The sequence below is a fragment of the Aedes albopictus genome, chromosome 3 (genome assembly GCF_035046485.1).
Source record: "Aedes albopictus strain Foshan chromosome 3, AalbF5, whole genome shotgun sequence".
Taxonomy (NCBI): Eukaryota; Metazoa; Arthropoda; class Insecta; order Diptera; family Culicidae; genus Aedes; species Aedes albopictus.
The window spans coordinates 219,464,292-219,608,470 of record NC_085138.1 but is presented as its reverse complement, the minus strand read 5'-3'; the positions used below and the strand labels follow the sequence as shown (position 1 = coordinate 219,608,470).

The 144,179-nt window shown below is 39.1% G+C and overlaps 5 protein-coding genes, 1 non-coding gene and 1 pseudogene across 9 annotated transcripts; 4 read left to right on the top strand and 3 right to left on the bottom strand.

Annotated features, from left to right (window-relative positions):
- Positions 1 to 18,671: 18,671 nt before the first annotated feature.
- LOC109406743 (uncharacterized) lies at positions 18,672 to 35,417 on the top strand. The gene is made up of 6 exons (XM_029877174.2): positions 18,672 to 18,829; positions 18,889 to 19,105; positions 28,909 to 29,022; positions 30,431 to 30,547; positions 31,272 to 31,762; positions 35,049 to 35,417. The coding sequence occupies exons 3-6, from the start codon at positions 28,921 to 28,923 to the stop codon at positions 35,293 to 35,295; spliced, it is 957 nt and encodes a 318-aa protein (XP_029733034.1). The 5' UTR covers positions 18,672 to 18,829; positions 18,889 to 19,105; positions 28,909 to 28,920; the 3' UTR covers positions 35,296 to 35,417.
- A 4,512-nt stretch (positions 35,418 to 39,929) lies between these two features.
- On the top strand, positions 39,930 to 50,284 carry LOC109411951 (ionotropic receptor 25a). Its single transcript, XM_019685607.3, has 10 exons — positions 39,930 to 40,210; positions 45,207 to 45,356; positions 45,422 to 45,627; positions 45,687 to 45,951; positions 46,012 to 46,249; positions 46,351 to 46,708; positions 46,873 to 47,465; positions 47,525 to 47,710; positions 48,601 to 48,930; positions 48,992 to 50,284. The coding sequence occupies exons 1-10, from the start codon at positions 40,078 to 40,080 to the stop codon at positions 49,395 to 49,397; spliced, it is 2,865 nt and encodes a 954-aa protein (XP_019541152.1). The 5' UTR covers positions 39,930 to 40,077; the 3' UTR covers positions 49,398 to 50,284.
- A 1,767-nt stretch (positions 50,285 to 52,051) lies between these two features.
- Positions 52,052 to 59,363, bottom strand: LOC109406742 (sideroflexin-2). Its single transcript, XM_019679788.3, has 6 exons — positions 59,170 to 59,363; positions 58,647 to 58,803; positions 58,405 to 58,578; positions 57,985 to 58,336; positions 52,366 to 52,505; positions 52,052 to 52,302 (listed from the first exon to the last, which is right to left on the bottom strand). Exons 2-6 carry the CDS (start codon positions 58,793 to 58,795, stop codon positions 52,149 to 52,151), a joined length of 969 nt encoding a protein of 322 aa, XP_019535333.1. The 5' UTR covers positions 58,796 to 58,803; positions 59,170 to 59,363; the 3' UTR covers positions 52,052 to 52,148.
- Positions 59,364 to 79,524: 20,161 nt separating this feature from the next.
- On the bottom strand, positions 79,525 to 79,598 carry Trnav-aac (transfer RNA valine (anticodon AAC)). Its single transcript has one exon. It is a non-coding gene; the product is annotated as a tRNA-Val (tRNA).
- A 505-nt stretch (positions 79,599 to 80,103) lies between these two features.
- LOC109406729 (WD repeat and FYVE domain-containing protein 3) lies at positions 80,104 to 113,381 on the bottom strand. Of its 4 annotated transcripts, none has more exons than XM_062858949.1 (32): positions 113,223 to 113,381; positions 112,839 to 113,156; positions 106,411 to 106,552; positions 106,168 to 106,320; positions 105,870 to 106,062; positions 105,626 to 105,812; positions 104,860 to 105,509; positions 104,654 to 104,806; positions 104,410 to 104,579; positions 103,974 to 104,147; positions 102,499 to 102,665; positions 102,272 to 102,431; positions 101,341 to 102,193; positions 100,955 to 101,277; positions 98,768 to 99,427; positions 98,573 to 98,707; positions 96,148 to 96,300; positions 95,399 to 96,092; positions 93,621 to 95,335; positions 93,395 to 93,567; positions 93,227 to 93,332; positions 90,400 to 90,590; positions 90,037 to 90,340; positions 89,339 to 89,968; positions 89,177 to 89,280; positions 88,894 to 89,117; positions 88,346 to 88,833; positions 81,927 to 82,118; positions 81,730 to 81,856; positions 80,731 to 81,093; positions 80,548 to 80,662; positions 80,104 to 80,471 (listed from the first exon to the last, which is right to left on the bottom strand). In XM_062858949.1, the coding sequence occupies exons 2-32, from the start codon at positions 113,132 to 113,134 to the stop codon at positions 80,309 to 80,311; spliced, it is 10,158 nt and encodes a 3,385-aa protein (XP_062714933.1). In that variant the 5' UTR covers positions 113,135 to 113,156; positions 113,223 to 113,381; the 3' UTR covers positions 80,104 to 80,308. The 4 variants fall into 4 exon arrangements, with proteins under 4 accessions (XP_062714933.1, XP_062714935.1, XP_062714934.1 ...); XM_062858951.1 differs by having other exon boundaries at positions 80,731 to 80,925; XM_062858950.1 differs by having other exon boundaries at positions 102,511 to 102,665.
- On the top strand, positions 107,046 to 107,529 carry LOC134284323 (eukaryotic translation initiation factor 4E1-like; annotated as a pseudogene).
- A 7,047-nt stretch (positions 113,382 to 120,428) lies between the features above and the next one.
- Positions 120,429 to 143,891, top strand: LOC109406736 (phosphatidylinositol 3-kinase catalytic subunit type 3). Its single transcript, XM_019679780.3, has 13 exons — positions 120,429 to 120,588; positions 120,693 to 120,881; positions 120,987 to 121,146; positions 121,220 to 121,369; positions 122,552 to 122,674; positions 134,455 to 134,550; positions 134,642 to 134,727; positions 134,788 to 135,154; positions 135,213 to 135,309; positions 142,228 to 142,530; positions 142,598 to 142,871; positions 142,930 to 143,288; positions 143,348 to 143,891. Exons 1-13 carry the CDS (start codon positions 120,527 to 120,529, stop codon positions 143,791 to 143,793), a joined length of 2,712 nt encoding a protein of 903 aa, XP_019535325.3. The 5' UTR covers positions 120,429 to 120,526; the 3' UTR covers positions 143,794 to 143,891.
- Positions 143,892 to 144,179: the final 288 nt, after the last annotated feature.

Below are 144,179 nucleotides of genomic sequence, written 5' to 3'. Positions count from 1 at the left end.
ATAGATTCGCTTGTCTAGCGGAGTTCAGGTTCCTGCTGTATTCCATTCATACTACAGTCCCATGTGAAAACTTTTCAAGTGCACAGTCAGCTTTACGGGTCACGAGACGCCTCTGCCTATGGGAATTCCTCTTGAAAACCCTTCGAGTATTCCGCTGGAAAATCCTTCAGAAATTCTCCCAGAATTCCATTAGGAGTCCCCCTGGGATTCCTGCAGGGATTTCTTCTTGCATTTCATCGCGTATTTCTCCACGAATTGATTTAGGAATTCTTCCAGGAATTAGGTCGAATATTTCTGCTGGACCTTCTTCATGGATTTCTCCTGGAATTCCTTTAGGGCTTCCTCCTCAAATTCCCTCGGGGATTCCTTCTAGAGTTCCTTCGGGGATTTAACCTAAAATTTCTTTGAGGATTCCTCCTGATATTCCGTCGCGGATTCCTCCTGAAATTTCTACGGAAATTCCTCTTCGATTTTTTTCGGAGATTTCTCCTGGAATTCTTTCGGGGTTTCCTCTTGGAATTCCTGCGGGAACTCCTCCCAGAATTATTTCAGGGTTTTCTCATGGAACTCCTACGAGGGTTCCTATTGGATATTTTTCGATGGTTCTCCCTAGAAATACTTTGAGGATTTCTTCTTAACCCTCGAGCGATCGCGCTGTTGTATTTTGTACAACACGTTGAAAAACTTTCGCTTTTTGTATTCAGCATTAGCGCGGTGCTGGAGGTGGTGGCGAGTTACGAAAGGTTAAATTCCTTCAAAAAAAATCTGGATTTTTTTGGAAAGTCCTCTTGGACTTCCTTCATCAAATCCTCCTGGAATTTTTTCGAGAATTCCTCTTAATATTCCGTCGTGGATTCCTCCTGGCATTCCTTCGGGGTTTCCTCCTGGAATTCCACCGGTGATTCCTCTTAGATTTTTTTCGGAGATTCTTTCAAAAAATCCTCATGAAATCTTTCCTCCAGGAATTCCTTCGGGATTTCCTTCTTGAACTTCTCCGGTGATTTCTTCTAGAATTCCTTTGGGAATTTCTCCTGGTCTTCGAAGATTCTTCCTGGAATTCCTTCGAGGATTCCTTCTTAAATATCTTTGAAGATTCCTCCTCCAATTCCTATGGAGATTCGTCTTAGAATTCCTTCGGTGTTTCATTTTTGAGGAATCCGCTTTTAATTCTTTCGGAGATTCCTCCCGGAATTCCATCGGAGGTGACCTCTGGAATTCCGTCGCGGATTCCTCCTGAAATTTCTACGGAAATTCCTCTTCGATTTTTTTCGGAGATTTCTCCTGGAATTCTTTCGGGGTTTCCTCTTGGAATTCCTGCGGGAACTCCTCCCAGAATTATTTCAGGGTTTTCTCATGGAACTCCTACGAGGGTTCCTATTGGATATTTTTCGATGGTTCTCCCTAGAAATACTTTGAGGATTTCTTCTTAACCCTCGAGCGATCGCGCTGTTGTATTTTGTACAACACGTTGAAAAACTTTCGCTTTTTGTATTCAGCATTAGCGCGGTGCTGGAGGTGGTGGCGAGTTACGAAAGGTTAAATTCCTTCAAAAAAAATCTGGATTTTTTGGGAAAGTCCTCTTGGACTTCCTTCATCAAATCCTCCTGGAATCTTTTCGAGAATTCCTCTTAATATTCCGTCGTGGATTCCTCCTGGCATTCCTTCGGGGTTTCCTCCTGGAATTCCACCGGTGATTCCTCTTAGATTTTTTTCGGAGATTCTTTCAAAAAATCCTCATGAAATCTTTCCTCCAGGAATTCCTTCGGGATTTCCTTCTTGAACTTCTCCGGTGATTTCTTCTAGAATTCCTTTGGGAATTTCTCCTGGTCTTCGAAGATTCTTCCTGGAATTCCTTCGAGGATTCCTTCTTAAATATCTTTGAAGATTCCTCCTCCAATTCCTATGGAGATTCGTCTTAGAATTCCTTCGGTGTTTCATTTTTGAGGAATCCGCTTTTAATTCTTTCGGAGATTCCTCCCGGAATTCCATCGGAGGTGACCTCTGGAATTCCTGCAGGAATTTCTCCTGCAATTTCTTCGGGGATTTTTGTAGACTTCTTTCGCGGATTCCTCCTAAAATTCATTCGGGGTTTTCTCCTGATCGGGGAATACTCCTGGAATTCCTTCGGGACAGGGATGCCAGATGATTTTTTGAAAAATCTGTATCACAATTTTCAAAAATCTGTATCCCATACAAAATTTTAGTGAAAAATCTGTATCCCATACAAAAAAAATAGCACCTCTACCTCTAGCTGTATTTCATATAAAATGAAATCTGTACGGATGCTCAAAAAACTGTATAATACAGATAAATCTGTATATATGACATCCCTGCTTCGGGATTTTCTCATGGATTTTCTTTGGTGATTTCTCTTCAATTTCTTCAGTGATTCTTGCTGGAATTCCTTCGGGAGTCCTCCTAGAATTCCTGCAGGATTTCTCTCTGAAATTCCTTCTGTGATTCTTCCTAGAATTCTTTCGAGAGTTTCTCCTGGAATTCTGTCGAAAATTTCTCTTGGAATTCCTTAGGGGATTCCTCCTAGAGTAATTTTGGGGATTCCTTTTAGAATTCCTTCAGGGTTTCTTTTGAGGGGTTCTTCCTAAAATTCCTTCAAAGATTTCTTCTGATATTTTGCCGGGAATTCTTTCTGGATTTCCTTATGCATTCCATTCTGAAATTCCTATGGTGATTCCTCTTCGAATTTCTTCAGAAATTCCTCCTAGAATTCCTTCGGGGATTCCACACAGAATTCCTCCAGGGATTCGTCTTACAATTCCTCCGGGATTATTCCTAGAATTTCTTCAGAGTTTCCTGCTGGAATACCTTATGGGGTTCCTCCTGAAATTCTTTCGAGCATTCCTCATGGAACTCTTTTGGAAATTTCTCCTAGTATTCTCTCTGGGATTTCTGCTGGAATTCCTTCAGAGATTCCTTCTCGATATTTTTCGTTGATTCCTGCTTGAAATCCTTCGGAGATTCTTTCTCGAAATTCTTTAGAAATTCCCGCTAGAATTCCGTAGGTGATTCATCCTGGAATTTCTTTGAAAATTCCCGCTGTAATTCCCTTGGGATTGCTGCTTGAATTCATTTGGAGAATCCTCCTGGAATTTCTTTCGAAAATTCGTCCTAGATTTCCTTTTGAAATTCCTCGAAAAATTCTGGGAAAACAAAAGAAAAGCTGCAGAAAAATCAATATTCAATTGCCCTTCATTTGCAATGGAGAAATGCAACGTTCATTACACTAAGGATACCGGTAATGTCTCAATATTCCTTTCCAATTATAAATATTTGTTATCCTTAACCTCAAGACAGCCGCGAGTACTTCGGCTTCCCAAACTAATATAATTTTAAGGAGAAACATCACATAATACAAATATATATGGCTGCCACAATAGCCGACTTGGTCTTCTACTCAAGTTTTCAAGAGCACCAATCTTAAAAATTCGTAAACAAATGTGCTCGATTGAAAAAAGCTGCCTTTTTTACAAGTGAGCAAAACCACGATAAACAAATGCGGCTTGGTTCAATGCTTTGTTCGTCGAATTTGTGCCTCTAAAGTTTGTATGCAAAATTGCAATGGGATTTTTTGATGTTTCACCTTAAGGCAGTTAAAAATTTGAAAAATGCAAACAACGTAAAAACAAAAACGTACAAATCATTTCGACTCATTTATGATCATCCCAACAAACATTTTAGCTGTCCAGGAGTAGAACAAAAATAACTCTTGAGCAAACATTAGTTTAAGAAACTTTTATTCAACTAGTTTTGTTTCTTGGGATTTATCGGCCGAGCCAAATAAATTAATAAGTAAAAAAATGTCGCAATAGGTCTAATCACGCAGTGACAGATCCGAACAGAAATAAAAAAGGTATTCATTCTAACATAATACATGTAGTTTATGTCATCAATGGTCATGAAAAATCTCAGACTACAAATTCTAGACTTCTAGGGCGTAATGACAACTTCTTCGCTTTGCCAATGTTGAAATTACGGTCAAATTTTGGTCACGCCGATTCACGCCGCCGCCGCCGAAAGCTGCCACCGGCGTGACGCCGATGACGCCGCCGCCGCCGGTCAAAAATTGCCCTCACGCCGCCGCCGAGCAAAATATAGTCGGCGCACAGGTCTATTCCCTGTAACAGTTTTTTTGGTCTTCGAGATTTCTCACGTTCGCGTCGTTCTACCTGTTTTTTGTTAATCTTTTTGTACGCCAGGATAGACTGCCTGGGAAATCAGTCTCTCGACTCACGTGTCCGAAGCTAACAGGAAAATTTGAATTGGTGAGTTCTTCCAATGATGATACTCGTGAGTGGTGTCTTTGTGAGTTGGTAGAACGACGGTCAGCATCAACCATATTTTGAGAATCGCTTAAGGCGACCTCTATAAGTGAGATATCTCGATTAACCGTACTTTTGAGTTTTCTGTATCGTTCCTAAATCGCTATTTGGTCTCTTATGAAACAAACCCGCCCTGAGGTTGGGTTTCTTGCCGGGCAAACATAACTCGACAGACGGTCCTCTTCGGAGGTGGCGCTTAAGCCGTCTGTTTTCGGAGCCAGGGAATGAAGCAGAAGGCGGGAAAACTGTTAGCCGCAATTTGCGTGCTACAAGGTACTAGATCATCTTTGGAAATCATTTCTCTACAGGACTATGCTCCCTGGACCTGTAGGACGCTACACTATATCAGTAATGTGGCAACACACCATTGATTACGTTTGTAGATCTTACACACTTAATTTGAAATGCCAGCATTTTCTCAAACTTTCGCCGAGATCCGCACAGCCGAGCGCTCGGCAAACAACAACATAAACGAGATCTCAGCAACATTGACAGTTCATTACTGAGGGTCGGCAACTGTTTTGCTGAGAGTCAGCTAACAGATGCAGTTTTAACTGAGATATCAGTTTTTGAGTTTGCTGAGTAGTCGGCTGTGCACGGAAAACCGAGCCCGCGAATATTTTTTAAGTGTGTAAGGCCTTTACTCGCGAAAGTTCTTGGAGGTCCTAGAGCATTTTTGGAAATTATTTCTCTAAAGACCTATACTCCCTGGACCTGTAGGGCGCTACACTGTATTAGTAATGTGATAACATACCATTGGTAACGCTTGTTGATATTCAGGTCCTTACTCATGGAAGTTCTTGGAGGTCCTAGAACATCTTTGGAAATTATTTCTCTACAGAACTAGGCTCCCTGGACCTGTAGGACGCTACGCTGTATTAGTAATGTGACAATAAACCATTGATAACGCTTGTAGATATTCAGGTCTTTACTCATGGAAGTTCTTGGAGGACCTAGAACATCTGTAGAAATTATTTCTATACAGAAAAATGGTTCATGAACCTGTAGCATTCTACAACGTATTAGAAATGTAACAACAATCCATTGATTACGCTTGTAGATTTTAAGGCCGTTACTCGCGGAAGCTCTTGGAGGTCCTAGATCATCTTTGGAAATTATTTCTCTACAGAACTATGCTCCCTGGACCTGTAGGACGCTACACTGTATCAGTAATGTGACAACAAACCATTGATAACGCTCGTAGATCTTTAGGTCTTTACTCATGGAAGTTCTTGGGGGACCTAGAGCATCTGTGGAAATTAGTTTCTTACAGAAAAATTGTTCATGAACCTGTAGCATGTTACAACATATTAGAAATGTAACAACAATCCATTGATTACGCTTGTAGATCTTAAGGCCTTAACTTCATGGAAGACCTAGCATATCTTAAGAAATGAATACTTTTCAGTACAATGCTCAATGGACCTCTGTGATGTTACAACGTATCGGTAATGTAGCAATAAACCGTTGGCTATGTTTGTAGTTCTTGTGGCCTTTACTCGCGGAAGTTCTTGGAGATCAAAATTGGAGGTCAAGTTTGAAAATTATTTATTTACAGAACAATGCTCCGTAGACCTGTAGGATGTTGAACAGTATCAGTGATGTAACAACAATCAATCGATTACGCTCGTAGATATAAAAGCCTTTACTCGCGAAAGTTCCTGGGTGTCCTGGAACATTTTTCTCTACACCACCATGCTTCGTGGACCTGTAGTGTGTTGACAGTCTCCTTGATTCTTCATTTCGTCCGTCTAGACCCCCTTAACACCCCAAAATATCCTTTGCGATCTTCCTTTGAAACAGTATGCACTCTGCTCCTCATAACCCATCCCTTGTCCCCTTCCCCCACACTAACCCCTAGATTCAACCCACTAACCCCCCTTTCCTTATTAACTCTCTAAAACAAACCACGAATATCTAAAGGTGAAGACATTGCAAATATTTTCAGATTTCCCTCAGTTTTTTTTTACACGAATTCCCGAATTAGCACGGTATTTTTTTACACGGTTTCGCAAATTAACACGGTTTTTTTACACGGTTTCGCGAATTAACACGGTTTCTTTGCACGGTTTCGCGAATTAACACGGTTTTTTTTACACGTTTTTTTTTACACGGGACGTATCCCCCGTGTAAAAAAAGACCTAAGTGTAGTATATTGTACAATTGTTGTATACATCCAATGTACTGAACTATTGTTTTATGTACAGGGTGTTAGGTTCCTGAGTGCAAACTTTTTAAAGGGTGATAGAGGACCATAAATGGAGAAAAAAATTGTTCTACGCATATGGTCAAATCTCAACCGTTACGTAGTTATTGAACTTCCCATGTTTATGACTCTTATTGCCTTAACTTGCAATAACTTGAAAATGGTCAAACTTATCGAAGTTTTTTTACCCTTATTTGAAAGATTATTGAATTTTCTAACAAATGGCATTTTTTAATCGATTGGTTTAGTTAATTAACTAAGTTTTCTAGAGCAAAATGGCTAAAAATAGTGTATTTTTATTGGTTTTTGTCAATTATCTTTGAAACATGCGTAATAAATTACAATTCTTTCTTTGGCAAAGTTGTTGCCCCTGTTACACTCTACAAGTCGTTCTTTGACACCAAACTTCTAGCTCTTATCGTTTTCTTGCAATTTTGATTTAAATGTGCGGCACAATGCGCAAAAAAGTGCTTTCCATGACAGTTGCAAATTTATGATCTGAATTGCGATGTTAAAATCGAATTTGCAACAAAACGATAAGAGATAGAAGTTTGGTGTCGAAGAACGAATTGTAGAGTGTAACACAGGCCACAACTTTGCCAAGGAAAGAATTTTAATTTATTACGCATGTTTCAAAGATAATTGACAAAAACCAATAAAAATACACTATTTTAAGCTATTTTGCTCTAGACAACTTAGTTATTTAACTAAACCAATCGATTCAAAGATGCCATTTGTTAGAAAATTCAATAATCTTTCGAATAAGGGTAAAAAACTTCGATAAGTTTGACCATTTTCAAGTTATTGCCAGTTAAGGCAATAAGAGTCATAAACATGGGAAGTTCAATAACTACGTAACGGTTGAGATTTGACCATATGCGTAGAACAATTTTTTGCTCCATTTATGGGCCTCTATCACCCTTTAAAAAGTTTGCACTCAGGAACCTAACACCCTGTATAAATGTAACAAATAAAAATACAGTGTAAGCGGTTGCAGTTCGTGATGAATTACGCGATGTTTGGCGGAAAATTACACGATGTAATTTTACATGATACCTGATGTAAATGAGCACTAAAGCTTACATTCTCCTTATGTGTATGTGTATGATATGTCGCTGAATGTTTCACGGATATTTTGTGTTTTTGTATCAGCATAATATTCGCCAAGAAATGCATTTTTCAGTTCTTTAGTAGTCAATAAAATTTTAGAATTTCCCTGCAAATATTTCATAGTTTGAGTTAAATAAGCGTCAATATAATGATTGTGCGATATTTGCCAGAAAACCGTTCGCCAGAAAACCATTCGCCAGAATGACAAACGCCAGAAAACCATTTGCCAGAATGTACCATTTGCCAGAATACTAGTTGCCCGAAAGTACCATTTGCCAGAATGTACCAATCCCCAGAATTTAATATTAAATATTAAATTCTGGGGATTGGTACATTCTGGCAAATGGTACTTTCGGGCAAACAGAAATTTTCGCCATTTTATAAGAATTAATTGAAACTAAAGATGTGATTGTGAGAATTTAGTTGATATAAATCAGTCCATAAAGATAAAAAATGTCGTCAAGTTCAATCTTTGACAGTAATTCAATATGTTCACTGCTAGGATGATCTCTTGGTTTGTTTCGATAAAGGACGACTAGGGCTAGAACAACGAAAACAGCTGGAAATGATTCACCCGATTCACCGGTAGTTATTGAGCATAGGTTCACACATATCAGACATGGCGAAAATACGACTGACCGAAGTCCATTAGGTCGAATGGTCAATGGGTAGAAATGATGACAGGGTGGCCACTAAATATCAGTTTTGAAATTCCCGTCTTTTTCCCGGTTTTCCCGGTACGATTTCTGAAATTTTACCGGTTTTTAAAATGCACATTTTTTTAGTGGGTAACGCCCAATTTTCGTATAATATGGATGATAAGTACCATGTAAAAATGCACTTGTAATCCTGTGAATACTATATACTACATATTTATAGTTTAATATTATTCTTGACGTAATGCATCTATGGCAAAAAAATGGAAGTAACTACCAATGATAACAGAAAAGGCGTATTCTACACAATTACTTGCAACATATTTTTATTCAGCTCCATATAGTGCATAATTCAAGCTTTCCCTCACTCATTATTTTACTTGTTTTCTTGTACTTAAAAAAAAAAACAAGTGTACAAGTGGTAGCTAACTATGACAGATCTATTACAGGTAAGATGTGCATATAAAATCAACAAAGGTCGCACTCGTTTATCCGGCACATGGAGGATAATCGTAACTTCTGTTAGCGATTCCACCTTGTATATCTTTTGTGGATTCCTGTAGATTCCTTAACCGTCCATAACTAGCGCGGTTGGCCACCACCGCCAGCACCACGCTAATACTGAACACAAAAAGCGAGATTTTTTCAACGTGTTGTACAAAACACAACAGCGCGATCGCTCGAGGGTTAATGGATTTATTTTGGAAGAGGTTCCTTTAGGGAATTTAGGATTTTAGTCAGCTTGTTGCCAATTAGGGAATAGAACTTTTGGTCTGGGATCATGAATTCGATCTAGGGATTTCTCCTGGAACTCTTGAAGGATTCCCAAAGGAATCTCCCACATGTCTAGAAGGTTTCCCAAGGAACTCTTGGAAGAGTTCTCGATTACAAAACTCCCGCAGTAGTTTGATTTTCAGGATTCTGGAGTATTTCCAGAAATAGCTATCGTAAAGTTTTTGTAAGAAATTTTAGGAGATCATCCAGAAGGAACTCCTGGGTGATTTGCAGAGGGAGCTTCTGAAGGATGCCCAAAAGCAACTCCTGGAGCAACTCGCAAAGCAACTTTCATAAGCAACTCCTGGAGGGTGCCCAAGAAGAACTCTTGAAGGAAACGCAGTAAGAAACACTGGAGAAATTTCAAAATATTAATATAAAATAAAAATAAAATTTAGCAAAACCTCTTGGAAGTTTTCAAAATCAAAGTTTCAGAAGGCACTCCTGCAGAAATCGTGCAAAGAACTCGTGGAGATGGATGAGTAACAGAATGATATCCTGGAGAAATACCAGAAGAAACTCTGTAAAGAATCTCAGATTTATTTCTAAAAAAAAGCTTTCGGAGGAATTCCAGAAGAAAATTCTAGGGAAACCCCAGAGGAAGCTCCAGGAAGAAAAGGAAAAAAATTCTGGAGGGATAAAAAAAAATAATCTGGGAAGAATTCCCGTAGGAAATTTTGAAGATTGGAGCAACTCCTGTTACAATTGCGGAAGGAAAATCTTGATGAACCCTAAAAGGAACTCTTGAATAAATTGCAATAGGTTGTCTTGATTAAAACCCAGTTTAGTGGTTATGATTTTCTTATCTATTAAAAAAACTAGAATAAATTTAAGAAAGGACACGGGTTAAACCAAAAATAAACTTTTGAAAAAATCTCAGATGTAAGAAACTCTTTCCTCGAAAAAATCTCATCAAATTCCAAGAGATAATCAAGCGGTACAAAAACCTAGAGGAATTCTAGAAGAAACTTCTTGAAGAATCCCAAGTTCTGTTTAAAACAAATTCCAAGTGATTGCACAGGCGAATTCCTTGGGATTTCGTAGAAGTATCCCAGGAGTATTTTGGTTTGGCTTTGATTTTGCAGGTTTTCGATGAGGTGTAAACATTCAAATATGCACATCAAGTTACTCTTAACAACAATTTTCCCGGTAATCATTCCAAATTCCAGACTTTTTCCCGCTTTTTTCCCGGTCGTTTGGAATTCCCGTCTTTTTCCCGGTTTTCCCGTTTTTCCCGGTTCGGTGGCCACCCTGTGATGATCACGAATCGCAATTCACTGATTATCGAACAGGAATCGGAGCGGTTTCTTAAATTTGTTCGGTTTTCCAATAATTAGCTGATACTTCTACAATAATAATTATGTCTTTTTGTTTTACCACAATCAACAATTAATGTCAACATCTAGTCTTACTAAGAAGAATAGCCTATGTTTCAAAGAAGGCAAAATTCACTAGTTGAACATCAACGGTTTCGGTGCAAAAAACTATTTTTCTACAACGAAACTATTCTCTCTAGTTCAAATAGTGAATTTGTCCTTCTTCTAAACACAGGCTGTTCTTTCTAGTTTCATTGTATGACTAGTGTTTGGCATAAATTGTTGATTATGTTAGAACCATAAAGCAATATTGGTATTGCGGAACTGATAGTTTAATTATTAAAAAAAAAATAACTGATCTTAAACCCGTTTATTGTTCCTATATTTAAAAGAAGGAAAGATTCATGGGTAAACTACTGTAGCTCCAACTTCAACAATTATTTTAACAGCATAAAAGGAGAAAACAAAAAAAAATGGCTATTCGGCAAAATAACTTTTTGACCTAATGAACTGCTACCAAATGACATTCGACCCAACGGCCTTCAGCGGAATGCCCTAATATCATTGATATTAAGATTCTATAACAGTAGCCGGAGTGCCATTAGTCATAATACCATAAACCCAAATATGTTTAGCTCACATGTTACAATCACCGTGATAAGGGAATATATTGGTTAAAATTGGCGCGAATAAACTAAGCAGTTCATCTAGAAAGAACAGCAGATGATTGAAAGAAGGAAAAACACTCTGCTGGAATTATTAGAATTAATTTCCTCAAGAACAAGTTTTTGTAGCATTTGATCAAGTGATATTCGGCCTAATGGTACATTCAAGCTTGTGATATTGGGGGTACTGGCTTTCGGGCAGTGAAAGTCAGGCTAATGGTATAGGTAAAACCGTCACTTAAGTTATTATTTCTGTGTATTTTACTCGTTGCTTCCAAAGGGTTTTTGTTTATGGTATTCGAGTGACTTAAGTGTGTGATCAACAATTCCGGGTAATTTTGCTGTTTGGCACAAAAACTATTATTTAAAGGGATCATGTTATTGTTTTTGTCAAAAATAAGCTTAAAAAATTACTTTCAATCGAAAGAATTGAATCTTTGAAAAATATAAATAAAACCAAAAATTCCATATCAGTAAAATCTGAAAAGAACATCCTATGTGTTAAAGAAAGGAAAATCTTTGATGAGTATTGATCAAATTCCGTCAAAATAATATTTGATCAATTGGATCCACATCATGATCAACTTGTCCACAAGATAAATTTGTGTAAAAGTTCTAATTGAAAAAATAAGCTGTTGTGCGCAGTAAAATAATTAAATAACATTCTTCAAACTATAGGCTTTTCTTTAAAAGTTATTCTAAAACCATTTCTTGTGTACTCTTAATTTATTCAACTTTCGCATATAAATCTGAACAAAAATAAAATTTTACATTTTTACAATCGTTATCGTGGGCTAATCGATCCCAAACAAATAAAAAAACACGATTTATGTTTCAATGAGAATGTTTTAAATTATCATTAGATTGGGAACACTTCTGGATTGAAAACTTTGGAAAAATTCTGGGAAATGGTACTTTCTGGGGAATGGTACATTCTGGCAAATGGTTTTCTGGGAAATGGTTCTTTCTGGCAATCGGTTTTCTGGGAAATGGTATTTTCTGGCAAATGCCTTTCTGGCCAATGGCATTCTGGCGAATGGTTTTCTGGCAAATATCGCACAATCAATATAATATGGCCACAGAAGATTTTTGTATTTCTGATGTATAGTGAAATCGCATTTGTTTAACTTTATCACAATTTTTGTCAATCTTTGGATCTTATACTTTCAACGAATATCTCAATACTGAACTTTAAAGACATGCTCGTTAAAATCCCTAGGTGGCTGCCAGCCAGACTTTTGCAGCTACTCAAGATTTTAAGCGCACGAAGCTCATATCAAAACTAAACCAGTGCATCGGATTTTCTTATTTCAAGCTTATCATAAGGGAGCAAGAACACAACAAAAATTACACAATCGTCACAATTTTACTTGTTGATATTTGTAAATTTGAGGTGCTGGTGCCAGGGGCCTACATCGTCGAAACCAAAACATGACGCTGAAAGCGAGCGCTCATCAGCATCGGACGGACGCCGACGACGGGAACATTCAAAACAACATGCATGCGCTTCGCTTCATCCGCTCTTCTTGTCACTTTCTTCGACGCAACGACGGGTGGCGGCTCATTTTCACACCGAATGGGATTCAATTGAAATTTTCAAATTGTCTAAAATGTATGTTTTCTTAATATTTTTATGGGTAATAAACTATTTCAGTAAAATATGCATAGCATACATTAACATTACACAGATTTGACGGTTGTTACACTCATTAATTAAGTTAGAACAGAGGAATTCATTCGATGTCGAACGAGCGTGCGTGAGCTTGTGAGTGCGAAACAAAGTGGCATCTGCGACGACGCAGCAGCGTCGGTTCATCGGTGACGATGACAGTCGGGCTGAGCGACGACGACGGCGCCTTGTTTCCATTGACGATTGAAAACATTGTTTACAAACTTCGCCTGAAAATTTCAATTGAAATTGAAAATGTAGGGCCCTGGCTGGTGCACTGAGGTTCCTTGACGTTTGTCCTTACTTTAACTTTTAACTTCAAAGTTTTTCAGAAATTTTAAAGTCTCTGTACTTGTTTTTGAGTTTGACGAACTTCCTTCGGAAAAAACATATAAAATTATTTACATAATATATTATACTTTTGGTTGGAATCCGAAGTGACATAGAGTGACATTGAGTTTTATCTACTTTGATATGTCGCAACTCTATTTGGATTAGTGCATATGGTACCTCTTAATTCGCACAATTGAAAAAATCGATTCAAATTTACTACACATCTTGGTAACTTTAAACTCATGGCAAATGAGTAAGCGCAAACTATAAATTACACTATCGTTAGTTTTTTATAGCTAAAGATTTGTTCATTGAAATTCTGGTGCACTATTAAAGTGGGATTTAAAGATGTTTGTCCTTAAAATATTGCTACTGTCAGCTGCCACAATGTTTCCTTTCTCTCTCACGAACATTTCGTTTGTTTTCTTCTCGCTTCAATATATCATTCAATATATTTCAATTCAATAGATCATTAATTATAATATAATAGTGGAGCGGACCTGGTGTGGTGGTTAGAACACTTGACTATCACGCCGAGGACCTGGGATCGAATCCCACTCCCGACATACTCACAAAATGTGGGTTCTTCTTTCGGAAGGGAAGTAAAACGTGGGTCCCGAGATGAACTAGCCTAGGGTTAAAAATCTCGTTAATACAGACAAAAAAAAATATAATATCTACAGTGTCGTACAAAACATTAAGACCACTGGCCCTATTTCATACAAATTGGCCAAGTTTGTCGATATGGTACTCGGTTTCTGGCTGACATTTTGGCAACCGTCATGGAATTATGATTTGTATTAAATTGATTAAGTTCTGTTAACTGCTTCCAAAGTTACAGATATACGGTGCGACAAAGCAATAACATCAGATTTTTATAATGATTATTTGTGGTCAATTCAATAAAAATGTCCGCAAGATTAAATGGCATCCCTAATTCTAGTACTAGTTCATCAATCATCATGAATCAGATATTCTCATAACTCCTTTGATAATGGCAATCTGAAAGTGGTTCTATTATTTTGTTGTTTCATATAGGGTGAGGCGGGGCAAGATGGGTCAGTGCAATTTTTGAGCGCATTACTCATGTTTTGATTATGTTAATAATTTTGTTAGGTGATCAGCATGAATATACAAATGTTTAGGGTATTGATTGAAAAAATATTCACTATCATTGGAAACGAAAAAAAAAGGTTTTTAGCCATTTTTCTTATGCGATATATTCCATATAATCTCCATATAAACGACCGCGGGGCACGATGGGTCACCTTCAATTTTGAGCGTATTCATGGAGCATTTGAAAGTTATTTATTTTTTATTACAAGACTACATCATAACTCACTTCAATCAAGCGGAATAAACGCCCAAAATTATAACATAAAATTATGATAATTTTTAGTGAAAACATCGATTTTCAAGTCGTCCTAGGACCACTCAAATTGTAAAGTTTTCTATTTTCCTAATAAATTTATAAAATGTTTACTAGTAGCTCTTCACACTTAATTTTGAATACCGTGTTCGGTAAATTTTTGACGAAAATAGAACAGCTGAATACAGCAATAACGGATTGTTTACTTTTTGCACTCGTTTTTGACAGTTGGTGTACTGAGCCTCAGTAAAATTGATTACCGTAGCTACCGAATAAGTTCTGCTGTTCTATTTTCGTCAAAAAAGTACCGAACAGGCAATTCAGGATTGAGTGTGTTGTTTACTCAGTATGGATATGGAGCATAAGGACTGTATCGGAAATTAACTATATATGTTCAAAACATCCTAAAAAATAATTTATTCAAGTTATAAATAATTTTATTTTTGGAGGTATGTACTATATAATTCCTCAGAAAAAAGGAATGGCACTTTTGCTTTTGTAAAAATAATTATTTTACATGGTCATCAATCTCAAAGTTTAAACGCATGATCTTGAAATTTTGGACACCTCTTAAAAATTTGAAATCGCGGAAAAAATGGATTTTTTTTTATTTTTTTAAATATTTTAGCGCAAATATATTCTTTCCCAGATTGCTCATAATATAGGTAAAAAACTTTTTTCAAGAAAAAATTCGACTCCATTTTAGCGCAATTCTTAAAAATGAAAAAAGGTCATTTTTCAGGGACCCTATTTTTTGATGCTCATTCAAAGCACGATTACGCAAATAAAAAATACATCAAATTGATGATTCAATTTTTTTTTAATTGGAAATGTTTTTAAACTTAACGACGAGGTAGCTTTAGTAGAGAACGGAGTTGTATAACCTTTGCAGATATTTAAAACAGACTGTCAAAGTTCGCCAAAAAATTAGTGTTTTTTTAGGATAGGTCATTTTTTAAATGTTGAGGGTTTTTCGATCATAAATATTTTTTTTTAAGTTGGTGTTCGGTGATATGTTATGTGTACATAACTGCTAACAATAATTAATATTTTTTGGGTTCTTCGCCGTACAAGTTTTATTCGCTACAGGTTATTGAAACGCTGAAAAATCTTTAAAAAACAACAATTTGTCCAAAACTTTAATTTGTGAGATGTATTCATTCTACAATATTTTCAGTAATGCTAAACATTTTTCAAATTTTTTCAGGCTGTTCTAAACTTGACTGTATTGTGAAGATTTGATAGAAGAACCGAAATGATAAGACCAAACATGCTTCGAGATAGAGCATCCTGAATGTTTATAGTTAATTTCCGATACACTCCTTATATGAATACGGAACAAATTTCATATATTGCCGTTGTTCGTTTAGAATATGTGAATTACTTAAAAGGTGGCCCATCTTGCCTCGTACTTTTTTCACGGCGCAAAATCGGTTACTTTCTGAAACTATATTTTGTGTTTAATGAACTTTTTATCAACTTTTAGCATAGCTAATTAGTGTATTAAAGGGTAGAGGACGATTACAAACCAATACGATTTGTATTTACAAAGTTATGAAGATCCATCCTTAGGTGATCCATCTTGCCCCGCCCCACCCTATCTGTAACGTTTGATGTAGTGAACAGAACTCAATCAATCAAATATAAACCAAAATTCACGTTCCATGGCGACTGACAAAATTCCAGCCAAATCGCTTCGTTAGAAAAAGAACATCACATCGTCAAGTATGGCCATTTTGTATAAAACAAATGGTGGTCTTATTGTTTTGTCCCACACTGTATATTCTATTGTGTTTTAAAGAGTTGAAATATTTCCTTAAAATTGATCGAGATATGGTCAAATCTATTTATATATAGTGCTGGTTGTAAAGAGGCATCATTCGATTCAAAGAACTAAATTTGACATAAAATCTTTTATTATTGTTTCAAGCGAATAATAGATATCTATTTCTCAATTGTCTTGCTGGAGCATAAACATTTATACATGAAGTAAGTTAGCCGAGTCAATGCGTTACGATACAATATCATTTACAAATTATACCATCGCAAATTCGCGGCTCTCCTTCAAAGTCTGAATATCTATAAGCAAGCAACGAGCCTCATATGCAGGCAGAGCATATAGCAGAAACTGCTCTTGCATTGATTCAATTCGTTCCTCATGTGTTATCACGTAGGGAGACTATACTACAGTATTCTAGAACCGATCTAACATAAGCTACAGGGGATGGCCACAATGTTTGGGATAGGCAACTTTTTTTCTCTCACAAAAAAGTTCAACATGCTATAACTTTTCATAGAGCGCATCAAAAAATCTCAAATTTTGACTGTTTGTCAACCTATTATATATGCATCATTGATACAAATTTAGGCTCGATTGATTAATATTTCGCAAAGTTAGAACCGTTCGAGCAAAACACTATTTTTTAGACAACTCGTTTTTGAGCTGTTATATCTCGAAAACCAGTAAACCGAATCGAATGAAATTTTGAACGTACACTAACAATATGTAAATGCTTTACAAACTATTAAAACATAGGTACTTTTAAAACGTTGAAAAAAGTTATCATGGATTGACACTTTTTGGATTTTTCTTGAAAAAAAATGTAATTTTATTTTACGTCAATGTCAATAAATTTTAGTGTTGATATTCAATGATTTTCCACTTCTGTTCTCAAGTTATCTCTAATCAGATATATTAGAGCCTATTTAGATTGTAGGAAGAATTTAGTTATTTTTGTGTGGTATTGTAAATTTGACTTATTTTCCTCTATATGGGTAAAAATTTCAATCCGGTATAACTTAATTCGCCGTGAGAAAATATTACATTTTATAACGTCGTATTAAGTATCAATATATTGTTGATAAACGTTAAAAAAAATTATTCAATTCGGTTCACTGGTTTCCGAGATATGACAGTTCAAAAATTAGTTGTCCAAATAATAATATTTTACCCCAACGGTTCTTACTCCGCAAAAAATTAATCAATCGAGCCCAAATTTGTACCAATGATGCACATATAATAGATTGACAAACAGTCAAAATTTTAGATTTTTTGATGCAGTCTATGAAAAGTTACAGCAAGTTGAATTTTTTTGGGAGAGAAAAAAAGTTGCCTATCCCAAACATTTTGGCCATCCCCTGTATGTACAGGTCGAATTCGAATATCCGGAGTCGGGTTCCTGAAGCTTCCCGAACATATATCTGGAGAACGGAATGCTCTATGAAGCTGAAATTCGGTAATTTTATCAGGCCAACCTTGATTAGTAATCAGTCAAAATTTCAACTTTGTAGAGCAGTTAGTTCCTCAAATATCCCTTTCGTGACGGAGCGCAAAAAATGAAATCTCCATACAAATCGCTCAACTTTGGCTCTCCAGAACTCTTAGATTTCCCGAAAAAGTAATTATTATTTTTACTCATTTGAAAGAACTACTGTTTATCTTTTGATTTCTAGCGTTGACAACGTAGATAAATCGGATATAAATTATATGCGACAGATAAAACTTTTTCATGTTTTACCGTTTTTGCCCACTTTTTGTTTACCTTGTTGTGGTAAATTTTACAGGCAACGTAAACAAAAGTTTATTTCACACATACAAGTATAAGTAATGGCTGAATTAGTGGAACAATTTACATCATATAAAACTAAGTCTAAACAGATGAAACAAATATGCAAAACTGTTACCGCTCAACAGCACAATTTTGTTGGTTCGTCACGAAAGGGATGTATCAAGTTCATCTTGAATGTTTTTGTTATACAACATAGTGTCCAAAACCCGTTGGTAGAATGTGAAAACCCAATTGTCGTTCAAAAGGAACAATGGTCACATAAAAGTTTGCTTTGACATTTGGATATTTCAGATATAAACAGGATTCATCCCAGCCGGGATTGTTGGGATTTCCCAAGATTCGGGAAATCCCGAAATCACTCACTAACGGAATTCCTTGTTCCGGGACGTCTCAGGATGGACATCTATCCATAACATAGAAACAACATACAAATGCATTGCAAAACCGATTGCATTCCTATTACATCCCCCGTGCAAAAAAATAAATCGGGTGTATTGCATTTCTTATTAATTTTGCACCTTGAAGCGATCTACCTTTTTAACATTTCGAATACGAATCCTTATTAGTGCTTTCCCGCATATCCAGCATTCATTTCTGAAGGGCTCTGCTGGAAGGACTATATGACGAAATATACCATATGCGCAAAGCTTTTCCACCCTATTAGTGAAAGCTTCCCATATTAAAACATAGCATTTGCGCGGTACAACCCCTAAACTTCACACCAGTTCTGGTGGAGGAAGTCATACTCTTCAGTACCTATAGTGTGTAGTTTGATTTGGGGTTGATTTTTCCTCCGGCCCGGTGGTGTTTGAGTCATTATTCCCAGTAAGGCATTGCCAATTTTGAGTTTTTAATCAGTTTATATTAAACGCAATGTTTTACAGAAGGTAATTTTGGTGAGAATGTCGCACAAATGAACGGATCTATTCAACGAATCCTGAGTGATGCAATGTGTGAAAAATTCAGTCCCAATATTTTTTCCTTGCGACACACCATCATAGTGTGTTAATTTAAACTGTGTTGTAAAGTGAAAATCAGGCAGTAATCATTCCATATTTGAGGCCAATCAAATATTACGTGGAAACCCCAATTGAATAAAAAGTAAGTATATTTTACTGTGATTGAAAAAAATCTTCCAAAAAGCACTATGTCGGGCTTTTCATATGTATCAATGAACACAGATGCCAGAGCTGAAGGACTACAGCAGTAAATTTTCATGTAAAAAATCGGGTTCAAGGCGAAAATTATCGCGTGATAAGTGGCAAGTGAGCGAAAAATAATTATCCAAGTAACCGCTGACCGTCATCATGACTAAGAATGCAGATGTCGTATTGTTGCACTCTCTGCAGACCACATATCCGCAGTCTGTGATTCATATTCATGCGTATAAAAGGATGTTGTCATTGCATGTTAGCCACGGCCTACTGAGAAGGGTTTGCCATATTAGAGCTTTAAATATAATTTTGCCAGCTTGCCTCTGGGCGCTAAAAGAATAAGAAGTTTTTTCGACCACTGTCCGCAGTGTTACACGTTTCTGGCTGTTCTTCGGCAGCAAAGGTGATTCAATCAAATCCTTGTACATAGTTTTTTGTTTCTATGGTGGATGTTAGTTTCCACTTTCAATTACTTACAGTTGGGTGCTCTCGCTCCGGTTTGTTAGCGGCAACGTGACAGTTTTTAACTCACAGAAAGCTTACGAATTCGACAAAAAAAAGTGTTCGTTTTGTTTCTAAGTTCAAAAATATTTTATTCAGTTTTTGTTTCAAAATACATGGCATACATATAATATGATACCATATACTATCGAAAACAGTCGCTACGAAAAAAAAATCAGCATATTGTGTTAGTTTTAAATGTGATGTCTAGATCAAAATACAGTGTCAAGACTTAGTTCAGTATAAGTTTGCGTTCTAAACCTAATATAAAAAGTGGTAATCCTATACATCGTTTGGCGATTCGTCCTATAGATTTAGGAGATTAGGTGGATTAGTCCTGGTTTTGTTTACAATGCCGATTTTATTTGCCATGCGCGTATTCCAACTGGAAACTGTAGTCTAAGGAAACAGGCATACTTTGTTTTGTGCTTTTGCTAAAGCGGAATATAAATTTGTATGGGTAGAGCTTTATTCATTGCCAGGCAAAACCGGGAACCTAGACAGCATTCAAGTTATTCACACCAGATCGCTCACATTGCAAATGTGAGAAAAGCGAAAATTGAGCACCAAACACGTTGCCAACTGCCAAATTACGGTTAGGATTAGGTATTGAAGTTGCATTGAAAACTTTCGGTGTGTGGAGCGGACCTGGTGTGATGGTTAGAACACTTGACTATCACGCCGAGGACCTGGGATCGAATCCCACTCCCGACAAACTTGCAAAATGTGAGTTCTTCCTTCGGAAGGGAAGTAAAGCGTGGGTCCCGAGATGAACTAGCCTAGGGCTAAAAATCTCGTTAATACAGATAAAAAAAAAAAAAAAAAAAAAAAAAAAAAAAAAAAAAAAAAAAAAAAAAAACTTTCGGTGAGGTGAAAAGATCGCAATAGTAACAAAACTAAAAAAAAACTTGATGATGAGTATGGTGTATGCGTGAAGTTTTCTTGACCGCAGGACGGAGCTTAGAAGAAACGTCAAATAAAATAAAATAACAATTATCTAGATATTTCTGGAAAATCCGTGAAGGACCTCCTAAAGAAATCCTTCACATGAACGCTTTAATGAATTAACAAGATTTTACAGAAGCTTAGCTAGAGAATTCCTTACAGGGATCTATTTAACAATTGGGCGAATATTAATTATTTCATCAATATACAAGATTCTAATGCAAGAATTACTCCAGCAATTTTGCAGGAATTTTTCACAAAACTTACTAAGAAATATCTTAAATCTTCATAAAAATAATAAACTGAAAAAAATTACAAAGATTTTCGGCAAATCCATTGAAAACATTTTTTGAAAAATCTCTGGATAAAAAAAATACCAAAAAAATCTCTGGGAAATCCGTGCAATACGTCGCCAGAGAAGCCAACATTTACTTCTATTGATATACATACTTATATTACCGGTCAGACTTAGGCCTGAGTGTCCTCTGCTGTACGTAGGAGTCGTCTTAATTCTACTCGGTCCATGGCTGTGTGTCTCTAGTTCCGCACTCTGCGAAGGGTCCGCAAATCGTCCTCCATGATCGACCCACCTAGCTCGCTGCTCACCACGTCTTCTTTTACCGGTTGGATGACGCTCGAGAACTATTTTAGTCGGGTTGCTATCCGACATCCTGATGACGTTACCCGTGTGGACGATGGTTGGTTCTTTCAGCAGCTCGTGGTTCATTCGCCTTCTCCAAGTCTCGTCTTCCATCTGCACTCCGCCGTAGATGATACGCAAAACCTTCCGTTCGAAAACTCCAAGGGAGCGTTGGTCCTCTGTACATAGAGTCCATGCCCATAGAGGATCTAATCAACGTTTTGTAGATACAGTATCGGACAATAAAAATGCACCAAAGTCGTTTTCCCATACAAACTAGTCAACTTTAGATTGCCATATCTCAGTTATTTCTCAACCGATTGTTTTCATTTTTCTGTGACGAACTACAAAACATTTCAATTTCAAAAACTATTGGAAAAGTTCGGTGATAGCTATTGTTGCAATAGTTACAGACGGTTGTATTTTGACAATAAAAATGCACCAAGACAAAAAATCGTATATCTAAAAATGCTGAAGTCAAATCATGTTGGTCTCTTCAGCAAATTTATTCGTCATCACACGAGAAACATATGTATTTGCCGAAGACACCGTAATGGTATGACGTAATTATTTTTTGCTATTAAATTTCATGTCTTGGTGCATTTTTATTGTCAAAATTCAACCTATCTGTAACTTTTGTATCAATAGCTATCACCGAACTTTTCCAATAGTTTTTAAAAATTGAAATGTTTTGTAGTTCGTCACAGAAAAATGAAAACAAGCTTCTTCCTCCGGTAGACTGATTTCTGCCTGTTCCGCGCCTGCCAATAACGTGCCTAATTCACCCTCGTACGGTGTTGCAACATTCTCGCCCATGCTGCATTCTTCTCGTTTTTTCAACTGTTCACATTTGCCGTCGCACCAGTCGTTTCTGTGATTCGGAGTCGCGAAGCCTAGTGCTGCAGCCGAGGATCGGCCTATGACGGATCGGATGTCCATCCATCTTCAAGTATAACTGTGCCGTTGGTAGGGCCACTGCTAACTGCTGCGCGTAATCTTGAGCCACTTCTACGTTACGAAGCTGCTCGATGTTGAGCCGTGGCGTTCGACTTCGACGCGTGGTAATAATTGTCGAAAGTTTTGAGCACATGCATACAGCGACTAAGTAGTGATCCGAATCTATATTCGCACTGTGGTATGTGCGGACATTGGTTATATCCGAGACGAATTTACCGTCGATTAGAACGTGGTCGATTTGGTTTTCTGTTTGATGGTCGGGTGATCTCCAGATGGCTTTATGGATATCTTTGCGAGGCAAGAAGGTGCTTCGGACTATCATACCACGGGAGGCTGTAAAGTTTACGCATCTCTGGCCGTTATCATTCGATGCGGCGTGCAGGCTGGTTCGCCTGATTACCGGCCTATAATTTCCTCCCTTCCTACCCGCGCGTTTATGTCGGTGACAACGATTTTCACGTCACGCGGCGAGCAACCATGGTATGTTGTCTCTAACTGCGCGTAGAACGCTTTTTTCTCGTCATCAGGTCTCCTTTCGTGTGGACAGTGCACGTTGATGATGCAGTTGAAGAAACGGCTTAACTCTCAACATGCAGATCTTTGCGTTGATCGGCTGCCATCCGATCACACGTTGCCGCATCTTGGCCATAACTATAAATCCTGTTCCCAGTTAATTGGTGGTGTCACAGCTTTGGTAGAAGGTAGCCGATCGATGCATGCTTTTCCACACTTTCGCGGTGTGTCTGGTGGACAACATTATTTTAAAAAATCGGTATCGCTAAAATACCCACCAAACGAAAGCTAAGGGTCCCACCTTTCTTTTGAGACATAAATGAGAAAGTTCTATCGGCGGGTCTAGAACATTTTTTTTGAAATAGTGTGATATTTTTTGTATTTTCTCAAAGTACTAAGCAGTCTTGCGAATAATCGCGACCATCGCGAGACAATCACTTAAACCGCTTTCTGGAGTCACCCTTCCCAAGGTGATACGAACCAGCTAGCATGTCACGACTGGAATGACAAACATGTTGTGGTTACCACCCTTCACAGCTTTGCAGCGATAGCAGTTGCTGAGTATGCTTCAGGCGGGTTGCGAGAGAATCAATCTCTCTGAGCAACGATGCATAACGGGCGAAGTGAAAGCGTTTGCCATAGCCAGGGCGAACTGCGTGGTGCGCTCAATGTGTGCGTTTAAACTGAGCTATGCAAAACGAATAGGATTTATGACGTAGTACCGTGCTTGTGATAATACACATGCATAGTTTTACATGCTGTTGCGCGTGCATCTGCTTGAGGCGACGGAGAGAGTCATGACACTCACATGAGCCGTATCCAAGTCAGGATGATTGTAGCAAAACAAGGGTGACCGGGTGACTTTGATGGGAATCTGTCTTATCAATAGAGGTAATAAACTATAGAGGAAGAATGTCGCTGGCGTCGCTGCCGGAACATCTTTTGCTGGCGGGGATAGGCAGGGATATAAATGTCAAAGCGAAAAACTATGCAGTTTGACAGGTAGATACCCGGGATGTTTGCGAAAGAGAACAAAGGGAACAGCAGCGACATTCGTCCTCTATAGTTTTTTAACTCTATTGTCTTATCTGGTGTTTGCGACTGTAGAGAGAGCGAATCAGAAACCGCAGAGACAGGGTGATACAAGTTTGGTGTTTATCAGCTTTTTTGTGACTTGTACGCTGATGCTTCGCGATACTGGTACTAAGTAATAACGAAAAACAGTTTGTCCATTGCCAACATGGCTTTCCGACGGAAGATTTTTTATATGATGTTTATTACATTTCCCCTCAAAAGCATAATAGTCCCATGTGAATAAAAAATCCAGTGAACAGTAGTAAGTTTCGTGGTTATGGGCAGTAATGCTTAAAAAAATGTAAAAGTTTCAAGCAGGTGGAGATGATGAGATCAAATTTCAATAATAAATAATAAATAATAAATTATTTACATGTATACCGCGTCATGCTCTAATACTCGTAATTATTATTATATCACCGGGTTCCTTCTTATAGCGTGCATTTGACAAAATTTAAATAATTTAAATTTAACGGATTTTATTACTTTCTCTATTGAGCAATGCACGATATAAGCACAGACAAACAGACGTAACACTCTTCGATAGGGCTTGGCACATGCATTTAACGATGAATTCAAATTTCGTTTGATTTCCGCGATCCTTTCACCAGAGGTGCTAATGTTTGATCGCTCTGATGTTTGCGAGTGTACACGTCGCTGAATGATATAAACGAAACTTACAGGTAGGTAATTCTCGCTGAGACCGGTCCACTATTTACACCTTGTCTTCAAAAATGTTTGGTTGATTATTGGTGGCGATTTTCTGAAAGTCCTCGCTAAAAAAGTAAGAAAAATGCAATTGGTTACTCAAATTGGTGGACCCCCCGTTAGTTAGAGCCACAACAATTTTTGCAGACCCCTCGATTTTAGTCAAATGGTGGCTCATTTAAACCGTTATAACTCGAAAGTTTCTCCAAGAAACACCTCAAAACATATTGTTGTTGACAATAGGAAAGATAGAGCTACTTTTTAGAATAATAAAAAGTTGGGTCGGCTATATTGATTTTGGCCGCCATCTTGGATTTTTATACCAAAACGTTTTTTTCACCATGATGGCAACCATCGATTTTCAAAATTTTTGCATCAATTGAAAGCTGAGACATTTATACATAACATATCAAAAAAATAGAGATGTCTTTTTCTTCTTTCAAAAGTTATCTGCCGTTTTGTAAACCATGCCACTTTTGCGCACTGGGCAGTATTTCGCAGTGTTTACAAACTCGAATTTAAAATCTGAACCCTTTAATGGAAAGCTGAAGGTTTAAGCTTTTCAAAACACTAAAAAAGTTATAAAAACAATGCCAGTAACACAGTAACACCCAATGAGTAACACCCAAAAACGAAAACGAACCTCCGATTTGTCCAAATTTTGTGACATGCAGGCGTAAACTCGGATGCTTTTGCATGTCGTTGCCGGCGCGCATGGAAATGTATGGAGAAAACTTGGCTTAATTTACAAAACTGCAGATAACTTAGGTAAAAAAAGACATTTCTAATTTTTTGATATGTTATGTATAAATGTCTCAGCTTTCAATTGATGCAAAAAATTTGAAAATCGGTGGTTGCCATCATGGTGAAAAAAATGTTTTGGTATAACAATCCAAGATGGCGGCCAAAATAAATATGGCCGACCCAACTTTTTATTATTGTAAAAGTAGCTCTATCTTTCCTCTTGTCAACAACAATTCGTTTTGAGGTGTTTTTTTGAAGAAACTTTTGAGTTATAACGGTTTAAATGAGCCACCATTTGACTAAAATCGAGGGGTCTGCAAAAATTGCTGTGGCTCTAACTAACGGGGGGTCCACCAATTTAAGTAACCAAATGCATTTTTCTTACTTTTTGAGCGAGGACTTTCAGAAAATCGCCACCAACCACCCACCAAACAGTTTTGAAGACAAGGTGTAAATAGTGGGCCGGTCTCAGCGAGAATTACCCAGGTGATATGTATAGTAGTGTGCATGTTAGGCAAACGTGGAATCGCAATCCATCATGGCCGACAGTGTCTCACGCGGTTCTACCAATAGGTGGTAGAAAAAGATGGCGAAATAAATTATTGAATTTTCTCTAAGAGTTACGTCTTCTTGTCTGTGATATAAGGGAATGGTTGTGTGTTCCAAATACCATGAATTGGCTAAAACTGCAAACTGAACATGTTATTGATACTTTTACTTTATAAACAAGTTCTACACATCTCTCGGCAACGTTTAACACACAAGTCTTTTTAATCATGCACCAATGTATGCGGGTCATCACACGATATTAGGACCAATCCTATATTTAATCGTTTTGTTAAGCATGGCTTAAATATTTAGAATTCCACTGATTATATTTCGTAACGAAAAAAAAAAATTAAATGCGAAGATAAACCGTTTGAAAAATCAAGAAATATTGTCAATTTATCTGACAGAGCTATTTTAAGTGTAAAACATTCTTAAGGTTACGATGTTAGGGCATGCTAAGATACTACAATTAATTACAAGACGACATATACTTTCCAAATATTTTGTGGAATCAAATCTTTGAAACGCGTGTATTTCTTATGGTGCAGGTGGGTCACGACCCATAATTTGAGGAACGCGGGCCTCTAATAATTGCTTGAGCTTGAGCTTGATTGACCGCCCGCAGTTGCTACTCCAGTGTCGCCAGATCAGCTACACTCACACAAGGAACCAATGAGATAGCTGCTTGGGACTAACAGGCATCTTCAGTGTGTGAGCGTTGGTTGTCTTGTATTTTTAGGCGACAATGGCGCCTGCTGCGTCAGGTAGCAGGTCAATGGGGAAGGGGAGGGAAGTGATGATTGCAATCGCTTGCCCACATCAGGCCGTTGAATCCTCTGCGCCTGCACAAGGTCATGCGGATGTTGGTGTGTTGGTGGGAAATGTTTATTTTTGGCACAAGGATCATGCATTGGTGCAAGGGTGCCAGGCATAAAGCGATAGATTGTGTGAAGATTACTGTGAAGCGGCACAGTACGCTTGGTTGCACAACTTGTAGGCGTTATATGATAGAGATTGACACTGTGCTGTGATGGAAGTTGGAAGGAAGGGAAACGGCTTTATTCAATCCGTTTCTGGTTCTAGAGATCGCTACGAACATACGAATATACATGAGATGTATATGTAGGAGAGAGAGAGTGAGAGAGAAAGTAGATAGAAAGATACAAAGTAGGAGAAAAGGGACGAGCCAGGGATTGAGCCCAGGACCTTCTGCATATGAATCAGAAGCGGTAGCCACTAGACCACCAAGCTCGTGGGTGCAGGTCACGACCCATAATTTGAGAAAGGCGGGCCTCTAATATTGGAGCAAAACTAAAATAAAAATTGCGTTGTTTCGTTTAGTTTATTGGTGAGATAAGTACTTTTTAATAATATTCTAATTGTAATCCGAGATTCTTGGTTCTCAAGGCCGTCATGGCGATTGTTCATCATTGAAAAATCTAAAGAGGTTTTCTCGTCCAAAACTTATATTTTTGTATTAAAAATGTATTCACTGTATTACTGCAGGAGAATGGAGTACAGTGATTACATTTTCAATGCAAACATTAAATCTCCCTTTAGCATCTTCAGCAGAACTATTGCAACGAGCACTATCTTTTTTGAATCATCGGTAGTAATGCTAAAGGTCTGGCGCGTTTGCCCTTTAATTAAGAAGAAACTGTAGTTCTTGCAGCACTACATATTTCATAATAACAATTACGCGTACAAGACTCAAATCATATTTATACTTAAAGAGAGTAATTCTAAAGGGTATGATCTCTTCGTTGAACGAATATACTTCAAATGAGTAATTGCGATACATTATCGTGGGATAATACCAACCAATGTTGTTCAATAATATCAATAACCTGCAAATACAAATAAAAACAAGTTGGGACTTTTCTAATTTATTGTGTCTATTATTTGTATGCTCAGCCACAAATATCTATATCTGTGAATATCAACTACCTTCGATGATATTAATGGTTGCAGAAAAGGCTTCTTCAAACACAACACGCACACCTTAGTACGGTTTTCATCGTGACTTTATGATTTCATGTCGTAGTTGTTTCTCTAAAAGTGTGGAACAAAGCTATGTTGAAATTTAATTTCTGCTATTTTTTATGATTCAATACCTAATTCTATACTACACAGCAATCCCTAAAATTAGCGGAAAATGTTAAATTCTTTTACAAGTACATACTAGAAAGGGGCACAAAATGAACGTATACCGGCTTTTATCCGAGCTACTTTGTTGATCGTTCTATTTTTATTGACATCCAAGTCATGGCCTACTACGACTGTTAAACTTTTCGAACATTTGGCACTATCGATAAAAACGAGGAGAATGGCAGTCGAAATTACTTCTTCTGCGTGTCAATAAGGAGAAATGGTTAACACACATGCCTAAATACTGGTAAAATTCTATTCCCATAAATATTTTTTACACTTGTCTGGGCAACAATTTGTATGGAAAATTTTGAATATGTTTTTACCCGTTCACTCTATGCATATGATACGTTACTAATAAGCGACCTCATATGAGCACCTAATGGACACCTTATGCACTCAAGGTTAAAAGGAAGAAAATGCAAGTCTTATAGTAATCAATTAAAAAAAAAATTATTGTTCTAGGACCGCCGATAGAACTTTCTTGTTTTAGTCTCAAATGAAATGGGGGACCTTCAGCTTTCGTTTGGTGGGTGTTTTAGGGATACCGATTTTTTTTAAATAATTTTATTCTACCAGACACACTGTGCTTTCTGTCCAGTCCAACAAAGTTCCTGCAACGCTACGATGTTGAAGTTGCGAGGATGCAGTTCGTCGTAGATTATCCTGTCACATCATTATGACCTTATGAATTCGTTGAGAAGTTCGACTGAGTGAAGAAATCTAGTTCACATCCTTTAGCATGATCTTGTTAAATATTCGTGCGTTCTCGTTTGGGCTACAAGGGCTATGCCATAGTTTCTTAAACAGGATCATAAAACAAAGTTTGAGAAGCTATGGTGTAACCTAGTTAGTTTTTTACGACGTGGAAATAGTTATACCAAATTGAAAATCTTGCTGAAATTATTCACTATGCGTAACTTACAGTTCACTTCGTCTAATCGTTTGAATTATTTTCCTTTTTCTTTCAGATCGCTGACAAGATGGAGATTATTTCAGAAGGTAAAAATTTCGTTCTGGTTAAAGAAGAAGACCTACATGAAGTACTCAAAGTACTGGAAAAATACTTTCCGTATGCTATCAAGGTACGTTCAACTGCCCGAGATTTTCCGCTTACTTTTAATCATTTTACATAAACATTTTTGATGTTGCTTATAATCAACCAATTGCAGTTTTACGTAAATGGAATTCGTTTTTCAAAATTGAGAAGAGTTGTTTCAAAACAGAGTACAATAAATATGAAATTGTCATTTAATTGATGTGATAAATTTTGGGCTATCCATCTGAGCTCACCAGCACCAAAGACTAATATGTGATCATCACCGATCTTTTCTATTTCTGGATTGTAAATTCTTCCAGGATAATTATACTACGCAGGTTTCAACCGTTTACATTTCTTATTTTTGTTTAATCTGTCTATATGTTTTTTATGAACAGTCTTTTAGGGGGTATTCCATAAACCACGTGGTCATTTTTCTGGAGGTTTCGAAAGCCCTCCACCCGCGTGGTGTTTTGTTCATACAAAAAAAAAATAATGTGTGGACCACGGTCTTTGCTCTAAACCAACCCCCCCCCCCCCCCTCCCCCTACAATGACCACGTGGTTTATGGACGGCCCCTTAGCATGGGGGTTTTCACTTATTCGTTTGAAATGAAAATTATTATTCAGTTCAATAGTTTGTAAATTTTTACTCTCCCCTATCTCGGTAGTCTTGTCTCCTAAGGGTGGAGAACTATCCTGAAATGTAATCATAACTCATTGATCTAATAATATGTTAATTTGAACATCGTGTTTCGGTAACGGTAACCCATCTGTCAAGTAATATTCAAACACCAATCTGTAACTGTCAACAGTGAGAAAAAGTTATAGTTATGATTTACCAAAATCATTAAACTTGGTGCAGCTGTTCTGGAGGAACTGACAGGTTGATTACATCAAATAATATAGAGTTGATTGGAAATCGGGACATTTGGCTCAAAACCATTGGGCGTTAGTTCGTTTGGTATACGGTTATTGACATTTGACATAATCCCAAAGCACCTTTCAGTTAGTGTCAAATTTCCATAATGCCATATAACAATATTGCAAATGACACAAACTCAGCGTATGTGCGGTTTATTAGTTATTCGTGCCGAAAAATTTAGTTTTTAAAAGTTAGTAAAATTTCGTGGAATATTAGTTATGTATTCGTTGTTATTTCTTACGGCGCAGTATCATAATGTCCGAGGCCATAAAGTCCCAGGACTTCATGGCGCATTTTTTCGGGGCATAACGTCCGAACTTGCAGATACGCCACGAAGTCCAAGGAAAGAAGGCACATAGGATATAATGACGCATCCAAACTTTTGGATGCTATTTCGCAAAAAAACGCGACTTAATGTCCGGGATTGTATGGCCTCGGACGTTGTGATCCGGCCACATTTCTTACGTTCAAAGTCTAAAAGTTATGGTGCACATTCTTAGGTATCCTAACCGATCACTGCTTGCTTTCAGTTCCATCAAACTATAAGGACGTACCTGAATGATAAGATTTGGCAGTTTCATTTTTACATCTCTAAAACATGGCCTGAAGATCCAATCTGTTTGCATTTTCCGGGATGCACCTATACCGTAAGTAGATGGGGTTATCTATAGTGTCTCTAGTGTTCAAAACCATGGAAGCATAAAGCGTTGGGAAGTTCTATGATTGTGGACGCTATCAGTGTGTATTGTTGTCGCATAAATTTAGTAATTTAAAATTTGGCTGTTAGTAATATTATAATCTAAATCAAAAGTTTTCACAAAAGATCAGAACGCAAAATTGGTACTCGTTATTTTTACGTTTTCTTTTTCTCTTATTGATCGGATTTCATGAAATTTGTGGGTCTCGAATAACACCTTCAATGGCATAAAAGAGTATGTTTTTGCCAGATGCCCTGTAGATCTTGAAACCCTCAACTTAGAGTTAAGTACCGTAACATCACCTAATTCCAATAATTTTTTTTTTGGTTTGTCATTCCGTTTACCCCATTTGTTTCGCATGGTGTGAACGAAATTAGGAACCGAAAAAAAAGATTGGAATTAGGTGATGTCAAGGTAAAACGGTTTGTTTTCTATCGCTGGATATACTAACAAAGTCTTCATACTTTCTAATCGTGTGATCATGTCTCGGTAATACATAACTGAACTAAATTTCATGTAACTATAAAATTGTTTGCTAATATACATCTAATGCTACTGATTACCAGTTCTTATAATGCGATTCTGGTCGTCATCTATATGACAACAATACAACATTATGCAGTTTTGTTTAACTAACGTAGTTTCGAATGCTAACATTATCGTTTCTCCGTAGCCATATAATAAAATCTATGAAAGTGTTGGTATATTTTGTCCGCCAGATCAGCTTGACAAAATGTCAATGATAGAACGGGAGGATATTCTTTTCAACTGGACTGAACCGATTTATATGAACTTCACTCATGTCGGCATAATGAACAAAATGGATAGCATCTTCCGCACAAAGGTCAACGGACAGTTGGTCGGCCGCATCTACGGGGACATTTACGTTCATGAGTGCCCATCGGAGCTGGAGCTCGAGTTGGAACCATTGCCGAACAACGAAGCCACCATTCAGCACCTGAAACTGGCAAATGTCAAGGACATCCACGATTTGTATCCGGCGCGAGATATCGAAAGTGCGGAACTGTTCGAGAAGTTGATGGATCAGCTGCCCGGATTTGGGGTTTTCAGTAAATCCAACGATGAACTGGCCGCGTGGAGCTTGCAGTCGTACTATGGCGGGATGTTTTCAATGCAAACCAAGCCAGAGTTCAGGCGAAAAGGGTAAGTACTCGATTTTGTAAAAATGCTCTTTTTTTTTTGTTTTTATATATGTGTATTTTAACATAACGCTAATTCTACACTTAAAAAAATTTGCTCTTAGGTACATAAACTTTTTAAGCTAGAATTGGAAAGTCCTTACAATCGACACACAATCCTTAATATGGAATTAATTATTACTTAGAATTTGTGCTTAGATGCTGCCTTGCTTATGTTCTGAGGATGTTTCAGTTGACCGGCGTGTGGATGGTTCTCAATAAGTATTCCTCCAACATCAGTCACTCCCCAGGTAACCAATAAGCAGTTAAAATGGGATTAATTCAGCACTATATGCGCCTTTACATCAAGTCATTAAAAGCTAATCGGCCGTATATGTGCCATAAGTGCTACTTAAATGCAGGTTTTGGCCCAATATACGGCTGATTAAATGCTTAAATTTCCCCCAGATTGTCAAAAACAAAATATTTTCCCCTGTCCATTTCACGGCTTAACTTTCTCTTCTATTTTGATCCTCACTCTCCGTGCAACTTTTGAGGCTGGGGGTACGTTTTAAAATGCTGTTGTTGTTTTTTGCTGACTTCGGCGCAATTGAGATTTGATCCCTCGAACCTCAGGTTGACGATGGTGCTGAACCGCGCTACGATGTAATGGCTAGTTTCCACTTCGTATGTACTAGCGTTAGCTTTAGCGTTAGCGTTAGCGTTAGCGTAGTTACGGTATACTTCGTAGATTGGATACTAACAACATTTATGTACCTTTTGCTAATCTTGCTCGGACTGCTTTTCGGAACAAAGCCGGGGAGGTAACTTTGCTCCGATCTTATGCAGGAATACCAAAAGCACAAATGTCATTATTCCCGGCCACGCCCATCTTTACCGTAACTTGGGATAGGGGAAGGAAGTGTTGATGTAGCACTTATTTAAGAGGCCTCCGACTCAGTGACACTCCCATAAGTACTACGGAGTGGGTGGTTGGGAGATGTATTATGTAGGTCAAGGATTCGCCTGAAAAGCTGGCGATGGACCCACGGCAGTCGAACTGATATCATACGGCAGTAAGCAGGTCAAATGCGGATATTAAACAGAAATACGGCTTATTCAAATGCTTATTTGTTACCTGGGTCCTAACATTGGTCATGTCCCAGCTCCATCGTGCCCTCTGCGCTGCACAACTTATTCTGACAACCGAAGCATTTTGCAGAGTTGCTATCCGGCATTCTAGCAACATACCCTACTCGCCGTATTCTTCCTATCCTGACTATCAACTAGTACAGGATGCAGGCAAGTGGCCAATTTTTCGGAGTCCGTCTTAATGAGTTTAGCTGCGATACCTAAACATTGAACTTCAGTGGCGTTTTTTCTCTCTCGAAAGAGGCAGATCTGTTGTTATCGCTTCTTTTTGCGCTTCTATTTTACGATGGACTTGTTGGTGTAGTGGCTACCGCTTCTGATTCGTATGCAGAAGGTCCTGGGGGTTCAATCCCTGGCCTGTTCCTTTCCTCCTACTTTGTATCTTTATAATATACACGGAAAATAGTGTACAACTTTTGATTGCATGCATCAAAATGGCTGATTTTTTAACCACTAACAGTATATTATGTGCAGATGATACCATAAAATTTTCAGAGGAATCGGTAAAGTATTGGCGGAGATATTTCCGTCGTAGGAAAATTAGACTTTGGGACTCTTGCGCAAACAAAGAATTAAAATAAAATTTATATTTTAAAGGTCTATTTCTAGGAACAGAAATACTAAACGGATTGCAATGATTTTTTTCTGTAAGTGTAATATGTATGTAGGAATATTGTTTGAAAATTTCATTTGATTTGGTCTACTCATTAAAAAGTTGTGGTCGTATATGTGTCCATAAATCACAATACGCAAACCGATTGAACTGTATTGAGACATTCAAAGTTGTCTAACTTCCAAAGTTTTCAGCCAAAATGGCTTAAAATTTAACTGTAAATATGTTATTATGATAGTTTAGGACTGTCAAATTTCATTTAGAAACGGAGCAATATTGACTGTTCTACAGTCAAAATAGTGCACACGGACCTTACAATTTTTATGAAGGACCTAAAATTCACTCTGAAGTGGTTTGTGTTTTGAATTTTAGAAAATTCAGCACTAAACCAATCTTGATGCAATTTTCACCACTTCATTGTTATTATGTTGTTAATTTATAGTCAAATTTTCAGATGTTTTGAAAAAGTAACAATAAAGTTATAGCCTAAACCATTTTCACAATGAGTGTAAAAGAATTCCAAAACCTCGCTCTCTCGTGTGGAAGATATCTCCGCCAATAATTTACCGAATCCGATGAAAATTTTACAGTAGGGTATTGGTTCCCTTATTCAGCAGGTGGATCCCATTTTCATCCTACGAAAAACAAAGGATTGCAGCGCTGTTTCTTATGTTTCTTGTTTTTATATTTTTTGTTAGAAGTGAGCATGCATGAAAACAAAAAGAACGGAATCAATCGGTGCCGTATTCGTTTGTTTTCGAATAGGATGAATATGGGAGCGTGAGATTACTGATGGCACACATACCCTATCATCTGCGCATTATTAGCTATTATTGGTGAAAAAATCAGCCAGTTTGATGCATGCAATCAAAAGTTATACGTGGCGCAATTTGATTCCGTTCACCCTTTATGTACTTTCTCTTCCCTCTCTACATATGCAACTCATGTACATTCATATGGCCGTTCATAGCCATCGCTAGAACCAGAAACGGGTTGAAAAAAAATCCGTTTCCCTAACTTCCAACTTTCACTGCCCAGTATCTATTAGATAACACCTACGAGTTATGGAATCATGCGAACTGTGCCGCACATCTTCAGAATAATAAAACACACAATTGTATCACCTTACGCCTGGCGTCCACGCACCAATGTGTGAACCCTCTGCCAACCATATCCTACCAGCCTTCCGACATCCGCATGAATTTGTGCAGACACAGAGGTATATTCGGTCTGATGAGAATACAAATGATTGCAATCATCACTTCCTTCCCCTTCCCCACATTGACCGGCAACCTGACGTGGCAGGTGCCATTGTCGCCAAAAATAGAAAATCACCAACGCCCACAGACTGAAGATGCCTGCTAATTCCCGGCAGAAATCTCATTGGTTCCTTGCGTGAGTGTAGCTGATCTGGCAATACAGGAGTAGCATCTACGGGCGGTCAATCAAGCTCAAGCTCAAACTTAAGAGCCCATGAGATAATATTTTATCTAAACTTCCACGCTGTTTGATTGTGAAAAGTACTAACAATCTTGCTTCGTTCTAGGTATGGCATTCAGTTGGCACAGGCGCTCACCAAACTTGTAATACAACGAGGGTACGTGCCGTTTGTTGTGATAAGACCGGAAAACGAAGCTTCTCGTGGTCTTTATACTAAGCTAGGATTCAGAAAAGCATTTGAAAGCGTTAGAGGAACTTTCAAGCCGTACATCTACAACGTGGAAGATGACAAGGAAAACGAGGAGAATCAAAACCAAGACTCCAACTGTGACAGGGAGAAAAAGAACTGTTGAAGCAAAGCAAGAAAATCCAATATCTATCTATCTTCTGCGCACGTATTTTTATAGCTAGCGTATTTCAAATGCAATCAATAAACAATTTGCTTGATTGAATCAGAACGATTTACCCTTCTTAACATCGCGGAGAGGTACATGATTTTTTGCATATGAGTTTGAAAGAACGCCTGTTGCTGATTCGTATACAGAAGGTCCTGGGTTCAATCCCTTGCTCATCAATTTTCCTTGCATTGATTTTTTCTCTTTGATTTCCTCTTTTTACACATATTATTCATTTATTTATGTCCATAGCCATCGCTAGAATTAGAAACGGGTCTAAAAGCCGTTACCCTTCCTTCCAGTTCCAACTTTACAGCATAGTACGGCCATTCGCTTGTTGCAACATGTTTACATTGCATTGTCCTTGCTGTAGATGAATGGATAGATGCTTAGCTAGATACCTATTTAAGAGAGTAATAAAGACCTCTGCCCACCTCATAGTCATAACACAGGAAGTTGGGTGATGGATGGATAAAGGTTATATAATACGTTTTGAGCATAGCTTAGGCACCAAAGTGTCAATCTCAAAACAAAAAAGATCCTTGTATTTTTGAGCTATACCGTGAGTTGCAATTGGAATTGAACAATTTCGTACCGAGAGTACTTGAATTCGTTTGATTTGTTGAGTAATCAAACGAATTCCAGTACTCTCGGTACGAAATTGTTCACTTCCACTTGCATCTCACGGTATCGCTAAAAAATACAAGGATCTTACGAGAAAATGTAGAAAAATCTCGGCACCTCCGTGGGAAAAAAAAACCCCACTCCTCCAGTCGCGAATTATCCTATGTATTACGCTACGCGACCCGGTAAAATCGCCAGGTAGGGGTATTAGGGGCATAATGGACACCCTAAGCAAATGAGTATGTTAGGCCTGTAAAACAGACAAAAACTTAACATATTATCAGTTGGCTTACAACTTTAACTTGTTTCCTACGTATTTCAATCATTTACAGCTGGTAGAATGTCATTATTGTGAAGAAATAATGAATTGAAAACGGTGTGTTTTTTGGGGCTGGCAGGAAAGGTACGGGGCGAAATGGACACCCATCGGGGCATAATGGACACCCCTGCATATTTTATGCTGTATCTTTGAGAATATCGACCAGTTAAGTAATTTGCCAACGGAGATCAATACCACAGATATAATACTCCATCTTAGACGAGTTTCCATAACATCAAAGTTAATTAAATGATTTTTTTTGCAACTCGGCACTGTAATATTCTTCTTTATACTTGTCATTTCGGTGAGGTAACGGCCTACTTTTCCGCACGATACCAAACAATTGCATTATGGTTCATAATGTAACTCATTTCGGTTGCATTATGAATCATAATGCAATTGTTTGATTGATAACCTCAGTCTAACCTCAGTTTCCACGGCTAGTGCTTGAAAACTGTGACGGTTATAGCACGGCATGCTTGATCCAACTTTTTGTTTCTTGCACGATCGAGCACGTGGTCGGTCCCATGTTCCCACCGCGAAGCACGATGATATTGATGGAAACTCATATTCTAATGAAAGTTTTTCTTTCATTGCAAAAAATTTTGTATGCAACTCGTTGCAAAACTCGATTTTTACAGCACTCATCGTATTTATCCAACTCGGCAAGCCTCGTTGGATAAATGTACAACTCGTGCTGTAAAAATCATCATTTTGTAACTCGTTACATAAATAACTATTAGGCCATAATAATCGGATTGCATTTTTCAAACTCTCTAAAACGCCTAACAGTATGCAACGCGCGTACATCCATTCATAATTGCCAGTGTTCATTTCGCCCCGAACAGACTACAACATTGAAATTGCTATTTTCAGTGAGTTCTGATCAAAAATATAATACTTCATTCATTGCTAAATCTACGTATACATGTAGATAAGCTAACAATTCACTTGTTTGTATGGTGGACACACACAATCACTCGTAATACCTTATTTGCTGCTGCTTCGAAATTATAAGAAATCCACCATATGAAAAACATATTTCAATTTCAATGATATTTTGATTATTTTGAAGGAATATAAATGGTAATTTTGATAAATAGAACAATGACTTGTTCCTTTACACTTATGCATTGAAAGTTTTACATAAAAGTCAACGGTTTCGGCAAAAACAGGGGTGTCCATTTCGCCCCGGGTGTCCATTATGCCCCTAATCCCCCTACCTACGAAAAATGTAAGGAACACCGAAGATCACTTCGCATGGACTTGCGCATATAGCTTACTGCGATCGACAGTCATACAAGAACCACTTTTAAACCTTATTTGGCAAGAAAAAAAATATTCGAAAGGTGCATGCATTTCTGGATGCTCTAGTAGTGCTTTGATAAAGCACTTGACACAAAAAACATAATGATAAAAAAACTGTTTCAATCGAAGAAGCATTTTTCCATTGTTTTCGTAGGGTAATACTGGAACCAATTGTTTTATTATGTTTTCAGTTCAAAACCGAATTAGCGACATTTTTTTTACTTCCGCTGCGTCTTGAAATCCAATAGTACATCAGAACTACAGACGCACAAATCTCAAGAAGCAAGCTTCAAATAACAGTGCATTTTATTTTTCTGTTCTTGCTCACTTGTAATAAGCATAAAATAAGAAGCTTAGGTGCGCTAGTTTTGTTTACGAAGAGATTTGTGCGCTCAAAATCGTGAGTAGGTGCCAAAGTCAGCCATTGTGGCGGCCATTTTGTGATTCTTACATGTCTGTCCTTTAACACAATGTCGGAAGGAAGGCGCTGTATAGGGCACTGCATGAAATTCTCTCCCTCTCTTTCACTCTTACAGAAATTGTGTAAACAACAAGGCCAAGAAACGTCAAAAGCCCATACAAAATCATAACAATGCAGTACCCTATAGAGTACCAGGTGTACAATACAGCTCGAAATCGTGAGTAGGTGCCAAAGTCGGCCATTGTGGCGGCCATTTTGGGATTCTAGGGATTCTAACAAGTCTGTCCTTAAGGACAAGGTATTTGGAGTACATTGCCTAAAAATTCTAGAGCACCGTTTTTTAGAGCCGTTGAACGGATTTGGATGAAAATGCATCACGCTAATTGTTCAGTGGTTGTCAACAGCGTGATGCATTTTATCCAAATCCGTTCAACGGTTCTAAAAAACGGTGCTCTAGAAATTTTGAGCAATGTACTCCAAATACCTTGTCCTTAACGCAAGGCAAAAGCAGCGGAAGTAAAAGTAAAAATGTCGCTAATTCGGTTTTGCACTGAAAACATAATACCGTTTACCGTGTTAATAATATTGATGTAAAATTTCTCATCAAAGTCATCTAAGCTACACTTTTAAAGCTTTCAAAACGCCTAGTTCCGTACGCATAAATTTGCGCTATGATTTTCCGTTAAAAAAAATATTGATGAATTTCTCTAAAACTGTCTGTTTACAAAAATAAAAAAAACTCTAAAACTGTCTTGAGTTACAAAAATAACACCCCGCGTGTATGATCACTGCTCATTCAAATGATGCATAAATGCCCTGTGGTGAGATCATTTTCGTAAACACTCGTTTCTACATATGTAAACACAATTTACCAACTTCGTTACTATTTGCCAAAATCTCAACCGCTCAATAGTTAAACCGGGCTAAGTTAGTAAGTGTTGCCGATCCTCGTGGGATTTGTCAGATAAACAATAACATTTTATTTTTTACAAAATTCCGGTAAAGAAATATCGAACGCCCAACAGTTGAGATTTCGACAAAAATTACGCGACTAGCTATGTACGTGATTATGTTATTGCAAACATTTTGCAAGAACTAATGAATGTTTGTATTCTGCTGAGTTTTAAATTTGTAAATAGTTTTTGGAAATTACTTGAAAAAAGATAAAAATGAAATAACGATCATGCTATTTTTGTCTCATCAGTGTTACTTTGCGCAAAATCGACTTTCATGCATTTCGTAGTATGTAGAGAAATTTAGAGTAACATGCGCTTTTGGAGAAAAGCGATCCGCTACATGTTTTACACTTACCAATTCTAAATCCAATTGCTAAGAAAAATATAAATATAAAGATTTTCGCAAAAATCTTTATTAAATACCAAACAAGATGTACATATGTTCATCAATGACATGTGGTGATTAGAAGGGCAACGTAATCGCTGGGGACAATGGAAATTTTTGACCATATTTTTGACTGTATTCTTGAATAAAACACCAATTTTGCATGCAAAATGAATATTTACTTGGATTTCATGAGGCGTAATCATAAATTTACTGAAAAGTAACAAATTTGAAGAAAAATAAGAAAAGAAGTAAAATGTATTAAACTTTCGTTTTGCCGGATTCGGAATCGTAAATTACTTTACAATATAAAAATTTATCAGTTACATTAAGTATAAAAAAATTTATTTGGTGGAATTTTTAAGGTTATTTTCTGAATTTTGTCAGATTTCGTGTCATTTCGCGGGATTTCTTAAATTTCGCGTCCATTGCTCAATCGCGAATTTCCATTGTTCCTAGTAATCGCATAACATACATAATATTCCACAAGACAACGTGTAAATATCGTATATAATGTGTGGTGTACGTCAATAAGATCAATGCCATTTTGCTTCAAAACGCACATGACCCCAGGCTCCCACATGTTGATGTATGAACACGTGGCTCGTGGCATGGTTGCTAGGATGTATTTGTTTGGATAATTCACCAACATACTGGGTAATGCCTAGTCGTGCTCAACCAATTAATTTTCATTTCTTTTAGAGCCATTTAGTGAACCAGTCGCAAAATGTTCAGGTTGCCAAAATTTATTTGTTTTTCATTTTGCGGTATACACTGGTATACATTTTCGGTGGTATTGTTTTATCTAACTACGCTCAACAGTCCTGTCCGAGCCCAAACAACGCAAAACATTAACGTTCGTAAGTAGATGTTCGTTTCAGTTGATGTACATAATTAAGTGGGCACCATTTGAATACGTCATTTCCATATGCATAATAGTTTTTGTAAATCTGGGTGGTGGCAAAATAAAACTTAACATTTTTTTTCGTTATGTATTATTCGTATTTGTGGACAATTTAAATTAAAAAAGACGTTGAAAAAAGGAGTCAGTATTTGTCATTGATTCAACCTTCGCCATTTTATGTAGAAGAAACGTAACCAAATGACTGTGGTTTCAAAGTAAAACCTAGAAAACATAAAAAAAACTCCATTTATAAAGCGGTTTTGATTTTCATCGAACAGTTAATTTGTAAATTTAAATTAATTCAATTTAATAGAGTGAATAATAAAACATCCATCGGGGTTTTAAAGGTATTGCTTATGACGTGCTTATTATAATCATAACTGTGTCCCAACTACTGGAATTCTTTACAAAACAGTTACTATAATAGCCTTAGTTCTGAAAGAAATACAAGGCAGTTTGGATTATGCAGAATATTTAAAAAATCGAAACTCATTGATCATTCATGGGTTTTTAAGCAGGTCCCCAGTGGTTGAGACTATGAATCGCCAATACAGAGATGGTGGGTTCGATTCCCGTTCTGGACGGGAAAATTTTCACAACTCCCTGGGCATAGTGTATCATTGTGGTTGATTGATACAGTTTGATGCAATGGCACGCAAAGAAAGCCCTTCAATTCATAACTGTAGAAGTGCTCAAAGAACACTAAGTTGAAGAGAGGAAAACAAGAAGAACGGAATCAATCCTTTTTTCGAATAGGAAGAATTCGGGAGCAAGAGATTATTTATGATACTCGAACCCTATTTACACTAGTGAAGCCTTCTAGTTCGGAACTCAAGAACTGTTAAGAAGAATTCATAGTTTCCATAAGAGTATGCTATGAATGTTTACTGAGCTACCAAAATTTTCGATCTTAACAGGTGATCATTTTGCTTAGCTCTAAATATACAACAAATAGAGTTAATGGTACGGCTTTATATTCTAAACTATGTATTACACGACAGTTTGGATCATCCTAGAATACATCGAAAAAGGCAAATGTCTATTGATCTTTCATAATTCCCATAAATATAATTACACTACTTTGCACAATTTTTGAACTTGGTAAGCTCATGCCCTTAGTTCGACAACGGAAAGTAAAAAAATACAGTAGAGCAGAACATTTTTCGAATTTCTATACAAGGCTTTCGATTGATCAATTTTTTCACATCATACATCTTAACCCATGCTTCTTGTATTAAAATTAGACTAGTTTACAGCATTTTTGAACTCGGTAAGCTGATGATCATTTTTGGTGTCGAATGCCGCGAAGGAAAAAAAAATACAGTAGAGCGGAATTTTTCGACTTTCCATACAAGGCTGATGATTTGAAATCGATTTTTGTTCTATTTTTAAGCAACGTCGCTCACTTCACACATCTCATTTTTCGTAATCAATGCTCCGATTGAGCTGAATTTTTTACTGTAACTCGCAAACATAAAATACATATGTCAAATAAACGTTGAGAAAGGATTTTTAAATTGTTTTTTCTTTAAAAAAAATACATTTCTTCATATATTTTTGGAAATTTGGCTAAAATTTAAGGAGATCGTCCCTAAAACTCGCCAATATCTTGAATTTCATCAATCTGATGCAAAACCTGCATTCAGATGATCGAATGGTATTGTATTCAGTTCTTAATTTATGGAAAAAGATTTGAAATTGGTTAAACAAAACGCAAGATATTTAAATTTTAGTAAATTCCATATTTTTTAAAGTTGTTAAACTCGATATTGAGCTAAAACTCAAAAACTGCTCTACTTAAATTTTTTTGAAGCACGGTTTCGAAATCAGTGCTAAATTGTACTTCAAAAATGTTGGTAGTTGACAGAAGTTCACGACTTTCGTTTTGTTTTGTAAACTAGTGTTATACGTTAAGAGAGAATTTTTCAATTGTATTTTTTAATTGAAAAATACTTTTTTTTTGCAAAAAGTTAAGGAGGTTTTCCTATAAACTCTCCAATAACAAGACTTTCATCAACCTCATACAAAAACTGCTTCCAAATGATCGAAAGACGTTGCATTCAGCCTTCAATTTGTGCCAAATGTTTTGAAATCGGTACGCTGAAACGCATAATATTTAAATTTTACTTAATTCCAAAGTTTAAAAAATGTATAACTCGTTTTTCAGCTATAGCGAAAAAACTGTAACTGTACAGTGGCGCTTACGTCAACTATGCGAATATGGGCAGTGAATTAAACAATATTCAACTTTTTAGCTCATTGTACCAGTTTTCACGTGAATATGCCTAAATAAGATAGACTGCGTCGATACTTTCCGGATTCAATTGGTTTTGAGCAGCCTTGCCCCCAAACTGCGTCACAAGCCGGCACGTATGACAACGTATAACTCATGAATGGTTTGGATGCACTTTCAGAATACCTACGTCAAAGTAACTACATACTTAATAACGCTTGGATAAATTTAATACCAAATAATTAAAAGTTTTCTAGTATTTGAACGTCTCAAATTTGCACTATTAGGGTATACGAGGTCTACCATACATACCTTACCTTACCGGTCAGGCTAAGGCCGGGGTGGCCTCTGCTGTACATAGTAGCCACCTCCATTCCACTCGGTCCATGGCTGTTTGTCTCCAGTTCCGCACCCTGCGTAGGGTCCGCAGATCGTCCTCCACTTGGTCGACCCACCTAGCTCGCTGCGCTCCACGTCTTCTTGTATCGGTCGGATGACTCTCGAGAACCATTTTAGTCGGGTTGCTATCCGACATCCTGATGACGTGACCCGCCCACCGTAGCCTCCCGATTTTCGCGGTATGGACGATGGTTGGTTCTCGCAGCAGCTGATGCAGCTCGTGGTTCATTCGCCTTCTCCAAGTCCCGTCTTCCATCTGCACTCCGCCGTAGATGGTACGCAACACCTTCCGTTCGAAAACTCCAAGGGCGCATTGGTCCTCTGCACGTAGGGTCCATGTTTCGTGCCCATAGAGAACGACCGGTATAATCAACGTTCTGTAGATGGTTAAGTTCGTGTTACGGCGAACTTTATTCGATCGTAGAGTTCTGCGGAGTCCAAAGTAGGCACGATTTCCTGCCACGATGCGCCTCTGAATTTCTCTGTTGGTGTCGTTGTCGCCGGTCACCAGTGAGCCCAAATACACGAATTCTTCAACCACCTCGATTTCACCTCGATTTCGATATAAATTCGGGGTGGCGGGCGCGGTGATTCCTCCCTGGAGCCCTTTGCCATCATGTACTTTGTCTTCGACACATTAATGACTAATCCGATTCGCCTGGCTTCACTCTTTAGTCGGATGTACGTTTCCGCCATCGTCTCAAATTTACGAGCAATAATATCAATATCATCGGCGAAACCAAGCAGCTGAACGGACTTTGTGAAAATCGTCCCACTCGTGTTTATCCCCGCTCTTCTTATTACACCCTCCAAAGCAATGTTGAACAGCAAGCACGAAAGACCATCACCTTGCCGTAACCCTCTGCGAGATTCGAAGGGACTCGAGAGTGTCTTTGATACTCGAACTACGCACATCACTCGATCCATCGTCGCCTTGATCGCCGATTTGAAATCGATGAACAAGTGATGTGTGGGCACGTTGTATTCGCGGCATTTCTGCAACACCTGGCGGATGGCGAACGTCTGGTCCGTTGTAGCGCGTACACCCATAAATCCAGCCTGGTATTGCCCCACGAACTCTCCTGCAATCGGTGATTGACGGCGGCATAAAATTTGAGAGAGTATCTTGTAGGCAGCGCTCAGTAGTGTGATCGCGCGGTAGTTCCCGCAATCCAACTTGTCGCCCTTTTTGTAGATGGGACACACGATACCTTCCATCCATTCCTCCGGTAATACTTCCTCCTCCCAAATCTTGGTAATGACCCAGTGTAGTGCTCTCACCAGTGCTTCTCCACCGTATTTTAGAAGCTCGCTTGGTAGTTGATCTGCTCCAGCGGCTTTGTTGTTTTTCAACCGGCCAACCTCCTCCTCAATCTCTTGAAGGTCAGGGGCCGGAAGTCTTTCGTCCTGTGCACATACTCCTAGATCTGTTACCACGCCACCTTCGGTACTTGCAACGTCGCCATTGAGGTGCTCATCGTAATGCTGCCGCCACCTGTCGACCACCTCACGCTCGCTCGTGAGAATATTCCCGTGATTATCTCGGCACATGTCGGCTTGTGGCACAAAGCCTCTGCGCGAGCGGTTCAGCTTCTCGTAGAACTTTCGTGTGTCCTTAGCGCGGTACAGCTCTTCCATCGCTTCGCGATCTCGTTCTTCCTGCTGGCGCTTCTTCATCCGGAAGACTGAGTTCTGCCTGTTCCGCGCCTGTTTGTAACGTGCCTCATTCGCTCTCGTACGGTGTTGCAGCATCCTCGCCCATGCTGCATTCTTCTCGTATTTCAACTGTTCACATTCGCCGTCGTACCAGTCGTTTCTGTGATTCGAAGTCGCGAAGCCTAGTGCTGTAGCCGAGGTACTACCTATGGCGGATCGGATGTCCCTCCAGCCATCTTCAAGTGTAGCTGCGCCAAGCTGCTCTTCCGTTGGTAGGGCCACTTCTAACTGCTGCGCGTAGTCTTGAGCCACTTCTACGTTACGAAGTTGCTCGATGTTGAGCCGCGGCGTTCGACTTCGACGCGTGGTGATAACTGTCGAGAGTTTTGAGCGCATGCATACAGCGACTAAGTAGTGATCCGAATCTATATTCGCACTGCGGTATGTGCGGAGGTTGGTTATATCCGAGAAGAATTTACCGGTCTACCATGCATAGTCAGCAGTTAATTGCGTTAAAGAAACTTCCTTAAATGACGAAGCATTCCAGGAGAATTCGTTACGTATAAAAGCTGTCAAATAGGGAAATTGATATTACCTTATTAGGGGATGCTCCGATTAATTTCAGCACGTTTTTACTAAATATTTACTTTTATATGAATTCCAGTATTTGTAAATGAAGTTGGTAATGATTTGGCCCAAGTGGCAGTTGATGTCGCATTGAACTACATAAGAAAGAACCCAAGTCTCGGACTGTCCGTTGAGCTTCTATCGGTCGAAGGAAATCGCACTGACAGTAAAGGTCTATTGGAATCGTGTAAGTATTAATGCCTGAACAAGTATTTCTATGATGTTTGGTTTCACATCTATTTGTTGATGTAGTGTGCTCGAAGTATTCCGAAGCGCTTAGCTCCAACCGACCGCCCCATGTCATATTCGATACAACTCTGACGGGTGTATCTTCGGAAACGGTGAAATCCATTAGTGCTGCCCTGGGAATTCCCACGGTTTCTGCATCCACTGGTCAGGAAGGGGACTTGAGACAATGGCGATCACTGTCCACCGTGAAGAGCAACTATTTGTTGCAGGTTTGTTGTACACTCAGTTTTCTACTAATTGCAAGTGTTCAAATGTGTTGTCCGTATAGGTTATGCCTCCGACGGATATCATTCCGGAAGTTATTCGAGCCATCGTCACCTACATGAATATCACGAATGCTGCCATACTATACGACGAGTCTTTCGTTATGGATCACAAGTACAAGGCGTTGCTTCAGAATTTTCCTACTCGGCATGTGATCACAGCGATTGGAAACGATCGGGACAGAGCGGAGCAGATCGAGAAGCTTCGTAATTTGGACATCAACAACTTTTTCATATTGGGATCATTCGCTTCGATTAAAAAAGTTCTCGGTAAGATAATAAAAAAAATTCTGAAATAAGAATGGAAATGACGAAATGTTTAATTTTAAGAATCTGCCAAAAGGGAATTTTTCGAAAGGAACTTTGCGTGGCATGCCATAACCCAGTACCAAGGAGAGTTGTCCAGCAATATTGATAACGCAACGATCATGTTACTTAGGCCTGTCTCGGACAGTAAAAGCAAAGATCGACTGGGAGTTATCAGGACGACCTATAACATGAAACAGGAACCGCAAATTACTACTGTATTTTACTTCGATTTGGCGCTTCGTACTTTTCTTGCCATCAAGTATGTAAACTCTTAAATTCCCTTTAAAAATTTAATAATATTTTTAACAACAAATCTTCGAAAATCTGTGACCAAACGATTTGAGATTTATTGTTTCGTAGGAACATCCTGCAAGTTGGCGCTTGGCCTCCGAATATGAAATATCTTACGTGCGACGAGTACGACGGAACCAATTCGCCAAATCATACTATAGATTTGAAATCGGCCTTTATAGAGGTCACCGAGCCGACGACCTATGGGCCGTTTGAGTTTCCGAAAGGTAAAACACCATTCAATGGGCACAGCTTCATGAAGTTTGATATGGACATCAGTGCTGTCACTATTCGGGGTGGAGCTTCCGTTAGCACAAAGAACCTAGGCAAATGGGAGGCCAGTTTGGACAACCTGTTATATGTGACTAGTGAGGACGACATGAAGAATTTGACGGCGGACATTGTATATCGTGTGTATACTGTTGTGGTAAGGGAAATAATTTTAAAGATACCATAAAGATACCTAGTTAAAATAACAACTGATTTGAAACAAATAAGTTCCAAAACGCAAAATCGTCAACAAACTTTTTTTTGACAAAACAATTGCCTTCCAGTACGCGAGCTTTTTACAAACTTTATTCCGTTTTCTAGCAAGAACCATTCATAATCCGAGATCCTACGGCTCCCAAAGGTTTCAAAGGGTACTGTATCGACTTGTTGGATGAAATCGCAAAAATAGTCAAATTCGATTACGAAATCAAGGAAGTCGAGGACGGCAAGTTTGGTAACATGAACGAAAAAGGCGAATGGAACGGTATCGTGCGTAAACTCATCGACAAACAGGCCGACATCGGTTTGGGATCGATGTCTGTGATGGCCGAGCGGGAAACTGTCATTGATTTCACCGTTCCGTACTACGATTTGGTTGGAATTTCCATTATGATGTTGCTGCCAAGTACGCCGAGCTCGCTGTTCAAATTTTTGACCGTGCTGGAGACGAACGTGTGGCTTTGCATTCTTGCTGCGTATTTTTTCACCAGTTTCCTTATGTGGATCTTCGATCGGTACAGTCCTTACAGTTACCAGAACAATCGTGAAAAGTACAAAAACGATGACGAAAAGCGAGAATTCAACATCAAGGAATGTTTGTGGTTTTGTATGACGTCGTTGACGCCGCAAGGAGGTGGTGAAGCTCCGAAAAATTTGTCCGGACGGCTTGTAGCAGCTACGTGGTGGTTGTTTGGGTAACTATTCTAATAAACTTCGCAATTTTGCCATAAACTTCATTGTAAAATATTTAAAGATTCATCATCATTGCATCGTACACTGCTAATTTGGCTGCTTTCCTGACCGTATCGCGATTGGACACTCCCGTGGAATCGTTGGACGATCTCTCGAAGCAGTACAAAATATTGTACGCACCACTAAACGGATCCTCGGCCATGACTTATTTCCAGCGGATGGCGGATATTGAAGCCCGTTTTTATGAGTAAGTTTCGGCAGGGTTTAGCTAACGGTTCATTGATTTATGTGATGCAACATCTTTAAATAGATAGCCTGCGTTAAGGTGAAGATATGATGAAAACACACCAGAACCAGAGGCCGGTTTGCGCTGAAAGGTCAATCGATTGGCTTCCCGCTCGTGATGACCAATCGATTAACTTTCCGGTGCAAGCCGTCATTTGCTTCTTCAGATTTGTGCTTTGAAAATTTGAGGCGACGCGACGTAGCTTCGTCATATCTTTATTCAACGCCATTTCTACGCCATACGTCTTCAACCATGCACACATTCAGGTGCTCGTCGAAGTGTTGCTTCCGCCTTTCTGTCACCTTTGCGTTGAGCGTCTGGAAGAACTTACTTGTATTTTGAGAAGGACATAATTTCGTTATCTCGCACTCCGCTTTTTTCAATCAGGCGGCGTATGTTTCTTCCGAATGTCGCGGGTCTGCTACTTCCGCTTCTGTCTGTATCGCTGTACATTCTGTCGGGTTTCGTGCTGCAGCATTACCACCCGTGCCGCAATAGATCATAATGTTCAGTAACCACAACAGCTCCCAACGGGGTTGGTGCGATGGTTGTTTGACATTTCGTCAGCTTGCACGCTAGCTTTTCCTTTTTTTCTTACTCATTTTTCTAAACAAATACGAAAAAGAGAACGATAGAAGAGAATGAACTTGCCTCTTTATCAAAAAGATAAAAGCTGCGCACGCTAGTGCTTTTCATGCTTTTTTCCTGGCATCTTCCACTGCGGAGGCGAAAAGAGGAAATTCCAGATCGTAGCTAATAGAATGCCAGAGTGTGGTATTCTTTGCTGATATCTATCATGTGCTCTTAGAGAAGATGATAAAAACCCATCTAAAAGTAATCAAACTTTTCAGAATTTGGAAAGAGATGTCCCTTAATGACTCACTGACACCCGTGGAACGCTCGAAGCTGGCGGTTTGGGACTATCCCGTCAGTGATAAGTATACGAAAATGTGGCAAGCAATGCAAGAAGCAGGTCTGCCAAACAGTCTGGATGAAGCTGTCGAACGTATAAGAAACTCAACGTCGGCGTCTGGATTCGCGTTTCTTGGCGATGCAACCGATATACGATACAAAGTGCTCACAAACTGCGATCTGCAGATGGTGGGGGAAGAGTTCTCCCGCAAACCGTACGCCATTGCCGTTCAACAAGGATCCCCGTTAAAAGATCAGTTCAACAATGCGTAAGCCGGGATCACGGATATTCGAAGAAGAACAATAGCTAACTATGCTTTTCTGTTATAGAATCCTCATGTTGCTCAACAAGCGACAGCTTGAAAAACTAAAGGAACAATGGTGGAAGAATGATGACATTCAAAGCAAGTGTGAAAAACCGGACGATCAGTCCGATGGTATTTCGATCCAGAACATTGGCGGTGTCTTCATTGTGATCTTCGTCGGCATTGGAATGGCTTGCATTACGTTGGTGTTCGAATTCTGGTACTACAAGTATCGCAAGAATGTTAAGATCATCGATGTTGCCGAGGCGACGGAAGATAAACTAGGCCAGAAAACGTCCAATTTGAGGTTGCCAAATCTGAAGAATGAATTCGGTGCCATGGGTCAAATCAAGGATGATAACCAAAAAACGCAATCCCTACGGACTCGAACACAAACGTTAGACGCCAACAATTTCAAATCTCGATTTTAAGATGTAGAATTTTTATACATAGGAGTAGTAACGTGTTGTTTGCGCTCAATCGATAAAGAAGAAAAATGTATCAATGGTGAACATTTTTATCTTTATCGCTACAAAAACCCAAACCAATTTTTCAATTTTTCCAGTTTTTCCCAGATGTTGTCGCAAATTTTAAGAAGTGCGAAAAATTGGCTAAATAAGTCTGCTTTTATCGAGTTGTATCCTACTCGAGAAAGGCGACACATCAGAAAGAAAGGAATACAGATATCTTCTCTACAATACACTTTTTTTTTAGTAGAATTGATATCTTAGCTTAATTTCTTTCTTTCTGCAAATTAATTGTAATTTGATAATCGCGTGAACTTTTGTTGAATCTACATTGCATCCTAGAGTACACAGAAGTCAATGAAATTGATGTCCTAATGGATCTTTACCAGTTACTTTTAACCAGTGCGCTCAAAAGTACTGCAAAGGTCTATAACATAAGGAGTTTTATGCAAACATGTCCAAAATAGGATGCAATGCTTGGAACTTCGGCAAACCCTAAGATTCGCGATTCGAATTGCAAAGGATACAAAGAGTAGTAACGTGTTGTTATATCGTTCTTGATATAATCGTATTTTTTGGAGAGTAGTAACGTGTTAGCATAATCCCTAGAAACAGAAGTATGTAGCTGAATGGAGGGATGGCATGTTCCTCAGTGCGAGTGCAAGTGTGCGCGGTTTTAATATGAAAATGATCTGCACTGTGCACATTTTCAGTGAGGAATGCCATCCCTGGCTGAATGAACAGATCAGTAAGCAGCAATTTTCTGTGGCGTGATCTATTCATCTGTTTTACAAGAATGTTTGTTGGGATTGGATATACAATATTAATACAACAGCTAATAAGATCATCAATATTTATGTTTTCTAGGGTCTATTATGTAAACTGAGTCAGTCAATTGGCTATCAATGATGTTTGTCAAAAAACAAAAACTCAACTTGATTTGCATAATTGATTTTATAAAGTGGTTACTGATCCGAAATTCCATAGCTTGTTTATCATTAATCTTTTGGACATCGAACCTGTCGCAAGCAATCTACGCTTGTAAGAGCCTATTGTTTATTACACCAACGAACCTAATCTCAAAATGACTGACCATTCTCAGGTCATGTTGACAAGTGTAACACAAGCATGAAAAAGACGACAACAAGGTCGGTAAAGTAATAGATATTTTTTGTCTTCTTCGTGCATGTGTGTGACCTGAGAATGGTGAATCATTTTGAGGTTAGGTTTGGTGGTGTAAAAAAAGAATTGCCGAGCTGTTCGACATCATCTGTGGCAACGCCATGGTCGTCATACTTGGCCTTTTGCATGCGTATTCCTCGTGACTACCGAAGTTCAGCTTGTCATCGATGATGTGGAGCCTCGTGGCCAAGCGTATAACCGTACCATGCCATGGGGTGAAGGTTCGATTCCCGCTCTGAGTGAAGAATTTTTTTTCCCTCGTATCCACTCCGGCTCACTGGTGACCGCCGACAACGCCGCCAGCAGAGAAATTCAGAGGAGCATTTTGGCAGGAAATCGAGCTTACATTGGACTCCGCAGAACTCTACGATCGAACAAAGGTCGCCGTCACACGAAATCAACTATCTACAATACGTTGATTAGACCCCTTCTGCCGTAATTCTGCAAAGTGACGTAAGCGACATTGATAGTTTTGGCCCATTTTTTGGTTATTACGCATAAAACTCTTGCTCATCCTCTAAGTTTCTTTCCATAGATGATAGATTACGACTAGATCTTGCATTCTAATACAGCAAGCATACCGCAGAGTTATTTTTACACCAGATATTATATATAATATACCAGAAAATATCGACATTTTGAATGGCGCTTACGTCAGTTTGCAGAATTACGGCAGCCTAGTCCTCTATAGGCACGAAGCATGGACGTGCCCTTGGAGTTTTCAAATAGAAGGTGTTGCGTACTGCATACCATCTACGGCGTTGTTCAGTTGGAAGACGGGACTTGGAGAAGGCGAATGAACCACGAACTGCATCAGCTGCTGACAGAACCAACCATCGTCCACACCTCGAAAATCGGGAGGCTACGGCGGGCGGGTCACGTTTTCAAGATTTCTGATAACAACCTGACTAAAGTGTTTCGCAGAGTTCGGAACTTGAGACATGCAGCCATGGACCGAGCAGAATGGAGACGACTCCTATATATAGCAGAGGTCTCAGCACTCAGGCCTTAGTCTGACCGCTAAAGGTAAGTAAGCAGAAAAGGGCCCAAAATACACAGCAGAAATGTGTCCAAAATAGAACAGTTTTCGGACTGTTAGAACGTAATGTGGTAGAACGGTGAGCGAACCTAGTGGAAAATTGCCGACAAAATTAAGGTACAACGGGGCAAGTTGAAACGGGTGGGGCAAGATGAAACACGAAGTTTTGAAATAGATTTCAATACAATTTGGATTTTTTTCTTTCGCCAAAAGATTGTTTGAATCAAAAACTATGTGTTATGGCATTCAAGCTGTTACCATAATTGGATAACTTTATGTTAACCCGCTGCTGTTTCAACTTGCCCCACCCGTTTCAACCTGCCCCGGTGTACCTTAACGTTTACATTGGCATGAAACTAAGTTATAGGCTTTTCTCGCAACTTTTATCAAACACAGGTTTAGCATCATTAAATTGTTAAGCATGTATTTCTTAATTTTGCACCCCATATGTGCTAGTACATAAATACTACAAATATCTTTGGGTATCGCGTCGATTACAATCCCTTGTTGAAGTATACCTTTTCCGGAACGTTGCCGCTTTTCTTCATTTGTTCGTAGAACTCCGGCTCCATTATTCGCATGACGTTGGTGTTCAGAGATGCAGTTTGTGGGAATAGTGCACATGCCGTTGGCACCATCACAGTTAGGCTGAAATGAAGAGTAAACAATAAAACATGTTGCGAACATTCATTTTGTATTATCGCTACTTACAAGCATCCAACCACCATCACTTGGAACGGCGCGTGTAGGAATGAAAGTCTCTTGAAGGACTTGTACGTTTCCAACTTTTCCATAATGACTGGCAGAATTAGCATACCTGGAGCGCACATAGCAATGCGTGAAAATATCACCTGTAAAAGAACAATAGATTTAGAATAACCGTTGTGGACAATGGCGACATTGATATGCTGTCACTGGCAATTGTTCTTCTGAGCATTTTCCTCTCCAAAACTCAGGATTTTTGTACATGACTTCATATTACAGATCGTACACTGTGATGCGTTCTTGATCGGACAAACGCCGATTTTCATACAAAATGGCCAACTTTGAGATGCTGTAACTATGGTTTGTTGTGATGTATTGATTTCAATGTTGGACATGGAACCACAAATATGCTGAATTTTGCGTAGAAAAAGTACAAAATGTTTTCGTTTACAGATCTGGGCGTGATAATGTGTTCAAAGAAAGAAGGTGCGGTAACAACGCTTTGTTTTTTCGTTAGCATATAATGACAAAGATCACCCTCGAGTTTGTTCGCAACAAAAACGGTAGGAATATTTGTCTCGCAGTGTTCACATAATGATTTTCGTATTAGTTTACAACGAAAACTCGACTTTGAGGTATGCAAGAGTCTTATTTCATCCAAATGCTTATGAATGAACACAGGAAAGTTTAGGCATGAAACACTGGACTGTTGGCACGGAAGAAGAGAAAACGGGGGATTTCGGACCGCGAGAGAAAATTCACTTTTTTCACCTTAACTTCACTACTTTATTTTCTCTACTTGCTACTGTTCACTACATTTCAAATTTGCTACTGCGAACGGGTCGCGTTTATATATCAAAATTTTATTTTTTTGGAAATACGTGGAAATTTCTACGCGCGCGTAGAAACTAGTAATCCTACATTATAGAGATCTGCGGAGGCGGCCATTGTGAGCCAATCGTGCAGAGAGAACTGTCAAAGTGTGAGCCAAATGAACATGCTTATCGTTCGTAGGAAGGCGTCGTTTGAACGGTATTGCAATCGGAACTTAATAAATTAAAATTATTTATTTTTAATATCGAGATATTGGCGGCATATGTATGTTTAGTAAAAAGATAAAAAATTATTATTTCTGCCTTAAAAAGCTCATGCTTATGACGACAATTTTCTTGCTGCACTTGTCGAAAAAATTTTCATTGCTGCTTCTTGCTTCACTTCTGCCGATATGATTAGTATAACACTTTTGCAATAAATTTCAGATTTCTTCGATTGCTCCGCTACATCAACAAAATTTTGAAAAAAAATTCTACCATAATTAGAAAATGTAAACAAAACAACTTGAACCACAACGAAGTCACGCACAAAGTTTGAACATCTAGCTTTGTAGCAAGTGTTGGCAGCTGTTGTAAACAAAACAAACAGCGTTGCCGAATCGATGTATGTAACTTCCGCTCATCTCTATGTAGAGGATTTCTAGTAGAAACCACGCGACGCGTGTGGAACGACCCATCATCACCACGCTGGCTGCAGGGCGACGAGAGTCGATGATGATGATGATGACGGTAGCTACGGCGGCGGCATTCGCTGATGCACTCACGGTTGGATCTCACCGCACTCACTCTCTCGCTGCTGCTGGTGTTCCGTTGGCTCGGGTGAGTGCGCGGGCATTGTGATAATAGTCGATGACGGTTTCGATGCGATGATTGGTTTTGGTTGCGTATCCCAGCTTGCTGCTGACGTCGTTGCGAGCGTATGTTCGCGAACACCCGGAATATCACCACACGCACGGTAATTGATGTTTTTTTATTGCCATCGTCGCATGATACACTGAAATAAATTTTGTTGTCGTTTCCACCGAATCCATGGTAGAATTAAGAACTGTACCAGCAATTTTCAACCGAATGCAAAATTCTGTTAATTGTACTGAAACATTGTCAATATTACCATGCGTGTATTACTGTTGACTAAAACATTCTTGGTTCTACTATTTGGGCATTGTAATTTCGACCATGTAGACTTGAATGTTGCGCGTCTTAGATAAACATGGTCAAAAATACAATGTCAAAATAGTAACATTAAGAATGTTTTTAGTCAATGGTACTTCACGCATGGTAATATTGACAATGTTTCAGTACAATTAACAGAATTTTGCATTCGGTTGAAAATTGTTGGTACAGTTTTTAATTTTACCATGGATTCGGTGAAAACAACAACAAAATTTATTTCAGTGTATGCGTTCAGGTCCGGATTTAAGGGGGGGGGGCAAAGGAGGCAAGTGCCCCGGGCCCCCCGATGAAGGGGGCCTCCCAAGAATCCGAAACACAATTTTTTTTCAACGAAATCATATGAAATTCACGTCAATGGGCGTTAATATTTTAAACAGGGCCCCTACAGCCACAGCTGCTAACGCGTGGATATTCAGCATGACCATACTAAGGGTGACGCGTTCAATTCATGGGAAAAAGAAGATGATGAATTCTGGAGATGTTTAGGAGTTAAAGCTAGTTTTGAAAACCGAGTGTCCTCGAAACAGTAGCTTTCCATATCTTTATGTTGGGTTTTACTGAAGATATTAAGATTTATTGCTACAGTTGCTCCCAAGAGACTAATATTTGTATAATCTGAATCTTGAAATACTCGGTGATCTCGTGCAATCTCAAAAAAAGTTGCTCCATGTTTTAGTAGATTTTTAACTGAACGCTAAGTTCTTAAACTTGCATAAATGTTATCAATTCGGACAAAATTTAGAATATATGTACTATCTGAACAAGATGTCATTTACGCTAGCATTTTGATATTTGAGCCAAAATCCTATAAAATGTTCGAATAATCTTCTAATTGTCGGAATTTTGGAGAAGTTCAGAAATTAAAAGTTTTCAATATTAGGCCTAAAACAAAAATTTCTTGGCCTATCTCGATGCGTGGAAAATTTAGGCAAGCAATCGCTCATTAAATGAGAAAGCGTCGCTTTATTCCGAATCCTAGTACGGAGCAGAAACGAATAGTCAAATCAAATGGGGCTTTCTGTGTTAAATTTCTTGACCATTCCGGTCACGGAAAAATAATGCACTGAACGAAAATTACTTGAGCGATTCCGTTTGAAGTGCATACCTCGCATAAGAAAAAAAACTTAATTGTATGGTTCATTTTTTCGAAATTTTGTTTCTGGGGGCCCACTTTTTAGTGTTTGCCCCGGGCCCCCCGAGGCCTAAATCCGGCACTGTATGCGTTTGTTGCGGAGCGCCTTTGTTGTCAACATAGGTACACCGTCCAAGTATAATTTTGCGACTGGAGTTCTTAGAACCATCATAAAACTAAAATGAAAGGTATAAGGTTGTTCGCGAAGATGCGCTCCCAACGTGGGCAGCAGCATGCTGAGATGCGCAACCAACACCAACCATCGCATCGGAACCGTCATCGATGATCGTTACGAAGCACGCGCATTCACCCGAACCGACGGGACAGCAGCGACCAGCAGCGAGAGAGTGAGTGCAGTGAGAGGAGCAGCAAACGTCACCGCCGTAGCTGTCATCATCATCATCGACTCTCGTCGTCGTCACCCTGCAGGTAGCGTGCTGATGTTGATTTGTTCCACACCTGTCGCGTGGGTTCTACTCGCGCGTAGAACTTTCCACGTGATACTGGAACATTATTTTTTTTGGTATATAATGCGACCCGTTCGCAGCAACGAGAGAATTCCAAAGTGATTATGTTACAAGCGTTCGCATGGCTTTAACAACGCGAAGTGAAACTAATCCAAATGTAAATAGTAGCAGTAGAGAATAAAGTAGTGTTGTGAACAAGTGATAAAGCGATTATTTCCTTCCAATCCTAAACCCCAGTTCTCTATCTGCCGTGCCAAAAACAGTCCAGTGCTTTGCCTTATAGTTCTTGTGTGCGTTGCCGAACAAAGGTTTTGTGACAGCTTTCAAAACCTCTACAAGACTAATTGGTCATCAAAATGTTACTTGAACGCTTAGGACAAAGCATTTGTTATTTAGTGTGGTCCGTTTCTGCGTACCCTGACTGGAACGTTGCCGATCATCGATGACACGTTCTGTAGTCCTGGATTAAAAAGTAGTTCGAACTGGAGGTTAGACGATGCCGACACTCAAAGTAATCACCTGGCGGTTTGCTGCAGTTTCAGCTAACTACAACAACAACAGCCAGCGTCAGCGAGCGAAAGAAGGGCGACTTGGTCAAATTTCCAGATGGAAGACATCTAAGCGATTAGCGGGTAGTAGCGGTGGTAGCGGTGTATGCAATGCCACTATGCCTAGGAATGTCCATTCTAGGAATGGGAGATCATCGGCATACTGTTGAACTCAAGCTATTGCGAGCCTGTGGCACGCCTGTCTATGGTCAAGCCGACGGATGCAACAAGCACGTACTGGCAAGAAGCGGAATGAAAGACGAGTTGCGTTTGCGACCGCCAAAGTTGCGCTCAAGACCAATATTAGGGCAAGCATAAAGGCCTGCTATGAGGGCCTATGTCTGAGTGTCAACCGGAACCTGTGGAATGACATAGATAAGGTTTTGATGGCTAAGACACGAATTGTCATGGTTCTCATCGAGCACTCTCCAGCGAGAGATGCTGGAACCGAGCGGCTCTTCCCGCTCCGAGTCGTTAGCCCCCATCCGTAGGACCACTGGAACTGGAGCGGGCGGGACTTGTGGAGATTTCGAAATCCTTTAGCGTAGGTTAAGCCCCAGGCCCAGATAAAATTCTGAACCTGGCTTTAAAATTAGCCATTGCTAAGGCTCCCGGGATGTAACGATCTGCTATGAAGAAATGTCTGGATGAGTGTTTTGAAGCGGCAAAGCTTTATCCTAGATTATTAAAGACGGGGCAAGCACCCGGTGATTAATATCACACAAGATACACAGAATATACTTGTTCGATACGGCGGGGAAGGTGCTCGAGAAGATCATCCTCAACAGACTGTTGACTGACACCAGTTCGGCTTCTGAATGAAAAATTTGACCGTAGATGCTATCTTAATAGCTTACGAATTCCAGGTTTCAACAACTTTTAAAAAATTAGCCGCAGCCTATTGTGCAGAGATTGTCTCGGCTGGAGCACCGTTTCCTCGGCTATTGCCCATATTGTCCTGGAACTACAGAGAAGGTGAATTCGAGGATTGGCTAGGTCAGTCGCAAGCAAAAGGTGGTCTCAGGGTTCGGAATTTCATCCTTCTAGCAGGAGGCTCCCTGATATGCCGTTGTCGTGGTAGCAGCCCGCTAGGTTGGATCCGAGCCTGCAGCCTGATGCTTTATACATGTACATCAATCTACTATGTTATCTCAACATAAAACGAATGATTCTTAACCAGTCTTAAGTTATTTCGCAAAAAAAAATTGGCTTATATTGTGTATAAAACCCTTTCTGACTACATATTTGTGGATTTATAGCCATTAGGGCAAACATTAAGAGATACCTACAATTTCCGTACAGCAATTCAGAGGGTTGCGCCTATTGTAGCTAGACTGGATCTATCAACCATCGATGCATCACATAACTTCCTATTCATTATTATTTGAATAGCAGTCGAGCGTTATCATGAAATCTTTTGTACTTTGAACTGTATTCGAAAACATTTCACACAAGGCATAAACATTACTTACCTGACTTATTCCCTTAGCTGCCGCCACTCTGCTCTTTCCCACGTTGTTACCGTTCTCATCCTGTATGTCAATTCCGTAAATAAGTTCGTTCTGCCGCATGAGTGGAATATTGATGCAATTTGCCACGGCCACGGCTACGAATGGAACGTAACGCTGGAAGAACGGGCTAGCCGTTCTCGTTAGGTAACCTTTATACCCAACGGCTGCGACCAGAGCCGAGCTCGTTGCTGAAACATAAGATACTACCAGTTGTGTAGTTGTTAAGGACGAATTTGCGTTTCGGTTAGTGTAGTTTACTAATGCATTGAAAGATTGATTGACCCATTGCCAGAAGATAACGGCTGTATTAGTTCTGAAGAGATAAATAATAAACTACGGTTAATGCCAGGTTTTTGAATCGACGTTTACAACTATCGTTACCTGTAGAACTGCAACATGGCGCCAGTTATGGCCATTCCACCGGGCATTTGGAAACTCATGCGCCCGAAAATGTTCTGCAACTCGCCGCTGTCAGGATGGAATGCACTTTCATAGAGCTTTTTAGCACGATGAATTTCTTCCATCGACACATTTGGTGGTGCGAGTTGATCCTTTCTGGAAAATAGTTTTCGCTGCGTTTCAAGTTGCTCTGCTTTCAGTTTCTAAATTGTATATATGCTTACCGGACTTTCAAAACTAATTCCTTGGCTTTATGCAACTCTTCTTCGGGAGTAAAGCATGTTCTGGGATCCGTCACCCAGAGAAAATGCATAAACCGCCCGGTAAATGTCTTCAGGTCCCATAACGGTTTGTCAATATCGATTTGCGACATATTGTGTCCTAAAAGTGAATCGAAATAGTTAAAAAAAATTTCAAGCACATACTTTTTGAAATTTCACACATGTTATATTTTTGTAAACATTTTCAAATTTGTAAACATTAGAAGCTCGTGGCCTACTTGTAATAAGCTATATGGTGCATAATAGTTGCATAATGCATTTTTATATCCTGTATTCTGCAGAAATGATATCCCATAAATTTTGTTTGGCAAAATGAAAGTCAACATAAGTTTTATTCGCCAACGATCGATTTCCAAAACTCAGTATGTGTTTAATAGCATTCAAATTTTAATGATGATTTCCCGGAATCTGATTGATCTATTTTAAGGCATGTACTAACGAGCACGCCGCTGTTATTTATACTTACAATTAGTTTATTTATACTCCGTTGAGAATACGTTGAATTACCACTATCACAATTACTAAAACAAAAACTATGCGATTTTTGTGTGATTTTTACGAACAAAATCGCGTTAATTCACTGGCAGTTTTGATGCACTGGCTCGTACCTTCTGTCAGAGCTCTGTATTTATTGTGCGAGCTTTATGCTTATGACTGTCCGCTATAAGAGAAGTACAAGCTCTCCTTGTAGGTTTTCCAATAGTATTTCTACTCTAGTGTTGGTGATATAATGATGTCATGGGGAATTGATGAGCTTCTTCAGTCGAGTTCATACCATTATTAATAAATTATAATATTTTTTCACCAAAAAGTTATTACAGGCATACCTCGATTTAGTGGACCCTCGATTATATCCCTCGATTTTATGTACTTCGATTTTATGTACATTTTACCTCGATTTTATGTACATTTTTTTAATGGATTTTTTTAATATACTATCAGTTTAAAACTTGCAGTTTGTATCATGATGGCTTATAATGCAGGGGTTTTCAGCCTTTTGACACGCGGAGCACTTCATATCAATTAATTATTGTATGGAGCATATTTGCGCCAAAGCATACCTCATGGCATACTTATTTAGTTCTATATATTTACCGTAATCTCATGCTTCCCTTTCTGACTTTATTATTTTTTTTAAATAAATATCCCTGGCTTTGTCGATGATATCGATGACCAGTGTATATGGGGTAATTTTTTGGCGATATTTTTTACAGATCCCTTAGCAATGACAACATTTTTTGCGGATGCCTGCAAACTGCTCATTCGCCAGACTTTCGCTCTAAATTTTCTAACAAACTTTTTTCAACATTTCTTATGACTTTCTCACCGAGAATCGTATTATATTCCTGATATTTTTGGTAGACGCCTGCTGATTGACTTCCAAAATTTGTAGCGTCAAAGGGCATTGTAATCTTCAGCTGATTACTGACAAGATGTGTGATAACTTATTTCCAGTGCTGTCATGTTAGAATCAGAGCTAGTTAGTCAAGGTTTCCCGATTCCTGCGTCCCTTCACGTGTACATTATCATGTATGAATTCCTGGAGGAATCTTAGAAACCGCTTGAGCAATTCTTGAAGGAACTGCTTAAACAGCTTCTAAAAAAATCCACGGAACAACTTTTGAAGAAATCCCTGCCGAAAGTCCTGAAGTAATTCTTGTAATATTGAAGCTATTTCCGAAAGTATTGCTGAAGAAATTTCAGAAGGAATTAAAAAAATCTAAAGAAATCTATATAAATAAAAATGAAATGGTGGTTGTATGTCACGAATAGGCTCGGGAACGGGTCAACAGATCAGCATAATTCTTTCACTGTTATAACACACAAATAATTGCATAAATCAACCGGAAAAGCAACTGAACCGAGAAAATTTAAAATTCCACTTTGTGGGCCATTTTCTTCCAGAACTGAATGTCAAGAAACATAGTAGGCAAACAAAACGTCGTTTACATGGACAGTTAGCTATAAATAAATTCTTAAAATAATTTCTCTGAAAAATATGTCTAGTATTCATATATGGATTTTCTAAAGAAGTTTCGGAAAGAATATTTGGAAACTCCTGGTGGAATACCTAACAAAACCTCTTGAGATATTTAAAAAAAATCCTGGAGAAATCCCCAAATAAAAATCTTCATTTTTATATTGAATTCCTTGAGAAACCCATAGATGAATTCTTAGAGGTACGCTTGAAGGAAATCCTGGAGGATTTTTTTATAAAATATATAGAGGCGGAATTTCAGATGAAATCTCTGTGTCAATTTCTGCAGGAATCTCTGCAGAAGTAAATCTATGAGCAGTTTCCAAAGATTTTTTCAGGAACTCGTGAAAGATTTTTTAAACGTATCCTAGGATGGATTTCAGCAAGGGTCCATGCACATTGCACACTCAGTCGAGCTCGGCTATTTTTCATTATTTTGTCGAGATTCGCACAGCCGAGCGCTCGGCTATCTCAATTTAACTGAGACATCAGGAAAAAGTCAAGTTTATTCATAGCAGCACCCATGGATACCGCTAGAATCAAACATTATACGTCAAGCGTTTAGCTGAGATTTCAGCAAATGAACTTTAACCGAGATTCGCACAGCCGATCTCGGCATTCTGTTTTAAGTGTGTGAAAGAATTATCGAAATATCTGTGGAAGTTTTTTCAAAGTACTGGAGACATTTGTAAAGAAATCTCTGGAGGAAAATCTGGAGAAATTTATTAGTCGAATTTGTAACAAAAGTCATGGGAGATTTTCTGAAGGAACCCGCAGAGTAGATTCTACAGGAATCCCTGCAAAAATATTTCGAATGGATCTCACATTTTTCAAAGAGTCCCTGGAAGAATTTCTAGAGAAATCCCAGATTTTTTTCTGATAAACATTCAGATTAAAAAAGCCCTGGAACAATTTCTAAAGCAAACCTTGGAGAATGTTTTGAAATAAATACTTGGGGAATCGTTTGAGAGAATGCTTAAAGGAATTTCCGAATGGTTTTTCGGAAAAAAATCTAAAAGAGTCTCGAAAAAAAGGAAAATCTCTGAAGGATGTTCTGAAGAAATCCCTGAAGAAATTCCTACAAAAAAAACATACACAACTCATTCTGAAAAAAAAAACCTCTAGAGAAATCACTAGTATTAGTAGAATTTCTGTAGAAATTGGAAGTTGCTGTGGAATTTTTGGTGAAATCCTTGGAAGAATTTCCATAGTAATTCCAGTTCAAATTTTTGAAGGAACTCTTGAAACATTTTCTAAAAAATAGTTTGTAAAGGCATCGCTAAAAGTTTTATTAAAGGGATCTCGGGAGAAATTTCTGAACATGATATTTCTGAAGGAATCTCTGAACGCATTTTTGTAAGAATCCATAGAGGAATTTCTATTCAAATTCATGTTTTTTTTTAAATGGAGGAATTTTACAAGTAACTCATGGAAGATGCTTTGAAAGATATAGAATAAAAGGAATTGTGAAATATATAGGATAAAAGGAATTTAAAAAAAATCTCTGAAGAAATTTTCTAAATGAATCCATGGAAGATTTTTTGAAGGAATCCGTGAAGGGGTTTTTGGCCAAAATTCAGACAAGTTTCCGCAAACAAAAAAAAAGCAAAGATGTTTTACAAGAATTTCTGAAGAAAATTTCGGTAGATTTTATAAAGAAATCTCCAAAAGATTCTCCGAACGAATGAATGCCTAGAGAAATTTATGAATAAATAACTAGAGAATTTTTTTAAAGTAATCCTTGAGTGAATTACTCAAACAATTTATAAAATGATTTGTGAAAAACCATGTAGGAATTGGTGAAGCAATTCTTGTCAAATTTCGTTAAATAATTCTTTGTGACTCTTCTGGAAGATTTTCTGAAATATTCTGTAACATGATGATTTGAGGTGTCAAGTTTTATTCGGAGGCCGTCGTAATAGAGTTAAAAATTATGGGTTCACTTTATTTTATTTAACACCTAAGAATTGCAAAAAAAATCCCGTACACACTTTGAAGGGCTTGTGCACTCTCAATTTTCAACCAAGTCAGCTCAAAATTTGGGAGAAGGCTTTAAATCTGGTTATGAATCGAATAAGCGGTTTGGAGTTAAAACAATTTTTTGAACCACCTTAGTAGATAGTAGCACAAGCCTGCACTACTCATACAGAAAGATCGTTCGGTAAATACATCACGAACCAGTAACCATGCTCTATCAAGTGCTTGTCACGAATTTTTAAATTTCCGAAGAAATCCCTTGAGGAATTTATAAAGCAATGCGTAAAGAAATTCCAGGATAAATAAATCCTCAGAGACATTTTCAAATGTCAAATTTGAATGAATTTCTGTTTTTTTTTTTTAATTTTTTGGGACATTTATGCGAATAGCGCTATTGTGTATGTCCATTGCTCAAAATATTGGCTTTTCAATCAATCATATTACCCGTTGCAAGAAAATAGAGAGCGAAAAAGGTGCAAAATCGCTAATAGACCTCCGCTGGTATGTTTAATCGTTATGGTGTCTTCTACAATAAGTGCGCGAATTGGCCAAGGAATACTGCGCCGAAAACACCGAAATGATTTTTCTTACAGGCGGAGATGTATGGGCGCTTGCGCGTACAAATTTTCGCGCAACGCATAATACATAGTTTTGGAGACAAAAGATTTCAATGGTAACAACATAGCGGGATAGTAGTTTATTCGTTATTTAGCGAGAATTACTAATATATGCCAAAAACTCCGAACCTTTTATCGCAAACTCGATTTTCATGCAGTTTTTATTAGTTTTGGTACATTTTATATGTACTAAAATTTGAATAAAAAAATTTGCTTCGATTTTATGTAAAATTCGATTTTATAGACATTTCAAAAACTGAAATGTCCACTAAATCGAGGTATACATGTACTATTTTAATATTTTAATAAGAACTGTGCCTGAAAACTGCGCAGAAAATAGTGTATAATTTTAGATTGCGTTTTATTTTGACAATAATTTTGCTGTTAATTTGTCTAAACGTCTGAAAGCTTCGCTGTAAACTTCCAAAATAATGCAAATTAAGTGGTTATAATTCTCGAGTGAATATTAGCCACTTTAAACAATTTTAAGGTCGGTTCTGTGTGCACCTGTGCGATAGGCAACTTTTTTTCCCTCACAAAAACAGTTCAACAAGCGTGCATAAAAATGCTCAAATTTTGACTATTTGTCAACCAATTATACAGGGGATGGCCAAAATGTTTGGGATATGCAACTTTTTTTTCTCTCACAAAAAAGTTCAACATGCTATAACTATTCATAGAGTGCATCAAAAATCTCAAATTTTGACTGTTTGTCAACCTATCATATGTGCATCATTGGTACAAATTTGGGCTCGGTTGATTAATTTTTCGCAAAGTTAGAACCGTTCGGGTAAAACACTATTTTTCAGACCACTCATTTTTAAGCTGTCATATCTCGGAAACCAGTGAACCGATTTCAATGAAATTTTGAACGTACACTAACGATATGTAAATGCTTCACAAACTATTGAAACATAGGTACTTTTTAAACGTTGAAAAAAAATATCATGGATTGACACTTTTTGGATCTTTCTCGAAAAAATGTAATTTTTTTACATCAATGTCAATAAATTTTAGTGTTGATATCCAAAGATTTTCCACTTCTGTTCTCGAGTTATCTCTAATCAGATATATTAGAGCCTATTTAGATTGCAGGAAGAACACATTTAGTAATTTTTGTGTGGTATTGTAAATTTGACTTAATTTCCTCTATATGGGTAAAAATTTCAAGCCGGTATAACTTAGTTGTACGTGAGAAAATATTACATTTTATAACGTCGTATTGAGTATCAATATATTGTTGATGAACGTTAAAAAATTCATTCAATTCGGTTCACTGGTTTCCGAAATATGACAGCTCAAAAATGAGTTGTCTAAATAATAGTGTTTTACCCGAACGGTTATAACTTCGCGAAAAATTGATCAATCGAGCCCAAATTTGTACCAATGGTGCACATATAATAGTTTGACAAACAGTCAAAATTTGAGAATTTTTGATGCACTCTATGAAAAGTTACTGCATGTTGATTTTTTTTGTGGGAGAAAAAAGTTGCCTATCCCAAACATTTTGGCCATCCCCTGTATGTGCATCATTGGTACATATTTGTGCTCGATTGGTTAATCTTTCCCGAAGCTAGAACCGTTCTCGAAAAACTGTATTTTTAAGACAATAATTTGTATATTATTTGAAGAAACAGTCAAAATTTGAAAATTTTTGATGCGCTCTGTGAAAAGTAACAGCTTGTTGAACTTTTTTTGAGACAAAAAAAGTTGCCTATCCCAAACATTTTAGCCACCCCCAAAACAATGAATTAACTACATCGGCTGTTTTCCTACTCTCCGCATCGACCAATGTGGCGCTAGCTTCTATGCGCGAAAAACCGCTAAAAGTAAATCGCAAAAATATTGTATAACGAATACCATCTAAAGGCAAATTCTTCAAAATGGAATACATTATTCGAAAAAATATTTAATAGTGGTTGTGCACAATGGTGACCACTATTTAGCCTACCAAATATTTTTTCGGGAAAAGTTTTGTATTTCAAGTAATTTAAGTTTAGATGCATTTCGCCAAATTAAATTGATTTACTCCTGCTGATCAACTGTGGCTGCGCGCAAAGCAGGTAGTCCATTGTTTTGATTCTTCTATCTTACAGTATGAGTTCTTAAGGATGCTGTATCAAATGTTCATAGTGATCTAAGCAGTAGAAGCAAAGATATAGCGATTTGCGCCTCTCTGCCTTCCGGGCATGTTGTGTATAGGGTGTTCAATAAGTTAGAGTTATTTCGCATCTGTAATTCAAATTTTTAAAGTAATTGTATTCATTGGAAGCTCACGTAACGCTGATCAAGTAGACTATATGCTTTGAATTAAAGTGTCCTTTATCCTTTTGTAATAATTGCAAATGTGTCTTAGGTCCGTTGCGGTCGGCACACAAGACTTGCATTGGTACTTCGTCTAGTTTTCATTAAGTAACATTTGGGCACAAATGCCAACTTATTTGGTAAAGTGTCTTTAATAAAATATAATAATAAAAAAAATTAAGTAACAGTATTAAATTAAATTAGGTTATTGACCACAGCATAAGTGCAGTGATAGCAAATTACGAAATAATCTGTAAGATTCAAGTTGGGTAAAGAACGGAGTAATTTTATGTTGAACCTAAAGATTGCTTAAATTGTCCCTGTACCTGTTTTAAGACCTTTGAGAGAATAAAAAAATATTTTTTTCATTACATTATATTACAACTGATTGTAGTGCGCACCCTCCATAGCACAGTGGGAAAAAACCGACCCAAAAAGGCACCTAATTATTGCGGCTGATTGCGATCTTTGAAGCCCATCTTTTCCGAATGGAAAAATGCCAAGGAATCGATTGGTGATAGTTTCATTCACCGGAATTGAGTGTAAGTGTCCATTTTGCCCCATTTTCTCCTAAAAAACACTGTTTTTCTGAATTAAATAATGGTTTCAACTGATTGCGGCTAACTAACCAATTTTTTATTGATGTAGAATTGACAGGTGCATTCTATGGAGCATACCTCGATCTGTATATTTGACTGGAAGTGTCCATTTTGCCTCATTTTCCCCTAAAATACTGTTTTTCTGGATTAAAAATTAGTTTCAACTGATTGCGGCTAACCAACCATTTTTTTCTTGATGTAGAATTTACAGGTGCATTCTATGGGACACACCTTGATTTGTGTCATTGAATGAAAGTGCCCATTTTGCCTTATTTTCCCCTAAGATACTATTTTTCTGAATGAAAAAAAATGGTTTCAACTGATTGCGGCTAACCAACCAATTTTTACCTGATGTAGAATTAATCGGCACATACTTTGCGGTGCACCTTGATATATGTCATTGACTGGAAGTGCCCATTTTGCCTCATTTTCCCCTAAAATACTGTTTTTTCTGAATTAAAACTTAGTATCAACTGATTGCTGCATACCTACCATATTTTTCTTGATGAAGAATTGGCAGGAACATTTCATGAGGCACACCTCGATCCGTGTCATTGACTGGAAGTGCCCATTTTGACCCATTTTCCCCTATAAATACAGTTTTCCTGGATTAAAAATAGTTTTAACTGATTGCGGCTAACCAACCAATTTTTACCTGATGTAGAATCAACCGGCGCATGCTTTGGGGCACACTTTGATCTGTGTCGTTGACTGGAAGTACCCATTTTGTCTTATTTTCCCCTAAAAATACTATTTTTCTAAATTATACAATTGTATCAACTGATTGCGGCTAATCAATCAATTTTTACATGATGTAGAATTAACCGGCACATACTTTAAGGTGCACTTCGTTCTGTATCTTTGGATTGTAGTGCCCATTTTGCTCCATTTTCCCCTAAACTATTTTTTTTTCCTGATGTAGAATCGACCTATGCATACTATGGGATACACCTCGCGATACACCTGCTTGGTTAACCGTAATTAGTTGGAACTAATAAGGGGAAAATGGGGTGAAACGGGCAATTTCAGACTACCGCATAGCGCAAGGTGTATTCCATAATATGCATAGGTCGATTCTATTTCAGGAAAAAATATTGGTTAGTTGCAATCAATTGAAACTATTTTTAAATCCAGAAAACCCGTAGTTTAGGGGAAAATGAAGCAAAATACACACCACCACCCAAAGACACAGAACGAGGTGTGCCCCAAAATATGCGCCGGTTAATTCTACATCAAGCAAAAATCGATTGGTTAGCCGAAATCAGTTAAAACATGTCTTTAATTTAGAAAAATAGTATTTTTAGGGGAAAATTGGGCAAAATGGGTACTTCCAGTCAAAGACACAGATCGAGGTGCGTCCCAAAGTATGCGCCGGTTAATTCTAAATCAGATTGAAAATGGTTGGTTAGCCGCAATCAGTTAAAACTATGTTTCAATTCAGAAAAACAGTTTTTAAGGGGAAAATGAGGCAAAATGGGCACTTCCAGTCAATGACATATGTCGAGGTGCACCGCAAAGTATGTGCCGATTGATTCTACATCAAGTAAAAATTGGTTGGTTAGCCGCAATCAGTTTAAACCATTTTTTTCATTCAGAAAAATAGTATCTTAGGGGAAAATGAGGCAAAATGGGCACTTTCATTCAATGACACAAATCAAGGTGTGTCCCATAGAATGCACCTGTAAATTCTACATCAAGAAAAAAATGGTTGGTTAGCCGCAATCAGTTGAAACTATTTTTTAATCCAGAAAAACAGTATTTTTAGGGGAAAATGAGGCAAAATGGACACTTCCAGTCAAAGATACAGATCGAGGTATGCTCCATAGAATGCACCTGTCAATTCTGCATCAATAAAAAATTGGTTGGTTAGCCGCAATCAGTTGAAACCATTATTTAATTCAGAAAAACAGTGTTTTTAGGGGAAAATGGGGCAAAATGGACACTTACACTCAATTCCGGTGAATGAAACTATCACCAATCGATTCCTTGGCATTTTTCCATTCGGAAAAGATGGGCTTCAAAGATCGCAACCAGCCGCAATAATTAGGTGCCTTTTTGGGTCGGTTTTTTCCCACTGTGCATAGGGGCAAGGGAAAGCGCGATTATATCAAAATTGTGTTTTTAAAAAGTGCTCCGTTTTAATGAAAAACATTTTTTTGTAATAAGCGTAAATGTTGAACGAAAAAGTCGTTGCTTTTGGTGTTTGGTGTTTGCTAGTCCATTGTCTTGTGTCGTTTCCTTCAAAGAGCAAATAACTCACTGGAAGCAGGCAGTTCATCGGTCGACGCAGGCAGACGTTCGTTTCTGTTTCTCCGTGCTGTGAGCTCTATTATTGAGTACTAGTGCTATATACAAAGGTTTTTTGTTCGATTGGTGAAAAGATAAGTAGCCCCTTTTGTTTTTTTTTTGTTTTGAGGTTGGAACTAACACGCGATCAGAGGTAGGTTTTTTCAATTTGTACTTGCAAAGCCCTCCATCCAAAGATGGATGGAACCGGTGATCCTCCGGATCCACCAGGGGACGCGCTTGATAAGATGGAAGTGGCCCATACTGACAAACTCCCGCATGGAGTGGACAATATGCGCAGCACTCCAGAGGCACCGCGAGTAAGGGTATACCCTGAAAGTGCCAGAGGACCATACACGGTTTTCTTTCGAAAAATCGACAAGCCTCTTAACCTTCTGCTAATTTCAGCCGAATTGCACCAAAGGTTCAAAACGGTTAAAGGAATCAAGCAAGTTGAGCTTCGCAAAATTCGCGTTACAATGTCCGATCGTAACGAAGCAAACGAAGTGGTTATTCTTCCTCGTTTCAGAGGGCTGTACAGAGTTTACATTCCGTCCGCGGAAGTTGAAATTGACGGTGTTGTCTACGACGAAATGATCTCTCCTAAGGAAGTCTTGCAATATGGCCAGGGAAAGTTCATTAATCCTCAGCTTCCGATGCTTCCTGTGTTGGAATGCGAAAGACTCGCTATGCGCGAAGAAGTAGCATCTAATGAAGCCTCTTTTACACCATCGAACGCTATGCGAGTAACTTTTGCAGGTACAGCTTTACCTGATCTACTCTGCATAAACGGAGCTCTGCTCAATGTCCGTCTTTACTCACCGAAGGTCATGTTATGCCGAAAGTGTGGTCGACTTGGCCACACCAGTAAGTATTGCTCTTCAAAACCCCGTTGCGTGCAATGTGGAGATCAGCATGACGTGTCTGCTTGTGAAAAAGCAAACTACACTGTCCAGAAATGCCTTCTTTGTAACGAAATACACGATTCCATCAAAAACTGCCAAAATTATCAAGCGAAGAGGAAAGAACATAAGAAAATTCTACAAAACCGTAGCAAATCGTCGTATGAAGCGTTGGTCCAACAGGTTAGTCCTCGGTTTGAGTCAGAAAATGTTTTCGAACCACTGTATCATCAGAAAGATGATGAACATGGGGATGGGGAAAGCTCCTTCGGAAGTTTTCGACCGCCGATGAGAAAGAGAAAGAGAGATTTCAAAGAGAAGTCAGATTCTCCAAAAAGCGATATGACTAGGAAAGACAAGCGAACTGAACCACCGAGTACAGCCGGTCATCAGCAAGCACATAGCTCACAGGATCCGTTCCCCCCTCTACCACGCGGATCAGATATTCCAGGGTTCCGAAGAATTGAAACTCAAAACATTGAGCAATTGCCACGTGTTTCTGGACAAAACATTTCAGAATTGATTAAAACCATATGCAAGTTTCTGAACATCGATCAGTTCTGGATAGATATGATCGAAAAGTTAGTCCCTTTATTGACTGCCCTCTGGAACAAATTCTCTCCCTCATCGACGCCCCTTGAAACCCCTGCGCAGAACTAATGGACTCTAGTAGTACTTCCTCAAAATCTTTGAAAATTCTACAGTGGAACGCGCACAGTGTCATCCCGAAGTTAGATCGTCTAAAAGCCTTGTTGTCAAAAAACAACATAGATATATTTTGCATTTGCGAAACTTGGTTGGTTGAGGAAAAATTTTTCAGAGTACCTTTTTATAACATACTTCGAAAAGACCGCCAGCAGCCTTATGGCGGAGTCATGATTGGAATACGAAACGGTATTGAATTCAAATCGATCAGCGTTCCTACGTCAGGTAGTGTAGAGTGTGTAGGAGTTTCCGTGAAAGTTAATGATAAATTTGTTGCAATTTTGTCGACATACATTCCTCCGAATGGTCGGTGTACTCTTGCAGATTTGCAGAACAGTCTTTCGCAAATTAAAGAACCATGTTTTTTGTTGGGCGACTTGAATGCACATGGAATTTCATGGGGAAGTCTCAGAGACAATGCAAGAGCTAATATTTTATATGATATAATTGACGAATACCAGATGTCTATATTGAATGACGGGTCACATACCAGAATAGCGTGCCCACCAAATGTGTCAAGTTGCGTTGATATATCCCTATGTTCTAACTCCCTGGCTTTGTATTGGAAGGTGGTGGATGATCCCAATGATAGCGACCATCTGCCAATAATTACAGAATACACTCCAACAATTGCTACGGATACTCTCACAGAAGATTTCATTTTCGACATGACAAAAAATATCGACTGGAATAAATTTAGAGACTTTTTATCAGTAGAACTATCTTCACAGAAAAATCTTGATCCCGTGAAAACCAGATACGAAAACTTTTCCAACGCCCTTATACGATGCCTGATGCAGTCTCAGACTAAACGATTTAAATCGGGGAAAAATAAGATTCGTGATCCTACATTTTGGTGGGACAGAGAATGTTCGCAAAAACTCGAAGAGAAATCCAACGCGTTTAAAATATTCCGTTCCACGGGTTTAAGAGAACATTATTTTGAATACAATACAATCTTCGTCCAACAATACTGCTCCTGGCTTGGATAAAATCAAAATGGCTGTCCTTAAAAATCTACCGGAAGTTGCAAGAGAAGCTCTACTACAAATTTTTAATGATCCATTAGAACAAAACGTTTGCCCAGAGGACTGGAGGCAAATCAAAGTTGCCAGCATACAAAAACCAGGAAAGAATCCATCTTTACCTGAGTCTTACCGCCCGATTTGTTTACTATCGTGTATTCGAAAACTGTTGGAAAGAATGCTGTTGAACCGGCTCGAGCTGTGGGCCGAAAAGCAAAACGTTTTCTCGGAAACGCAGTACGGATTTCGTAAAGGAAGAGGAACCAGGGATTGCTTGGCTTTACTTGCATCGAATGCACAATTAAGCATCAACAAAAAACAGGAGTGTGCTTCAGTTTTTCTTGATATTTCTGGGGCATACGATTCCATCGTTGTTAACATTCTAGTTGATAAGATGGATAAACTTGGTTTGCCCACCAAACTAGTTAACTTTTTGAGTAATCTTTTGTCCTCCAAAGTAATGAAATTTTACAACAAAAATTCTTTACAAACAGTCCGCTACAGCTACTTCGGGATTCCGCAGGGATCCTGTTTAAGTCCTTTTCTATATAACATTTACACAAATGACATTGATCGAGTTTTACCCAACGGTTGTGTTTTATATCAATTTGCTGATGACGCGGTGTTAAGTATTTCAGGAAAAGATAGAGCTGTAATCGAGCATTTTATGCAACAATCACTCAACCGTATTGAGGATTGGGCATCCGAAAACGGACTTACTTTTTCCGTGGAGAAAACTAAATCTATACTATTTACAAATAAACGCAACCCGCCTAATCTTGAACTATCTTTGTATGGCGAAAAGATTGAAAACGTAACTGAACATAAATACTTAGGTATTTGGTTCGACTACAAAATGACCTGGAAAGCTCAGATAACATACCTCCAAAAAGTTTGTTCGAAGAGAATTAACTTTTTGAGAACCATAACTGGAACGTGGTGGGGTGCACACCCAAATGACATGCTAATGCTTTATAAAACAACCATACTATCTGTTCTGGAGTACGGATGCTTTACCTTTGGATCCGCGTGTAATACACATCTACACAAATTGGAGAAAATACAATATCGATGTTTGAGAATAAGCATAGGTTTAATGCACTCTACACATACAAAATCAGTAGAAGTCATAGCTGGAATAGTGTCTCTACAGACCCGATTTTTTGAACTCAATTGCCGATTCTTGATTAAGACCATAGCAGAGAAGCACCCGGTAGTTGATATCTTGGATGATCTTTTTGAAATCAACCCGTCCAGTAGATTATTATCTGCCTACCGTCATTGTATCACGATAGATATAAAAAATCCTCCGAAAACAAGAAATTTCTCTTTTGGTATCGAAACCCACTCTTTTAAACCTGATATAGACGAATCGCTGTTAACAGAGCTTAAAAACATTCCAACGCATCATCTAAATAGGGTGGCTCAGAATATCTTTCAACATAAAATTGCTACGGAAAATAAACAAAGCATCTTCTACACGGATGGTTCTCGTATAGATGGAACGGCGGGATTTGGGGTATATAATGAGAATATCAGCTATTTTTTCGGCATGCAAGAACCATGCACAGTGTTTTCCGCGGAAATTACTGCCATACTATTCACATTAAAGCTAATCCAGAAACTTCCTCCTTCGAAGTACACTATATGTTCTGATAGCCTTAGTGCCTTAAGAGCACTACAGTTAAATCAGATTCGTGGTAGTACGAACCAAACAGTATTACTAATAAAGGAAGTAATCATATCCTTGATCGCTCAAGGATTTGGAATTAAACTTCTTTGGATACCAGCACACAGCAATATATACGGTAATGATCAAGCGGATAATTTAGCAAAGCTTGGGGCTAGGAGAGGAATGGTATTCCAACATGGAACAGAAATCAGAGAATATACATATTTCATACGGGAACATAGCACCGAAGATTGGCAACTTTCGTGGGACAGAAGTGACATGGGACGTTGGTGCTACTCTATTATACCTCGAGTATCTAAAAATCCTTGGTTGAAGAACTTGGAAACAGAACTTGGAAGTAGAATGTTTATTAAAACGTTCTCAAGAATAATGTCTAATCACTATGGCTTAAAGAGTCATCTGTATCGTATAAACCTAACTGATTCTAATATGTGTGAGTGTGGAGTTTCATATGAAGATTTTGACCACGTGTTATGGTCATGCGAACGGTACGCTGAAAAAAGAGAAAAACTCAAAAACGATTTACGAAACATGGGAAAAAATGAACACCCGACAATAAGAGACATTTTGGGCCGCAAGGACTTCAAAATGCTACAACTAATCCACGTGTTTATCTCGGAAAATAAGATTAGAATTTGATCAACTAAAAATGTAATCTACATTTGCAGAAAATCTGGACAACGCAAATCCCGAAGACAACTGTAGATCCAATCCGGAGAACCTCATTTATGTTTTAGCTTTAAGAAAAAAAAAAATTAAAAAAAATATGAAAATTTAAACAAGTCGAATCACGGCTCAGTTATGGTTTTACACCGGGAGAGCCAATAGTTTTAAGTTTGTGTGTATGTTATAGTTGTAATTGTAATTGTTGCTAAATAAAAAAAAACTCACTGGAAGCATTGAAGGTGTCCGTGTCTTTAAAGTTTTTTTTAAGGCGGCTATTCATTTGTTATAAAAAGTGAACCGTTTAGTACCTCGAGTACCTACGAACAAATAAAAAGAAAAGTTTGCAAATCGGTAAACTATTTTTTAAGATATCGTTATTACCGTAACGGCACTTATTTTAAAACACAGTTTCGAGATAAACTCGTTTAAAGTTTCGCGATGGTCTGTTTCGAAAGCAATCTTATGTGTCAAATTTTGGGTTGCCTAGTCCAAAGCCGGGCTCAGATTCGCTCCAGCACCACCTCGCTCGTAATAAGTGAGCATACACAATGTTTTGTTGCAAAATATGAAGTAGAATCTGAGATTACCATCTTAGTAGCAACAGAGCAATGGTGAATATTTCCCCGACCCCCTTCGCCCTTAATGTTAAAATACAATAAAAACAAAAAAAGTTATTCAACGATGGTGCAAATATTATCACGCATACGGTACAGCGACCTTATAAAATTCATTCATATTGTTATGAAATAAAACCTTAAGTTAATTTAGGTGTAGATGTCCCGGGTAGAGCTTAATGGCAAAAGAATGGCAAATTTTACCATTAAAACAGAATGTTTGAATGGCAAAATGTGTTATTTGTTTGTTTGAAATAAGAGTTAAAATAACAAAAATAATAACAAAATTTTGGTAGCAGAAAACATAAAAATAACTTATTTTGCCATTGTAATAACAAAGTAATGGTAAAGCATGCGGATTAAACTGAAGAACAAAATAAGTTATTATTGAGATATTGATAACAAAATAAGACCCAAATTAACTGTTATCGGTGAATAACAAAATATGACATTCTTGAGTTATTGATAACAGGATAAGAACAAATTTAGCTGTTTATGTGGCGATCAAAATAATGGTAGGTTTAGTTGTTCAAATTCTATTTTAAAATAATGGTAGATTCAGTTATTATTTCAAAGTAGCAGAAGAAAGGTAAAATGAGCTATTTCTATTAATTGTTTGAGTTCTAAATTAACATAAATTGATGTGCATCAAATACAAATAGAATCTATTGCGAATCAAACACACAGCTGAGAATCCGGATTTGTTTACTTTTGCAAGATACGTCGAATTGAAAAGTTATGCTTGAAATATACAATATAATAGTTAATGGTATATTAAGAGTAAAATATGTTATGGTGTCTAATGTTTATAAATAATTTCTCACAATATCAAAATAATGGCAAATTTAGCTAGGAATGTAAATTATGTTATTGTTTTGATATTTTATACAATTCATTATAAAATATGCTAAATTGCAAATTTTACCATGATAGTAATTTTTGTTATTGATGTGTTATTTAGCATTATTCATGAATAACATATCAATGACAAGATTAGCTATGATTGTATATTTTGCTATTGATTTGCCATTTTAAGTTTTTCATAATAACAGAAAAATGGCAAAACGAGATATGATGGCAAAACCAGTTATTATTTTGTCCTTTGTTTGCCATTAGCCTCTACCCGGGGTGTACCTTAGCAGACAAGAATATCTAAATCAAATCTCAAATTGAGCAATTTTTGCTGTCATAGCTCGATGTGATTTTGATGTTTTATTCAAAAATTTAAACAATATCGCAGCAATAACTCAACGTGATATGATATCACTAGTTTACAGCATTTTTGAACTCGTTAAGTTGATGATCGTTTTTGGTGTAGAATCATGCCCTGAGTTCGAAAACGCGAAGGAAAAACATTACAGTAGAGCGGAAATTTTTTCAACTTACCATACAAGGTTGATGATTTGAAATCGATTTTTGTTCTATTTTTAAGCAAAGTCGCTCACTTCACACACCTCATTCTCCGTAATCAATGCTCCGATTGAGCTGAATTTTTTACTGTATCTTGCCTACAACTTCTTCTTCTTCTTCTCCTTTATGGCTCTACGTCCCCACTGGGACTTGGCCTGCCTCGCTTCAACTTGGTGTTCTTTGAGCACTTCCACAGTTATTAATTGAAGGGCTTTCTTTTTCTTTGCCTGCCATTGCATGAATTTGTATATTGTGAGGCAAGTATAATGATACACTATGCCCAGGAAGTCGAGAAATTTTCCCGACCGGAACGGGAATCGAACCCACCGTCTCCGGATTGGCGATCCATAGCCTTAACCACTAGGTTAACTGGATATCGATCTTGTCTCCCATCTTGCCTACATATGATATGTCAAAAAAACGTTGAGAAAAAAATTTAAATTGTTTTTTTCTTATTGAAAAAATACATTTATTCATATTTTTTTGGAAATTTTGCTAAAATTTAAGGAGATCGTTCCCTAAACTCGCCAATATCTTGAATTTTATCAATCTGACGCAAAGCCTGCATTCAGATGATCGAATGGTATTATATTCAGCTTTAAATTTTTGGAAAAGATTTAAAGTTGGTTGAACAAAACACAAGATATTTGAATTTTATTAAATTCCATATTTTAAAAAAGTTGTAGAACTCGATATTGAGCTAAAACTCAAAAACTGTTCTACTTTAAATTTTTTGAAGCACGGTTTCGAAATCAGCGGTAAATTATGCTTCAAAAATTTTGGTCGTTGACAGAAGTTCACGACTTTCGTTTTATTTTGTAAAGTAGTGTATCAGTTTTTGTTTTTGTCGAAATATCTGAAAATTTCTATTGCATTTTTTATTCGTTGATAGACTTTCGAGCATATCTTCGAAGAAAAAAAATAAATACTCACACGTCAGTTTGCATGGCAGCAGTGGCGTAGTCAGAAATTGTCTCTGGGAGGGGTTTTCAACGGTCAATGATACCTTTTTTGATTAGACATTTACATTTTGTAAAATGTAATGAGCAATTGTCTTCGTAGTATGAAAATAGCGGCGCAGCCGAAAATTTTTTCGTCGCAAAGCGCTTTATACTGAAAATTTGTTCCACAAATTTTGGCTCTGGGGGGGGGGGGGGTTTAACCCTAACCCCCCCGTGGCTACGCCTGTGCATGGCAGTTACCAGCTGAACGAACCATGCATTCATTGCACCAACCGAGAGTGTGCGTTCAATGTTGTTTTCGTAAGCGGAGGCAAAACCCAATCAATGGGAAACGCGGCGGGAGAATATTTTGGTGGGACAACATTTTCCACGTGTGAGTCTATTACGGGGCAAAATCCGCAATACATAAGAACAAATTTAGCTCTTCTGCACGAAATGGAACACATACACCCATAGAGATGGCTCAATGTTAGTGAAATGCCATGTGTTCCTTTTTGAGCTGGGGAAACGAAGAACCTCATGCTCTTGTTACCATGATATTCACAACAGTGAGCCGCAGTTGAGTGATAAGCATCGCCGCTTGTGAATCCTGAGGTCGTTGGTTCGATGCTGGTTGTTATCATTTTTTTATGTTTTCAAGAAAAAGGTCGATAAATCTAGTCTGCTATTGTTTTGATCTTGTAATATCTTAACGAGCTATTATTGAGCACTTCTTCATATCAGATTTTGATATTATTTCTGATGTTTTACCTTCTGATGTTATATCTCAATCAAGTTTGTTCTTCAGTAATTCAATTTTTATAACTGAATGTGTTATTCGTTAGATTTTTTCACCTACTCGGGTACAAAATGCTGTGCACTTCAACGCAATAGTTGTTGTATTATTTATTTCTTGCAACTTCAACAACACAGTTACCAACACTTTTGCTCAAACAGCATCAAATTAGGCAACAAATCATATAACCCACGCTGTTTGCACCATTTCATTGCAGAAATGGAGTATTGACCATTTCACCATACAAAAATTCCGCTCACACCTTTCAATCTAGTACTTCACTGCTTGCGTCCTATAGGACAGATCGGTGAAGTACTAGATTTGAAGTAATGAGCTGAATTTTAGTATGGTGAGAAGGTCAATTCTCCGTTTCTACAATGAAATGGTGCAAAAAGCGTGGGTATTATGATTCCTTGATTAATTTGATGCTGTCTGAGCAAAACTTTGGGTAACAGTGTTGTTGTTTTCTCCATTTCTTACAACATAAACAACATAGTTATCCAAAGTTTTGCTCAAACAGCATCAAATTAGACAAGGAATCATAATACCCACGCTTTTGCACCATTTCATTGCAGAAACGGAGAATGGGGAACGTTTGGTGTAGTACTAGATTTGTAGAAATGAGCTGAGTTTTAGTATGGTGAGAAGGTCAATTCTAGGGGTCGCAGTACCGACCCCTTTTGGTGAGAACCGGTATTTCGGTACTGAGGCTCACAGTACCGGTAGTACCGGTAAAATACCGGTACTGGAATTTTTTTCACTGAAATGAAGAGTTAACTATTTTGAACAATGAAATCTGTCATTTACCAGACATTAGTGAATTCCGGTTTTCAGGGATGTCATAAAATCAAACAATGAAATTAGAAATAGAACAAAATTATAAATAGATAAAAATATAAAAGATTTTTTATGAAACTGTTTTTAGAGCTATTGTTAAGCTTCTGACCAGTTTCACAGGCAGTATCTTAGCCAGTCTAAAATAAAATAGGAACAACCTTACATATAGTCAGATAGAACTATGTATAGATAGAAGAAAATTGAACTGATTTTTCCCTAATTTCTTCTTAAAAATTCTAGACAAACAAGAAATTCTAATCTAACAAGTTAAATTCAGAGCTAGTATCCATTTCCAACATTCGAGAACCAATAAACCAATTATTGCTATGTTTATCCTGCACTCTTAAAAAATAGGAATTTACACGTGACGTAAACCATCAAAGTACGTAAACATTTCATGACTGAATGGCAAATTTGACTTACTTACATATGTTTTAGCTCTCGCTTCGGCTCTAGCGATTGCTAGCTCGTTGCTAGGTTTCATATATCAAACGTTTGTTTGTCATAGTACTTGGATTCAAATGTTTTCGTTTATTGCTATTGCAAACCAAAATTTGATCGGTAATACCGGGATTTTCGGTACCGGTACTACATCCCTAGTCAATTCTCCGTTTGTGCAATAAAATGGTGCAAAAAGCGTAGGTATTATGATTCCTTGCCTAATTTAATGCTGTTTGAGCAAAACTTTGGATAACTATGTTGTTTATGTTACATGAAATGGAGAAAACAACAACACTGTTGCCCAAAGTTTTGCTCAAACAGCATCAAATTAGTCAAGGAATCATAATACCCACGCAATTTCATTGCAGAAACGGAGAATTGACCTTTACCATACTAAAATTCAGCTCATTACTTCAAATATAGTACTTCACCGATCTGTCCTATTGACCTTCTCACCATAAAATTCAGCTCATTACACTAAGGTCTTTTTTACACGGGTAGTTTTTCTGCTTTAACTCGGTCAATTTTGAACCTACTTATCTGATTTTCCGTACACAGGTAGTACTAACCGTGTCTACCTGTGTACAAATTTTCATGTGAATTGGCTCAAAATTGACCGAGTTAAAGCAGAAAAACTACCCGTGTAAAAAAAAGACCTTAGTGTACTACAAATCTAGTACTGCACCGAACGTGCCCCATTATCTCACAACTAGTTTCTAATGCATACCGATATAGCAATATATCCTGAACTTAATCTTTCAAAACTGAAATTAAGGTTGAAATGTCAGGTAAATAGTATCTTCCGAGTCATTCACAATATACAGAGGATAGACAAAATTGATCAAGGCAGGCAAAATTTTACCTTCTCAAAAAAATTTCAAATAACTGTAACAATGATACATATTGCCCATTTTACTGGCATTTTACCAGATTTGCTGGTATGTCTGAAACATACTGAAAAAACTTGTAATTAGAAGGCACGAAATGTTGCTAATTGGCAAATTGAGAGATGAAATTTGTGAAAAAAATCGTGTTCTGGTGGGATTCGAACCCACGACTCCGTATTCGTTAGACCGGCGCTTTAACCAACTAAGCCACAGAACAGGTAATGGTTCTGCGGAATAGAAAGCCAAACTGACTCCGAAGCCGCACCGTGAACACTTCTATTTCACAAACTCATCTCTCTTTTCGGCTTAGATGCCAATCCACAACACACTCCTGTTTGTGCCCATTAACTACAAGTGCGAGCGAATTATTTATATGAAGCCTAGACTTACAGGAAATTACAAGTTGCAAGCTACAATACTAATATTATTAGTAAATGATTATGCAACAGGGCCCAGGTGTTAAGGTGATAGATTGATTACTCTGACATAGTTCACTGGCTGCATAACTTGTAGGCGTGATTGTGATAGAATGAGACTGTTCTGTGAAACTATTTCTTGTGGTGGTTATAAACATGGGTTCTATATGTAGAGAACATGGCGAAAGTAGCCACAAATTGAACCCTTGACCTGCTACATACAAGTCAGAAACTTTAGCCCGTCGGGCTAACCAAACCCGTCGGATAATTGTTATATTTCGGATGATAAAAAGTCTGCTTCATATGTTACGTGTCATATGTAATTATATACATTTATTTATTGTTCTGTGTTTTGCCCTTTATACTAGTTAACATTTTATTGCACTACGCTCATGATCACTTTGAACTATATACGGTTAAGAAATCAACGATCAAACACAACAATTACTCATTCTACGGCCCCAGTAATAATGTATCGAATACTGAACAGTTTTTTTTTCTACTTTGATGTCTATGAATCATTGGTTTCCTGTAGACGACTATGGCATACTTTACAGATGCGAACAGGCATACGGATTCTCAGCTGGAATATGGTTGAGTCCAGATGACAGCACTTCCCGCAAAATTCATGTCCACAGTTGCGGCATACGTTCTTCCGTTCGTAACGACTGAAGCTGTTGATAATGGAAAGTGTTGACAATGAAGAACGAATATTAGATGAGAATAAGCAAAATAATGTTTGAAACTAACCGGACGTGACATCCATTACAGCGATCACTAGTTCCCTGTTTCATCCAGTTGTCCGATACCACTTTACCGGGTTGATCAGCAACACTCCAAGAGAAAATCCTGCCTCTCGCATCACCTGTGGAATATCGTTCAACCATGTTTTGAGTGTCGAAAACTAATCAGCTTAAACTTTTCTATGCTTACCCACGAAAACCGTCCGATGGTCGTTGGATATGGCCAACGATGTAATACTGGCTGGTTCGACGTTGTCCTTCAGATCATAAGCGGTGTGCATGCTAAGCTTGGTACGGAATATCAATTGACGATGCCACCGGAGAGCTTTCCTCGGCTTCTGCGAGTCCTCTTTGGTAAGAAATTGCCCGTTGACGTCGAACTTATCTAAATGGCGATCAATGGAGATGGCCTTAACATTCGCAGTAATTTTGCTGGATGATTGTATAGATGTTTTGTGCGAGTCCTCTGTGTTGCTCATAGATGCTTGACTACTGTCATGTAATGTGTACTGTTCATATATGCTACTAGTGGAGGATGATCTAACGACAGCGCCTATTGAATTAAATATAAATGTATCTAAGTATTACAAGAGTATTTACAAATGTTACACAGGATAATTCAAATCATTATTCAAAACAAATATGGTTTACAATAATTGGACAGTGTAGAAAGTTATCCGGAGTCAAAACAATCAGTAAAAGCACGGTTCAGGTATGTCAGGAAAAAAATCAGAAAGACAATCTGAATGATTGGTGCTACCGTGAGTTACAATGAAGAAAAATAAGGAGATGCATATGATGTGATTGAACGGTGGAAATAGCCCACCGAAGAACGCTTGAATGTTGCTGAGAAGATAGGCAGGCGCCCAGGACCAGAGTAGAAATCAGCCGTTCTATGCATACTAGTCCCATGTTGTATGAAAATCCTTATGAATATGCGACATTATGCGGTGGTAACGTAGAACACGTAAATTAAGAATACCATCCAGCTGATGATAGATGAATGCTTCGCTAAATAAACTGTACTGTTATTTCCATTTGATAAGAGTGCAAATCAAGAATCGATGTAGCGATAACGATAAGTCATTGATAATTATTATAATAATCGTATATGTTCAAAAAAAAAAAATATTTGATACAGATAATGGAAAAGTAAAACATCCAATTACTAAATTTTGAAATCACCTACCTAAATCTGGAAAAGTGAAACATTCTCCATCCGATCCTCGGTTATCGCCAAACTCGTCCTCATATAGATGACTGTCACTGCAACTTTGTCGTTCCGTTGGTATTTGAACATGATCCAATGACCACATCTTGAAAAAATATTACAATTCACAAAGTTATTGATAGTATATGCCTGTTAACCGCCACATTGCAACTCACCCTAACTACTCCATCCGTTGAACCCGTTATGATCACATTGTCATTATCCCACTCGTTCTTGTGTGAAAATGTTACGCACAAAATTTGCTGCATCCGATCGGCACAGCCGATACTCGTGTTCACCTTGGCTAGGCAGTCTCCGTTGATGGACCACACGTACAACCATGTGGCCGAACATGTTGCAATGTCGCCCTGGAAGTTGATGGGAATCCGTTTAAGGTTTGAGTTAGCTTTTGTCGAGCAAGCATAAAATATAGTTTTCAATGCAACTATAAAGGTATAATGTTCAAAACAAGATCAAACAACGCCGGGGCCCGTGGCGCAATTGGTCACACGTTTGCTTCATAAGCAGTTGGCCATGGGTTCGATACCAGCCCCGGCACTTTCGTCAGCTGTTCTTTCCCCCTGAGAGCAGCTGACACTGCCCCTCTTCTGAGCCCATGGCTCAAATGGACCCGAATACTTGGACATCGGCGAACAGCAACCCATAATGGACCCCCAATCGGACTGAAAACAGGAACAACCAACAGCCACACATCAACATCCTCGAGCTCATCATTCTACCATGATAGGGTAGAAAATTAAGGCAGCGCAATGGCAACCAGTTTGATATAGTACAATTAGATTAGAATTCATTTAGGCGCTGTGTCCAGCTTCCAATTGGAAGCACTCACGCAGTGCCCTAGTGAACAATAGAGCTGTAAATTTAGGTAAAGTGATTGAAGAATTAAAAAAATAAATAAAGATCAAATAATGTTCATACCGCATAAATTTGAAGTCGTCATTGTATGGCGTGATGTTTCATATTTGTATATGAATTTTCTTTTTATCATGTACACATTTATGAAAATTTCGCACTTTATCAAAGATAAACCGGAGTCAATTTTACATTGATTTTAATTTTAACATTTTTAACTTTTTGTTACTGCCTTAAATACTATGTTAGTTTGGGAAACCGAAGTACTCGCGGCTATTTCGAGATTAGGGATTACAAAAAAAGGTAATGAGGGAGTTAAAGTGCTTAAACTAAATGTTTAGCTAACTTATACTAAAAACATTGATAGGACAAAATGTCCTGATCTGTAATGGAACCAAAATGAAAGGGACTTACCGGTATCAGATTCATGTATTCCAAATCAAGACCTGCCAACACTTCTCTAACGGGTTTCTGTTGTTTTCCTCGGAGAATGTCATGCAGCTCAGATCTGACCTCACGATATTCATCGCATCCCCATACGACATGTTGGATACCCTGGTAAGCCACGCCGCAAATACAGAGATTGCTTTCCGAGAGCCCAATACGATAGGTATGTGCGTTTAACAAATAGTGGATGGACATTGGCCGATACATGACACGAATGAAATCGCGGCCTAGATCCAACCCTTTGAACCATGGCTTCTTCGACACCTATGGGATGATGAGAGTGCAACCATCTATCCATCTCTCCATTTGTGTTGCCAGCTGATCAAGGTCTCCTGACGGGCCAATGCAAAAAAAAACGTCGAAGGTGATTTGACGCTCGTAAATATCGCCTTCGCTAACGCCTACTTTAGCCAGATAGTCCACTATCTCATTGCCCGGAAATGAGCAATGTGAAGGGACCCAAGCTATGGTGATGATGTATGAGCGTTTGGACAAAACACTAAACACTTGGCGAATTCCTTTCAGGAAGTACGCTGAGTGCTTCATCGGTTTCATTGACCGAACAGCCTCCAGAGAGCTTATCTGCCTATGTGATCTGCCTCGCCGCCGACGGCGCATTATAGGCACCAAGGTATTTGTCAACTATCCTATAACACAGCGAAACAAAAAATCACTTTTGCTCCGTCTCAAGAGCAAACTTATGTGTCTCCGACGGATTTTGGGCCGCTGAATCCGAATCCGGGCTCAGATTTGCTCCAGCACGTTACAATTGGAAGCTATACCTCAATTTATAGGGTAAAATATGCGATTTTGGGCTTTTTTGACTGCAAGCCATTGAGCATGTAAATATTTTTTTTTATGCGATCAAAGAGTAAATTTTTTATGCAATCAAAGAGTAAATCTAAATTAACGACTCATGCAAAATATTTTGCTTTACCAAATCGAATTTGATAAATGCTTACCCGGGTAGAGCTTAATGGCAAAAGAATGGCAAATTTTACCATTAAAACAGAATGTTTGAATGGCAAAATGTGTTATTTGTTTGTTTGAAATAAGAGTTAAAATAACAAAAATAATAACAAAATTTTGGTAGCAGAAAACATAAAAATAACTTATTTTGCTATTGTAATAACAAAGTAATGGTAAAGCATGCGGATTAAGTTGAAGAACAAAATAAGTTATTATTGAGATATTGATAACAAAATAAGACCCAAATTAACTGTTATCGGTGAATAACAAAATATGACATTCTTGAGTTATTGATAACAGAATAAGAACAAATTTAGCTGTTTATGTGGCGATCAAAATAATGGTAGGTTTAGTTGTCCATATTCAATTTTAAAATAATGGTAGATTCAGTTATTATTTCAAAGTAGCAGAAGAAAGGTAAAATGAGCTATTTCTTTTTTTTTTCTTCAATAAAACTTAAGTTCATCAATCAATGTAAAAACAGTTTTATTTTGTGGAAATTAAAAACTCAAAACGAAACGAACTTAAAAATCAAATTCACTCTGATGAACGTAGCCACCGTTATGCTTGAAATATACAATATAATAGTTAATGGTATATTAAGAGTAAAATATGTTATGGTGCCTAATGTTTATAAGTAATTTCTCACAATATCAAAATAATGGTAAATTTAGCTAGGAATGTAAATTATGTTATTGTTTTGATATTTTATACAATTCATTATAAAGGGTGCTAAATTGCAAGTTTTACCATGATAGTAATTTTTGTTATTGATGTGTTATTTAGCATTATTCATGAATAACATATCAATGACAAGATTTTCTATGATTGTATATTTTGCTATTGATTAGCCATTTTAAGTTTTTCATAATAACAGAGGTATGGCAAAACGAGATATGATGGCAAAACCAGTTATTATTTTGTCCTTTGTTTGCCATTAGCCTCTACCCGGGTAACCTTCCGTAACTCGTGCGGTTGACTACCTGCGTCAGCACCACACTAAAGCGGAGTACAAAAAGCGAGTTTTTTTCAACGTATTGTACAAAATACAACAGCGCGATTACTCGAGGGTTAATTACGTTAGTAGGTAAACTTGCATGCAACTTTTGGAGGGTGACTTGTATGGGAAATATCGTACGTCATACCTAACATAATTCGCTTAAAACTATCAAATTCGAATTTGTAAAACGAAATGTTTTGCATGAGTCGTTAATTTAGATGTTAATTGACGTAAATTGGTTGCTTAAAAATATATTTCCATGCTCAACGGCTTGCAGTCAAAAATGGTGAAAGATCGCGAAGATAGAACCCCAATTCCAGAGATCTGGAGAAGAAACAGTTTGTCCGCATCACGATGATCCATACTCGATCGTACTAAAACTAAACCAAGACGAATGTATGACTGTTCAAGTTTAGCAAAACTGTTTTTGACCAACAAACCTTAAAGATTGAACCCTTGGAAAAGTTTCCAAATGGACCAAAACGTCGGGAATGATCAAAAACTAGTGTTTTCCATTCCACTTAAGACTGCGAAGTCAAACCGTAACAGTACATAGCCTCAGTCGTATTACCGAAAAAAAAGATGCATCTATATTGTCTAAAAGTCAATTATTAACCCTCTAATACCCAATCCCGCCTTTAGACGGGGTATAATTTGAGCGTTTTTGTAATTTTTGTTTCGTGGAAAATCAAATTTTTTATATTTTTGGCTGATATTTAGGACTGTTCTGTACATCTCAAAATGGTTTTTGGTGTATTTTAAAGCGTATTCACATTTTTTAAAAATCATTGAAAAATTGATGTTTTAGTCACCTTTCAGAAGTCATTGTTTATTTTGTGTTGAATCGCTACAATTAACATATTTTAAATTTTTCCCAAATCATTCTATCCTTGTTTAATAGTTTAAGAGAATAAAATACACTCTAAAATTATTTTCCTTAAAATTACACGGAAAATAAAATTTTCTGTGAAAAAAATTTAAAATAATTATATTTCAACAATAATCATAAAATCTCAAAATGTTTTCATCTCAAAAAATCCGTTCCCCAAATTGGCTTCCAGGAAAAATATAAAAGTTTGGGGATGTTCAAAAATAAAAATTAGAAAAATCAAAAACTGAAATTCACGAAATCGAGAATTAAAAAGAATCATCTTCCAAAACATGTTTAAATCGATTTTAGATGACGAAAAATGATATTTAGATCAAAATCAAAAATTTGGGTATTAGAGGGTTAATACCAAAACTCTGAGCTTTGGTAAAGGACGGAAATATCAAGTTCTATGCAACCACAGACAAACAGACGTAACTCTTAAAGGAAATTCATCAAAAACTTTTGCCCGGTGTCATTTTTATGAGCTTACTGCCACCTGTTGGTAGAACCGCGCGCGACACTGTCGGCCATGATGGATTTCGATTTGACGTTTTGCTGACACGCACACCACTACACAAATTGCCTGTAATTTTCGTTTGCATCTTTCAGCAACGTGTACACTGGCAAACGTCAAAGCGATCGAACACTAGCGCATCTGGTGGAACGATCGCGCAAATCAAATGAAATTTGAATTGATCGTTAAATGCATGTGCCAAGCCGTTTTGAAGAGTGTTACGTCTGTTTGTCTGTGATGCAACGATATATGACTGCACCACCTAAGAATTTGTGCGACTTGCATGATACTGATACCAAAGATAAATGCTGGTGCTATTTGTTTATCAGCCATTGTGCAGATCATTGCCAAGTCCATCGAGTCATTCCTTTATTCTTCGTAAATAAGAATTAAACATATTAAATGAAAATTATCTAATAAGGTGTTTTTTCTGAACTCTTGCAGGTTTCCCCTTCAGAAGCATCATTATTAGGTAAGTGAAAATTAGAATAATTTCGAATACAACTTTTAGTACAATCAAAGATAAATTAAGACGTGTATCTTATTTACTACAGCGTATTTTAAGGTTCAATAAGTAGAATAAAAAAACTGAACATGTTAATTCAAATTTGAATTATCTTTCTGAATTATCATTTACTCAGCAGTCAGCTTAGCTAATTTCAATTAAAAAATATATCTAAACATATCAGTTTTAACATAAGTTAAAATGAGAGCATTGCCAAGCCCTTAATGACGTACTACAAAGTAAATAAATTTGTAATATCCACAAGTGGAATACAGGTCAGACTCGTTTATCCGGAGTCAGGTTCTAAAGCTTTCCAAACATATATCTGAGGATCGTATCTCTCCACAAAGCTGAAATTGACTGATAACTAATCAAGGTTGGCTTAATAAAATGTTCAAATTTCATATACAGCATTCTCTTCTCCAGATATATATATATATATTGGAAGCTTAAGAACCCGACTCCGGATAATCGAGTCCGACCTGCATACAGTTTCTTACCGATTTTGTCTACTCCGGATTTGGCTATGCCCGTTTTTGGTAACATATTTTTACCGATTTAAAAAAAAAATGACTCTACTGACTTTACTTGATCAAACCATTTTGTCTGCAGTAGATTCATCAAATCCATTTTATCAGTTACCATGAACCAGTATCGTATTTATCATACTCCTTCTAACTCGGAGGAATAGCCGCGAGTTAAGGAGAATGCTTCTCAATCAGCATATTGTTTGCGAAAATCAGGCGTCTTTTCGAGAAATTGCCTACATTCAGGCGTTTATTACGGGTCATTCTGTAACTTACTGAATTTTATTTTCTTATTTACATATGAAATGTACCAGTTGCAGCATTTTTCATCAATTTTATTTAGTTTATCCAACAATTTTCCAATCTTAGAATTTTACGTTATTAGTTGATCAACTTCACCTCGGATTCAAAATTTTGGAATTCAGCCATTTGAACATTTTTTACAAATTGTTGCAATTTCTTGTAAACAAAAATCGTTTATGGAACTTGATGCAGATCCCTTCAGTACATATTTTAAAAATATTTGTTTGGTAGCATATGCAGTGATGACTTTCTTCCAAGATTTCGGTAGCTAACAGGTATGCCTCACAATCAGCAGACCAGTGTACATACGAATCAATGGCGTACGGCACATATATGTATATATGACCCCGGCGTTGAAACCGACCATAAAAAACGTGTTCGAGGCCAGCGGCTACAGTGGTGAAACAATCCGGCTCCAAAGGAATAAATGGAGAGCCCCCAAGATGTTAGTAGTTTTGGTTCAAAAAATTACTTTGTTTTGTGTATGGTTAAAATGGGAGCTTATATTTATGATAAGTAAGGGAACCAATACCTTGTATTGGTACCACGTGGGATAATCGTTCATCGTGATATACCTAATACTTACCGTCAATTCATTGATGCTCACAGCAGCCACCACCCCGACATGATTCAATAGCTGGCGTACATATTTATACCTAGACATGTCCCAGATGATAGCCGATTTATCCTTCGATCCTGAAACGATGATGTTGTACGCCGTGCTTGCCGCCAACGATGTTACCGCGTCCGTATGCCCATGTAGCGTATGTTTCACATATAATTGTTTATGCTTAAAATCTATATCACAGACCGTTAGAATAGAATTAGTGCCTGCCATGATTATTGTTTTAGCATTTGGGCAAACACATGCGAGAATTTCGCCAGAGTCCGGAGCTACGTTTTCGCAGACGAACAGTGCACGATCTGAATCATAAATGCCGACACGAATGGAATGATCTGCGTAACCCCATGCAATATAGCGATTGTAACTCGGAGGCATCAGGATTTTGTTCTGCTCAACTGCCAGCACTAGCTTTTCCATTTGTATTATGTGTCCCACTGGGCCTTTTACTTCTGCAAAGTAGAACAATTTATTAGTGTTGCATTTTAAAAACCTGTCTACGATCGTTCTACCTTTGATTGGTTGAGAGCTTGGCTTCAAGTTTTCAAGATTGTGGAAAAACAGTTTATCCGTATAGCTTACGGATTGTTGCAGCACCAGGCTGGAATCTATCATGGTGTTCTTCGAAGGCTGTGCCCTTTTCGCTGGATGAGCTTTCCGGAACAATTGCTTTGGAATTTGTCCAAAATTGTTGATGAATCCAATGGTAGCGTTCTTCTTCAGTGGGTCCTCAATGCTAAAATAGTGACATGTTTGATTATTACTTATTAAAACACAATTTATCCCTCGTATTACTTATAGATATCTACGTTGCCTTCGTAGAATAGATGATGGAATACATTGCAAGCTTCTACTGCAGCATGGCCGCGTTGCCTATGTCCAAATATCAAATCAATCCACTAAAAAGAAACAAAAATTAGATCCATTTTTGAATCGGTTTAAGATCGCAATTCATACCAGATGCAGGTGACGGCTTACGTAATCACTTTCCAGAGCTTCACGATGTATCCTAATGAACTCTCTGGGATCGTCTTTTGCCCACGGAGGTAAAACAATGTGGTTCAGTATATCCCCATTCTGTTTCATCCCGAAATCGAAGTTATTATCGTTGATTAGAAATTCCGGAAGATAGAAGAACTCCGGTATAAGCTCTTTTACGTCAGCCATGTTATGTTTGGAAGCCGAGTGCCATGCCTCTTTAATACTGTGGAACATGCGATCAGCCAGATCGAAATGCCCTCCTTGTAGGCGCAGAAAATGCTGCGTGAATGGTTCCAGACGCACCAAATACGAGCAAACGATCATCGCCGAACTGTAGTGCGTTCCATAGAAGTATGGTGGAGTCTCACCATGTGGATCGTCCCATTCTTTGTAGCGTTTCTCAAATTGTTCCAAACGATCTTTCGATTGAGCACCCATCGGCTTGGAAAAGTCACGAAAAGATTTAGGGTTGCTCAGGTCCAGTCTTTCAGAATCATAGTCCGCTAAAATCCACGGAAACACGGGATACTGCATCAAATCGTTATACGATCGCCCTGCCAAAGTGTTCAAATGCATCAAATACTGGAAGTTCGAGATTTCTCCTCGCTGAAAAAAGATATTTTCCTCTTCGTGTTTTCGCTTGTTATGATCATCACATAAACCTAAATACATACCACCCAACGTTGGGTTACGGACGTTTCTCCGATCAAACTGCTAAATATACCGGAGGATTGCTCCACATTCGCCGACCTGCTCTGGCCCGCCACTGATTGTTGTGCGTTATCAGCGATAGACGTTGCAACAGACATCAGCCTTTGGTAAACCTTGTTTCTTACTTTCCTGGGGAAACTCAGCAAGAAATTCCTACCATCTCCGGAAAACACTTCCAATGCGATCGGTTGTAGCAGATATCTCCGCTTGTGAACTTCTCGTATTTCTTCATACGCAAATTTGGAGTTCTGTCTAAGTTCATGAGAGCTGAAATGTCCGAATCGTTAGTTCTTTCACCACACAACGCCAAAATACGGTGTCTTTACATTCTTGTATTTCCTGGATTTGGAAGAATGGGTTCGTAGCTTCCGGACGGCACTGAATCAATATCACGGATCTCCCGGTTTTTCATCAGAGTAAACCCATCGATAACGTAACAGTGCTCTCTGCCAAACAGAAGCAAACCTTCGAAAGTGTCCAAACCTTGTATCCTTGCACATCGGAATATGTGAGATATCTGAGTGGGAAAGAAAATACATTTGAATATTATTGTAATAGTTTATTGTCAATTGAGCAGGTCCGTCCCATTGTCTCGTTAACCAAAAAATGGATTAACGTAGGCTTATTATCCATACATTTCCGGTGGATTATTTTTCATAAATTTCTGCAAGACCATATTGCACAGTTCCTTTTAAAATCCTTCTTCTTCTTCTTCTTTATGGCTCGACGTCCCCACTGGGACTTGGCCTGCCTCGCTTCAACTTAGTGTTCTTTGAGCACTTCCACAGTTATTAACTGAAGGGCTTTCTTTGTCTGCCATCGCATGAATTTGTATATTGTGAGGCAAGTACAATGATACACTATGCCCAGGGAGTCGAGAAAATTTCCCCGACCGGAACGGGAATCGAACCCGCCGTCTCCGGATTGGCGATCCATAGCCTTGAGCACTAGGCTAACTGGAGACCCTCGCTGGTAAAATAATAATAATTCGCTGTTGTGAATCGATGTGGACTCTAGAATACTACTGGAGCAACACATCTACCAGCAACACAGTGGACAGCACCGTCGGGTACGTTGAACAAATTATACAATAACGTATGAGCAGAAACGCAAAGAACCTGGTAAAACGAAACAAACAGAAACGGAAGTGGTAGATCTACCGCCTCCGAAAACAGAGACGGAGTGTGAGGAAATAGAATTGATATGCGGTTTTTAAGAAAGTTCTATCAAAACTACAGTAAACCCGAAATGATAGCAGCACGGCTCAGTACGGCTTGATGCTGAGTTACTGTGTTGTACATATGGATGGAAGCTTCTATGCAAGCCTTATACCAATGAATCTGGCGAGCTTAATCCACATGTATTTGCTGTGCGAGCAGCTTCTATACCACCAAATCATTGCTCTTTTCTCGGTTTCTATGTAACCACTAACTGAATAACATCTTGAAAAGACACTTTTTCAGCCTTTTCACAGTTGTTAAATAATAGTTCAAAAAGTCAGAGCTTCTAGCTGAAAGAATGATCTTTAAATAGCTTCATAGCGCTGCTGTTTCGTGTAGTTGTCAACATTACAAAACGTACTGTATAAACGCAACTGTTTTGTTACTGGGGACTCCTATTCGATTTGTTCAAGATTTCACATCTTCCGGAAATTCTCCCGGGGTTGGAGTAGAATGCAGTAAAGGCAGCACCAGTGGCAAGTGATTGTTTTCTGAAAACCGAGATTGGTAGCTATATGGTGCTTGTTTTGCAGCCGTGTATTAGCTTATGGTTTATATTTGACTGGTTTCCCTTCTATTCAGCATCGACTGCTTCTATTCGATTGTTACACAACAGAAAGAAAATTACTAAATATTATAGCGCTGAAATTGTTAGTTGGAAGAAATGTGCAGAGATACGTACAGCAGTCTCGTGACGACCGAACGTAAAAATAATCGAAAAGAGGATGCATCACTTTGACAAACATCTGGGCAACACAGAAGATCAAGGCACCTTGCCTAGCAGACCGAAATGCGCAAATGCACAAACCCGAAAGATTGGGTTACAGTGACGGACGCAATATGCAGGTCGATGTGTGTCGAATTGACGGAAAGTTTTTCGTAGCGCGGCTGGGAATTGGGGAACCCATGACCATCCGCATACAAAACGAATGTGTAATCCTCACGACCACAAGACCACACCAATATTTCAGCTTAGTCGGCAAGCCTCGTTGGATTAATACGATGAGTGCTGGAAAAATAGAGTGTTGCTACGAGTTATTTTCATTACTAGTTGAACTCCAAACTGACAAAGCGATTAAGTTTGTGGGAAGTTGTGAGACCGGCTTCGTCGACCAGTTGTTCACCGTAAGACAGATGCTCTAGAAATGCCATAAATATCAGGTTCAAATGTATAATCTTTTCGTCGACATCAAGGTGTCATAAAAAACAGTTTCTACATTGCACAGCTATGAAAAATGATGGACAGAAGACTTGCACCATGCTCGATGGTGATTCACCATCGAGCATGGTGCAAGTCTTCTGTCCATCATTTTTCATAGCTGTGCAATGTAGAAACCAGGGCGCAAAATTTTCGAGCGGACGAGCTGAAATTCACCGTGCGGCATTTTTCATTCACTTGCCTGCATATTCATATTCAGCTGCTCGATACTCGTTTGTCAACTGAATGAAAGTCAATGAATATTTGTAAACATCTTTCAAAGTGTTAAATTGCTGATAAAATTTCAACGTTTCGATTATATTTAACGGTGCTTTACACAGATATTTTCCAATTTGATTGTTGTGCAGTGTTTTTGGAAGGAATCGTAGCCATAAACGTAGGTAATTATGAAGATGTTTCTCGATCGGCTTCATACTCAATGACTACGAATTGACTGACTGTGTGAAGAGGGAGAGCGAAATTGAATTTGTTTGTTTTGAATATTCAGTGCAGAATCATTCAAATTCGTGCTGTTTTCAGTCAATGACTATGAACATTTTGCACCCTGATGGTGATCAACAAGCACTTCGTTAAGCATACATTTGCGGTAGATGAAACAATTAAAGATTGATTCACTTCTAACCTGGAGACAGACGTTACAGAGTTACGAAAGTAAAGTGGTGAGGCGGAAGTTAAAGTGCATACAAGTAGTGTTGAATGTTAAACATGGCATACCTTTTCTTTTTCCTCGAGCAAACGTAGAAGCGTTTGATTGTCTGGTGTTGCTGATAATTCCTCGTCGTCATCTTCTACATCATAGTTTTGATCGTTGTCATTAGTCCTGTGCAAAATACTAGAAATTTACCAAAATGTTGGATTATAATTATGGAAGAAAAAACTTACTTGCTCTCTAAATTCGATCGACTAGAATTGACTATGCTTGAAGATTGCGCTAGTGTATTTTTTGCGCCAGATTCCTGTTCCATTTGAAGAGACTGAACCTTGGGAATCAGTTGAATACTGTTGTAATACTTTTTGCTGTCCAAACTGGAAGCCACTTTATACTTCAATTGACGCTGTGTAGAAGAAGTAATTAGTTTGATAGAATTGAAGCTATCGTTACACTTACACTTGCTTGATCGGATAACTCCAGCTCGGGCCGGTATGGATAGTGAACATAAAAGAGATCATTTTTCATCATCTTCTTTCGCATGCGATGGGGTCCTTCGGTGGTGTCCAGTATCCATTTTGTGTAGCTTATGGTTCCCTTTGGACCCCATAGCCCCCTCTCCCTGAAGAGTTCGGCTTCCGATTGAAGCCACTCCTGATACACGTACCGTTGAGTATGTTGTGCCATGTGGTTATGCTGGGAACATCGCAGCTCCCAGAAATCTTTAACCTGGCATAAATTGACTAGATTCAGTTGGTACATGGTTTCCGTATCAATTTCCGATTTGCCCTTGTTTTGTTCATCCTTTTTAACCTTTGTGCGGCTAGCAAGCCGGGTGAGATTCCCCGTGACTTTTTGGATTTTGGATTGTATGTTATTATGCAATTCCCAGGGTATTCGATCTTGAGCACGCTTTTCTCCATCGACGTAGCTTAACCAGAGTTTGGTAGCCGCATCCAGAATCTGTTCCCTTGTAATGGTCATGTCGGGCGCTTTTCTATTACTCATTGGTGGAGTCAGGCTAATTTTGAACACTTCTTCAATGGCTGGTTTCTTACATACGTAAAGCTCTTCCCAGACCCGAGATGCGGCATTTCCTATTAAATTTGTGCCTTGGTGATGATTAAGTGAATCTTCTCCAACGTTCTTTGTGTCATTGACGGAATTTATGTGCCAAGTTGTTGTGCGATCTGCATCTTTCGAGTCTTTAACATCTAGCAAAATTCGTTCCTTAGCAGTTAGTTGCATTAGACAGAACGTTAGGCATCCAATAAACTCTGGTTCATGATTTCCTGCGCCGAATATCATTAGTCTGTTTGTGGTCAATTTATGAAGTGCTTCCATGACCATCATCTGATCCGGAACAGTGTCAGTAGGACGTGAGAGAAGATACAAGATACAGCGATTTAATGAATGATATAGATTGTCCAACGTTATAGCACTTGACCGTCTTCTGGCCTGTGTTATCAACTTAATGATGAATTCGAAAATTTCGTGTGGATCTTTGTTTATGCTTCCTTGCCATAACTTGTCGACAATTCTAGCAGTAAGATAAAACACATTCGGTGCTATATTTTGTACATGACTCTGTAGTAGTGGGACAATTGGAAGAGCGGCTTGTTCTCCAACCAAAATGTCAGCGGCCAGCAAGTGATCCATTAGAGTAGTTATGATTTCCGTCAGAAACTCACATCTTGCATCAAATGAACCATTTTCGGGATGGGCATCCAGAATACAATCGACGACTGGAGTGCACTTTCCGCTGTATGCCAAACTCAAAGAATCTACAGCAATCACGCGAAGGAAATCAATAACAAACATGCGTACCGGATGTTCAGTCAACTTTTGGCCTTCTTTTTCTGCAAAACGTTTTTCCAACTCTTGATAGGACACCAATTCTCCGGAAGGCGTTGAAATGCTATTCGTTTCCGAGCCTGATGACTTGATTCGATAGGGGAACATAACGCCAATCAACGACGTGATCACTTCCGCCGACATAACGACGGGCATGAAATCTGGCAGGTTGTTATACAATGAGAAAAGCACCTGTACTAGCGTATTGGGATGATTATGAAGCCACTCGGCGTTATTTGTTGTATGTACAATTTTCCTGATGATGTTCAATAGTATGCATACTGCTTCTGGACAGAGTGACATCTTGGATGTAGATGAACCTGTAAAAGTATCTTAGTATGACTTTTTTTTGTACACACTCAACTAACAGCATAAATACTAACCACCTAGCATTCCTGAAACAGGAGCACCCCACAAAAACGTCCAGATGCGGTCTAGATCTACATCGACGTGCTCGGTACCTAAGAGTTTCACAGGCTGCCCCATTATCAGTGCTGTCAAAAGAAAATATATCTCGGGAATGCTGATGTGGTGCTGCAGCAGCCACTCTAGATAAGTGAAACCAGAGCAGTTCATGAACTGCGACTTGGCCTCATCTCCAGGTTTTGCCAATGTAGACGCCACTAAGTCCTGAGGCTTTTTCAAATTAGCCGATGCGGTTGTGCTTTGAGTTGCTGATAATAGTAACATATCTTTGTTTTGCGAAACTACCTCAGTGTTTTTCATGTACCCGCTGTTCATGGTGCCCTCGCGAAAACGCCCAATGATAGTATCGTTTGCACACAGAACAACCAAAATCCGCATAGCCCAAATAACCGTTGTGCTATTGAGATGCGGCTGCATGAACATCATCAGCCAGTCTAAGCCAAGGATCTTCGATATCTCCTCTGATAGCACAGCATTGACCGTATTCTTGGCCGTGAAGAGCATACTGTGCAGTAGGCATAATCCTTTGTTGCGGAGGACTATCTTTCGGATTGTTGCGTTATTTCTATACACGTCGGGATCATGAATTGCAGTGTTCCCATCATTGGTATAATCAGCAAGATTAACAGTTTTGTCCTTGTCGTCGCCAGGCTACAATTACATATATTTTAGTAAAAAAAAATTGGTATTGATTGCTTATACTAACCTGCGGAATGTGATAAATCAGACTTTGTCCAAACAGTAACAAATCGGATATACGAGGCTGTGGTCCCAGCAATATTTCCAATAAATTGTAGAGAACCTCGCGTGTGTTATAATCGTGCACATCTTCGACAATGTGTAGTAACTTCGATATGCACTAGGTTGAGAAAAAAAGAAAACAATAACATTACAGGTAGCTGATTTTTTGGGGATTTTTTATTTCTAACCGCACTATACCATCAGGAACTAGACGAGAGGAGAGGAGAAACCAACATATCTAACGATGTCAAAAGTTTATTGGTGTTTATCCCTGAAATAGTGACTATAAAAATGCAAGAGGTGTTCGCTCAGCGAAGTTGTTGGCTCGATAAGGAGTGCCACCGTGTGTTGAATGAGAAAAATACCGCCAAGAGTCGACTGCTAGTGGCCAGTACCCGGCTTTACGGAGAACGGTCCTGTATCGATTGGATCGGAAAAGCAATGCATACATCGCAGCAAACAAATAGTAACACGTAAAAAGCGTAGGAAAGCATGAAACAGAATGATATGCGGAATTTTTATGCAACTGTCAATGGTGCGTGGCACTGAATCAAATTTCAACCATCGCGCAACAATATTGACAATGTCGCATCCTGCATTTGTTGCGACAATCCACCCAATGTGATATAAGTTCGACCCAACTTGAACAGAATTGGATAAAGATCGTACACTACGAGTTCAAAGATGTGTATGCCTTGCATTGCGATTTTTGAGCAACAACTTCGAAATGGTAAACACTGCAATGCTGTAAAAAATTAAAAAGCTGGGGTACCAAGGTAGTTCAAGCGGTGAATGCCTAGGCACCTCCTTGCATAGATTACTCTCCTTGATCATTGACGACTATGTACTTCATTGGTATAAAGGAATAACGGCTTTAAGGGGAACTGGACAAATATCAATACAAAATTGAACGTGAGGTTAACCCGTTCGCGAGAGGCGGCCTGGTGAGATCGCCACCACGAACGGTGTGGGCGGAAGTTGGGATCCCCCCAGTGATCAGCCAAAAAGTACACGTGGTGGAACAGCACCGATTGATGAATCGCAAATGAGTGGCGAAGACCTCATGCGGACGCTGAATAACAACAGAAGTGGGTTACCAAAGATGTTGGTAGTCGCTGAGTAACTTCATTAGCTTATCGAGTGCACCAGTAAGCCGAACAACATCAGCAAGGCCTGCTTATACTCCGTAAGTCGGAAGCTGTGTACGAAGTACATCAATCCGCTTGCAAAAAGGCTCGGTAGGCACTCAGATTGGCGCGGTTAAGCAGTCAGTTGGGAATGTTTACAAGGCGGGAAGATTGTCAACATCTACGAGCGGCAGAGGCGTGTTTCAAGTGCATTAAGCAAGGTCACAAGTCGTGGGCGTGCAAAGGCTCCGATAGGAGCAAAACTCTTCAGGAAAGGCGGGATGAGAGTCACATCGCCAAAAAGGAACCAAAATGCCTGATTTGCACATCGAACAGCAGCCAAACGACGGACGGGCCTAAATTCAAGGACACGTGTAAAACACAACAACCGACAATAGTGCAGGTTACATAGCTGAACCTAAACCAAAGTGAAGCCGCAAAACAGTTGCTGTGGCAGTCAGTCTCAGAGACAAGTACAGATATCGCCTTGCTGGTGCACCTGTACCACATTACCGTCCAAAAGAAACGACAGGCCTCATTCCAACAGGAATGTTCACCTGACACAATTTATATCGGGCCATGGGTCAGGCTTTAGGTGTTTGTTTTGCACAGATGTGGGACATGCATGTTCTCCAGACCGCGACAAGATCGCAGAGCACGTGCTGAACCACCAATGGGGCACGTTAGGTGTAGTACTAGATTTGTAGTAATAAGCTGAATTTTTGTATGGTGAGAAGGTCAATTCTCCGTTTCTGCAATAAAATGGTGCAAAAAGCGTGGGTATTATGATTCCTTGCCTAATTTGATGCTGTTTGAGCAAAACTTTGGATAATTATGTTGTTTATGTTGCAAGAATTTGAGAAAACAACAACACTGTTGTCCAAAGTTTTGCTCAAACAGTATCACATTAGGCAAGGAATCGTAATACCCATGCTTTTTGCACCATTTTATTGCAGAAACGAAGAGTTAACCTTCTCACCATACTAAAATTCAGCTCATTACTACAAATCTAGTACTTCACCGAGATGTCCTATTGTAAAAAAAAAATCCGGCCAACTCCAGTGAGCTGGTCACGTAGTGCGGAAGTGGGGAAAATAATTGCTGTCGAACGTGCAGTAGACGCTGATCTGGGATCCCTTATAGTTCTGGGAAACTGGAGGAACAGCACCCAAGGCTGACGAAGATGGAGTTCTTCCATGCGCCCGCCGCTGGAGTAAATTTACGCTGAAGCCATCAAGGTATCACGGTAAGATTAATTCTTACCTGCATATCTCGCATTATGCGAATGTTTGTTCGTTTTTCGCTGGACTCAGATATTAGCTCCAGGAGATGCTCTAGTAATGACTTCAAAATATCATTCGGTGCTCCAAGCCAGATCTCGAAATCACACAGTAAATCCTGTAATGAAAGAAACGTGTTAGTATTTTATCTTTCTATAATTTATCTTGAAACACATACCTGGAATGACATAACGTTCGGGATCGCGGAAGTTTCCTGGCCACTGTTGACCGTGCCAACCAAGTTGAAAGTTAGATGTAGGATGTGCGAGTTTAGTAAATGCTTCTTTCTTTTGAATATCATTGCCAAAGTTTGGTAATATCGTTTTCGATCCATTTCATTCTGGGTTGATTTGTTGGATTTGATCACACAAGTCAAAGCCTTAACTCCTGCGTACAGGCTCTCCACGTTCTGTGACATTGCAATTATTCCGAGCAGCACGCTGCATCCTCCCACGGTGTATATAATTGCCGATACTGGATTTGGACTGAAACAACGGATGCCTAGGTATCCGATCATAACGCCTCCCAAAGTACGCGCTGGTCCCGCCAGGTGACCAGCAGAGTTGTGCAAAATCTTTATCGGGGTAGCGTTGTCGTGCGAGTTCATTCCCAGTTGCTTGGCAATCGCTTTACAATCAACCCGGCTGTAGACCTTCCGAATTTTCGATAACGTCAAATTAGATACTGCCCTTGCATTCATTCCGAATATTACGCGCTCCTCCGGTACTATAGGGCTGTTTGAGTCATCCAAGATCTTTTCGGTTTGTGGTGCTTGCAGTGACCCCAAGTAATGAGGGCCAAGAGCATAGATTTTGTTCACGGTTGTGTTGTTGAACACCTGCAAGAATATTGAAAACACAAAATAATAATAAAGAAAACCAGCCTCGTGCACAGAATTGAGGAAGGGCACACAGCATACGTGTTGTAGAGGGTGGTTATCAAATCGGCAACGCTGATTGATAGGATAAATCAGTTGTGAAGAGTGATATGTTCGTGAGGTTTAAAAAGCGGTAAAAAGGACACAAAACTGTAAATATGTTTCTTATTATTTGTAAACACTTTTAAGCTAAATAAACTGAATTTCAGTAATGAAGCTGCTGCTAAAAAAAAAAGCTGCTTCCAATTATTGATTGTTCGCGCTAAAGGCAAATCGTCCCAACAATACGGTTTTTTGAATAATGGAGTTTAGTAAACCACAAAGTGATAGCGAATTTTTAAATGTTAATCAATAAAAAAAAGTCTGAGAACTACGAGTTTGCCGAATATTACGACAGATCCGGCATGCAGAATGTTTGTTTTTAGCAGACAGAAAAACAGCTCGTGGTACTGCAGATCACTTGACTTGGAAAAGATCGTGTCTACGCGATTTGGGCATTGAACTAGAAATGCGCTATAGTAAATCATATTGGGAAAGGGCGGACTATCATGGCCCCCGAATGAAACGATTTGAGCAGGATCCTGGGACTACTTCCACAATATTATTGTTGTCACATTCTTTCAAGCGGAGGCATAATTTTGCAGTTTTCAGTGATAGTTTTTTTTTTCTGGAAGGAGATTCTTTTGCCCTGACATGGGTTTCGTGCAAGTGTCTCTGCTTGCGGGTCCGCACAACTTTTTTGGCCGTTTATACAATAAAATGACTGACAACTTACAACGACACTGACACAATCTTGAACAAATCTCTTTTAAAATTATTCCAGTGCTATAGAAAGATGCCTTGCTACAATAGATGTTAGAACAAAATCATCATCAACTGTCTAGTTCAGGCGATAGACCAAATAGAAAACTACATTCAACATCGTACTGGAAGGTGTACTGCAAAGAGCTGGGCTCAACTGCCTAGGTACGATTTTCATAAACTCGAACAATTTGTTCGCTTTACGGATGGCATGAATATTATTGCTAGAACATTTGTAATAGTGAAGGAAAAAAACTAAGTGAAGATCGTTGTCTTCATGGAAGACTACAAAAGGACTTAAGAACGTCACTCAATACAAAGACCGATAAGAGCAACCTTAACGGCGGCTACTATTCGAGCAACCCGCGCAGCGCTACCATTTTGACTTGGCCACCCTTTCCACACCGGTAGCAATCAAATTAGTCACCCTGATTCGTATCGGGAGGGCTGTCATATCCCCATAGCAGTTTTGGCAGCGCAACTGTCCCGCTACTATATTTGGTCACCCACCCATAGCGCTACTATTTTGCGAGCGCATCCAGCAGCGACCGGTAAAGTTTACTGCAATGATGGAGGGCTGCCAAACGGGGTATAGAAGCGCACCGTTAAAGGTGCTCTAAGAGCAGGGCTTCCCGACACTTACCGAAACATCATGTAACTAAACAGATACATATAGTTCATACTCACATCTTCTATAAGATGACAGACGCCTTGTTTCCAACAGAGTCTCGAGTAGCGTCTCCAAATCGGTGGAGTTCCAATGTAGGCAAATACCGATGAAGCAGGATTTGAGCTATTGGAATAGTGGTTTCCGGGATACGGTGACATATATTGAATCTTTTGGGTGTGCATGTGGTGTCCGTCAATGTAAAGCGAAAAGCTTGTACTTTTTCCTACACTTTTATTCAACACTACAACCAAATGATGCCACTGCCCTTCGATCAGCAAATCTGGGCACCATACCCTGGCACTGTAGTCTTCCAGACAATCAGGTTCCCATTCAGCAACATCTAGAAAAAAAAAAATCGGAGAGTTACCATATTGTAGGAAATATGCTGACCTATAGTTCGTACTTTGCTCCATGAGTATTTCCTGTGTAGAAGTAATTATGGCCTTGTCCTTGGCCGACAGTAAAATACTTAGACAAATGTAGTTTTCCTCACGAGGCTTATTTACAGTGCGAACAATTGTTAACAAGCGTATTCCATGTGGGTCTACCCGAGAATCGCTGAACTTTTCTACACAAAACCAAGTCGAAAAGCTTAGCCCGCTAGAAGGGGGGAAGTTCCTGTCGCCAGTTCCGATGCCTCCTATGGCCTGTCCGTCAACTTCGAGGTTACCTGCAGCTGTTGTTGCTTGTGGTGACAGGCTTGGAAGGAATATACATCCAAATCCCTCGGAGTTCATGTCCATCTCAACGAACGGTGGTAAAGTATATGACCCATGAGCTCGGAAGTCTCTAGGCGTTGTCATCGATACCAGGGTCTTGATGCGAGTCAATGGTATCGATGCTACATCGGATGCATTTTTATCAATAGTACACTCCATTGGAAAGCCCAGTCGAAGAAACTCACGAAATTCTTTGGGGAGCAGAGCTTGAACGGCCAAACGTTCGAAAATATACTGCAAAGGCAAATGCAGTATATGTTGCTCTTCCAACAAAGCTATTCTGCATACTTTCAGCAAGGCGCCAGCCATACCGACTTCACATAGTATCTGTTGGTTACGTTCGCTTCGAACGAGACTTTTCAACACTTCTGCCAGAAAGAACTCAAGTGCCACACTAAGTTCGTCATGTTGACTATTAGCCACTGATGGAAGAAGAAGCAGCATACACAGCACTGTCCCAGGATGAACAATCGTTGGTTCCGAAGTCGGCATTGCCAAATTGAGCATAGACATTGTTCCTTCACTTATATTTCCTGCCTGAAATCGATAAATTTATAGAATTACAATGACATCCCACTATCAAATCTAAACATTCTTGTATGCAGCGAAACTTACTTTATCGTTATTGTCAATTCGGGGTGAGAGTTTAGAGAGACTTGCAATAGTGGAAATGTTAATCGAGTTAGGGCCTTCGAAATTGTCCAAGGCAATGTTGTACAAAATACGATACACTATGCATGCAAAAGATAACGACAGAGGCCCAGGTAATGTAGCACTGTAAAAAGATTGGAGAAATTAGTATAACGTTCACACAAAACAGCTTATTATAAGCGCAGTAGTACAATTGTTCAAACCTTGGTTCTCCCAAATCACGAGCAAATATCTGGCTGAAGTTCTTGTTCGTTTCCTGAGATGGTTTGAAGTGGGCCCGGATTTCTTTTCTGAGTATCGTAGCCGAGCTGAAGCATCCCAATGCCCGAAGTGCATTACAGAAAGTGGTGGTACACAACTAGAATGAAATATGAAAATGTATCTTCTTCATGTTATACGCGCAGTTACATGCTCTTCTGCCAAGTTCTATAGTGGTGAATCTTGTTTATTAGAAATCTCCATAACCACCGTGTGTATTTATTTTATTTGGTTCCGGATACGAGAATTAGGTTAAGTGGTTCTAATCATATTGGACCTGGTATGGAGGTCATTTTCGGTAAATATGGTATCGCTCGAATATCAAATTAGTGAACTACAGTGCGAGAAATAAGTATAAAGACAGAGCCGTTTTCCATACAAAATAATCATGTTTAGGGATCAAAATCTCTTTTTCTAGCGATTCAATTGTTATGGAATTTTGTCTGCAACCTTAAAATAACTAGAATTTTGGCTAGAAAGATAAATCATCATCCATGAAAACGTTTATATCGACTTTTCAGATTCAAATAAATATAAAGACACTTATTTCCATATGAAAATGTGTCTTTATATTTATTTGAATCTGAAAAGTCGATATAAACGTTTTCATGGATGATGATTTATATTTCTTGACAAAATTCTAGTTATTTTAAGGTTGCAGACAAAATTCCTTAACAATTGAATCGCTAGAAAAAGAGATTTTGATTCCTAAACATGATTATTTTGTATGGAAAACGGTTCTGTCTTTATACATATTTCTCGCACTGTAGTGCTAAGATCCAAAAATATTTTTAAAATTGAGGTTTCCCACGTGGAAACGAACGGAAATCCAGCCAAACGAAATGACGATTGATAAATTGAATTATCTGTATCGTGAAAAACAACCGAACTTTCAAGACGATCCGATACGGATCGGAACTTCGCAGTACATGAATAAAAAAAAACGAGGTTTGCACAATTTCCAGCTTCCGTGCCCTATGTCCACGGAAGGCGGGGGTCGAGAAGGTCGAGAAAACGTATACTGCGTGCACTTCAATTTGACCTCCCCGTAAGTAGGGCCTGCTTACTCTGCAGAAGTATGTGATAGTGGGTGGCTCCGTTTACCCCATTTACTAAATTTATATTTTTTCCCTTACTTGCCATCTACAAAATGCTCAAGTAATTTTGAGGCGTAATCATTACTCGACCATTACTTGTCCTATCAACTCCCAGGCAAATCATGACTGCAGAATATTTGGAGATAACAGATCAACTATAGCAACTGTAGCCATGTGTCTTTCAATGTACCAGTAAATACATACACAGATGAAACAATGATGTTTAAACGCAACTTCTAAAAAAGTGGAGTGGAGATGTGACTGATTTGAGACTCATGACACTAAATTGTAATTGAAATAAAAATTTTTACCTCTTGTTGAAAAAACTTGGCATTGGCTGGCTCGAAGCGCATTGCCGTCGTTAGCGCTTGGCATACCACGTATAACAACTGTAAAAATGTATGGTGTTCATTTTTATCTGCCTTGTCTGTGAAAATATCTTTCAGGGATTCAATGGTCTTGATGAGGTGGCTGAACCCGTTGACCTGCAATAGTAATAGTCAGTTTAGTGTAGATATAGAAACACATTCTTCAGAAGGAAATTAAAAGAAAACATACAAGGTTTTAGATCAATCAAGGTCGGAACTGGAATTGATAAATTTTGATTCAAGCCGGATTGTGTTTCGAAAGTATGTGTCATGTGCAAAGTGTGACTTGAAAAAAAAACAGAACATTTTTTATGAACTAAAAAGTGTAAATTGCTGATCATAAATTTGTTGCAATAGAACTTGTTTTCTGATATTTTACCTTCCGGAAGATGGTTCGTGTTCGGTGACTGTCGCGAAGGCAGGTGACAAGTGATCGAAGAATTGTGATTTTCAATCCAATTTGGCTCATCGGGGCCACTTGCATGGCTTCCAGCAATCGAAGCATATCATCGTCGCCACCTGAGTTTACGATCATTTCCTTAATGATTTCTGTAAAAAAAAGGTGAACAACGATGAATAACAGTATAACTCTGAATCATTTGTACTTCAGTAATTGTACATACTCAAAACAGTATTACTGCAGCATTCAAACCGTATCATTTCATGTATGCATTTAGAGCCACCGCTATCTCTGAATACTGTGGCATTACTGTTATTTCCACTTAGCAAAATAATCAGTGCTTCAAGAATCATTTCTCCTAATACTAAGTTGTTATCTAAAAGAGGTGATAGATTATTTAATTGCACCTAGTAAAAAAAAGAAACTTACCTTTGGTAGAGTTTGAGTTATTATCGAACTGAGTCTCCTCCAATAATGATTTGTATTTCTTCAAGCAGTTTACGAAAACCTCCAGAATTCCAACTTCGCGGTATACATCACAGAAGAGGTTACTATGTCGTAACAGATTCAGCAACGTTTTCATACACAGTATACTGCACTCAACGGAATGATTGGACTTCAACAGCAGGGACAATGATATCAACTCCTTGCACGGTACGAAGTTCAATTGGAATACAATGAACTCTAGCAGCCCGAAGAAGCGTTCCCTGACGGGAATGGTCTTCAGATGGATGATTTCCGAAAATTGACACAACGTATTTTGAGATTCTAAGATGAAGTAGTTCACATTGTCAGAGTGGTACACGCTGGATATTGCGTCAAGGATTATACAACAAAGCGTAGTGTTGTCCGACTTGAGGAACACCGTTTGCAACACTTGAAAAGCATGTAGATTGCGAACACATGTACCTCGTGATGATACTTGTGGCATTTTGAAGCCCTGCATTTGAAATAGAGAGTTGTTGTTGAACGTTACTTTTAGCTCGTTGTATCCACAAATACAAAGGGAAGCGGTCATGAGAACCAAATTTCTTATAGCAGCTTCTGTATCCTGAGATTTCCGGTCTTCTTGGTCCAACCTGAAAAATAAATCGTATTGATTGCACTGCCCTGGTTTCCGAAGAAAAGCCTCGGAAAAGTTGCTATCAATTTCTCTAATTATTTATGCTAGAATATCTCGTTGCACCACACTTACTTGATAAGAAAGTCTACCAGAAACAAATATCCTTGGCATGACTTGAAATCATCCAGTAATATTTGGGACACTTCACTGGAATCCTTGAGAAAACAGAACACAGAAACTACCATCTCGACAACTTCCAGCGGCTGTAGTTGCGAAGATCGTTGCATATTATCAACGCAAAGTGACATACATCCTTTAGCTGAAAAACAAAAACGTTATTCGTTTATACGCTAAATAATGGGTAGACTGAACTCACTATGCAAGTAATCCACTACTTGATTTGTCAACCCATGACGTGACAGGGTTGTCAGAACTTCGGATGCCGATTTTCTCCATATAACGTTGTACGGTGGGCATTGAGATGTGATGGCAGAAAACAACAGCGATAAATCGTCCATTCGAGCTAGTTCATCTGCCGGGTATGGATGTGAGCACAAACGTACTAATACCTAGGATAACAGGTGGAGTTTGTCGAATGTTTTTTATAATTATCCGCATTCTGTCAGCCAAAAGTTCATCGTATACTTGAAGAACAAATTCGGCTGTAATCTCACCTGTACGAATAGTTTCTGCAACAAGATACGTCTTTCCCTATTGGTAAATTTACTCTTTTTGCTGTTTTCGTCCTCGTCGCCAAGCTCCGGCAGATCGAAAAACAAATATAAACATTTTACTAGTGTTGATGGTATAGAAGCATTCGTCATGATCTGAGAAAAAAATTACACAAAATGGGAAAAATGTAAGAAAACATATTGCTAAAGCTCATTTGAAAAAGTATTTGTTATTGTTGTTCGTACCTGTATCAAAGTTTTATCGCCAGCTGACATAATGTTGATTGTTGTTAGCAGCATCCAACCATTACTGGTTTCTTCGTTCTCATCAATTTCCAAGAAATCCACTATTTTTTTAGATGCAGCCTCTGTACTTTGGTTGGATCCTCTGTAATTTAGAATTATGTAGATGAAATTCAAGATTCATCGATCTTGTTAGAAATTTATCTTAGAGTTTCAACAGTTCAAAAGCAATAAAAAATACATTTGTTTCCCTTCATGTACATGTGCACATTAGCGTGGTTCAAAAAATCGTTTTTGCTTCACACCGCTTATACGATTCCTAACCAGATTATATGCCTTCTCCCAAAATTTGAGCTCATTTGGTTGAAAATTGAGACTGCACAAGTTGAAGGGCTTGTGCAGTCTCAATTTTCAACCAAATGAGCTCAAGTTTGTATGGGAATTACTATGGGAAAATGATGTTTTTCATCCAATCCACCGTAGCATTTCCCCAAGGGAGATCGAAGTGTGCCGTGAAGCAGCGAGGACGTTCAAATTTTCTGCTCTGTCATTTTGTTCAAAAAAAGCTAGTTTTTTTTGCTATGTTTTTGTAAAAGTTTTTGCATTGACTATGGCGGAACCCGTTCTCAAAACACTAACTGTGGTTCGCGGCAAGTTTCCGACATTACAAGCAAACGGAAAACACCGAGCAGAACCACGCCGACCAGGGAGTCATCGTCGACCCGGAATGTTTGATCAAGCACCCGCTGCAGTCGACCTGGACGCTCTGGTACCAGGAACCGGACCGCATCAAATCGTGGGAAGACACCCTGAACGAGGTGACCAGATTTTCCACCGTCGAGGACTTTTGGAGTCTACTCAACCACATCACGAGCCTGGCCGACAATAAGGTCGGTAGCGATTACTCTTTGTTCATGAAGGACATCCGTCTGATGGGGGAAAACGATAGCAACAAGCGCGGCGGCCCGTGGATGTGCCACGGTCGCAGCTTCAGGAGCTGGTAAAGTATGTCTAGATACGATTTTGTGTCTCATCGGAGAGGCATTCGAAAGTGACGATGCGGCTCAAGGAGGGAAAGTGGAAAAAGCGGGCGAACATCCGACGGCTGATCGTGACGCTTAACAATGCCTGGGCATTGATCTAAGACGACCGTAGATGACGAAACTGTTACTAAATTGGTGAGATCTTTCCTTTTCTATTCATTCAATTGGCGATTTGACGTATTATGAAATTGTTAAGTATATTTAATATTACTTAACCAATTTTGGGGGAGGAGGGTAATTAGAGCCGCCAGTTACCATGCTACAATGAATGGAGACCTTATCATCATCATTCGGCATTCGTGTCTGGATCATGTTTATGTGTCTTAATTATTTACATGTACTGTTAAAATCATACTGAATTCCTGACCATTCCTGTACCAAAATCCTATTTCCTTTCTATTTTTTCGAGAGCGTCGGTGAGTCGCTGGCATCTCGATAAATAGTTATCCCTTCCCTACTATCCTTTCCCATCCACATAACGTGTTTCTTATCGTTTCAGAGACCGATCAATGGCGGTTAAGCCTAGGCTTGTTAGCCAGGACACAGTGTAAATGCCTGTGCCCCATCCCGGAATCATAAAGGCCATGGAGTGACAAAATTTCTTAGCTATGTCACTCCCAACGTTGGTGTTTAAATATACTAAAACACTTTCACTCACTCCAACACATCTGCATGATTTACTCAAATACACTTACACAATCTGAATCTTGTCGCATCACTCGCTTATAGTGATTCCCAAATCACCCTATTCCAAATATCCAACTCCTTGACACCTATGGGAGTGTCGGTGAGTCGCTGACCTCTTGTAAAGTAGGTGTCATATCATCACATCCTTTCCTATCCTCGTAACGGAGAAGATGGGCGTGGCCGGCAATGGAAGCTCTCATGTCTTTTTTTACTTCAACCTCTAGTTGGATAGCTGTTCCTTCCCAAATAGCATTCCATAAGCAATTAGAATAGGAGTATTAAAGTTTTAACATGACAACTTTCAGTATGCAATCTACGAATTACTCCGTTACCACGCAACGCAACGCAACGCAACGCAATCCACCGTAGCATTTCCCCAAGTGCCCTAGTAGGTTAGTCGACCCTTGGTAATCCTAGGCTACTTTATCAGCTACAACTTTGCCGAAGACCGCATTCAAATCGAACGCCTCATTAATTAGTTACCGATTTTCATCCAGAATCGAAATCTTTACTCATGATGGTTAAACTATTCGGTGGGCATCACTGCATTTTGCAGTGAAACATAGTAGCCATGATTTCAGTGCGCTATCTTTGGCGCCATATACAGCAATGTTGCCTGCTGGAAAGCTGGAGGATCACTGTTAAAGTTTGCCCAGTTGGATACAAATCGATAACTAATTAATGAGGCGTCAGATTTGAATGCGATCTTCGGCAAAGTTGTAGCCGATAGAGTAGCCTAAGAGCGCCAAGGGTCAACTAACTCTCTAGGGCATTTGGGGAAATGCTACAGTCGATTGAATGAAAAACTTCGTTTTCCCATAGTAATTCCCATACAAACTTTGAAGGGCTTGTGCAGTCTCAATTTTCAACCAAATCATCTCAATTTTTGGGAGAAGGCTTAGAATCTGGTTACGAATGGAATAAGCGGTGTGGAGCAAAAACGATTTTTTGAACCACGCTAGTGCACATTGGACACTGCCATAGCTCGGCAATAGCTTTATTGTAAGTATTCAAACAGAAAAAAACAGCGTAATTTACTGTGGGCGTCTTGCTAAAAACTCCTTTAAAAATCAAAGTGGACTTCGTAGTCGTGCGGTAAGCGGCGTCAGCCGTTTAGGCGTATTATAAGCCGCGGAGTGTGGGTTCGATTCCCACTCCAGTCAGAGAATTCTTTTTGTTGAACGGAGAATTCTTTATTGGGTCACTGAGTTTCGTGTATGTTGTCCGTTTATTTATTTATATTTTTATTTATACATTCCGGGTAAAGCGAAATGGCAAATGAAGGGCGAATTTTATCATTAAAATAGAATGTTTTAATAGCAAAATTTGCTATTAATTTGTTTGCCATAAAAGTTAAAATAAATACTAAAATAATAACTAAATTTCTATGGCATAACAACTAAAGAATAATTGATTTTGTTGTGGGCTTCGTGGCCGTGCGGTGAACGGCGTCAGTTGTCTAGGCGTTTCGTAAGCTTCGGAGTGCGGGTTCGATTCCCGATCCAGTCGGGGAAAGCTTTTCGTCAAACGGAAAATTCTCCATTGGGCCATTGGATGTTATATGTGTTGTCCGTTGTCTCGTGTATGTAATGCTCAGTCTGTGCAGCCTCTGGCTGAAGACGGTGTAGAGTATTTTGTCATTTTTGTAATAACAAAATAACAGCAAAAATAATGTCAAAATAATAACATATTTTAATATGATGGTAAATTATGTTATTGTTTTGATATTATGGCTGATAATATGATAGTATTACTTGTTATACTTATGTTATTATACTATTCAATAACAACTCGTCAATTACAAGGTTCACAATGAGAGCACGTTTTGTGATTTGTGTGTTATCCTGAGCTATTCATAAAAAAAACTGTAGAATTGCAAATTTAGGTATGATGACAAAATATGTTATTCTTCAGTTATTGGTTTATTATTCACCTCTACCCGGGATAAAATCAACAGATAAAATGTTTACCCCAATGGCACAAAATACGTAGCCTAGTATAAGTAATATTTAGTTTATATAGCCTCATGCTGAAGACGGTGTGTAGTGTCTTACTCATATAAAAATGGCAGAGTTTTCTTAACTTAGGGGCTGTTTATAAACCACATATAGATCATATTTAGAGCATATCAGACCCCCCTCTCCCCTTCGTCCATACAAAAAAATTAAAATTTGTATGAAGTGTAGATTTTGACCAGACCTCCCCTGCCCCAAAAAGTCTACGTGGTTTATTAATAGTCCCTTAGCTTAGATTGACTGCACATATCTATGGTTATTGACCCGAACCAATGAGAGTTCCACAACGAATCAACTTAAGTGCTCGGAGTGTTAAACCATTCTCATAAAAAATGCCATGATATTTTTCAATTTATACCACTTCCAGCATATATTTCCGTCCGTCCTCTCCTCTTCTTGGCGTAACGTCCTCACTGGGACAACGCCTGCTTCTCAGTTTAGTGTTCTATGAGCACTTCCACAGTTTTTAACTGAGAGCTTCCTCTGCCAATGACCATTTTGCATGTGTATATCGTGTGGCAGGCACGAAGATACTCTATGCCCAAGGAAGTCAAGGAAATTTCCATTACGAAAAGATCCTGGACTGACCGGGAATCGAACCCGTCACCCTCAGCATGGTCATGCTGAATACCCGTGCGTTTACCGCCTCGGCTATATGGGCCGTATACATCACCAATCTATAACGACGATTAGTTATGGAAAAATAATGATGTCGGCGAACATTTCGTACTAGGGACAGAGAAATTAACAAATAATGAAATAACATTTTAATGACATTTCCCATCCCTGCTTCAGAGGCTATTTTTAACAGTACAATAACGGAGCCGGCCACATCCATGCTGTCAGGTTGGGAGAAAGAAGGAGTGTTAATACCAGCCTTTGTTAAGTGAAGGACCGCGTTTACCTTTGGTTTGTAATGCCTATCAGGGTACCTGTTTGGGTGGTGTAATGAGCGTTCCGTATCAAGCTGTCCCAATTATATAGGTCACTGCATGAAATTCTCTCCTTCTCTTTCACTCTTACAGAAATTGTGTAAACAACAAGGTCAAGAAACGTCAAAATCCCATACAAAATCAAAACAGTGCAGTGCCCTATAGGCACTTTGTATATGACATTTTGGCAGCGCATTCTAGATTGATTTTATTGCAACCGTTTTGAACTTCCCAGCTAATACAAATTTAAATATTTTTTTCTAATTTTTCTACTGTTTTGTTTATTTATGCAACTTTCTCTAAATATAAACACAGACAGCGCGATCTGACTGAGCCGTGCGAAAGTCATGCTGATCGGTTCATCGGTTCATGAGCTATATTGCCTCAAAGGATCTTTGAACTAATTTATATATAAAGGGATTCGACTAGATGTGTTTTATTTCAAATCCCAGTAATGGTTGCCTCAATATATAGGGCATATACAGGGGATAGACAAAATGATCGGGACAGGCAAAATTTTCCCTTATCAAAAAATATTCAAATAGCTGTAACTTTTCGAAAAGTGCATCAAATATTCTAAAATTTTTACTGTAAGTGGATCAACTAGTTGTGTATCAGTGGACAAATTTTGGAAAAGATCGGGCTATTCTGCACGAAGTTATAAATATTCTAGAAAAGGTATATTTATCCGATAGCCAACTTTGAGCTGTTATATCTCCGGATTCAATGAACCGAATGCAATGAAATTTTGACCATTTACGACTTATATAATGAGCTCTGAAAAACGTTTGACTCAACTTGAAATTATTCACAAGAGAAAAAGTTATAGCGATTTTATTTATTTTATGATTTTTTAGTAAATTGGTCTATTTTCAATATGCATCCCATTACTTTTTAATGAATTGCCGGCTATGTTGTTACTTTCTTTCAAAACATATTTATGTTCAAAACAATTAGAGGGAATATAAATGACCTAATTAGCATCTTGAATTTTGAAACGATGTTGAAATTTAAGAAAATTTGGTGTTTAATTAGAAAAATAATCTAATCGTTATAATTTTCTTGCGTGTTAAGAATTTTAAGTTAAGTCAAAAGTTTGTCAAAGCTCATTATATAAGTCATATATGGTCAAAATTTCATTGCATTCAGTTCATTGAATCCGGAGATATAACAGCTCAAAGTTGGCTATTGGATAAATATACCTTTTTCTAGAATCTTTATAACTTCGTGCAGAAGAGCCCGATCTTCTCAAAATTTTGTCCACTGATACACAACTAGTTGATCCACTTACAGTAAAAATTTGAGATATTTTGATGCACTTTTCGAAAAGTTACAGCTATTTGAATATTTTTTGAGAAGGGAAAATTTTGCTTGTTCCGATCATTTTGTCTATCCCCTGTATATATAAAAAAAATCATGTATTAGGTCAAGAAAATTTAGTTTTAAAAACTGTACAGCACATAGTTTTGAGCTATGAAAAATCTAAACATTTTACACCCCCAAAACGAAAAATTTGAAGAGTTTTGATGTTTTTTCTGATTTTTTTTATCAATAAAAAAACATTGAAAGAGGTTTAAATATTTAGGGTCTGTTCCAATTGGCGAAATAAAATTAATTTTCACTTAAACTTGACAGTTCGATAATTATTTCCTTAGGAGAACTGTCAAGTTTAAGTGTCGAACTGTCAAATTTAAGTAAAAATTAACTTTAATTCGCCAATTGGAACAGACCCTTAATGATTTAATGCAACTTACCGCCTTTTGATCTCAGTAACCATCAATTTCGATACGTGTAAACAAAATTGTTGCACATCCGGAAATTTTTCCATCATCTCTTTCGGATGGCAGGTATCGAACATTTTGATGAACAGAGGCAACATATTGTATATGCGAAATTCCTTCTCCTTTTCTGCAAGGGTATCCTTACAGTGCGCAAATTCCCCGAACAGTTTCCTCAGGTGCATGATTCCCAGCTGCCGGGCGTTCTTTTCATCTTCGCCAGCGCTACCGCCACTGGCGGAGGAAAGCGAATCGATTTTCCTAATACTCATTCTGCCAAATTTTCAGAATTATCTGCAATGGTAAACAAATAGGTGTTTCTTGATTGTTTTACTATTATGGCGCTCTAATCGGGGTTACCTGTAATCTTGGCGGAACAGTTCAGCGTTACCGATTCGGTTTGTCACATTTTTCACAGTGTTGTATAGCTTTTTCAAGGTGAAAAATCGAATAGTTTTAATTTTTATGCAATTTGATTTTGCTAGATTCTTTATTATTGATTTTTTCATCTTCAATATATGGCACCACAGTTGACGTTCATATCCATAGTATTGCTGTAAAGGTACACATGGTTTATAAGTGTGTGTATTGCTGTTATTCCAACTGCTATAAATGGCCATATGCTTGTACAGAAAACATACTTATGTGATGTTCATACTGAAATTAGTGAGGTCGTGAGTTTTCTATGGCACCAATTTTTTCAAAGGCAGGAAATCGTGCTTCTGGAGTCGACCTATTGATCACGAAACCCAAACCCGTCGACAAGGTTATTGCAACATAGAAGCAGGAGGTGTTGCATGGGATGCAACACGAACTCGAGTGAAAAGGCAATCCATATTAACCCGACGTCTCCACTAGACAGAAATGTCTTGCCATTTTGCTGAACAGATGTGTCATGATAGAAAATGTTCTCTCGCTGTTTGCATGGAAAGCAGCGGTGTTGATCATTTCTGTTACGCAGCAAAATGGCAAGACATTTCTGTCTAGTGGAGACGTAGGGTAAGGCAGCTGGAAATCAGTCAATCGATAAAAGAACCAAATTCAGTTTTAATTTGTTTTAGTCTTGGTTTTAATCAATAAGGTGGTTTTCAGGAATGTTTAGACTTCCGTGATAGTTTGAAAATCCACTGAATTATCATTTCACAGCTGCATTTCACAATAATCACTTATTTCGTTCAACTTTTATGCTGCTGATGACCATGTCATGAGCTAAATGAAACTTGTGTATGTCATGTACATACAAAATTCGACTGATCATAATCAATTTAATCCGAGTCGTAATGAGTACAAACGTACATATAAATGGCAGAGGCACCGTCAAATCTTTACTCTGGGTTGATGCAATATTTGTTTTTTTTTTCTCTTTCTTTCTTTAAGGACAAACGTCTTGAAATCCCGGTTCAACGGTGCATCAAAACTTCAGACGCACAAATCTCAAGAAGCAAGCTTCAAACAACAATGCATTTTATTATTCTGTTCTTGCTCACTTGTAATAAGCTTAAAATAAGAAGCTCAGGTGCGCTGGTTTTATTTACGAAGAGATTTGTGCCCTCAAAATCGTGAGTAGGTGCCAAAGTCGGCCATTGTGGCGGCCATATTGGGATTCTAACAAGTCTGTCCCTAGCCCACTTTAACCTGTGGGAGATCACAGTAGGCTGTAGGCTCACAGAGCCATGAGTAATCTTACGCTCCCGAATTTATCCTATCCTGAAAATTAATCGTAAAATGATGCAGAATGGAATCGATCCATGATCACTTTGCTCGTCTTCAACCCACACGGCTTTCCACGCTTGATGATACCGAGTTGCTAAACATGCACAACAATCAAACTGTTCGTCCATTCTGCGTCATAGAGCGACCTTATGAAATTCATTCTAATTGTTATGAAAGGACGTTTGCTAAATTAGGAGTTATGACAAACTTAGGTTTGTTTCGCTAAGTATACACAAGCAATTACAGCACCACCTATTGATTTTCTAATTGTTTTCATGCGTGCTTACTTGTGGCAAAAAATACAAAAAAATAGAAACAAAACCCTCAACGATTCAATTATGTTTAAAAATGTGTTTTTTTTTTGTCATACAGCTTCCTAGAAAAGTCCCCCTCAAATTCATTTGCATGAGAGCTCCACCAGAGGAGAGAGCTAAGAACCTTCCCCGGTTTCAAAAACCCTCGGATACGAAATATCACGTCGATCGGTTTAGTAGTTTCCGAATCCATAACGGGTCAGACAGATAAAAATTATTTTTTATATCTAGCAATACGGTGCGATTTCCCAATTGATTTCTTTTTTTATTATTTAACTGGTGTACGATATATATTATGAGAGATCGCAGCAATCCGTGCGAGCGAACGGATGTTTTCCAAATTTGCTCTCACGTTTTTGGCGCTGGTTTTTATCTGTTTTTTTTTGGACTCTATTTCTGTTATTGGAAAATAACAAATTCGAATTTATGTCTTTGGTGAGTTCATTCTGATTTGATTTATAGGGTAAAAAATATAATTTGGACATGTATATAATTTGGACATGCACGGCGATGTATGCCTTGTTCCATTTTATTTGTTCAACATCATTAAGACAAGACATAATCAACAATAGTACGCCACAATACTCGGTTTGTGGCTGCCGCTCTCCATCCTCGATCGCGCCCAATGCTCGCCAAGTCACGCTCCACCTGGTCCGCCCATCGTGCTCTCTGCGCTCCACGCCTTCTTGTGCCAACCGGATCCGTTGCAAACACCAGCTTTGCAGGGTTGTTGTCCGGCATTCTTGCAACATGCCCTGCCCAACGTATCCTTCCGGCTTTGGCCACCTTCTGGATGCTGGGTTCGCCGTAAAGTGCAGCGAGCTCGTGGTTCAGCCTTCTCCGCCACACACCGTTCTCCTGCACACCGCCGAAGATCGTTCTTAGCACGCGTCGCTCGAAAACTCCGAGTGCTTGTAGGTCCTCCTCGAGCATGGTCCATGTCTCGTGCCCGTAGAGGATCACCGGTCTTATTAGCGTTTTGTACATGGTGCATTTGGTGCGTGGGTGAATCTTTTTCGACCGCAGCTTCTTCTGGAGCCCGTAGTAGGCCCGACTTCCGCTGATGATGCGCCTCCGAATTTCACGGCTCACGTTGTTGTCAGCCGTCAGTAAGGATCCGAGGTAGACGAATTCCTCCACCACCTCGAAAATATCCCCGTCTATCGTAACATTACTACCCAGACGGATCCGGTCGTTTTCGGTTCCGCCTACCAGCATGTACTTTGTTTTTGAGGCATTCACCACCAGTCCGACCTTTGCTGCTTCGCGTTTCAGGCGGGTGTACAGTTCTGCCACCGTTCCAAATGTTCTAGCGATAGTGTCCATGTCGTCCGCAAAGCACACAAATTGACCGGATTTTGTGAAAATCGTTCCCCGGCTGTTGAGCCCGGCTCGTCGCATCACACCTTCCAGCGCGATGTTGAAGAGTAGACATGAGAGTCCGTCACCTTGTCGCAGTCCCCGGCGAGATACGAATGAACTGGATAGTTCACCCGAAACCCTTACGCAGTTTTGCACATCGTCCATCGTTGCTTTAATCAGTCTAGTCAGCTTCCCAGGAAAGCCGTTTTCGTCCATGATTCTCCATAGCTCTGCGCGGTCGATACTATCGTATGCCGCTTTGAAGTCGATGAACAAGTGGTGCGTTGGGACCTGGTATTCACGGCATTTCTGGAGGATTTGCCGTACGGTAAAGATCTGGTCCGTTGTCGACCGGCCGTCGATGAAGCCGGCTTGATAACTTCCCACGAACTCATTTGTTTTAGGTGACAGACGACGGAAGATGATCTGGGATAGCACTTTGTAGGCAGCATTCAAAATAGTGATCGCCCTGAAGTTCTCACATTCCAAATGGTCGCCTTTCTTGTGAATGGGGCAGATTACCCCTTCCTTCCACTCCTCCGGTAGCTGTTCGGTTTCCCAGATCCTGACTATCAGCCGATGCAGACAGGTGGCCAACTTTTCTGGGCCCATCTTGATGAGTTCAGCTGCGATACCATCCTTACCAGCTGCTTTGTTGGTTTTGAGCTGGTGAATGGCATCCTTAACTTCCCTCAATGTGGGAGTTGGTTCATTTCCGTCCTCCGCTGCACTGGCGTCGTCGTTCCTTCCGTTGCCGTGGGCTCCCGTGCCTACGTTCTCCACGCCGTTCAGGTGCTGATCGAAGTGCTGCTTCCACCTTTCGATCACCTCACGTCCGTCCGTCAAGAGGCCTCCGTCTTTATCCCTGCATATTTCGGCTCGCGGCACGAAGCCGTTGCGGGATGCGTTGAGCTTCTGATAGAACTTCCGTGTTTCTAGGGAACGGCACAGCAGTTCCATTTCTTCACACTCCGCTTCTTCCAGGCGGCGCTTTTTCTCCCGAAAGAGGCGGGTCTGCTGTTTCCGCTTCTGTTTGTAACGTTCCACGTTCTGTCGAGTCCCTTGCTGCAGCATTACCGCTCTCGCTGCGTTCTTCTCCTCCAAAACCGTTCTGCACTCTTCGTCGAACCATTCGTTCCGTCGATTCCGTTCCACGTACCCGATGGTGCTCTCGGCTGCGTCGTTGATGGCTGCTTTCACTGTACTCCAGCAGTCCTCTAGAGGGGCCTCATCGAGCTCGCCCTCGTCTGGCAACGCGGCTTCGAGATTCTGCGCGTATGCTGAGGCGACATCCGGTTGCTTCAGTCGCTCTAGGTTGTACCGTGGCGGTCGCCGGTACCGTACATTGTTGATGACGGAGAGTTTTGGGCGCAGTTTAACCATCACCAGATAGTGGTCGGAGTCGATGTTGGCGCCACGATAGGTCCTGACGTCGATAATGTCGGAGAAGTGCCGTCCGTCAATCAGAACGTGGTCGATTTGAGATTCCGTCTGCTGTGGTGATCTCCAGGTGTAACGATAAGGGAGGCTGTGTTGGAAAAAGGTGCTACGTATGGCCATATTTTTGGAGGCGGCGAAATCAATGAGTCGTAGGCCGTTTTCGTTCGTCTGCTGGTGGGCGCTGAACTTACCAATCGTCGGTCTGAATTCCTCCTCCTGGCCTACCTGAGCGTTCAAATCTCCTATGATGATCTTGACGTCGTGGCTTGGGCAGCGATCGTACTCGCGTTCGAGCTGCGCGTAAAATGCGTCCTTGTCATCATCAGTACTTCCGGAGTGTGGGCTGTGCACGTTTATTATGCTGAAGTTGAAGAATCGGCCTTTGATCCTCAACCTGCACATTCTTTCGTCGATCGGCCACCAACCGATCACGCGCCTCTGCATATCACCCATCACGATGAAAGCTGTTCCCAGCTCGCGTGTGTTGCCACAGCTCTGGTAGATGGTATGATTACCTCTAAACGTTCGCACCATGGATCCTGTCCAACACACCTCCTGCAGCGCTACGATGCCGAACCCGCGGTCCTTCAGTAGATCGGCGAGTATGCGGGTGCTCCCAATGAAGTTGAGAGATCGGCAGTTCCACGTACCGAGTTTCCAATCGCAAGTCCTTTTTGTTCGCTGGGGTCGTTGCCGTTGGTCTCGGTTCTTATTATTCTGTAGCTGATTTTCCGTTACAATGGTTTTTTACGGCTGGCTCGTAGGGCCTGACACCAACCCCCTACTTTCCGGAGGACCATAGTGCACAGTTGAGCTTAGAGTCCTTCCCTGGCACTCGGACGTAGATCAGCCGCCCCTAACATGGGGATCAGACGCTGTTGTGAGCCGCTCCTCCTGGAGAACAGACGCTCAGGTTTGCCGAAGCAAACCCCCCCTTCCCTGTCAGCCTACGACCAAAGTTCCCACCGGGGTTGGTTACCCGATCTTCCCTAAGGTTGCTCATAGTTTCCGGCCGGTACCGCGTGGAGGTAGGGATAGGAGTTGCTGGGCAGAGGCTAGTGGATCACAATGGGATCTGAATTGCGCAGCATACCCAGCCTTTACCGTGCCTTGTTCCGGAAAGCTAATAAAAGTAGGTACTTCTCAATATCGATTATTGGATCAAATAGACCCTATTCTGATGAATTACGTTGAAAATACGCTTAACAATTAAGAATTTACTTCAAAATTAACGAAAATGTAAATTATTTTACTAAAACCCCTCAAATGCACAGGTATGCAAGACGACATACACTTCACAGTCACATACAATATTCACCTCAAAATGGTTGAATTAATAGTTGTAAGAAATTTGAAAGCCTTTTTGCAATGAAAAATGTTCAATAAACAAGCATTAGGCAGCCAATTTCTTAACATTCATCTAGAACGCATAAAATAGGAGGTGTCCAAAATGCATTGCATGGTTTCTACTGTTCATATATTTTGGTCATCTGACGAACTGCATGGGGATGCACTGCGATTGCATACTTGGAGGCGTATTCTGTGGGTCTGGCGATATTTCCTCGATTTTAACAAAAAAACTGTAATAGTTATCAAAATAGATGCCTGTTAAGCGGAGAAATTTGATTATTTGTAAGAAAATATTTGTTAATTTATGCAACTTCCATGATTTAGCAGTATTCATGGCTAAACATTGAGATAATTGCCCTGTCCAAATTATATACACCTGAGGGTGTCCAAAACGTATATTCGGTGTCCAAAATGCAATTCTAACAGGCGATTGGAAATTGTGATTTTCTCAGCTTAAAATGCTTCGTTAAGGTTTTTGTCACCAGGAACGTAAAGTACAATTATATTATAAGCGTATTGGTAACTTTGCAAAATAATCAATTGCTTCCTGAGGAAACTAGGGGACGATATTTTCAACGTTGTCCTCAGCCTGTCCAAAATACATGAATTACCCTATTACGATAATGTGAAAATATTTAGTGTAGCACCTATATGTTATAGGTTATATGGTACGAGCAATAGAAATACACTAGAACGCCAATGGCGCTGTACTCAGTTTTCCTATTTAATTATTTGAATACCTTAAGTTGTAATTATTGATTATGCTCAAGTGCCCATCTTGTAGAGGATCTTTTGTTTTGGTAAACAACATTTATTCGACACTTATAGTACCACTACTGACGCTGTAAGGGCGAGGCAAACTAGATGTTAGTCACACGAACAGTCGCGACATTGGATTTCTGTGGCTGGTTATTCTAATGTACGAGCTGTCCAATAACGCTGTATAGTAGACCTGGCAGTTTTAATGCTTGTAATTGATTGATTGATTTGTCTTTATTTCAGCCCTTGGCCGGATGCTTGTAATGCATTTCCGATGTACTTCAAGCAATCATAATGTCAAGAAAAATGGTAGAATCAGTCGATCCTATCATTTTCCAGTATTCTTTTAATGAATGGCTGTGTTTGTGTAGACTAGGCTAGACTAGTATACGATATATTTTATATTATTCATAATTAATTGAATTTAATTAGGAATTCAAAACAAAATCAAAATCTCTGACACAACCACTTGTAAACTTTATGTAAGCATACTTGTGCAGACAGCATTTCCAACTACCTTTCGGCATCGTAGCTTGCAAAGCCAATATGAATACTGTGGTACTGATAAGAAATGTCACAACAAATGCCTCCTCTCTACCTAACCCTTTCCTGTTTTGTTCTATCTTTTCGTCTTATAACTTACGACAGAATAAACATTCGTTGTTGTTTTCAGCTAGATGACGAATACGAATATAAAAGTTGTGACCTGGTGAAATAAAACAAAACATGAATTCTACTTTTCCCTATGTTCATAGTTGTGATCTCAATCAAAAGTTGCAGATTAAAATGTAAGTAATTTTTAAGAATATTAAAATTATAAAAATCAAACATGATACAGCGGATTTCTTGACTTTGGTTAAATTATTTCAATTCAACAAATGTACACTTCTAGAGGTACACTTGAAGGAGAACGTCAAGCTCATCCATACGAAAAGTTGCTAGAGCAGCCAGTTCTCAAATTTTCTGGCCTGAATTCGGAAAAATGTCCTCCACTTAAAGTGAGCGTTCAAATTTACGATGAAGGTAAGCGAGTTGGCCTTCCGGTAACATCGTCCTACAAGAGCTTTTTAACCAGATGGAGGTAAGTGGACTAGTTTCCCATTAGAATCCTACAGTCGTCAATCTGTCTACCTATCGTATATATATACAATTTGATATATCATATCTACCTCTATACACATTCCAGTTGGAACGAGTGGTTGACTTTGCCAGTGCTGTTCAGTGATCTATCACGTCGATCAGTGCTGGCAATCACCATATATGATTGTGCGTGGAATCATAATGATGCGACAATTGTCGGTGGAACGTCGATATCATTATTCGGAAAGACGGGAGTTTTCCGACAGGTATTGCATGTCCAATATTTCCTTTTGTAGATGTAGATTGTAGATAGCTAGCAACAATATCATTTATTTGTAGGGTTTATACGATCTAAAAATATGGACTGAAGTGGAGGCTGATGGGAACTATCGATCCAAAACTCCGGGAAAATGTAGCGATTTCTATAATAATCAGATGCAACGACTGTCCAAACTTGCGAAGAAGCATAGAAATGGACAAATTGAAAAGGTAGGTGTAAATTGTGTAGCTCTTAAGCATTGATTAATAGTTATATAGCATGAATAACTTTGCAAAAATGATCTTTTTAGCACGAGTCGTACATTTATCCAACGAGGCTTGTCGAGTTGGATAAATACGAAGAGTGCTAAAAAATCGAGTTTTGCTACAAGTTGCATACAAAATTTTATGCGATGATTTTACTCATAACACAACTCATTTGAGTTGCATAATGTGCATGATTTTTCATTTTGCAACTCGTTTCAGTTGCGTAATGAACTATATCAAAAAAATTGGCTATTGTGACACCGAAATGAGTTATACAAAATAGCAAATAAGATACAGAATTGCATAAAATCATGTCTAAAATTTACTATAGAGTGTGTTGTTTCGACGTGTATATCCTTGCCGTTCGTTTCCTCGCGTTTCCCTCTCATGGGTAGTATGCAGATCGCAAGACATTTTTTGGTCTATCTTGATGCGTGGAAAATTCAGGTAAGAAATCGCTCAAGAAATGATATTTTTCTTGACCACAGTACGGAGCTGAGAAGGAACGTTGAATTCCTTGACCATTTCGGTCAAGAAAAATAATGCACTGAACCGAAGTTACTTGAGCGATTTCGTTCGAGGTCCATACCACCTTAATTCAAATAAGTAAATTACTCTAACGAAACATGTCATATAGTATGCTAGCAGTTGCCAATGATGACATAAGACAGGTTTCAGTACTATTGCCATGAATATCTTCAGAAATTAAATTCAAATTGTCCAATCGTCCAAATTCTAAAAAGTCATTTGTTTTCAAAAAAAAATCGAGGTAACACCAGATCTCGACGTTTCATACATTTCTTGATCATTTGGCATACAAATATCGATTTTGAAATTTTCATACCTTGGGACTTTTTTTGTGTTTCAAAACAGCCAAACTTTGACCGCTTTGGTCAACCATTAACATTAACGAAGTCCGATTGAGCTGAAATTTTGCATGGTATTTTTTTTTTAGGAAACGAATCTTTTGAGCACTACCCGTTTTTGAAATTCGACAAGTCGATTTTTGTTGACACCGTAAATTTATGCGACAAGACACACTCCCTGTCCCACACTCATATATGATTACTTTTTTGTCATTTCAAGTGTTCAAATATAACAAAAAAAAAACATTTTGCATTAGTCATTGTTTCATGTTTTCCGCAGGTCGATTGGTTGGATCGTCTAACGTTCAGAGAGGTCGAACTTATTAACGAAAAGGAGAAACGAGATTCACAGTTTCTCTATTTAATGGTAGAGTTTCCACAGTTGACTATTGGCGATAAAACGGTAAGTAGTTACAATCAAATTCCAGGCCCATTTCAGGCTCATGCCTCTGAGATGGGAAATTGCAATGATAATGATATAGCACTTACTGTAAAATCTCGCAATTAATATTATGCGGGCGTATCTACAATGATCGATTTCCTTCATCGACGTACTCTTTAGTTAAGTACTTTGAGGGTAAACTGATGTCGGTAGTTTTTGTTGCTGAAGACGCTAGTCCTGGCCGTCTTTCACCGTGCTTCATCGTCTTAGTACTTGCCATGCCAAACGACATTCAAATGCTACCCAGTCAACCAGTGATCGCATAAGATGTTGCATAAGATGATAAAGTGGAGGCGATATGCGTACACTTTACATGCGCCTAAATGGAGGTATGTACGCATAAGGCCTCCACTTTATCATCTTATTCAACATCTTATATGATTACTGGTTGTCTGGGTAAATGGCCAATTCGAAATGCAGGCTTGCGCTTGGGAGTGCTTATAGAGTACCAAGCATATGAAACCAGGTTCTGTTGGAAAGAAGAAAAAATGCTCTGGCATAAGTGTTTTTACTTTCTAGGTTTAATCACCGCATGACTTTATGATAATTGAATTTTATTGGCTTTTCTCGGTGAACTTAATACTACTCAAAGAAGGAGAGAGTAACGAAAGTAATGAAAGAAACAGTGGATAGAATCGCAAGTGTGCGACGAGAGAAATTGAATAGAAGTTGAAAATTACTCGGTAAGATCATTTTGACACCATGGGAGCATGCGAGATGAAAGCGCGAAAAAATCAAATAAGTTACGTTCGCTCGATATGAATCTTTGAACAAATGTCACCGATCGATAGAACCGAAAGCAAAGCGGAACAACATTTAGCAGATCACAACCACGATCGTTTTTGTCTGTCTAGGGCTAGTAGTCATCATCGAACTACTAGTACCTAGTAGCGTGGTTCAAAAAACCGTTTTTGCTCCACACCGCTTATTCGATCCGTGTCCCGTAACGTGGGTAGATCACCTTACAATGGTGCGTTCTGGTGTAAGATCTGCCACACCAAATTTAGATCTTGCAACATAGGGTAGCGAACCATTTGGGCAGCTTCCGGTATTTTGGGAACTCTTCGCTATAACTCAGTCAATTCCAAACCAATTGACTTTAAATTTTATACACGGCTAGATACTATACGTATCTCACCGCGTTCCAAAAATTGTGTCAATTGGTTCAGCATTGGCTGAGTACTAGCAGAAAAGTGCCCAAAATAGGACCCCTGCCGAGATGGTTCCACTTCCCTGTTTTCCTGTCTTTTTTTTTTCTTCTAAACCATAGGGGGATAAATCTGCTCATCAGACACCCTAACAGGAAGGTTAGGGTAGTGTGGGGTTAAGGCCGTCTTCTACAATGCCGGTAGAAGCCAGGACTACTCTCTCCTCGACCCACTAAAACACATTCCTATGGTCGCCAAACCCTACGTCTCTCCGGAACCACCAAGAAGGTATTGCTTCAGAGAGGGGCTAGTGCATATCGCACCCTCAAGGTTAGCTGCCGTAGCCTAGCAGCAACGAACATCGATGACTCGCTCTGGAGAGTCCATCACGGTAGCGTGCTGGCGCTTAGCCAGTTTCCCGAGTGGTCCTCGCCACTCCCTTTGTCCTCGGAAGGCGGGCAGGGTCAACCCCGCCCGCGCCCTACTGCTGAGCGGACATCAAGAACTGATGCCCACATGCAACCCGATCTGACCTGCCCGCAAAGGAAGGGTATTACTACCCTTCAGGTCCTATCAGATGCATCCGTAGGTTGCAGACAGCAGGGTCTCACCTACCCCGACCCTTGCCGGGGACCCCTTTCCAACCGCGGGCTCAGATCCAACCCAGTAGACTGACGCCACGACAGCACCGCTACCGGGACTTCCTCTCCGCGGCCACTTAATCACTGTAAGGGTCGATCTCGACCGCAGGGCACCGGTATGACCTACGAAGCCGACTTCGAACCCCTGGACCACCTCTTGTACTGCATCTGGACTAGCCATTCTCCGAGTCCACGCGCCACCTCCTTTGTAGCTCCCAGACGATATGGGTGATAGCCGTTGAAACGGCATTCCAGCTAATCTCATCCCTACACATTCTCTGGACCAAGTTGTCCGGAGTTGTGTCCTCTCCGCATGTGGCAAGCATGCGGTCACGCATTGTGCGAAAACGCGGGCACACGAACAAAACGTGTTCCGCCGTTTCCTCTAAACCATTGCACACTGGGCATTCGGGAGAATCCGCATGCCCGAAACGGTGTAGATACTGTCGGAAGCAACCATGACCTGTAAGGACCTGTGTCAGGTGGAATGAAACTTCCCCATGGCGCCTATTAATCCAACTATCTACCCTCGGTATCAACCTATGGGTCCACCTTCCTTTGGTGGAACAGTCCCACGCGCGCTGCCATTTGACCATAGAGGCCATCCTGACAGTCTTGCTTATGCCTCTTGTGCCGCGCATTTCGAAGCACTCCATGTCCTCACTGATAAGAATGCTGATAGGCACCATACCAGTAATGACACAGAGAGCGTCGTGTGACACGGTACGGTACGCGCTTGCAACCCTCAGACACATAAGCCTGTAAGTACTTTCCAGCTTCCGTCGGTAGCATTCAGTACTTAGCGCGGTACCCCACGCCGGGCCGCCATACCTAAGTATGGACGTAGCAACACTAGCCAGAAGCTTGCGCTTACTGGCGTACACCGCTGAGCTATTGGACATCATCCGGGACAGTGCCGCAATAGCTGTGGAGGCTCTTTTACAGGCATAATCGACGTGGCTACCGAAGGGGAGGATCGAAGTAGGTTGCGCCGCGAATGGACGCGTTCGGTTTTTCTTGTCACGTTTTTTCGCGTTCCCGTCGGCATGGTTTTAGTGAAAATATGGAAATATGGAAGCGGAATACGTGTGGGGTCTGCTGCATCTGGATATCATGGCTCGGTGTCTTTTTGTGAATCTCCGAGCCGGCTAGTGAATCGAGTGAAAACAGAAAAGTGAATCGAAGAAAAATTAATCTTCAAAAATGATTCGGGTGAAAATCTGAAGCGCGTTTAGTGAGAAAAACGAAAATTCGGATGTGCAGAAAACGGGAGTGTTTTTAATTGTTGGCTGATTTTTTGTTTCCATCGTTCCATTTTTTGAGATTCACTAAAAATTCCTCGAATTTTACTCCGCGAGAGCCTAGTTAGTGCTCTGTGCGCGACCTATACATGCGGTTCTGATTCTGGAAGATATTAAGAAGAACAGTGAACAATCTTTTTGATTAACTTCACAATAACCTGATCTACAATGTGTTGGTGCTAATGGAAAATGATAGTTTTCGTTGAAGTCAGTCTACGATAAGTATTAACATAGCAACTTACTACAATGTTGTGCGGTGGACGTAACATGAGATCGAAATCAAATTTTAAACCAGTTTACTACGATGGCCATAATTAGTTTTAGATCTTGAAATGAGACTAGAACAAATAAAAAACAAAAAGTGCCTCAAATACACCACAAACGCTATGATCCAAGGTCTACTGTTGTTGGCGGAATAAAATAAGCTCTACGCAGGATTATCGGGTGAGATCTATCCTTTTAAGCATTAATGATTTTCTTTAATATCCTAACGTTTAGCTGATGCTTTTTGTACCGGGTGGGTTCGGTTTATCATTGGATAAGCCCTTTAAAGGTTTTTTATGGTCCCACTGAATATCATTTCGTTTTAGGGGTTATCCAATAAGTACGTCACGATTGATTGGTTTATTTGTCTTTCTCTATATTTATGGGAGGAGGGTTGTTGGTTTCCTTAATGCTAATATGCATTTGAAATTATGGTTATATTTGTAGATTATAATCATGTTTATGTGCCTTAATTATTTACATGTACTGTTAAAATCATACTGAATTCCTGACCATTCCTGTATCAAAATCCTATTTCCTTTCTATTTTTTCGAGAGCGTCGGTGAGTCGCTGGCATCTCGATGAATAGTTATCCCTTCCCTACAATCCTCTCCCATCCACATAACGTGTTTTTTATCGTTTCAGAGACCGATCAATGGCGGTTAAGCCTAGGCTTGTTAGCCAGGACACAGTGTAAATGCCTGTGCCCCATCCCGGAATCATAAAGGCCCATGGAGTGACAAAATTTCTTAGCTATGTCATTCCCAACGTTGGTGCTTAAATATACTTAACACTTACACTCACACCAACACATCTACATGATCTACCCAATTACACTTACACAATCTGCATCTTGTCGCATCACTCGCTTATAGTGATTCCCAAATGACCCCATTCCAAATATCCAACTCCTTGACACCTATGGGAGTGTCGGTGAGTCGCTGACCTCTTGTAAAGTAGGTGTCATATCATCACATCCTTTCCTATCCTCGTAACGGAGAAGATGGGCGTGGCCGGCAATGGAAGTTCTCATGTCTTTTTTACTTCAACCTCTAGTTGGATAGCTGTTCCTTCCCAAATAACATTCCATAAGCAATTAGAATAGGAGTATTAAAGTTTTAACATGACAACTTTCAGTATGCAATCTACGAATTACTCCGTTACCACGCAACGCAACGCAACGCAACGCAACGCATAATCGACGTGGCTACCGAAGGTAAGCTTATCGTCGATCATCACGCCCAAGTGCTTGACAGAGCGCTTCGACAGGATAGTGCACTCTCCTACACTGATCTCCGTCTGCTGCGCCGACTGCATGTTGTTAACAACCGTCACCTCTGTCTTGTGGTGAGCCAGCTCCAGTTTTCTGGACCGCATCCACGCCTCCACAACCTTGATCGAGTGGTCGGTAGTCAACTTCACCTCCTCGATGGTTTCACCGTAGACTTCGAGCGTAATATCGTCGGCAAATCCAACAATCACCACTCCCACTGGGTACTCTAACCTCAACACCTCGTCGTACATGACATTCCATAACACCGGACCCAGGATGGAACCTTGCGGGACTCCTGAGGTTATGTGAAAGCACTTCCGACCCACCTCCGTGTCGTAAACTAGTACGCGATTCTGGAAGTAGCTTCCGAGAATCTTGTACAAGTACTCCGGTATCCCCAGACGCAAGAGCGCATCGGCAATAGCAGCCCAACTGGCGCTATTAAATGCATTCCTTACATCCAGAGTCACTACCCCGCAGAAGCGAATTCCCCTCCTCTTAGGCTCGAGTGCTTTCTCGGCGGTTTTTGTAACCGACAAGATAGCGTCTACGGTGGACCTCCCCTTCCGGAAGCCATACTGGTTGCTCGAGAGACCATTTACGCCCTCAGTGAACTTCAACATTCTATTGAGGATGATCTTTTCGAGCACCTTCCCCGCCGTGTCAATCAAGCATATTGGTCTATATGCCGACGGGTCTCCGGGTAGTTTCCCCGCCTTTGGCAATAGTACCAGGCTCTGCCTCTTCCAAGCTTCTGGGAAAACTCCCTCGTCCAGGCATTTCTGCATAACAGACCTGAACATCTCGGGAGCTTCTGCAATAGCTACTTTTAAGGCCAGGTTCGGAACTCCGTCCGGACCTGGGGCCTTACCTACGCTAAGGGACTTGGCTATCCCCGCAAGTTCCACATCGGTGACCCTTTCCTCATCGCCAGCCCCAGTCCCCGGCTGTCCTACGAAAGGAGGCCAAGGACTAGGATCATGACGCGGAAAAAGTCATGATCCTAGTCCTCCAATGATCCCCTCCAACATCTCTGGAGATTGCTTTGTAGGAGCCATCACACCTCTCGTCTTGGCCATAACGATCCTGTAGGCGTCACCCCACGGGTTCGTATTGGCACTCTGACAGAGACCCTCAAAGCAGGCCTTTTTGCTTGCTCTTATCTCGGTCTTGAGCGCGGCTTTTGCAGCGGCGAACACCACCCGCCGTTCGTTTCGCTCTTCCTCTGATCGTGCTCGCTGCATCCGCCGCCTAGCCCGTAGGCAGGCGCGGCGCAGGTCCGCAATCGCGTCGGTCCACCAATAAGCCGGTGGCCTCCCATTTCTAGGGTGGACTCGCCTAGGCATGGTCGCATCACACGCACGTGAGAGCATCGCTACCAGCTCGTCGCCGTCTAAACCGATTAAGTTTCGCTCACGGCGGAGCGCTTCCCTAAATACCTCACTAAATTCCTGTCTAAAGTAATCAGACAGTAATGTACCTTTCAAGATCTAAGGTTGGGGGACCTTTTTTGTATGTGTTATATTTGAATCTTGATTATAGCCATATAGCCGAGGCGGTAAACGCACGGGTATTCAGCATGACCATGCTGAGGGTGACGGGTTCGATTCCCGGTCGATCCAGGATCTTTTGGTAAAGGAAATTTCCTTGACTTCCTTGGGCATAGAGTATCTTCGTGCCTGCCACACGATATACACATGCAAAATGGTCATTGGCAGAGGAAGCTCTCAGTTAATAACTGTGGAAGTGCTCATAGAACACTAAGCTGAGAAGCAGGCTTTGTCCCAGTGAGGACGTTATGCCAAGAAGAGAGAGGATATTTGAATCTTTACTGCTAATTAACATTTTTTTTCATGGGGAATCAGGTAATTTTTATGTATGAATAAATGCTAACCAAATATAATCATAACCTTTCAGTTTCCAGATAACAAAAAGGTAAGAATAATCTATCATATAATAAAAATAAACAATCGCACATATCGTCCGCTTGATGCTAGAACTAGGTAACTGGTTTTGCAAAATTTCAAGAAATTTGTTGAACGTACACCACAATAAACAAAAGTTTGTTATTTGAAACTATATAAACACATATTGAATTATCTTTTAAGACCAACAAAGAGTTTGTTTTATAGCAGGATAAGTTTTACACGCCATTTTTACTCGCACTTTTCAAAACGAGTTACCTAGTTCTAGCATTAAGGGGGCGATATACACATATTATATTATACAGGGTATTTTTTTCAAACTTTTTAAAGGGTGATAGAGGACCATAAATAGTGAAAAAAATTGTTCTACGCATATGGTTAAATCTCAACCGTTACGTAGTTATTTAACTTTCCATGTTTTTGATTATTATTGCCTTAATTGGCTGTAACTTGAAAATGGTCAATTTTATCGCAGTTTTTTGATTCTCATTCGAAAGATTATTGAATTCTATCAAATCTTTGAATCGATTGGTTTAGTTAAATAACTAAGTTTTCTAGACCAAATTGCACAAAAGTAATGTGTTTTAATTTCAAAGATGGCATTTGATAGACAATTCAATAATCTTTCGAATAAGGCTAAACAACCGAGACAAGTTTGGCCATTTTGAAGTTATACCCAAGTAACAATCAGCATGCTTTGAAGGTTTATTCATGATTTATCCTGGTTTTATACGAGCATGTCAAAAAGCTAGTTGTTCTAAATTAGTTTTATGTGGTAGTTTTTTACTTTGAACCTTTGGCATTCCCTAAAGCTGTCATATAACTTCTGCTATAAACATCTTCAATTAAAGACATGCAAGTAGACATGAATTGGTTTTATCACTTATTATATACCATTTCAATAAAACTTGCATTTGCGGTTGTTGTAGGAGAGATTTTTTTTGTAAACAAATACACAAAACTGTGAGGCAATGCATAAAACCAACAAAAGATTTCGTGGCCGTAACATAAACCAAAAAATGCTGTGATAAAACCGCTAGTTCTATCACGAGCTCAGTTATAACTACCTCAGGAGGGTTAGCCCTATTGGATGAATCATCAGGAACACAGAGTTTTATCATAAAAATATGTCGCCTAGCCGGGATAATTCATGTAAATACAGAACAATTATTACTCAATTTTATGATTTCACGTACAGCTTAAGATCAAATTAAATCGTTTTCGTCATTTTATTTTGTCAGAAAAATCACATAATGTCTTTTAAACTCCGCTGTGTTGAAAAAACCTTTTTTGCACCCAATTTCACCGAGTAAATTAAACGCATTTAACTTCCAAATTATGCATAGTGTGTGTGGCGCACTTAGTTTTTGTCATTATCACACACACTACGAAAAAATAATGTAAATTTATGTCATTTATCGCCGACATATTGCAGCGAGCAAAATGACACAAAATTAAGTTCAGAACCTATTATTTTTACACGAAGCTTCCTCCTGCCGGGCATGCGCTTGTAATTTTACAGCAGATCAATTATTCGCTCTCAACATAACCTCATTTTATTCAGCTAGCCTGCCCGCTGTTTTTACCCTCATTTCTCTCATGTTTCTCTCACATTTATTCAAAATAATATCACTAAAATCTTGTTTCAACACTCTTTATTCGTAAATTCTCCATTATACAATATGATCATTACATAAACTTTTATCCGATAACGATCTTCCATTCTGCACGGCCCTCCGGCTGGAGAACGCCATCATGCAGTTTTGAGCTCATTTTCCTGCATCCACTGAACACCAACTCTTTAATCGTTTTTCCATGTACGAGAGACACTGTACTGATATTATTTACTTGTGATTAACAGCGGAAAACCACATATGTTTCACTCCAACTACGAAAAAAAGGTTATTTGAAAATCGATCTCCAAACACAACTTGTTTACGAAGTAGTTTGACACTTCTGCATGCGCGCAGCTGTGCTGCGTTTTTTGTCGTGTAAATTTAAATCACTTGTGACAGATTAATGAACTTTTTGCTTCAATATTACGACTGCATGCATCAAATGTATGTTACTTGATGGAAGATTTTTCTGTTTTCATGTTCACATCAGGAAAGACTCAAAATTAAGGCACATTTCTGATTGCGTCATGGTTCATTGCGTCAGTTTTGTCAATAGCGTCACCATTAAAATTGAGAAATTTTTGGTGTGCAGTCACATTCACCACAAATTTGCCGTGGCATGTCTCCTGACACGTATTAAATAGGAAAACAAACCTGAATTCCAGATCGGCATCTTTCCAATTGATGGCTGGATAAACAACCAAGCATAATTTATTCTGACGATCGAACATTGAGAGTGAAAAATAATCAAAACAATTATTTGTCAAGTCAGAAGATGGTTTTATTTAGAAGATTGATAAAATTATGATACAACCCGAAATCCTAAGCCGGTTTGCATACGAAGTCCTGTAGACTCTAATAAGACTGGGCCAACTTGCCAGAACGTGGGCTTATTGAGGCATACAAGAACTTAAGAGCATTTTCAAGTCGGCATCAATAGTTTTATGTTTAGGATTTTTAAATCGCTAAAAAACTTTGATAAAATTGAAATTATTACTTGGGGAGCTAGTTAAGGCAATAATAATCTAAAACATGAAATGTTCAATAACTACGTAACGGTTGAGATTTGACCATATGCGTAGAACAATTTTTTTCACCACCTCTATCACCCTTTAAAAAGTTTGCACTCACGAACCTAACACCCTGTATATTGGGAAAGGGAGGAATCATCAGGGCACCCGATTGAAACGATTTGGACAGGAGCCTGGAACTGCCTCCTCCTTGTTGTTAACATTTCGTGAATTGAGGACGGACTCTTCGACCCCATCTATTGGGAGTATTCTGTCAATCGAGGGGCTGATTTTGCAGTTGTTCGTGAGAACTTTCTTTTGGAAGGAGATTATTTTCCCCTGACGCCGGTTTCGCGCATGTGTCTCTGCTTGCGGGTCCGCACAACCCTTTTTGGCCCTTCATACAGGAGAATGACTGATCACTAACAACAGCACAATCATGATCAAATCGGTTTTCAGATTATTCCAGTGCTATAGGCAGATGTCTTGGTACAATAGATGGCAGAATGAAATTTAATAAAATCAAACTGATTATTCGATTCGTAACCAGATTCTAAGCCTTCTTCAAAAAAATGAGCTGATTTGGTTGAAAACTGAGAGTTTACAAGCCCTTCAAAGTTTGTATGTAATTCCCATATGGGAAAAGGATGTTTTTATTCAATTGACCGTAGCATTTCCCCAAGTGCCCTAGAGTCCTTTGGTACTCTTAGGCTATTCCATCAGCTACAACTTTGCCGATGATCACATTCAAATCGGATGCCTGATCGATTCTTATCCAACTGCAGAAACTTTAACAGTGATCGTTCAGCTTTCCAGCAGGCAACATTGCTGCACATGGTGCCAAAGATAGCACATAGAAATCATGGCTACTATGTTTCAAGGCAAATTGCAGTGATGCCAATGGAATAGTGTAAGATTTTCATTCTGGATAAAAATCGATAACTAAGTAACGAGGTGTCCGATTTGAATGTGGTCTTCGGCAAAGTTGTAGCTGATGGAATAGCCTAGGAGTACCAAGCGTCAACTAAAACTCCAGGGCACTTGGGGAAATGCTACGGTCAATTGAATGAAAAACGTCGTTTTCCCATAGTAATTCCCATACAAACTTTGAAGAATTTTCAACCAAATCAGCTGATATTTTGGGAATCGAATAAGAGGTGTGCAGCAAAAACGATTTTTTGAACCACGCTAGTATCTAGCCGTTCAAAACTAGGACGTTAGGCAAAGAGGTCGTCTTTGTGATTGTGTTGTTCAATTATGGCCCACTGTTAACACAAGTTTACAAAATAAAACGAAAGTCGTGAACTTCTGTCAACGACCAAAATTTTTGAAGCACAATTTAGTGCTGATTTCGAAACCGACCTTCAAAAATTTTTAAGTAGAACAGTTTTTGAGTTTTAGCTCAATATCGAGTTTTGCAACTTTTCAAAATATATAATTTACTAAAATTCAAATATATTGCGTTTTGTTCAACCAATTTTAAATCTTTTTCCATGAATTAAAAGCTGAACACAATACCATTCGATCATCCGAATACAGTTTTTGTGTCAGATTGATGAAATCCAAGATATTGGCGAGTTTTAGGGACGATCTCCTTAAATTTTAGCAAAATTCCCAATTTTTTTTGAAGAAATGTATTTTTTCAATAAGAAAAAACCAACTTAAAAATTCTCTCTCGACGTTTATTTGACATATCATATGTAGGCGAGTTACAGTAAAAATTTCAGCTCAATCGGAGCATTGATTACGGAGAATGAGATGTTTGAAGTGAGCGACTTTTCTTAAAAATAGAACAAAAATCGATTTCAAATCATCAACCTTGTATGGAAAGTCGAAAAAATTTCCGCTCTACTGTAATTTTTTGCTTTCGCGTTTTCGAACTCAGGGCATGATTCTACACCAAAAATGATCATCAGCTTACCGCGTTCAAAAATGCTGTAAACTAGTGTAATTTTCAACTTCTATTCAATTTCTCTCGTCGCACACTTGTGAATCTGTCCAGCGTTTCTTTCATTACTTTCGTTATTCCCTCCCTCTTTGAGTAGTATTAAGTTCTCCGAGAAATGCCAATAAAATTCAATTATCAAAAAGTGTTTTTATGTTCACTTCCTGGAGTGAAATGGCAATTTAATTTTTATTTAATTTAACTTTAATTTTACAATCCAGTTTTCAAAATACATCGCAATGTTTGACAAATGATAAATTTAATGTTGAAAATAAAATAAAAGCCGCTTTTGCCAGTTTGAAAATATATCTTGGAAAGTGAGGAATCACTTACATAAATCCCCTATTATTTGAGATTTTTGGATTACCAGTCGTTTCGTTCATTTCAAAGTTTATTACGTAAGTGATATTGCCACGACAGCGTAATCTGGCCGTTATCACGTCAGGAACATCAAACTGCCAATTAGTCCTGTGACTGTGTATGATTAATCATCATTTGAATTTCAACGTGCTTGTAGATTGTAGGTTCTGTCGGTGAGAAAGCGGCTCAAACTGTTACAGATTGAGCAAAATGACGATGGCTTTTAAAAATGAGATTTTTTTTCTCCTATGCTTCCAGTGCTCTGTCGTGTACTATGAACCGGATGGCGATAGCAAATTTCTCTTCATTTCAAAGCCCAAGTTGGTCACTGTTCCAGATACTGAAACCTTACAGGTAAGTAGTATTTTTGAAGCACAAAATTTATGATTACTTGAAATGTTAATTATGGAAGTATTCACTAATGTGGAAAATAACTATCACTCAGGAAAATTTGGTTGAACGAAAACATCATCGTCTATCAAGATCGGCTAGGTCTGGATTATCCGATCGAGACGCTAAGCCAACCGCTAGGTTCGTTCGAGTTCACCGATTTCAGTTTAAGTTTCATAAGAAATCCTAATTCCATTCTAGTGTCCGAGATTTACTGCACTCCATAGTACACCGATATTCTCCGACGTCCACGCTGAGCAGCGAGGAGCAGGATTTGATCTGGAAGTACCGTTTCTACTTGAGTGCGCAGAAAAAAGCTTTGACAAAATTTTTGAAATGCATCAACTGGGAAACGGGGACAGAAGTACGTCAAGCATTGGCACTGCTGGCAAAATGGGCTCCCATGGACGTGGAAGATGCACTGGAACTACTGAACTCATCGTTCAATCACCCGACGGTGAGACGGTATGCCATATCCCGTTTGGATCAGGCACTTGATGACGATTTGTTGCTTTATTTGCTGCAGCTGGTACAGGCGCTGAAATATGAACACTTTGATGAAATTCTCGTAAGTTTGTTATGTGGTTTTATAGTTGAAATAACGGTAACATTGTTTCATGTTTCAGAAATCTTGCAACAATCTTCCATTGGAAAAAGACATGCTGAAGTCTGTAGAAGACACCCCGGTAGAAACAAATTTTGAAGTATTTACAGAGTCTGACGGTAAGTGAGATAATTGAAGTATCAAATCAATATTCTAGTTTAAGGCATTATATGAACGGAAACTAACATATGCTTTCAAAAGAACTTTAAACTTGTGGATTGTGTTAATGTAGCGATCATTAACTTAGACAGCCTTTTTTGTCTTACTACACTGTCTTAAACAAACACGATAAATAGAAGGATGGAAGAAGGGGAACATGCCCACTTTTTCATCCCGAACTTTCTTGTGTTTATCAAGGAGAATGAGTGCAAAAAAAAAGAAAATGCTGCCTACACTAGAGGTAGTGATGAAAGTCATGAAGAATGACTGTTTTTTTTTTGTCGAAATAGAGTGTCTGAAACTTTTTTTCGTGCGTGTTCAATACAATAACAATTACTCAAAGTTATGTCACTTTTTGACATTTGTATTTTTATACATGTAGAAGACAATCACATGACTCGGCACCAAGGATGGGAAATGTCACGGAATAACTTTTTTCAATTTCTACCATTTCTGGTTGTAAATTTTCGACTGGAAAATTAATTATGTCGTCGATAAACATTTCTTACTAATGGCTAGTTTCCACTTCGTACGTACTGTGCAAAAAGATAGGACAAGTAATGGTCAAGTAGTGATTCCGCTTCAAAATTACTTGAGCGGTTCGCAGATGGCAAGTAAGGATAAAAGTGTAACACTCATAACGCCTCCCGTGCGAATCAAATGGAGCTGTCACTTTTCCTTGCGGAAAAATTGTCCGCGGTATTATTTATTCCTTAAGAAAAAGTAACGTTTCTCCCCATACTGGATCAGTTGTCAAAATTACTTGCGGAAAAAGAGGGGATTTTACTTGAGCGCTCTACTTGGCAACACGAAACTTAGCTTAAGGACGGAGAAATTAGCAATTGAAATTTTTACGACGTTTCCCATCCCTGCTCGGCATTCTTTACCCAAAACTACAATCAAAGTCTTTAGAATGCAACAAAAAAAAATCTATTGACTCCAGCTTAAGAGAATGTCTCCTACCTACAGAAAATAAATCAGTATCGCTAAGTCACCCACTAAATGACAGCTAAGGGTCTTCTCTTTCATTTTGTTCTAAGAGGAATCATTTCTATCAAGGGGTCTAGAACATTTTTTTTCATAATTTCTAGAACAAATTTGCGTGTTTTTTGGTCAATATTTGTTCTTAAAACAATGATTAGCATGAAGCGCAAAATAATATATTGGCACCGATGGCAAGTTCGGGTTCAATAGTAGGGTTTGCACACTTAACACATAATACATATAACATATAATTGAAAAAAAAAAATCAAGAAAAATACGTAATTGAAATCAGAATTCAGTAATTTCATAAAAGATCTTTCTAGCGAAAGTGGTATGAAACTTTCCAGAAAAAAATCTATTCGAGATATGGGAACATCTGGAGAAATTCATGAGAAAATTTGACAGAATTCTTGAAGTGTGTTCTGTCTGATCACTTAGAATAGTTTCTGACGGCAGTCCAGAAAAAAAAAACTGCTAGAACTATTGAAAAAAAACGAATTTCCTGTTTTTTTGCTTTATTTCAATTATAACTTGTTTTTTACTCTAATTATAACTTCTGTGGGATACCTAGTTCACTTTGTTATTCTAATTACTGATTAACAGTTAGAGCCAGGAGCTTTTACCGTTGTCGTATAATGCCTGTGATCGCATATCAGTCCCATATTTGCTGGTTTTCCTTTTCATATGGGACTGTTATGCGATCATAGGTAGTCTTGGCTGTCACGGTCGCCATGTGTGCAGTATTAGCATTAGCATTAGCATTAAGCAAGTCGCACAAATTCGTAGGTGGTACAGCCCTGGATCGCTGTTATGAGGGTTGCATCTCTCCTGTCCGTTACCAAAGAACAAAGATTTGGGACTAATCTCTGACTCTTAGACAAGATTGACGCAAACCTCCAACGGTCGAGTGCTGTCCTGGCCACGTCCTTGCGACAGCTGAGGGAAGGGAAAGGAAGATTAGTTGGACACCTATGAAAGTATATAGAGACCTCTACATTCTTTCAGGCCTAGGTGTCACGGGAATTTGGGTGTTAGTGGAAGGGTAAAGTTCAAAGGAAACGTTTGGTCAACGTTCAGGTGCACAAACTATTTTTGGTTGATGCGTAGTTACTTTACTAATTTGATCCTTGTTGGGTGTTCGATTTCAAATCTGAAATAGAAAAGGAAAATTATAGATTTACCCGAAACCTTCTATATGAAATAGTAGATTTACCTGAATCCTCTTGAAATAAAACGTTTATAAGTAGTAAACAATAAAACAGAACGCAAAAATAGAGCAAATTATATCAAATATTGATCTTGCCAAGATTGAAAATCTTTCTCTCTGGAAACAGCCAGATCGAAATTTATGTTTGAAAATTTAATGTATCCTTGTTGAGGGTTACACTCATAAATCGAAGATTCCGCGGAACCACGTGCATCATTCTTCAATCAACCATTACTCACCCTACCCTCCATCTTTCAATGCACGGGGTCAAATATTTGACAAGGAATGACCAAAGACAAAGTATCTGTTTGACACTAATTAACAATTGGTCGAGTCAAACCAGATATTTGAGCATTGGTTGACAAAGATTACACACGGGATGGTACGGCACACATTTGATCCGAAACCTGCCGGTTTTTTAAAATGAATTTTCTCCACACAGTTTCACACGATGGACTCATCCATTGACGAACAGCACCAACCCGATCCGAGAATTCCGACACCAGATCGGAACCGCCTCCATTAAGAATTGGAAGATTCTGATTGAAAACGGTCCCGCTCCGATGTCGAAGTCCCCGGGTCGGGTGAATGCCGTTCGTTGATGGACAAATCAGGGCAAGTCCATACCGATCAACGGATTCTTTATGGATTTCTGCAGAAATACCTCTATCTATTTATACAGTGATTTTTATTCTAGGTTTTCTTATGGATTCCTACCGGTTTTTCTTTCAATAAACTTCCCTTAGGATTCTTCAGGCAGTCCTGATGGGATTGTACATGAGCATGAGCATGAGCATAGATGACCGCACAATTCGTAGTTGCTACTCCATGATTGACCAGAACAATCGAAATTGCACAAGGAACCAATGAATAGGGCTTAGGACTAGCTTACTATTCTCAATGTACACAGGTCGAGAGCTCTCAACTTTAATAGGGTCAATAACGGCGCCGGCCACGTCCTTACGGTCATCGAGGATGGGAGGGAATGTTAGTAAGACAAACGTTGTTATAAAGACCGCGAATCGCTGCATCTCCACGTTTGTCTCAGGAAGGATTTTTTTGTTAGTAGGGTATGGTACATTGTCAGTCCGGGAGTCACCTATGGTTGGTGATATGATTTGACAATGGTTCAATATACACAAACCGCCGTTAACAACCGACTACTTTTCTATCGCGCGTCTCTACTCCACTAGGGAGCAGAAACCTTTAGTCTATTCCACACAGAAATACACTGAACGCGACTCACTTGTCGGCGCTCGGATTTTTTTCGACCGGCGAGCCCGAACTAACACTTTTCACTCTTTTGTGTAAATGCAAAAAATGAAAGAAAATATTTATTATCAACTAAAAGTGTATTGGGAACTAGCGCGACGGGAAGCAAAAAATTCGGAACCGACTCGATCCACGACCTCGACGCGTCCACCGCACACTCACCGCCGTTGAAATGCTCACTTCGGAATACAAAATAGAAAAGGAAAAAAATTCGAACCACCGAAGCAAACGCGCGCGAACTGGCACCCGGACAAAATTCTATAGCACACTGATGAAAGCTGGGTTCGCCGCCGTCGAAATGCTCGCTTCGGAATAGAAAAAGAAAAATCGAACCACCGAAGCAACGCGCGCGAACTGGCACCCGGACGAAATTCTATAGCACACTCACAGTCCTGATGGGATTGTACAGAGGGTTCAAAATTTCATTCAATTCGGTTCACTGGTTTCCGAGATATAACAGCTCAAAAATTAGTTGGCTTAAAAATAGTGTTTTACCGGAACGGTTCTAACCTTGTGGAAGATTGATCAATTGAGCCCAAATTTGTACCAATGATGCACATATAATAGGTTGACAAACAGTCAAAATTTGATATTTTTCGATGCACTCTATGAAAAATTATAGCATGGGCCCCTAATGTCACTACTGTCACTCCATGCTATAGGTATAGGCGTGTCAATGGCGTGGGATTCCTCTAAAAAAATCTATTGGGATTCCTTTAGGAATTTCTTGCGGGACTATTCAAGACAATCTTCTTGGGATCCTTTCAGAAGTTTCTCCGGTGATTCTTCCAGGAATTCCTTTAGAGATTTTATTAAGATATTCTTCCAGAAATTTCCCATGGAATTCCTCCAGGAGCTTTATTGGCCTTCCTCCGGGAATTGTGGCTAGGATTCCTCAAGCAACTCCTGCTGCGATTCTTGCAACAATTTCTCTTAGAATTCCTCCAAAAATTCTCAATATGGTACCTTCAGGTATTTTACTAGGGAAGTTCCAGAAATTCTTCCGGAAAATGTCCCTTGGATTTTTCTAAAAATCCCTTCGGTGATTCTTCCAGAGATTTCTTCAAGAATTTATCCAGGACTTCCTCCAGAGTTTCTTCCAGAAATTCCACAGAAGATTTCTCCAAGAACTTCTATTGCCCTTCCTCCATGAATTCCAGCTGGAGTTCTTCAAGTAATCCTTATTAGAACTCCTTCAGAAATACTTCTAGGGAATTCTCCTGGCATACTTACTTACTGCAATACTTTCGGGAAATCCTGCTGAAATTTCCAGGCATCCTCCAGGCATTTTTAGGGGAACTACTTTTAGGATACCCCCGGTATTCCTGATCCTAAGAATTCCTCCAGATATTCCAGCTGGAATTCCTCAAGCTATTCCTGCGGTTATTCTAGCTATTCTTCCTCCAGAAATTCTAACTGTGGAACTTTAGAAATCTTGCTACGGATTCTTCTAGAGCTTTCTCCTGGCTTTTTGCCGGGATCTTTTCAGGCAAACTTCCTGGAATTCTTGCAGAAATTTCTTTGATTGTTCTACCACGGATTTCTCTCTCATAAGCTTCTCATGATCTTCCTCCAGGAATTTCAGCTGGATTTCTCGAGATATTCCTGCTGTGGTTCTTCCACCAATTCCTCCTAGGACTCCTTCTGAAATACTTACTGAAATACCTCACGGAATTCTTCTGGGGATTCTTCTAAGAATTTCTCCAGGGATTCCTCCAAAAACTTGCTGGGATTATTCAAGGCAATCTTCATAGGAGCATTGCCTTCAGTGTTTCTTCCTGGAAATCTTAAAGGATTTTTTTCCTGGGATTTCTCCAAATATTTGTCATTGGATTCCTCCAGGAACCCCTCTTGACTTTCATCCAGGAACTCTTCCTGGGATTCCATAAGCGATTTCTGCAGCCTCTAATGTGTCAGCAATGCCTCCTAGGTCTCCTCCAGAAATTCTTGTTGTGATACCTGCAGGAATCCCTCTAGGGATTTCTTCTGGTATTCTTGCTGGGATTCTTCTAGGCAATTTTCCTTGGATGCTTTCAGAAATGCCTTTGATTCTTCCAGGGATTTTTCTTAAGACTCATTCAGGAGATTCTCTAGAGTTATTATTCATGGATTTCTCTAGAAATTAATCATGATATTACTCCTGGAACTCCGCTTGGTCTTCTTCAAGGAATTCCAGCTGAAGAAATTCCAATATAAATCTCTAGAGGATTCCCTAAACGAATTTCGGATTCCAGAGAAATTCCAGGAGGTATTACTAGAAAAATCTCTAGTGAAATCGTTTAGGGATGTACGGAAAAAACTTATAATTAATTAGAAGGCACAGATTATAGCTAATTCTCAAATTGAGAGATGGGTGGGATTCGAACCCACGACTCCGTGTTCGCTAGACCACAGTATGGCAAATTCTTTGCAAGTTCCTTCAGCATCACACACGAGACGCGACATGAGACAAGACATAACACTTATCGTTCTTACAATCATCAAGAAAAGATTAAAATTGTCGGTTTCGGGCGTGATCTAGCCCATCTACAGGACAATGTCCGACTGACTGCGTTGATTTTCGTACGTTGTTCGTACACGTCCAAAAACGAAGAGTTCATCTCGGGAGCCATGCTTTACTTCCCTTCCGAAGGAAGAACTCACATTGTTTTGTGAGTTTGTTGGGAGTGGGATTCGATCCCAGGTCCACGGCGTGATAGTCAAGTGATCTAACCATCACACCAGGTCCACTCCACAACTTCGAAAGTTCCAAGGTAATTTTGATGGAAATTTTTCCAGTAGAGCGATTCCACGAACAAGTGGGAAATTTTTCCAGTTTTTATTTTTTGTATTTTTTGATTTGCATGAAACCTTGCATACAAGTCTTTGGGGGAGAATAACGCCGTTTTGCATACTTGGTTCGCCATTTTTAATCTAGCGTTACTTATGAGAAGGGCCTATGAAAAATGCACATGATATCTTCAAAAAATTGTATCTCGAAAACGGTTTGTCCGATCGGTTTGGTGTCTTCGGCGAAGTTTTAGACAATTGTTGGTGCTATATGGAGAAAATATGCACGGTAAAAAAATGTTTGGTTTTTGTGATTTGAGCTAAAATATAGATTTTCCCTCAAAAGTGACATGTCAATATTTTTTTATTATCCTAATGTTATAGCTGACTGAAAATGCTATCTAGTGCACAGTGGGTTGTTCTGGAGAAAAATAGGTTACAATGAAAAAAAAATGTTACGGTTTTAAAAAATGCTATTAAGAAAAGTCAAAAAAGTTTGTCGCCCTAATTTTATGAAAGTACATCAAATTTGCAAGAAAAAAGTACTTCGGTAACATTTTTCTAAGATGCACCGTTTAGAAGATATTACTAATTTATCGGTCGCCATGTGTGCAGTACTAAATTTAACAAGAGTTTTCCTTTTCAGATGGTGGTTCGATGTATCAAGATGCAAACCACGATATGATGGGATCCAAACCAATAAATAAAACCACTGATAACAACGTTAATGTCAATGAGTCCAATACAAACAGCAGTGAGGATGCACAAGTTCCTTCCAATTTGGCCATGTTTCTAATTCAACGGGCGTGTAAAAATTCTACATTGGCAAACTACCTATATTGGTACTTGTCAATAGAATGTGAAGAAGAAACAATAAGAAAACAAGATGAGCGGGTTCGAAAGATGTACCGGTCTGTTCTACAGTTATTCATGAGACAGCTCTCGACAGGTGTGTATTGGCCTTATGGTCCCATATCGATCCATATCCATACTAGTTTTTTTGTCAATTTAAACAGGAAACCCTGAACTGAGGACCATATACCGCAGCTTAAAGGAGCAAAAAAAGTTCATCGATAACTTAGTAAAACTCATAAAAATTGTTGCAAAGGAACCAGGTAATCGTAAGAAAAAGACAGAAAAGTTCCAAACGCTGCTCTCCGATACAGACGCGTTGAAAATCAATTTCACGAAATTTGAGCCCCTATCTTTCCCACTGGATCCGAATGTCCGCATACGTGGTATAATAGCAGAAAAGGTTACTCTTTTCAAAAGTGCCCTGATGCCATCAAAGTAAGTTTCCGATTCGTAATTATGAATGATGTGATCCTAATTAACATCTTGATTCTAGACTAACATTCCTGACAACTGGATCGACGGAATATGTAGCGATCTTCAAGCACGGAGATGATCTACGACAGGATCAACTGATTCTGCAAATGATCACTCTGATGGACAAGTTGCTCCAGAAAGAAAACCTGGATCTAAAACTGACGCCCTATCGTGTGCTGGCGACCAGTTCCAAACACGGATTCATGCAGTACATCGATTCGATAACGGTCGCCGAAGTTCTCAATGCTGAAGGAAGCATTTTAAACTTTTTCCGTAAGCATCATCCATGCGAAACGGGTCCCTACGGTATTGTAGCTGACGTGATGGAAACGTACATCAAAAGCTGCGCAGGATACTGTGTGATAACATATTTATTGGGTAAACAGCTAATAAATTCACTCTTCCATAAATCATACCATTGTTCATTTACATTATAGGTGTGGGTGATCGTCATTTGGACAATCTGCTTCTAACAAACTCCGGCAAGTTGTTTCACATTGATTTTGGGTATATTCTTGGGAGAGATCCCAAACCAATGCCACCACCGATGAAGCTCAGCAAGGAAATGGTAGAAGCGATGGGAGGTTTGAACTCCGAGTACTACCAAGAGTTTAGAAAACTGTGCTACACCGCTTTCCTGCACCTGCGAAGACATGCCAACGTGATGCTAAATCTGTTCGGTTTGATGGTCGATGCGTCCATTCCGGATATTGCTCTGGAACCGGACAAGGCTGTCAAAAAGGTAGAGGACAATTTGCGCTTAGATCTATCTGACGAGGAAGCTGTGCAGCATTTACAAAACTTGCTTGACCTTTCGATAACCGCTGTTATGCCAGCTTTGGTAGAACAGATTCACAAATTAGCACAGTATTGGAGAAAATAATTTCATTGTAAGTGTTTATATGTTTATATAAAATTAACCTGTATATTTACTGAATTATCGAATTATTATGACTGAAAATTTATATCTTAAAAAACATACGTATTATCGGTCTGAAATATACTGAAAGAAACACCTTTTAAAAACTTGTGTACAGACGCGCCAACTTGGTCAAATTATTGGGGAGGCAAAGCCAGGTTTTTCTGATTTTTTGTATGGGAAAATCGAAAAATCGTCAAATATTGGGGGGGCAAAACCATGCTTGCCCCCCCTAAGTTGGCGCCTATGCTTGTGTATTGTTAACTTTTATTTGTGTTTTCGCGTGTGTTGGAGGAAAACGTCAGTTCCACAGACATTATCAGGGAAGTAGATGCAGGAGCTCGGTGCTA

Coding starts and splice junctions, on each gene's coding strand:
- LOC109406729 (XM_062858949.1), bottom strand. CDS start 113,134: ATGAGTATTAGGAAAATCGATTCGCTTTCCTCCGCCAGTGGCGGTAGC. Junction 89,118..89,176: donor GGCAACGTAGATATCTATAA/GTAATACGAGGG, acceptor TCACTATTTTAG/CATTGAGGACCCACTGAAGA. Junction 81,094..81,729: donor TTTCACTTTTCCAGATTTAG/GTAGGTGATTTC, acceptor TTAATTCAATAG/GCGCTGTCGTTAGATCATCC.
- LOC109411951 (XM_019685607.3), top strand. CDS start 40,078: ATGTTCAGGTTGCCAAAATTTATTTGTTTTTCATTTTGCGGTATACAC. Junction 45,952..46,011: donor TTCGATTAAAAAAGTTCTCG/GTAAGATAATAA, acceptor TTTAATTTTAAG/AATCTGCCAAAAGGGAATTT. Junction 48,931..48,991: donor AAAGATCAGTTCAACAATGC/GTAAGCCGGGAT, acceptor TTTCTGTTATAG/AATCCTCATGTTGCTCAACA.
- LOC109406742 (XM_019679788.3), bottom strand. CDS start 58,795: ATGTCGCAAATCGATATTGACAAACCGTTATGGGACCTGAAGACATTT. Junction 58,579..58,646: donor GAATTAGTTTTGAAAGTCCG/GTAAGCATATAT, acceptor ACTATTTTCCAG/AAAGGATCAACTCGCACCAC. Junction 52,303..52,365: donor GTGATGGTGGTTGGATGCTT/GTAAGTAGCGAT, acceptor TCTTCATTTCAG/CCTAACTGTGATGGTGCCAA.
- LOC109406736 (XM_019679780.3), top strand. CDS start 120,527: ATGAATTCTACTTTTCCCTATGTTCATAGTTGTGATCTCAATCAAAAG. Junction 134,551..134,641: donor CAGATACTGAAACCTTACAG/GTAAGTAGTATT, acceptor ACTATCACTCAG/GAAAATTTGGTTGAACGAAA. Junction 142,872..142,929: donor AGTGCCCTGATGCCATCAAA/GTAAGTTTCCGA, acceptor TCTTGATTCTAG/ACTAACATTCCTGACAACTG.
- LOC109406743 (XM_029877174.2), top strand. CDS start 28,921: ATGGAGATTATTTCAGAAGGTAAAAATTTCGTTCTGGTTAAAGAAGAA. Junction 29,023..30,430: donor ACTTTCCGTATGCTATCAAG/GTACGTTCAACT, acceptor GCTTGCTTTCAG/TTCCATCAAACTATAAGGAC. Junction 30,548..31,271: donor TTCCGGGATGCACCTATACC/GTAAGTAGATGG, acceptor GTTTCTCCGTAG/CCATATAATAAAATCTATGA.